The sequence below is a fragment of the Nicotiana tomentosiformis genome, chromosome 11, assembly GCF_000390325.3.
Source record: "Nicotiana tomentosiformis chromosome 11, ASM39032v3, whole genome shotgun sequence".
NCBI lineage: Eukaryota > Viridiplantae > Streptophyta > Magnoliopsida > Solanales > Solanaceae > Nicotiana > Nicotiana tomentosiformis.
The window spans coordinates 53,809,550-53,911,046 of NC_090822.1; the positions used below are offsets into that span (position 1 = coordinate 53,809,550).

A 101,497-nucleotide genomic window follows, 5' to 3' on the forward strand; every position below is an offset into this window, starting at 1 on the left:
CACTGGATGCCCGTCGCGTCCCTCCGATTTGGGTCGTGACAATCGTCACCAATCAAAACCTCCTTAGCACCACCCCGTTGAACCGTGTCCTTCAATACCAACAAGTGAGGATTATCAAACTGGTGAGCCTTGATATGCTCCAACAATGATAACTGAGCCACAATGCAAGCAAGAACTCGACTGGGCTCCGAAACATCCAATCTCACAAACTGATTGGCCAAAGCCTGAACATACATGGCTAGTGGCCTCTATGCTACCGGTAAATATGCCAAATTGCCCATACTCTCAGCCTTCATACTCAATGCATTGGCCACCACATTGGCCTTCCCCGGATGATATAATATAGTGATATCATAGTCTTTCAGCCACTCTAACCATCTCAGCTGCCGCAAATCAAGGTTCTTCTACTTGAACATGTGCTGGAGACTCCAATTGTCCGTATAAACCTCACATTGAATGCCGTACAGATAGTTCCTTCAGATCTTCAATGCATGAACAATGGCATCCAACACTAAGTCATGTACGGGGTAATTCTTCTCATGAACCTTCAACTGCCGAGACACATAATCTATCACCCTAACGTCCTGCATTAACACCACGCTAAGCCCAATACGTGACGCATCGCAATATACGGTATAAGATCCCGAACCAGTGGAGAACACTAACACTGGGGTTGTAGTCAAAGTAGTCTTGAGGTTCTAAAAACTCGCCTCACACTTCTTAGACCATCTGAAAGGACCACCCTTCTTGGTCATTCTAGTCAAAGGTGCAAAAATGAATGAAAAACTCTCCACAAAACGACGATAATAATCTGTCAAGCCCAAGAAGTTTGAATCTCTATAGCTGCAGACGGTTTAGGCCAACTCTGAACTACCTCAATATTCTTTGGATCTACATTGATCCCCTCACTATACACCACGTGGCCCAAGAACGCCACTGAATCAAGCCAAAACTCACACTTGGAGAATTTAGCATATAACTTCTTCTCCCTCAAAGTCTGGAGTATGATCCTCAGATGCTGCTCATGATCCTCCTGGCTGCGTGAGTACACCAATATATTATCAATGAATACTATGACGAAAGAATCAAGATATCGTTGGAACACACTGTTCATCAAGTGGATAAAGGCTAATGGGGCATTGGTTAGCCCAAAAGATATTACTAGGAGCTCGTAGTGACCATAGCAGGTCCTGAGAGCCGTCTTCTAAATATCCAAATACCGAATCTTCAACTGATGATTCCCAGACCTCTAATCAATCTTCGAGAACACTCTGGCACCTGAACTTGATCAAACAAGTCATCAATGCATGGTAGTAGGTACCTATTCTTGATAGTGACCTTATTCAACTGCATGTAATCAATACACATCCTCATAGTACCATCCTTCTTGTTGACAAATAGAATTGGTGCACCCCAAGGTAACACACTAGGCCGGATGAAACCCTTATCAAGTAATTCCTGCAATTGTTCCTTCAAATCAATATGTGCCATGCGATACGATGAAATAGAGATGGGCTGAGTGCCCGATAACAAGTCTAACCAAAATCAATGTCCCTATCGGGTGGCATGCCCAACAGGTCTGCTGGAAATACATCCTCGAAGTCTCTCACAACCGGAACTGGCTCAACAGTAGGACTATCAACATTAACATCCCTTATGAGTCCCACCCCGAGCTGGCTAAGCGGGTGGTGTAGTAACCGGTGCAAAAGTCGTAGCCTAACCTCTATGCTGCACGGGACCTCTAATAATATGGGGGAAAAACCTCCTCACGTGTCCCAACTCCCCACACTCATAGAAACCTTAATCTAGGGATGACCGTGGGGCCTAAACTTGACCCCGAGAACTAGAATAGCCACTAGAAGAACACAGTATGAACTCTTAGCTGGGAGTACACTAAAAGATGACTGAATAGGATGAGTACTATATGTACCATGTGTCACGCCCAACCTCGGGAAGCGCGACCGATGCTCAACCGAGTGAACCCGACCGAGCAATCCTGTTAGATACTTTCTACCCAATTCACCCATGATCAAGAATTGACGTGATTTCGTAATTATACCGTAGGAAGCTCATTCATACAATCCTAAATCATTTCATTAGTCATTGCGCCTTTAAGTCTCAAAATACACATTTCTTATAGTTCGAGTGGAAAAAGTGATCAAACACAACATAACTTGTTTAACATTCCCAACACCCATATACAACCCCATAGTGTCTACGGAGCCTCTGAAGATACAAAGGAGAGTAAAGATGGTGCCGACAACAAGGCCCTGACTATACCTTAAAAATGACCACAATATAAACAAAAGGTACAATACATGACCCCAGAATGAAATGGGGCTCACCGAGTCCACTGAGAAGAGGATGCTACACTATCTGTGATCATCATTGTCTGCTTTGTAACCACCTGCATCCATTTAAAGATGCAGCGCCCCCGGCAAAAAGGGACGTTAGTACCGTTGAATAGCACTACTATGTATAGCTAAACACTAACTCAATAGAATGAATAATAATACAAGAGGAACATCAAAAATTCAATAAGAGCTTCAAATAATATTAAAACATCAATTTAAAGATCACATAAGTTTTCAAGTTAATTTCCACGTTATTAGGTTGGGTGATCTTTAGTGCCGATATTCCACAATTCACAATGCCTCCGTATTCTTACACGGAGTTCGATCTCGACCCGATTGGCTAGGTCGTCTCATTTGAGACATCAACCATAACCACAATTTACAGTAATACCATGTGTGCGGCATGGCGTCCGATCACGGCCTGATCGGCTAGGACGTCTCACCCAAGACGTTACCATTTTCAGTCAACCATCTCACATCATACTTCTTTCATATCTTTCAATTCATTGGCACTAGTGATCACGATTACAAAGTCATTCTTGGCACTTGGCCGTATTTCATAATTCCAGACCCCTTTTTCACATTCAATATCATTATCATTGTCAACAACAATAAGGCTTACCATTCAAGACATTAAATTCACATATGAGCAATTTGGGAATCTTAGGCACATAGAGGCTTTTTATACAATTTGGCATAACAACCTTTATTTTGATCTTGACATGAAGTCTTAACATTTCTAACACATATTTCATATTTTTGAACACATCCTCAAATAACAAGATAACATGATGAAGCATTTAGAATAAATATTGAACTTACATCCTTCAACACAAACAGATTAGAAATCACCAATTCTATAATTATCAAGGGCTTACTCCAATTACGAATACCGTGAGATTCGATTCTAAGAAGAAAGGAGTTTAGCCAATATACCTCAATTGAGCTTATCAAACTCTAAAATGATCCGGAATTCTTAGCAACTTCAATCTATTTTAGAAATATAACAAGTTGGACCAAAATTAGGAAGATGGTCATGATTCTAGCTCATTTGAGTATATTATCAAACACTAGGTGTGAATCAATATTTTAAGGCCCTTTTTGTGGAAGATTACATCATTCCCCAACCCATTCTCTATCATTTTTAGCTCACAATCTTCCCACATACTTCAAGGTTACATGCATGCAAGGTAAGCACTCCCATCCCCATGAATCACCTTACTAATGGCCCATTCTAGTTACATTTTGAAAGTAAGAGTTTGGGTGATAGAATCTTACCTCTTAAGAAGAAGACCTAGGTGCCTCTCTTGATAATCTTCAAGGTTTTAAGTGAGAATTGAAGAGCAATTTGATGAAGATCACTTCTCCTTCTAGGACCCTCTCTCTCACTCTAAAAATATCAGAAATAAAGCTCAAAATGCTCTATGGGATGTGTTTTAACGGAATAGGGTCGGGTTTAAAAACCCCAAAATTAAAGCTCCGGAACAGGTTCTACGGTAGCATAGTGGTTATGCGGTCCGTGGAATGACCGCAAAAATGGGTGCCAAAACTGGAAAGAAACTGACCTGGTCTGCGGTCACTATGCGGCCCGCAGACCTGTTATGCGGTCACATAATGCACCGCAGAACGGTTCTATGGTCGCATAGTGCACCGTAGAACCTCCATCCGAAAAAGTCTAAGGATGATTATGCGACCAAAGTGCGGCCCGCGAAACGGTTATACGGTCGCATAATGGCCGCAGAATTGACATAAAAAATGCCCCAGAAAACTATCCCACTCTGCGGTCCGCAGAGTGGTTCTGCGACCGCATAATGGGCCGTAGAAATGGCTACTTCTGCCCAAAATTTTCCTTCAACTCTCCAGCGCATTGTTCAATCCAAAAAGTCCGAACCGCGACTCGCAAGCTCGCCGCGAAGAATTTCTTCTATTATTAACCTCTACGCCTACTTTGGCATCACAGAATCCGGGTTTTTAGGAAACGTTTACGGGGACTTACACCATGACTAGCTGATGATGAACTGGACGGGCCATATGAGCAGGCCTAAAAGGAAGACCCCTATTGTGATGTGATTGACCTCCATATGAGGTACCACTGAAACCACCTGAACTACGGGGCCTCTTTCCCTCCCGCTCCTCATGCTCAAGCCTACGAACCCGCTCCAAGTGCCTAGAAGTCTCGACCACCTAGTCAAAACTAACATCTATCTCTGTCTCTCGAGCCAAACTAAAGTGTAGGCCATAGTTGAGGCAATCAATGCACCTTCTGATCCTCTCTCTCTCTCTCTCTCTCTCTCTCTCTCTCTCCATATGAACCAGCCACATTGCATGAAGAGCTAGATCTGCGAACCTCATCTCATACTGAGTTACTATCATACCCTCATATTGTAGCTACTAAAACTGCCTACGCAACTCCTCCATGCGAGTCTGTGGGAAAAACTTCTCTAAGAAGAGAACTTAGAACTCATGCCACGTAAGTGGTGCTGTGTCGGCTGGCCTGTTTAACTCATAAGCCTGCCACCATTTGTAGGCTGCCCCTGTCAGCTGAAATGTAGTAAATGCAATTTCGCTGGTGTCCAAAAGACCTGTTGTGCGCAGGATCCGATGACACCTCTCTAGAAAATCCTGTGCATCCTCTAACTCTGCTCCACTGAACTTTGGAGGCTTAAGCCTCCCAAACCGCTCCAATCTTTTCTGCTCCTCATCACTCATAGGTGGGAAAACCTTGGCATGATCAGCAGTAACTAGCTGAACTGGTAACACCCTCGGTGTCTGATGAACCGAAGCTAGCTGCTCTGGAGCACAGGCGACAGTAGTCTAGGCACCTCCCCTAGCCTATGAAGTGGCTGGTGCAGTTAGAACTAAAACCGCCTGAGCCAGGCTCGTGCATACATTCAAATTATGGGTTTAGGCCTCTTGAAGGCCAGGAATAACGATGAGCACTGTCGGTGCCTAGGCTGGTCCCACCGGCTCTATAATATTTGGTGCCTGCTCCTTAATTGGAGTAATTGGTGGCTCCACAAGTACTGCTCTGGCTGTAGTACGAGCCGCACCTCAGCATCTACTGCGGTCCCGACCTCTAGTAGACCTAACTGGTAGTACCGGTAGCCGTCCGTCTGATCCGGTCGCACGTGTCCTCACCATCTGTGAGATAATAAAAGAGTCAAGTTTCAAGCTTTGGAAATAACAAATCCGCATTACAAGAATGCAAGAAAGTGAAGTTTTCAAACGATTTGGTAGCCTCTCGAAGATAAGTACAGACGTCTCTGTACTGATCTATAGGACTCTACTAAACTTGCTCATGATTCGTGGACCTAAGCAACCTAGTGCTCTGATACTAGCTTCTCACGACCCAACTCCCATCAGAGCCGCGATTTGGCGCCTCACACTACTTGCTAGGGAAACTAATAGCCACATAACACTATGCATCTAGGTAAACACGGTTTAATAAACTTTAACATTGAAAATATCATAATTAATTAATGAAAAAAGTAACAATACTGATACAATCATCCTCAAAATATGGTGTCAACGAGTATATGAGCACTACTGAGTATGAAAATATAAACCAAATACTTAGTACAATTGTCTGGACAATAGAGCAGTAATAAAGGAAAATAATGGAAAGATAGTCAAGGTCTGCGGACGTCAAAGCAGCTACCTCGAAGTTTCCAAATACTAGTACCGACACAGATCAAGCAATAACCATGTCCAGATGTACCTGGATCGGCACACGAAGTACAAAGTGTAGTATGAGTACAACCGACTCATATACTCAATAAGAAATAGAACTAACCTTAGGCTGATAGTAGTAACGAGCTCAGAAGTAGACAGTCAGAAACCAATATAAACGACAACACTAATATAATGATGACAATAGCAATAGCTCGCAGGAATTATCCTAATCAGCTCGTTCATATTACATAAATTTACGAATGCTTTCAAGTATAACAATTAAAGCCCAATACTGATAAGAACATGTCAGTTATAGATAGCATGAGGAATGATACTTCTCAATGCCTACATGTCAAGTATGCATGTCAAATGAATAATTTTACACTGATATCCCCAGATGCTCTCACTCTTAACATACTCAAATTATCTGTCTCAAATGCCCATATCATCAACACACATCCAAGCACTCAGCACTATACGAGTACCTACATCAATGACCTTCACCAAAGCGTGTGTGTGTATATATAGGGAAAAAGGCTAGATGTGTCCTTCTATTTTCGTATATAGTTTATATTTATCCTCCGTTTCACTTTTCGTTCAAATCCGTCCCTACTGTTAGCAAAGTAAACAAAAATACCCTCAACCCTAACGGTTGTCCACCGTGGCAACCCAATGCCTCAAAATTATAAACGTGTCATTTCCTTATTGGACATGTTTTAAAGCTTCTTTTCTTAAAAATTTCTCTTATTTTGAAATACATTTTTATTAGTGGGTCTCATTTCCCATTTATTTTTCTTTCTCTTTCTTTTTTGTCTCAGCTCCTCAGACAAACCCAAAACGCGCCACCACCGGGCAGTGTTGGTGGTGGGTCTATTTTACCTTCCCACCTCCCACAAATATTTTACTTTCTTAGATCAAAATTATCATTCATGAAGGTTGCTAGCTTAGTGTAATCCTTCTTAAGCAGAGCCTTTTGTCCTTCCACAGATACGTTTGCAACTTCTTCCATAGCAATATATATTGTTCACTCCACCGTCCACAAACTGATGAGCAGTGAAAATATCAAAAAGATTTAATGCATTATAAAAGGGTGAATTCAAAGAAATATTCAAGTTGAAAATTGGCAGCTTATAAAAAGTGAATTAAATACAAAAAAATTTGTAACTGCTGAGGAGAATGGGCAGGCACTGGTGGTAGCAAGAATTGGAAACTTAAAGCATGTTTGTTGTATTGGCTCTTTAAGCCTCTAAAAATCTCATTAATTCTACTTACTTCATGAAAAGAAAAAGAAAAGTAAGGGATTCATACATAAAAGAAGAGATAATCTTCCAAAGTTAAAATCATATGTAGTTTCCAGAAAAATAATTTCCATTCACCTTGCCGATGCATTGATTAAAGGACTCTGTGTGAAGAGAGACGAAAAAGAAAGAGAACGGAGAAAAAAATAAATAGGAAGAGGGACCCACCAATAAAAATGCATTTCAAAATAAGAGAAATTATTAAGAAAAGAAGCTTTAAAACGTGTCCAATAAGGAAATGACACTTGTATAACTTTGAGTGACTGGGTTGCCACAGTGGACAACCGTTAGGGTTGAGGGTATTTTTGTTTACTTTGCTAACGGTAGGGACGGATTTAAACGAAAAGTGAAACGGAGGATAAATGTAAACTATATATCACTGTGCCTGCTCTTACTACTGGTATGTCAGACTCCGGAGGGGCAGATCCTACCTAAGCGCTAATCAAAAACCAATAAGGTTTATTGCAGCGTGAAACCCCATCAACATAATAATAATAATAATAATAATAATAATAATAATAATAATAGTAAAACCAATATTGCATGCTGTGGCGTGCAACTCGATCCACAATAACACTCTCAACATGGCTCTAAGGCCTACCCCAGTCATCAACTTCTCAAGTCACAAGGGCTCACAATCTCATATTACTCAGCCCAACAGAACCACATATAGAACAACAATGATAACATAACAATGAATGATGAACAACGACTGATATATGACATGCAAATAAAGAATCATGACTGAGTGTAAAATTAAAGGTAAATCAGATAACCCAAAATAATAGAAATAGCCTCATCAGGTCTCAGTCAAATAACCACATAGCCTAATATGATTTCTAACATTATCATGGCTCATATAATCTAACAAGTAGGAAAAGCACGGATAAAACAGGACATTATAGCAACATAGTACAAAAATCAACCCGGATCAAGATTACTTAGGTGCACTCCCACACGCCAATCATCTAGCATGTGCGTCACCCCAACACGTCACAAATAACATGGTTCTCAGGGATAATTACTCTCAATTCCAAGTTTAGAATTGTTACTTACCTAAAAATATATAACTCAATACTCCAACAAGCCCTTACCCCAACAAAATTCACAAATTCCGAATACCCATTCTATTACGAATCCAACCATACTAATTGCATCCAATTCCATCCACAAATCGATCACCAAATCTCACTCTCCAACCACATGGTCTAAAATCCTCAAATTTCAATTCACATAAACTAGGTGTAATAATCAATGGGTAATCATTATTTAACATCAAAAGTGATTAAGCTTCACTTACCTCTTCAATTGTAGCAAAAACCCTCTCAAAAATTGCCTTTAACCGAGCTCCACAAGTTCAAAATGAGAATAATGGCTCAAACCCTCGTTTTAACCTTCTTCCCAGTGATTCTCGCACCTGCGACTCACTTAACTGCATTTGCGGTTCCGCTGGTGCGGTCCAAGAGGCGCATCTGTAATCCCTTATCAACCTCTAGCTTTTCACTTTTGGAACACACCCTTGCATCTATGAGTCCGCTTCTGCGGAAGTCCTACCACACTTGCGAGCTCCCACGCTCCCATCCAACTCCGCACCTGCGCATCCACATCTGCGGCTCATCCTGCGTATCTGCGCTCACACAGCCTTGCCCAACCTTCTCCGCTTCTGCGTTCCCTTCTTCGTATCTTCGGGCTCGCAGATGCGGAACATCCCCGCACCTGCGCTCCTCCCCAACCCCAGCCAATCTCGTTTCTGTGACCACCAGGTTGCTTCTGCGGCGTTGCACCTGCGGCAAATCCCTCGCAGGTGCGATTACACCAGAACTGAAACCTTTAGCCATTCCTCAAGTCCAAATATGAATCCGATTTAAATCCGAATCACACTCGAAGCACCTAGGACCCCATCCAAACATACCAACAAGTCCTAAAATACTTTACACACTTACTCGATGCCTCAAATCACATCAAACAACATCAAAATAACGAATCGCACCCCAATTCAAGCCTAATGAAACTAATGAAAAGAAAATTGCCCTTTGTCCACCTATTGAGCCAAAAATGTCCCTTCCGTTATTTTAGTGGCTCAATAATGCGCTTATTACTAACAAACTTATCTGAAAAAGAATTAATTAATATCCACGTGTCACCTTCCCATTGGCTAAATATAAATCTCTACTAAACTATAAAAAAAAACCACCATAACCTAGGTTTTGATTGGCCGCATTGATTTTAATCACGTAATCCAAATCTTTTGTTCGTAAAAGACAATGTAACTTATTCTTCTTCATCTTTTAATTAAGTTCTGCGAATGGGAGAATTTTTGTCACCATAAAAAGAAGAAAAGTAACAATTTAAACAAGAAAATGTTGATTTTGGGAATAAAATGAAACGAGTATGGGAATAAAATTTCGAATTTTAACTTTGGAAGTAATTCAGTAAATGAAAGTAGATTCATTAAGGAAATCAAATGGGTATGACATGGGTCTGAGAAAATAATTCATTATCTCCTCCTCTAATTCGATTTCATGGAGATCGGAGAAGAAAGAGGGAGTTTGCAGCGAGGCGGGTCCGTTTTTGGGGCAGGTCCGATGAAAACGTAGGTTATGGGTTTCTTTTTAAATTTTGGTAAGGATTTATATTTAGACCAATGGACGGTAAAACGTGGATATTAATTATTTTTTTCCAAATAAGTCCGTTAGTAATAAGGGCATAATTGAGCAACTAAGATAACGGTAAGGGCATTTTTAGCTCAATAGGTGGACGAAGTTATTTTTGCACCAAATCAAATAGTCTAGGGGCAGTTTTGGCCCTTCTCCGATACTTTTTCTACAACATGAAAAGGAAGAACTCATTTTGTGAAAAAAAGACAATACTTTTTATACATCATGAAAAAAAAGTACTTATTTTATTGAAATAAAAGAAAATACTTTTTCTATATCATACAAAGAAAACATTCATTTTGTAGAAATTATTAGGCACGACACTTTATCTATAATATTAAAAGAAAATACTTTTTCTACAACAAGAAAAGAAAGTACTCATTTTATAAAAAAAAAATACTTTTTTTACTACTTTTTTATTATTCTTATCTTTGTTAGTATTATAAGATGAAGAACTATCAAATAGAATTCTAAATTCAAATTGAGGAAAGAAATCATTTGACATGAATTGACATTTGTTCCAAAACATAAGATAATTTTTATGTATGCTTGTTTAAAATTAAAGTTGAGAATATTGTAAAAAGTTGGATCAATTTGGGCGGGTTGGGTTGCAACCTACTGTTTAGCCTATCTTGATCTAACCCATTTTAATCTAAGTGAACTTTGGACAGGGTTCGACAATGTCAGCCCCGCCGGGGCCCAAATACAGCCCAAATAACCCATTTGTCCACCCGAACTAATACACTAGCATAAAAGGGATCAATAAACTTATGCAGGCCATAACACGTGGGTACAACCAAGAATATGTAAAAACAATGCAAGGCATATTGTAAGAATAACAGAAGATTTAGCACCAACAAAAGTTACGACATCCGGCCCTCTCTCCACAAATTCTTGGTGAATGACACTTGCATTTCTTTTCAAGCTCTCTGACAGCTGCCACATAAAGAACTCCACGAGGGATTTAGCAGTTTCAAATATCACCCTGCCAGTCACATAGAGCACAAATCTCCTATTGTGTGGCACTGCTAAAGTCGACGACACACATGAGAGCCATCCATTGCTCTGTAAATCAACGGGTTGACTCATATCTTCTAATCTTTTTGAAGTCACTTTCTCAAATGCCTTGTGATTTCTCTGAATTGATTACTCACTTCATCAACAATTGAACAAGCAGAAATTGATTTGGAAGCTGCCATAGCTTGATGAGATGTCTTCACAAATGTTTCCACTGCCCCATTACAAAGGGAAACTAGAATGTCTCTCATTTTAGCTTGATGTTTAGGATTGGTTAACCCAGAAAATATCTCATCGTAGAAGTTTATGTCCACTGTTTTATCAAGATAAACAGCAACTGCAGTGCTCACAAATGTCTGGATACAAACACCTATCATTACTTATACACATATCATCACAAACCACATCCATCCATCTTGGCGCATTCGATGAATTTGATTTCCAATAATGGTCATCCACATTCAATTCCTTCCGTGAATGGCTCTTTGAGTAGAATCCTATAAGCAGATTCCTCGCAAAGCTATCAACACCAACTGAAACGAACCCATTCCCAGCTTTACTCGTCATTCTTGTTAGGATATACTATAAACCATGCTGTTGTTATAATATTCTTTATGGAATAATAGTTTATTTATTTATTCAATTCAATAAAGTTTTATTTTAAATAGATCATGTGTTTGTCTGTGTGTCATTTGATTATATAATAGATGATTTAGTGTATGAAATTTAGCTTATACACGGAAGATTAAATCATCGGTTATTATAAGTCATAAAGTTTATATTCACAATATGAAATTTGACAAACCATCGAAATGGTTGTAGCACAAGATTTAATATAATTTATCTTGATTATGAGAATGATTTAGTTCCGACTTCTTGTGCTAGTACATTTTATATGTATTGAACGGATCAAGTAGAGATAAATATTTTATACTGACTTAATAAAATAATTTCTCTAGTCCATTCAATGTACTTATACTCTTAATCTCGATATAATTATTATTAGTTGTGTGTGTCATTTATTGTTTTGATTTACTAAAATACGAGATTCTTTCGTGGGCCAATAATCCTAGTAAATTGGACAATAATAATATACATTGGCGAAGTAATAATTAGTTGTAGAATCCATGTCTCGGCTTTTGAGATTGATGATACTCCTTTATGAAAGCTTATAAGTTTTTAATGTGTAAACCCAACTGGTGAATTTTGTATCCGACACATGAAATAAGTTAAGCGAAAGTCTAAAGGAAGTAATTAATAAATTAAATTGTCAATAATTTAATTTGATTGATTAGTATCTGAATCTTAACATGAGGAGTTAAATAAGATTTTATGGAAGAATTTCAAAATTGAACTAAGGAGTGCAATTACGAATTTTTAGTGGAATAATTTTTAATTTATTATGATAGAAATTAATTTTGAATTTCGAAATTAATTCCATAATAGGGAGCCTTGTTAATTAAATTTTGTGGCCCCTACTATGCCTAAATAATAGAAAATAAAGGAAACCCTTTCTTTTGTGGAAGAAGAAAACCTGACAGGTTTTGAAAAAGGGGTTTTAACCTAAAATATATATTTAATATAGGGCTGGCCGTTTTTGTACTCGTTTTTGCCTTGGAATTTCGCCCATCCGAAATTCTCTCTTTCCGAATATTATTTGGGTAACACAGTAGAAGACTGTGGAATGTTTTGCTGAGGTCGTGGTCTTGCTACTATGGAACTGGAGACAGATTAATCTGCTTTGTTCACGCTTCAAGAGGTAACTCGAATAATCTCCGTATGTGCTAATTGTTTAATTTACACATGAATATGATACTGTAATTACTTCCGTTGTGATATATAATCCAACTTGGTATTAGAGCCTACTCACGTCTAATTAGATAATTAGGATGAACATGAAAAGGAACATCATGTTAATATACAAGTTTTGAATTACATGCAAAGATTTTTTTTCTGTAAAACTACACTGTTTTGAGCATGAATATTTGTTCCGAGAATTTGATTATTTTAAAAATCATGTAATATCTGCTTATTGTTGATGATATTTGATTAGAATAATCTGAAAATTTCGTTAATCCGAGGAAAACGCAAAAGCCACTATTTATTCGAATTGGTTAGAAAATCGGAGGTCAATATGTTGACGGACTCCGATTGACCTGAAATTTGGCAGGTCCATGAGAAATGGCCCAGTGATCAATACTCATCAACTTCGCTCCTAATGTAAGCCGTTTTCGGGCTTTCGGGGTCGTTTAGATGGTGTTTTGGGCGTTTTTCTAATTTTCTGGAATTGTTTCAATTTGTTTTAAAGTTGTTTTTAATCCAGTGGTGGTAGGGATCATTTCCTATGGACTCCAGGGTTAAATTCTGGTGATATAATGACACACGTTGACGTAGGTCTTCTTCCATATTGAATAAACTCATTATAGATAATCACTAGGTAATACTAGTTGTTGATTACTTGTATTTACTCTCCATCTGAGTATGCATGTTGGTTCAATGGGACTAGTATATTGAATGTTGATTCACTTGACTTAAATTAACAATTTACTCTCCATCTGAGTAAGGTCTGTTTAAATTCATGGAGTGAATAATCTGTCATTACATATGTATATTGCGAGAATAGCTCTTTTTTCATCGAAACTTGTTGTTCAAGGTGCATGGATTATATATATGTAGTGTGTTTTGAATTTTAATATTCAATAAAACATGACTGATTTTGATCTATTTATTTAATTGTTTCTCAGATTAACCATGACTGCTTTCAATCCCCTTGCTACTATTCTTACTCAAAACAAACTTGAGGGTCCGAATTATGTTGGTTGGAAATGAAACTTAGATATTGTCCTAATTGCTGAAGAGTACAAATTTATGCTCGATGAGGTGTGTCCAGAAAAACTCGGAGATGATGCTACGGATGATGAACAGAAAGTTTACCAAAAATGGGTTAAGGCTGATGAGATGGCGCGGTGTTACATTCTGACATCTATGTTTCATTGTTCTGCAACATTAGCATCAGTCTATGGAGTCAGCTTATGACATTCTGGAAAATCTCACAGAGAAGTTTGGAGATCAGAATTGTGCGGCTAAGCAGACTGCCATGAAAGCTCTTCTGAATACCAAAATGGTTGAAGGTTCATCAGTTAAGGATCATGTTTTTAAGATGCTGAGTCTTCTGAATGAACTGGAGGTCCTTAGAACTAACATTGATAAGGACACGCAGATTGAGATGATCCTGCAGACTCTACCTGACAGTTTTCAGCAGTTTTGCCTGAATTATAATATGAACAAAATGGATTTGTCACTTGCAAAATTGCTGAATGAGCTACAGTTGGCAGAGACTATTATCAAGCAATAAGCTACTCTTGTGGCATTGAATTTTAAGGTAGGTTCTTCTTCAAAGCCGAGAGGTAGGCAGAAGAAGATAAAGGCTCAAAAACCCTCTGTTGCAAGCGCAACTGCTGGCGTGAAAAAGCATAAGGGCAAGTGTTATCACTGCAAGAAGCCTAGACATCTTAAGAAGAAATGTCCGGCTTATCTGGTCAAGCTGAATAATAAACCAGGTGATTTACATCTACTTGTCATTGAAACTCTTTTAGCGGTTGTTTCTACCATGTCATGGTGTGTAGATTCAGGAGCCACTAATCATGTCTGCACTTATTTGCAGGGGTTTCAAGTAATGTGGCGGCTAAGTAGAGGAGAAATCAATGTTTATCAAGTAGATGGTTCGGCAGCCCCAACTTTAGCATTAGGAAATATTAGTATTTTGTTTGGTACTAATAGAGTATTTATTAGCTTTAAAGGACACATTATATGTACCTTCCGTTAGAAGGAATTTAATTTTGGTTTCTAGCGCTATGAGAGATGGTTATGACATTAATTTTTATTATATTGATAAATATGTTATTAGTCACAATAAACGTTATCTCTCTTCGCCTACATTGATTAATGGTCTTTTTATTATTGGTTCTATTCCTAAACTGTTACAACCTAAAGAACTGAATTATAATGATTTACCAAATAAGAGAAAACGCTCTTCTGAATTAATTGAAACATATTTATGGTACTTGCGTTTGGGTCATATAAATCTAAACCGTATTTCAAGGTTGGTTAAGGATGGACCTTTAAGTTCATTAAAAGTGGAGGCACTACTAACTTGTGAATCTTGTTTAGAAGAAAAAATGACAAAACGAAATTTCCCCTCAAAAGGAAATCAAGCAAGTGATAAATTAGAGTTAATTCATTCTGATTTGTGTGGTCCAATGAATGTCCAAGCAAGGGGCGAATTTTAATATTTTATGACTTTCACAGATAATTACTCAAAGTATGGATATATTTATTTATTACGTCAAAAGTCTGGATATTTTGAAAAAGTTTAAAGAATTTAAGACAGAAACTGAAAAGCGACATAATAAATATATCAAGACACTACGATCTAATCATGGTGGGGAGTATCTCTCTGCGAAATTTATTAGTTACTTATTAGAATGTGGAATTACCTCTCAATTATCTGCACCTGGTACACCACAATAAAATGGTGTAGCTAAAATAAGAAATATGACTCTTATGGAAATGGTTAGATCAATGATGAGTTATTCTAGTTTTCCTTCGTCCTTTTAGGGACATGCCTTAGAAATAACAAATTACGTTCTGAATTTAGTTCGTTTTAAGTCAGTACCTTTGACCCCTACAGAATTGTGGACTGGGCACAAGCCTAGTTTGCGGTATATTCGAGTTTGGGATTGTCCGGCACATGAGCTGAAAGGGAAAACAGATAAATTGGAGGCGAGAACGGATATATGTGTGTTTGTGGGTTATCCAAAAGGGGCGAAAGGTGGTTTATTCTATTATCCTAAAGAAAGAAAGGTAATTATTAGCACTAATGCCAAGTTTCTTGAAGAAGACTATTTTATGAACCATGTTCCTAGAAGTAAACTTGTTTTACAGGAACTTAGCAAAGGAATGGAAACTCAGTCATCTGAAAAACAAAACGACCAGATGCAAACCCCGGAAGTCGATTTTGACCTGCTATTGCATTTTAGTAGTGGGAGAAATGTCAATAGACTTGATATTCCGCATGAACAAGTGCCCAAAGCCATACTACCACAAATTAGTGGGAGTTATGTTGAGCAAGCTGCACAACAGGATGAAGTCATTGATATCCCTGTGGATAGCATGGAGACTCGGGTTCCTAATAATGATGTGGTTCAACCACAAGATCATAATAGTGTAGTTGCAACTGGTGTAGTGCGTAATCATAGTGGGAGAGAAATAAGATAGCCATTTCGTTATACACTCTTGGGAGAATCATAAGATAGAATCCCTGAAGAGCCAACTTTCGAACCTGTCAATTATGACCAAGCACTACATGATAAAGATGCTGATACGTGGGTTGTTGCTATGAAATCAGAGACGGGGTCTATGTACTCTAATCAAGTCTGGGATCTTGTAGGACCACCCGATAGGGTTAAACCCATTGGATGCAAGTGGATCTATAAGAAAAAAAGAGGTGTAGACGGAAAAGTGCAAACTTTTAGAGCAAGGCTTGTAGCGAAAGGGTTTACTCAGAAAGAAGGGATCGATTATGAGGAAACCTTCTCGCAGGTAGCCATGCTTAAGTCTATTAGGATTTTCTTATCCATTGTTACTCATTATGATTATGAGATTTGGCAAATGGATGTCAAGACAACTTTCCTTAATGGAAGTCTTGATGAGTGCATCTATATGATGCAACCAGACAGTTTCGTGGAAAGTGGCAAGGAACAGATGTTGTGTAAGCTTAAAAGGTCCATTTATGGACTGAAATAAACATTTAGGGCATGGAACACTTATTTTGACAAGGCGATTAAAACTTTTGGTTTTGATCAATGTCTTAACGAGTCTTATGTATACAAGAAGTGGGATAAGGACAAAGTGGAATTTTTAATCTTATATGTAGATGACATATTGCTCATAGAAAATAATGTGGGCATGTTGGGTTCAGTTAAGCAATGGTTGTCCACACACTTTGATATGAAAGATTTGGGAGAAGCAGCTCATATCCTTGGGATCAAGCTCTTGCTAGATCGCAAAACAAAGATATTAGGCTTATCCTAGGCTCTTTATATTGATACAATACTCTCCAAGTTTAGCATGCATGATTCCAAGAAAGGATTTCTCCCTTTCAGGCATGGAATTTCTCTATCTAAAGATCAGTCTCCTAAAACTGACGAAGATATAGAAAAGATGAAGGCGGTCCCCTATGCATCTGCTGTGGGGAGTCTGATGTATGCCATGTTATGTACTAGACCTTACATCTGCTTTGCCATAGGCGTTGTTAATAGATTTTTGTCTATTCTTGGGAGAGAGCATTGGACAGCGGTTAAGCATATAATCAAGTACCTGAAAAGGACTAGGGATTATATGCTAGTCTACCATTCAGATGACCTTGTGCCTATTGGGTATACTAATTCAGATTTCCAATCAGATAGAGATTCTAGAAAGTCTACCTCAGGAAATGTGTTTACTCTGGGAGGTGGAGCCATAAGTTGGAGAAGCATCAAGCAAACTTGTGTTGCTAATTCCACTATGGAAGCTGAATATGTGGCTGCCTCTGAGGCAGTCAAGGAGGCGGTTTGGCTCGGGAACTTCTTAAGAGAGTTGGGTGTGGTTCCCTCGATTCAAGCACCAATAACACTTTATTATGATAATACTGGTGCGGTTGCAAATTCGAAGGAGCCACGAAGCCATAAAAGAGCAAAGCACATTGAGCGTAAATATCATTTAATTCATGAGATAGTGCAAAGAGGGGATGTAGTAGTCACTAAGATTGCGTCAGAGAACAACTTGGCAGACCCGTTTACTAAGAGCTTGTTGTCACAACCCAAACTGATGGGCCGCGACGGGCACCCAGTACCTTACTCATCCGAGTACCAACGTAACATATCTTTCTTATTACATCATCATATACATATGACATACGGGCCTAATCGGCCAACATGATCATTTATATACTCAAAACATAGGCCGACAAGGCCGTACAATCTTTCACGTACACGGCGTATGTCTACAAGCCTCTAAGAGTACAAAAATATCATAAAGGTCAGGACAGGGCCCCGCCATAGTAATCAGTACATGTCCTACTCATACTGACCACATAAGCAACTCCGGAGCAAATGGAGCGCACCAACACCTTCCGCTGAGCTGATAGCCTAATTGGAGAACTCTCAACCTGTCTATCAGGACCTACGGGCATAAAACGCAGAGTCCCCAGGCAAAAGGGGCGTTAGTACAAATAATGTACCGAGTATATAAGGAATAAAAATCAGTAAATGATAGACATGAGGAACATGGAGTAAAAGACTCAACATGTAAATCTGAATAACTCTGTGAATAAATAATATTTACAATGCCATGCATATGCGTATAAATGTCATACCATGCATAGGTATATGCGTTCATAACATCATCAAGCCTTTAAGGGCATCCCATCATATCATCTCGGCCACTGTGGGCAAATCATCAACGTATACCAGCTGATCAGGTGATGGTGCGTATATAACGCCGTAACCTTTTTTCATATCCCATATACATAGATATACATATATACACGTATATAACGCCATCTGGTCATGGGTCAATGTACATGTATAAATGAGTGCAATGCATGAGAAGTACATCAATAAAATCTTTCGGAATATCATAAGACCATTATGTCTTTGATTAATATCATAAAATAAACTTTATCAACTATGTATTTTTCTAAGACCCATGAGCATATGATAAAATAATTGGACACATGGGGAATCAAGAGCTTAAGCATCTCTAGCATTTCTATGAATAGAGTCATTTATGAAAGTTGCGTATTTTTCTCGTTTCATTTGTATCATTTGGATCATGCCAAAAGAAAGAAGGGATAGCCTTAACATACCTGGAATAGGAAAAATTCGTGTGATATTCTTGAGAAGGATTACACCGTACTCCTTTAGAACCGCAAAAACTTTCGTTGCTAAGGTACTAATAATTCTCGTTAGAAAGTTTGTTGAAAACTTGCTGGATTGAGCGTAGCGTCTGGTTTGAAATGTTTGAATTAGGAAAAGGTTATAAGATTTAGATGAAGCCAAATGAAGCCATTTTAAGTCTTGCTGATTGAGTGTAGCATCTTGGTTATTTTAAGTCCAATTAAGCCAAATGTTGCCAAATCTCTTCCACGTAAGTATCATATGTACATCACTTTAGATGCCACCTTTCAATCAAGATTGTTAGTCACTTAATTTGAGTGGGGGGTGGGGGAGGGGGCTGCCACATCATGCCACTTAGTCTTTATCATATATATATCCCTAATTAATTAGGTAATATCCCATTACCCAATAATCAACCAATTACCCACATAATTAAGAATCATCTCAAATTACTTAAAATACTACTCACTTTTAACACACCTTATACACCTTACTATCATGGCCATGTGGTACCTTGTATGGTACTAGTCCATAAATACCTGGTATTTTAGCTCGGGCCGTATTTTATCCCAAATTACCAAACTTCGACGAAACTCATTTCCTTCGATTTTCTTACCCTCTCCCCTTTACGAATTTACTCATCACGTGTTTGAAATTTCATAATGCTTATAATCTTAATATAAACTCATTTCCGTTCTTACGTAGATTAACTTACGACAAAACTTTAACGTACGAAAAAATAAAATACGGGATGTCATATCTCATTTCCGAGCTTTCATCAATTTACTTATGGCGTACTTTTAAGTACAAAAATATGGGGTGTAACATATCCCCCCCTTTGGAACATTCGTCCTCGAATGTTGACTGATGCACTTATCGTTCTCATAACCCGTAGCTCTTGCGAATACTTTTATACTCTTTTTTCCATTTAGGCAACTGTTCTTTGAATAAATCCAAAGTACAGGGTATTCCCACTTGTAGGTCTCTTTCTCACACCACGGCCTGTGGTCAGAATTCTTCTAATCTTGTAACTGTTGCTACCTTCTTTCATGCAGCCTATACGATTCTGACCTTGTAAGTGCGCCTATGCGACTCTTCTCTCCTTTTTTCTCCAGCTTTTAGCCAATCTCTAGGCCTCACTTTGTGAACATATATAGAGCTTGACAAGATGTCCCTCTGGGTATCTATAGGTATATTGAAGTTCTTCGCTCGGTACTTTGTTGAACTTACAAATATTACTATACCTTATTTCATAGATCTGTTTATCCATCCACATGACTTTACTGCATCAAGGTAGGTCTTACTATACCTTAACTCTTACTTCGATTTATCGTTGCTGAGGTCTGCTATCAAATTCTAGCTTACTCTCGTTGCTTATCTTATATGCATAAGTCTAAGTCCTTTAACGCTTCCTCATTACTGTTCATCTTAAGAATAACGACCTAATCTCATTTCATACTTTGTAACTTTTATCCATCCATTGTTGATTCACCTCAATATTGATCTACAATCTACCACTGATAACTGAAACTCCTTACGTAATACCTTGCCACTAGGGCTTATGTTGCATAGAGGAATATTTGAAGTGATTTTCTTGATCCACCTGGGGGCGATACGATACTATACTTCCATAATCGTATTTCATAGCACCCCAATGTGATTTACCTTATGTGGTATTTAATCCTGTACAATTCATGAAATCATTACTCAATCGAAGGCCCAAACGTCATCCTTTATCTGTCACAATTACACCCTCATTCTACTACCAGAGCAACATTCCATTTCTTCTAAATGCTACTAATCTTAGACTCCTTTGGGTTCATTCAGGCTATACTGAGCTTTCTATAACTTAGAGAAACTACCAGTTCTCTTGTTTTCATGGGCTTAATCCCGAGGACTTATCCATTCTCGACACCTCCTCCCTCGCCCTTTCTTATCCTTACTCCTATCTTCCTAAAACCTTGTCGCCTTACCATATTTTAGCTTGCAACCTTCCTTCAACTTGCTTGCACCATAGATTTTCCTTGTTTTATTTTAGAACATCAAGTGAGACATCACATTGTCCCTAACTCCTCTTTACTTTCTTAATTAGACTGCTCGATATAGGCTGGAAGACATGCTATTGACGATGCTGCTGTCATTCCTGGATACTGAATCCCCGTGCTCCAAGCCTTCTATCCAAAGTATGAACTGTTCACAACCTTCTGCGTTTGAGTATTTCATACATTGTTTACCTTTGCCTTAAAATCTCGCATCATATCTTCTATCTCCTTCATGACCTCCCTTCCACATAGGTATAATTCACATCCATAACTTGAAGCTCTATTATAATACCTGCACCTCTGGTGCACACACAATACGGCGGGAGCTTCATACTGACTTCTTATGAGGCTGGTACCCTTCTAACTGGCTTTATCGTAGAGCTGTTGTAGAATATGGTTGTTGTAATATCTCTCTTGTACCTATGATATTAAGAATAATTCTACAGTGTTCTCAATCATGATGTCTAAAATTTTCTGGGTCCCATAATTAGACTCGTGATTCATTTGGTTGATGTAACTCTTTAGTTTCCTCTTCCTTCTGATCAGCCTTCATGTAGGCTTGAGCTATCTTCTGATCTGCGGCTCCTAGTATTATTTATTACTTTAGCCTTCCATGGGTGCTATAGAATATCCATGATACAATCTTCTAACAATTCAATCCTTTGTTTATACCCTGAGCTCAATTCTTTCTTTTAACTTATACCGGAGTCTTCTACGGCTTGTATAATTGTCAACATATATGATGCATGGATAATACTCCAAAATCTTAAGTGCATTCATAACGTAACTCACTCTGGATCACTGATCGAATAATGCCTTTCGTTCCTTCTTAACTTTCTTTAAATGTAAGCAATTACTTTTCCTGGTCGTTTTGCCACTTGTTGCATGCATACTTAGCTTATCTTAGTTCCCACACAAGCCGAAATTTTCGTGCAACTCATATGATCTCGAATATTACTTTTGATTTTTTCTTCCTATTCCTTAGCCACGGTACGTGCCAATTTCTCATGGAGTGCATACAATGTTGTAGTGAGACTGTTTTTTTTACATGACCATTTCCTTTTTAGGTCACTGTGCTTAGGTTGAAGCCTTCTTCCTTATTTCCTCAGCTAGTCTTTCGTTGTAGTACTTAGGGAAGACCTTCTGACTCTTGTAAAGCTGCGAGCTTATTACATCGCATATTTGATGGAATGTTTTTGATTGTCTTCCTCGCCTATAATTATCCGTAGTTACTTATTTCCATGCCCTTGTGCTTGTAGGGTTGCTCCTGAACTGAAGTTTTGACTGTCTTCCCAGTGAGACTATCTTTTATTTCCATAACATTCATACGGTACCTTTAACTACCCCAACTCTTATCTGAATATTTCTCAAGGGTCACGATGTCGTATCTGTGAGACTGAATTCCCCATGCTGGGGTTCACTATGTACGTCTTACATAATCTCTTGATTTGTCTATGACCTCTTGTCTATCCATAACTAGACTCTTCCTGAATCAACTACTAACTGCTCGTTGGTCAATTTTCATATCTGTATTCTGCATAATCCCTCTTGGGTTATTCCCTTTGTCTTAACTTACGTCTTGCACTGGCTCCTTATTTATCAATAATATCTCGGGTGGGAACCCTTACTTCCTTTCCTTGACATCGTGTTTGCATAATGTTTTGGAATCGTAGCATATCTGTAGAATTTGAATCAGTGCAATCTCAATCCTTTTCTTATTTTTTCGCATTCTTTTACCATTCCATAGTTACTAGAACCACTTAATTCTGACTTAATGCCACCTCACTCCATTTTCCCCCTTTAGGAGAGCATTAAGATTTAGTGTTGCGATGATCTACGTATAGATGTTTTACCTTATCATCTTTGGCATCTTTTCACATCATCGATGATCCTTACTCGCCTCGTGGAAATCCTTCTGTACCAAGGATAACGAAATTCCTCACTCGCGAGGGTGACACTTAGTGCAACTGGCACATACAATCCCTTAAACTTAAGGGAGGCATCTTCTTGAATGACCATTCTCTGAATTTCTCATGAATCTTCTTCTGTTGTCCATTCTATTATCGCTAGAACGCAAATCTGAAATTCTCATAATGTCGACCATTACCAAATCATTCAGTCCCTAATTCATGTTTAGTTTATCTTGTTCACCAGCCCATACTGATTTCTATTATTCCAGGGTCTAACTTTTCCTTCTGATAGTCGCGTTGGAGTCACAAACTTATTTCTCGAAATGAGGATATGACTTTATGGCCTATACTCTTTTGTTGTCTCAAGGCCTGTCACCTCTCGTCCTTTCCTTCACTTGACTATAGACTCTGTAATACTATCATCATTTTTTTTAATCTACCGTTGTCATCCATGTATCACATCCTACTCATAATGCTTCATTAACTCTCTTCTTATTTCCCCCAAACATTTATGTCTATCACTTTATTCTCAAAACTCGAATAAGATATTTTTTTGCTTTTAGCCCCCCTTGCTCCATCTACTGGCTCTTTGGGTTGCCTAACATTCTTTCTCCACTAGGGACGGGAGCTACACTAAGGTAATACTTATCCTTTCAAGGCTTCCAGTGCCTATCTTTGTAGTATTCATATCTAGCTGTACTATTTTAGAGTGCATCCTCTGGGTGTGTCATAAGGAGAACTATTAGCACATTTGCAATATCCTTCGGAAATGTCAGCTAACACTAATAATCTATCCACCATTTTGGGTTACCCTAACCCCAGCTAGATCCTGACATCCTGCCTTCTCTTATACTAATTCTGTTAGCCTCCATAGGGCATAAATGAGATGGGTGTGGCCAATTGTACATACCACTGTTATTGTTGAAGGTAACTCAAAAGGCTTATATTCCTCTGCCTGAATTGTAAATACAGAAAAGTTTCATTAACTGGGTGCCTCATACCCTTCTTCATCTTGCTTTTTTTACTTGTTGAAACTTGTATCTATCTTCTGAATCTCTCATTGCCTTTCACTATAGGGGTGGATAGATATTCCTACCTTAAGGCTCCTTATTTAAAAGGCTTACACGTCTTAGTACACACATGATCTGCTGAAGACCTTTCATTTATCCATCATAAGCATCATGCAAAATCGATTTCCTCTGGATCAACTCTTTCACAGCCATATGCAATCTCTTACCAACCATTTTTCTAGACGTAGGCATTGTCATATTAGGAATAAGATAGAGTTTAGGAAATTGAGTTCCTTCAAATGAGCTCTACCACACGATCTAGAGTAAGAAGAAAGAGTGACATTCCTAAATGCCATGTAGCCTCCTGCTTATAAGTGTGGTTCACAATACACCCATCAATAAGACTCTACTAGATATGACTTGTAGACTCCCTAGGACAGAACTGCTATGATACCACTGTCACGACCCAAACCGATGGGCCGCGATAGGCACCCGGTACCTTACTCAACTGAGTACCAACGTAACGTATCTTTCTTATTACATCTTCATATACACATGACATACGGGCCAAATAGGCCAACATGATCATTTATAAACTCAAAATATAGGCCGACAAGGCCGTACAATCTTTTACATACACGACATATATCTACAAGCCTCTAACAATACAAAAATGTCATAAAGGTCGGGACAGGGCCCCATCATAGTAATCAGTACATGTCCTATTCATACTGACCACATAAGAAACTCCGGAGCAAATGGAGCGCACCAACACCTTCCGCTGAGCTGATAGCCTACTTGGAGGACTCTCAACCTGTCTATCAGGACCTGCGGGTATGAAACATAGCGTCCCCAAGCAAAAGGGACGTCAGTGCAAATAATGTACCGAGTATGTAAGGAATAAAAATCAGTAAATGATAGACATGAGGAACATGGAGTAAAAGACTCAACATGTAAATCTGAATAACTCTGTGAATAAATAATATTTACAATGCCATGTATATGCATATAAATGTCATGCCATGCATAGGTATATGCGTTCATAACATCATCAAGCCTCTAAGGGCATCCCATCATATCATCTCGGCCACTGTGGGCAAATCATCAACGTATACCAGCTGATCAGGTGGTGGTGCGTATATAACGCCGTAACCTTTTTCCATATCACATATACATATATACGCGTATATAATGCCATCTGGTCATGGGTCAATGTACATATATAAATGAATGCAATGCATGAGAAGTACGTCATAAAATCTTTCGGAATGTCATAAGACCATTATGTCTTTGATTAATATCATGAAATAAACTTTATCAACTACGTATTTTTCTGATACCCATGAGCAGATGATAAAATAATTGGACACATGGGGAATCAAGAACATAAGCATCTCTAGCATTTCTATGAATAGAGCCATTTATGGAAGTTGCGTATTTTGCTCGTTTTATTTGTATTATTTGGATCATGCCAAAAGAAAGAAGGGATAGCCTTAACATACATGGAGTAGGAAAAATTCGTGTGATATTCTTGAGAAGGATTATACCGTACTCCTTTAGAACCGCAAAAACTTTCGTTGCTAAGGTACTAATAATTCTCGTAAGAAATTTTATTGAAAACTTGTTGGATTGAGCGTAGCGTCTGGTTTGAAATGTTTGAATTAGGTAATTTTCCAAATGTTGCCAAATCTCTTACACGTAAGTATCATATGTACATCACTTTAGATGCCACCTTTCAATCAAGATTGTTAGTCACTTAATTTGAGTGGGGTGGGGGGGCTGCCACATCACGCCACTTAGTCTTTATCATATATATATATATATATATATATACACCTTTCAATCAAGATTGTTAGTCACTTAATTTGAGTGGGGTGGGGGGGCTGCCACATCACGCCACTTAGTCTTTATCATATATATATATATATATATATATATATATATATATATATATATATATATATCCCTAATTAATTAGGTAATTTTCCATTACCCAATAATTAGTTGATAGAATCCATGTCTCGGCTTTTGAGATTGATGATACTCCTTTATGAAAGCTTATAAGTTTTTATGTATAAACCCGGCCGATAGATTTTGTATCTGACACATGAAATAATTTAAGCGAAAGTCTAAATGAAGTAATCACTAAATTAAATTGTCAGTAATTTAATTTGACTGATTAGTATCTAAATCTTAACATGGGGAGTTAAATAAGGTTTTATGGAAGAATTTCGAAATTGAACTAAGGAGTACAATTTCGAATTTTTAGTAGAATAAATTATAATTTATTACAGTAGAAATTAATTTCCATAATAGGGAGCCTTGTTAATTAAATTATGTGGTCCCTACTGTGCCTAAATAATAGAAAATAAAGGAAACCCTTCCTTTGTGGAAGAAGAAAACTTGACAGGTTTTGGAAAATGGGATTTAACCTAAAATATATACTCCATATAGGGCTGGCCGTTTTTGTACTCGTTTTTGCCTTGGAATTTCGCCAACCCAAAATTCTCTCTTTTCGAATATTATTTGGGTAACACAATAGAAGACTGTGGAACATTTTTCTGAGGTCGTGGTCTTGCTACTCTGGAACTGGAGACCGAGAATAATCTGCTTTGTTCACGCTTTAAGAGGTAACTCGAATAATCTCCATATGTGCTAATTATTTAATTTACACGTGAATATGATAATGTAATTTCTTCCGCTGTGATATATAATCCAACAATTCTATCCATGGCCGTATCAGCAAAAATTGTGCTACCCAACTCTCCAGTCCCCACTTTATTTTCTAATCCATAGCCCCTCAAAATCCCAACTGTTACAGCCTCTAAAACGCGAGTAACAAAATTCATGAACTCCTCAAATGTAGCAGTTTTATATAACTGTTTTAAACTACTCCTATTAGGAACTTTCTCTGAAGCAGACTGCAAATATTCTGTAACATCCTTAGATATAACACAGACAGCTTCGGCGGAATTAGATATCATTTCAGCCATTGACACTAAAGCTCCCAACTGCCTCAAAACCCCCGTTCTTTTCCTTTCCACAGAGGGCATGTGACACAACCTATATGCACCATAACTTGACAAACCAAACAACTGTTGCTCCCAAACGCACAAGCAAGTATACGTGATTGTATAAGTAATATAATAATAAGAAGAGTATCGAACCCACAAATACTTGTGTTAACTACCTATTAATTTCACCAAAATCTTTATTCAGTCGAGTTAATCAGAGTTGAATAGTGTGATTATAACTAAGCAATGAATGTAACAGTAACTAATTAAACATGAAGAAAATGGTTGTTGAGAATTCAGTAGAGATAACATTCCAGAGTTGTGATCGATTTACCAATCCTATTGCGTTCTAATTAACTCTACCTTTCATACAATTCGCTCATGGTTACTAATTAATTGAGTAATTGCTCTTGTACCATTCTCCCGAATTACTACTCGCCTACTCGAAATAGAATAGCGCCTATATTCCTATGGAATCAATCTATTAAGAATGCATTAAGATTACGATATTTAATTAAGCATGGTGACTAGGTATATTCCTATCCTAACCGCAAATCCGCACCCCACTCAAAGTTAAGATCATGCTTTCTTTAATTCTTCTCTAATCTAAACGTAGCTTTCCTAAGCATAGCATAGATAGTAAATAGAACCTAATTGTTGGCTAGACAATTAAGCAATTAATCACAGAATTGAAGAAACAACCATATATTAGCGAACTATAATCAAGGTAAAATCAACATCGAACAACAATATTATGGCTAAATCACAACCCTAGAACTTATGGGTTTTAGCCACTCATGATAAAGTTAAAATTTTTTACAAGTGTTTGAATAGTTGAAAATACTGAGAAAGATGAAGAAAAACTGAGAATCCTTGCTCCTGAGTGTTCTGTGTGTGTGCTTTCCTCTCAAAGTGGCGTCTCCCCCTCCAAAATAGGTTTAGACTTCTTTTTATACGAGTCGGGGGTTTGTAGGGCCGTCAAAACCTTGTCCCGAACGAAATAGGAGAGTGTCCCGTTACCCAGCGTCCAGGGTAGCACGTCGCACTAGCCCTGGTGCTGAGCTGTTGGCCAAAACTTTCAGGTCTATAATTTGTGCCGCTTTTTTCTTCTGTTCTCTTTTTGATTCAAATCTTGCACTTTCGTCCCACATTTTCTCCGGGTGACTTCTACACATAAAAATACCATGAATTAGAATAAATTATTACGTTACACATACGAAATCCACAAAACATGAATAAAATGCTAGGCAATATGCATATAAATATACATACTTTAAGCCGAATATCAACACACCACACTTAAACTCTTGCTCGCCCTCGAGCAATGGAACTATTAACTACACCCCAACCACTTACATATCAACTATAGAGGAGAAATTCAATTTCTTTTCAAATCATGCACTCTACCTTTGACTATGGTCGTTACCGGCAATCAAGCATGAACATATGAAATTCACATTCGTCCAATTATAAATATGTCCAAGTATAAGCAATTTAATTCAACCAATTCCAACAACCTACCCATAACCACCCTACCTCAAGAGCCGACTTGTTACCACTAAGCACTCTCAACTCGCGCACTCACCCAACAAGAGAAGTTAACCATATCATCAATCCGTCATGAGACCATGTGCCCTCACCAACAAATAAGGAATAGTCCACATATTCAAATATAACTTTGAACATAATTTAAGGACATCAAACAATTTAAAAAAAGTCACTCACTCTCACAAAGAAATTCATGTGCATCCCGTGGTCATACCATAAGCTTGCCCGTAGTGTATATCGCTACTAATCTAAGCTAGTCAAGTCTAGGATCAATTAGGTCTTTCCGGGTTGTAATGTAGGCTAGAGCACGGGTATAATACATTTAGAATAGTGACTAACCCTCCTAAGCACTTTAATATACTATACTTAATAATCAAGCACATATTCTTCTCAACCAATTCACTTGCCACAAACCATACACAACATAGCCCTTTTTTCAATTAAGCACTTCTACATCCCCGCTAGCACGAATTAGTAAGATTAGGAGGTGTGTGTTTTTTCTTTTCGAATATCCACATTATTTGTATTTTTGTTTTTGACTTTTTTTTCTACACAAACTCCTTACATTAAGGTTCGTCGTCTAGTGGCCTTTTTATAACTTAGTGCACCTTGTGGGCCCTTCCCTGGTTCCGCACAAAAGCTATCAACCAATCTCTCACCTTGATTCTTTTAGAGACTAAGTGCCTTCGGAGGTAAAGGCTCAACAAGCTTAAGTTAAGAACAAAATTAGGGATATGGCTTGTAATGTGGGTGTCAAGGAAAAGATCTAAAGGCTCAAAGGTGCAAACAATGGGAAAATTTTATTTGTAAGTGACAAGAACATTTATGATCGAGCAAAGAACTGCCTATGTCATCTCCTAGACTAGCACAACTTAAAGATTTTGCTTTGACTAACACACATGGAAAGTTCTAGACTACACAGAATAACACAGAATATCATGAATCCTTACACACACATTGCACATGACTCAATCAAGACGGTTTTGTTCAACTTTCAAGTCAAGCAAGTACATACAATTGAGAAATTTTAAGCATTAATTCACTAGGTGACATACAAGTCAAACAACTGAGAAAAGGTGTCACAGAGTAGGCTATTTATTTCACTTAGGCAGCACATTTCAAATCAAATATACCTGCAATCAAGCATGAAGATACGAAATTCACTTCCTTCCCGTTTTAAACATGCCCAAGTATTAGCAATTTAATTGAACCAATTCCAACAACCTACCCATAACCATCTTACCTCAAGAGACGACTCATTACCACTAAGCACCCTCAACTCGCGTACTCACCCAACTAGAGAAGTTAACAATATCACGAGTCCATCATGAGACCATGTTCCCTTACAAACAACCAAGAGAGTGAATATAGAAATAGTCCATACATTCAAATATAACTTTGAACATAATTTAAGGATATTACACAATTGAATAAAAGTCAATCACTCTCACAAAAAAATGTATGTGCATCCCGTGGTCGTACCATATGCTTCTACTAATATAAACTAGCCAAGTCTAGGATCAATTAGGTCTTTCGGGGTTGTAATGTAGGATAAGGGACGGTTAGGATACATTTAAGAATCGTGACTAACCCTCCTAAGCAAAATACACTACACTCCCGCTAGCACGAAATAGTAAGATTAGGAGGTGTGTATTTGTTTCTTTTTGAATATCCACATTAATTGTATTATGTTTTTTTTTTTTGACTTTTTTTTTCTACACTCCTTATATTAAGGCTCATCGGATAGTGGCCTTTTTATAACTTAGTGCACCTTGTAGGGCCTTCCCTGGTTCCACTCTAAAGCGATCTCCTAATCTCTCACCTTACTTCTTTTAACGACTAAGTGACTTCGAAGGTAAAGGTTCAACAAGCTTAAGTTAAGAACAAAATTAGGGACATGGCTTGTAATGTAGGTGCCAAGGAAAAGGTCTGCATGCTCAAAGGGGCTAAAAACGAGAAAAATATATTCGTAAGTGACAAACACATTTATGATCGAGTAAAGAATTGCCTACATCATCTCCTAGACTAGCACAACTTATAGATTTTGCTTTAACTAACACATAGGGCAAGTTCTAGACTACACAAGATAGCACAAAATATCATGAATCCTTACACACACATTGCACATGACTCAATCAAGACGGCTCTATTCAACTCTCAAGTCAAACAAGCACATACATTTGAGAAATCTTTAAGCAATAATGCACTAGGTGACAAACAAATCAAACAACTGAGAAAAGGCGTCAAAAACTAGGCTATTTATTTCACTTAGGCATCACATTTCAAATCAAATATAATACGAAGACAGAGCGCATGCCATAGCCTAATGTGTCAGCACCAAACATGTCATAGGTATCTAAAGCAACTCAGTTTTCTTCCTATCCTACTCCTAAAAAGATAAAAGCAAAATACCCGGTTCAAGCTACACCCTTGGAAAAGAACCGGTGCCCAAAGAAAAACCAAGGGAATTACTACCTAACTATCCTAATAAAAGCAAAAGAAAATCTTTTTGGTGTTTTTAATCGGACCTTAATCTGTCAAAAAAGCCATGCAAGAGATCCGTTGTCGGGAAAAGTTCGAGCTTTTTCCAAATTATTTTTTGATTTTTCTATATTTTCGTTTTTTTCCCAATAATTTTCTACTATAAACTAAACTATTTCTAACTACGGGTTCTAAAAAAATGAGAACATTTTATACAATTAAACTCAGAAAGTAGTTCCCCCACCCCCCACTTATGTTATGCATAGTCCTCGATGCATGGATCATAGAGAAAAATATTAAAACAAGGATGAGAAATACTCCCCGAGACCCTCTTGGGCCTAGCTAGAAACATGATCCTCAATATTAAAGGTGGGGATGACCCCACACTTAAGCTCAAACATGCTCTTCAACTTCAATTTCGGGTAAGATTTTTCCTAATCTGCAAAACAAAACGTGACACTACAAAAATAAAATAGCAATAAAATACACGCTGGGTTGCCTCCCAAAAGTGCTTGATTAAACGTCGTGGCACGACTCTGCTACTCTACTCATGCTAGGCTCTTTCACTTCTTCCTTATCCCATGAAGTCTAGCCTTTTTGCACGCTCTAGGAAGGTCTCCTCTTTCATATATGGCTATTTTCTCACTCATCTTGTGACACCACCTCCTCTAACTCAGTTTTCTCATATGGATCACTACAACTCATATAAGGACTCTGCTCTACCCCCTTCGATTCCACCATAGTAATCATGCACATATCCTCATAATGCTTAGGGAGATTAAGTTCCGTATACACATTAAAAGTGATTTTCTCATCCTAAACTCTCATCTTCAACTTTCCCTGCCTCACATCAATAATCTCTCCACCAGTAGCTAAGAACGGTCATCCCAAAATAATGGGCACTTCCTCATCTGCCTCGTAATTAAGAACAATAAAATCAGCAGGAAGAATAAAGTTTCCCACTCGAACTAGCACATCCTCAATAATTCCTTCTAGCATCACTAGTGACCTAGTTGTCAACTTTAAAGTGATTGTAGTAGGTCTAAGGACCCCCAATCCTAGTTGCTTGAACAAAGATGATGGCATCAAATTTATACTAGCCCCTAAATCACACAAGGCTCTACCAACTTCTTGTTTCCCAAGAGACAAAGGAATTGTAAAACTCCCAGGATCCTTCAACTTAGGAGGAAGTTTACTCTGAACTCTAGCACTACACTCTTCAGCAAGTGCAACTGTTTCAAACTTTGTATGTCTTCTCTTGTTTGCCACAATATCTCTGAAATACTTTGCATACTTAGGCACTTCCTACAAAACATCCACCAAAGGCAAATTCACACGCACTCGGCTCAAAATATCTAAGAAATTCTTGTACATAGCATCATATTTTTGCTTCTTTAGTCTTTGTGGAAATGGAGGTGGTGGCCTTGTAACAATTACTAACTCTGATCTTTCGCTCTCTTTCTCAGTCTCCTCAAGTGGCTTAGGAACCAATTCTCCTTCAGGCTAGCCATGTAATTCTTTTTCCTTGAAAATTCTTATAATACTCTTCCATTTTTCAAGGTAACCGCATTGACTTGAGCCTTAGGATTAGGCTCAGTATCACTAGGAAGAGCCCCAGCTGGTTGAGTATTTTGGGCACTGGCAAGTTGCCCCATTTGTCACTCTAAATTTCAAATAGTTGCTGACTGGGCCTGCTGGTCAGTCATCAATTACTTTTGCATCTTCTCAATATGACTCGTTGAGTTCGTGGGTTGTTCAACTTGTGGTGGTCTATATTGTTGTTGAGGAGTTTGTGGCCTACACTTATTCTGAGCACCTTGATTTCCACCCCAAGAAAAGTTTGGGTGGTTCCTCCAGTTAGGATTGTAAGTGTTCCCATACTGATTTGTCTAGCTCCTATTTGCATTACCCAAAAACATAGACTCTGGAGTTACTGGGCATAAATCGCTCGTGTGACACTCTCTACATACTACACTAGCTGAACTTGCTGCTTATTAATAACCAAGGTCATTTTATTGACTTGGTTGGCTAATGTGGCAACTTGCACTGATAATGCAAAAATTGAATCTAACTCGAGGACCCCTACATATTTTTAAACTGCGTGTCTACCCATCTCTTCTTGCCAGTCATGATTAATTTTGGAGAATTTTTTTAATAATGCATAAATCTCATCAGAGCTTTTCTCCAACACTTAACCTCCCATTGCAGCATCGACCACATTTTTTGTCTCTGGATGTAGCCCTTCAATGAAGGTATGAGCCAACACTTCATTCATCTGGTTGTGATAAGGACAATCTCTAAGCAGCCCCTTGAACCTCTCCCAAGCTGAATATAAAGACTCACCCGTCTTCTATTTAAAGGCGCCTATCTTACTTCTGATCTTTGCAGTTTTTCCTGAGGGGAAGAATCGTGCCAAAATATTTCTAGCCAGATCACTCCATGATGTAATATAGTTAGCCAGTTCCGCTTTCAACCACCTCTTTGCTTCGCCCAATAGAGAGAATGGAAACAGTGTGACCCTCACATAGTCCGGAGTGACTCCATTAGTGATATAATTATCACTAATCTCCAAGAAGTTTAGAAAGTATTGTTGTGGATCCTTATGTGGAAGACCCATAAATTGCCTGTTTGTATGTAGCAGCTGGATCATGCTTTGTTTCAGCTCAAAGTGCGCAGTGATTCTGGGCTTTACAATGCTGGAGGTGAGATTAGCAAATCTAGGCATCGCCACCTCCTGAACAACCATATGTTGCTCGTCTGTCATGTCCACAAGTAGTTGAACAAGTGCTTGAACAAAATATTATCCCTTTCTTCTCTCAACCTCATGTTAAATATTCTCTCAGGTTCTGGGTCAAAGCCTTGAAGTCTATCCTAGCTCCTGACCCTTTGCATTCAAAAAACGTTCCTGAGAGCAGAGCAACCAATAAGAAATGTTAGACTTGACGAAATAGACAACAAAAGTAAAAGCTAGTAAAGTAGTCAATATTCAAGTCCCCGGCAACGGCGCCAAAAATATGTTGCTCCCAAACGCACACGAGTATACGTGATCGTGCAAGTAATACAATGATAAGAAGAGTGTCGAACCCACAGAGACTTGTGTTAACTACCTACCAATTTCACTAAAATTGTTATTCAATCAAGTCAATCAGAGTTGAATAGTGTGATTATAACTAAGCAATGAATGTAACAGTAACTAATTAAACACGAAGAAAATGGTTGTTGAGAATTCAGTAGAGATAACATTCCAGGGTTGTGATCGATTTACCAATCCTATTGCGTTCTAATTAACTCTACCTCTCATACAATTCGCTCATGGTTACTAATTAATTGAGTAATTGCTCTTGTACCATTCTCCCGAATTACTACTCACCTACTCGAAATAGAATAACGCCTATATTCCTATGGAATCAATCTATTAAGAATGCATTAAGATTACGATATTTAATTAATCATAGTGACTAGGTATATTCCTATCCTAACCACAAATCCGCACCCCACTCAAAGTTAAGATCATGCTTTCTTTAATTCTTCTCTAATCTAAATGTAGCTTTCCTAAACATATCATAGATAGTAAATAGAACCTAACTGTTGGCCATACAATTAACCAATTAATCACAGAACTGAAGAAATAACCATATATTAGCGAACTATATTCAAGTTAAAATCAACTTCGAACAACAATATTCATGTCTAAATCTCAACCCCAGAATTTATGGGTTTTAGCCACTCATGATAAAGTTAAACAATTTCACAAGTGTTTGAATAGTTGAAAATACTAAGAAAGATGAAGAAAAACTGAGAATCCTTGCTCCCAAGTGTTCCGTGTGTGTGTTTTCCTCTCAAAGTGGCGTCTCCCTCTCCAAATAGGTTTAGACTTCTTTTTATACGAGTTGGGGGTATGTAGGGCCATCAAAATGTTGTCCCGAGAGAAATAGGAGAGTGACCCATCACTCAATGTCCAGGGTAGCGCGTCGCACTAGACCGGCGTTGAGCTATTGGCCAAAAATTGCAGGACTATTGATAGTAGGCTATATTTATGCAATTTAGACACTAGTTACACTCTAATTTAGCCGCACTTTATTGATATTTGAATGCTAAAAGATAACAAAATGCTCTAATTAAGAATTTGATGCTTTGCAGGAGCTACTTCAAGCTAGGAGGGAGCTAACGAGTGTTTTGGAGTCAACATGGAGTGTGAAAGGCCAATCGAAGGTTAGCCCGGTCAAAAAGGAGCGAGAAAAGTAAGCGAGCTGACCCCTCCAGGTGCGCGGCCGCGAATTGGTCCGCGAACTCAAGGCAGTGAGACAGTGGAAATCCGCGGCCGGATCCACGGTCGAATCCGCGGCCGCGGACGGGCGGACAAAAGCCAAACATGCAGGGTTAATTATGTAATTTTTTAGGCGACTAACCTAAACCTATATGAAGCCTAAACTCGCCCAGAAGTGAGAGATAGCAGGTTTTAGAAGATTTTAGAGGTAAGAACATGGGAGAGAAGACGAATAATTTCCTAAGAGTTTTCATCTTCTTCTTCATACTTCTATTTATTGATTATGAATTATTTTAGTGATTTGTTTTCCATTAGTATGAGTAGCTAAATCTATTATCTAGGGTTGATGGAACCAATTATTGGATGAAGTCTTGACTCTATTTTGTTATAATTGAGCTGTGTTTGTTCTATGATTGTTCAACTACGTATTGTATTGTGGTTAATTGGAAGGGCCCTTGATTAATCGTGTCTAGTTACCTTGTGTTGCTTGAGAAAGAACACTTGGTTAGATTATTGTTGAACAACACCACTTTTGGGTAAGTTAAGAGATTAATTACTTGAATTTAAAAGTGGAGTTAGAAATAACGAAGCTTTGGTGGGATAATTCTGAGTTGCATAAATTGTTAACTAGAGTAGTTCGAGAGAATGCTTCTAGTAAATTATCGTAATTGATCGAGAGATAATTATGGTAGCCCGGAACTCATAATCCTCATAGAGTATTACGGCAAGATTATAGCTAAAGAGTTAAGAATTAATCCGGCAATTGGGGAAATCAATAGCCCTAGATCCTTTTACCCTTGAATTCAATTTTAGTCTTGATTATTGCTAATTTTATTGTCATTTTTCCTTAGCTAAATAAATTTCACTGATTATTCATAAAACTCTTGCATCCGGAAGTTGTCTGAGCTTATCATTAGCATTATTTAAAGTTGTAGTAAATAGGTTAGTTCCCTGTGGGATTCGACTCTGGACTTGAACCGGGTTATATTTGCAGCGACCGCTTAGTCCTTTTTACAAGGCATAGTTGGGCGTGATCAAATTTTGGCATCGTTGCCGAGGAACTAACGGTGTTATTTATTACAACTTAGAAGAATTGCTAGGATTCTTAGTTTAGATCAATTTCTTATGGTGTTCAAATTTTTCCATTGAAATTCTCACGTTTGAATTCTCCTGTGACTCAGGTGTATGCCTAGCAGCTCTTCGAGGACTGGTGAACTTTTTGAAGGACTCTCAGACCCCGAGAAAGCATTCAGGGCATTAAATCAAGCTAACAAGAAGAACAAACAGTTACAACAAAAACACACACTCGAAATTGAAATGGACAACGTGGACGTGTCATCGAAAATAATCGGAATAGTCGGGTTGATCCAAACAATGGAGTGGTGGAACCTCTTGTGCCAAAAGCTGCTCTTTATGATTGGGCACAACCAACTGCTGATAACTTAGCCAACGCCATTGCTGTACCTCAGATACAAGCGGAGACATTCCAGATCACCAACAACATGCTGCATCTGTTGCAAAATAAGGGACTGTTCTCCGGGTCATACATTGAAGACCCAAAACAACATCTGAAGAATTTCCTATCAATATGTGTGACCCAAAGACAGCCGAATGTGACTCCTAAAGCCATTAAGCTATTACTGTTTCCATTCTCTGTGACTGAAGAGGCTCAAACTTGGCTGAATTCGCTCCCAATAAACTCCATTGCCACTTGGGAAGAATTAGTCAAACAGTTCTTAAACAAGTTTTATCCTCCCAACAAGACTGCAAGGCAGATTGATAAGATATTGCAGTTCAGTCAGAAACCAACTGAGACCTTGCAAGAAACCCGGGAGAGGTTGAAGGGTATGCTAGTGAAGTGTCCACACCATGGCATTCCAGATCAGATGCTGGGACAAAGATTCTACATGCGTTTAGCAGATAGTTTGAAGGCTAATGTAGATGCTTCAGCTGGGGGTGCATTTTTTAGCAAGACATTCATAGAGTGCAAGATTCTTCTTGACAAGATAACTCAAAATTCAGGCTGGATGGCTAGAGGTACGACACTTACACCAATAGTGTATTCTGTTTCTCTTGACCCAAACAATTCCCATGCAGAGAACATAGCCACTCTCACGACTCAGATGAGCATACTGACAAAGAAAATTGATAAGATGGGTACAAAGCAAGTGCACATTGTTGATACAACAAATAGAGGATTGTGCACTCCTTGCATAAACCAGTCGTATGTGTGCTCGTGGAGTGGAGAGAATGACAACCAGGGCTTCAGAGAAGATATGAATTATGTTAATAATTTTGAAGGTCAGAGGAAAGGTGGGCAACAATGAGGACCAGCACCAAACCAGCAGTACAGACCCAACCTGCAACAACACAACCCCAATTCTGGAGGCGCACGACCACAAGGTCAAGTTGTGCCTTATCAAAGGCAACAAGGTTATAATCATCAGCACCAGCAACAGTTGGCCTACCAACAACCTCATCAACAACAGGACAACAACATGGTAGAAATCAGGGGTATGCTACAATAACTCATTGGAACAAATGGTAAGATGCAAGCAAAGTTAGCAGCACATGATTCAGCAATCAAAAGCATTGAAACTCAACTGGGACAGTTTTCTATGGCCTTGAACGATCGCCCCCAAGGAACATTGCATGCAGATACAAATATTAACCCAAAGGAACAGAACCCAAATCAGCTAATGACAGTGAGTCTCAGGAATGGAAGAGATTAGACAGAGAGCAAGAAGTTGCTCAATTTACGAGAGAGACTACGCCGACTACGCCAACTACACCAGTTACATTAGAGGCAGATGAGTCAGCAGAGCTCACCGAGGTTGTAATTGAACAAGCACAGGTTGACAAGGGTAAGGAGAAGGACGGTGAACAAGTCTCAGAACAGGTGACACCTCTTATGCCAGAAGCTTCCAACAAAGAAAAGACATCAAGCAGTGGACAAAGGTTGACTTCTGCACCATTCCCTCAAAGATTGGCAAAACAAAAGAAAAATGATCAATACAGGAAATTCATGGAAATGCTTCGACAAATTCAATTGAATATTCCACTGATGGATGCTTTGAGGGAAATGCCAGGGTATCCAAAAATGATGAAGGACCTGATGTCGTGGAAATTTGACTTCCAGGACCTGTCCACTGTAACTCTGACACAGACCTGCAGTGTGGTAGTGACAAGACCTATGGCCCAAAAGGTGTTTGATCCAGGTAGCTTCACTATCCCATGCACTATTGGGAGTTATGCTTTTGCTAAAGCATTATGTGACTTGGGAGCCAGCATAAACGTGATGCCCTTGGCAATCTATACAAAATTGGGCATTGGCAGAGCTAGACCAACCTCAATGTTATTGCAACTGGTTGATCGCACAGTCAAAAGACCAACAGGAATTCTTGATGATGTGCTTGTGCAAGTGGGAAAATTTGTATTTCTTGCAGACTTTGTTATTATTGACTGTCAGGTGGATGAAGAGATACCCATCATTCTGGGAAGGCCATTCTTAGCCACTGGGAGAGCATTAATTGATTGTGAGACTGGAGAGTTGAAAATAAGGTTGAACAATGAAAAATAATATTCAACGTTCAACAATCCATGAGGAGACCTAGTGAATTTGCAAAATGCTCACTAGTGGAGGCCGTGGATGTGATACTGCAAGAAGAGGATGAGACCCTTAATGTCAAAGATCCACTAGAAGCCTGCTTGATGAATTTGGAAGAGATGGACGGTGAAGGGTTGGCAGAGTGGGTCATGGCTCTCGAAGGTCAAGGATTTTGGAAAAGGGAACCTCAGTTCGAGCCCCTACGCTTAGAAGAGAGAGCAACACCACCCGCAAAACCATTAATAGAGGAGCCACCACAACTGGACTTGAAACCGTTTCCAGCCCACCTCAGGTATGCCTTCTTGGGGCCTAATTCTACTTTGCATGTTATTATATCATCTGGTTTACTAGCTGTGCAGGTAGAGCAACTATTGTAGGTATTGCAAGAATGTAAGACTGCAATTGGTTGGACCATGGCAGACATAAAGGGTATCAGCCCAGCCTTTTGCATGCACAAAATTTTTCTGGAAGAGGGGCACAAACCTTCCAGGGAACATCAACGACGGCTGGACCCGAATATGAAGGAAGTAGTAAAGAAGGAAGTGATCAAGTGGTTGGATGCGGGTATCATCTTCCCCATCTCTGACAGCAACTGGGTCAGTCCTTTCTAATGTGTGCCAAAAAAGGGAGGAATGACGGTCGTACAAAATGAGAATAACGAGTTGATCTCTACTCGTACAGTCACGGTGTGGTGGATCTGCATGGACTATCGAAAATTGAACACAGTCACTCGAAAGAACCATTTCCCATTGCCTTTCATTGACCAAATGTTGGACAAGTTAGCTGGGCGGTCCCACTTCTGTTTCTTGGATGGATACTCGGGGTATAACCAGATCTCAATAGCCCCGGAAGACAAAGATAAAACATCCTTCACTTGTCCATATGGAATCTTTGCCTTTCGGAGAATGCTCTTTGGACTTTGCAATGCACCGGCTACATTCCAACGATGCATGTTAGCTATTTTCACTAACATGGTGGAGGATATTATGGAGGTGTTTATGGATGATTTCTCCGTGGTAGGGGATTCATTTGAAGATTGTCTTCACAACTTAAGAAGAGTGCTCAAAAGATGTGTGGAGACAAATCTGGTGCTAAATTGGGAAAAGTGCCATTTTATGGTACAAGAAAGAATAGTGTTGGGGCATCGAGTGTCCAACAAGGGCATTGAAGTCGACCATGCCAAGGTTGATGCGATTGAGAAGCTGCCACCGCCCATTTTGGTAAATGTAGTGAGAAGTTTCCTTGGGCACGCCGGGTTCTATAAGCGATTCATTAGAGATTTTTCCAAAATTGCTAACCTCTTATGTAAGCTGCTTGAAAAGGATCAGCCCTTTGTGTTTTCTAATGATTGCAGGTTGGTTATTGAGGAGCTGAAGAAGAGATTGGTGACTGCACCCATCATAGTGACACCCAACTAGGAGCAACCGTTCGAGCTCATGTGCGATGCCAGTGATTATGCTATATGAGCAGTCTTGGGGCAACGCAAAGACAAGATGATGCATCCAATTTACTATGCAAGTAGGACGCTCAGTAGTGCATAACTCAATTACACTGTAACGGAAAAGGAAATGCTGGCTGTAGTGTTTGCCTTCGATAAATTCAGGTCGTACTTAATTGGTTCAAAAGTTATTGTTTATACTGACCATGCAGCAATTAGGTACTTGATTGCAAAGAAGGAGTCAAAGCCACGCTTAATTCACTGGGTTCTTTTACTACAAGAATTCGATCTGGAAATCCATGACAGAAAGGGGACGGACAATCAAGTGGCAGACCACCTCTCAAGATTGGAAGGAGTTGAAAAGAGAATGGAGGTGGAAGACATAACAGAGATATTCCTGGATGAACAGTTACTTGTTGTGACAATAGAGGAGACGCCATGGTATGCTGATATTGCTAACTATTTAGCAAGCAGTATTGTACCTTATGAACTCCCCTCAATTCAAAAGAAAACGTTCTTCCACGATTGTCGAGCCTATTATTGGGACGAACCTCTATTGTTTAAAATATGTGTATATAACATGATCCGATGGTGTATCCCCGAGAAAGATCAACCTTCTGTTTTGCAGGCTTGCCATGCTTCACCATATGGTGGACACTTTGGAGGAATCCGAATAGCAACAAAAGTGTTGGAATCGGGATTGTATTGGCCTACCCTATTCAAGGATGCCCATGCTTGGGTCAAAAGTTGCGATAAATGCCAAAAGAATAGGCAACATATCTCGCCGTCACGAGATGCGATGACCACAATTCAAGAGGTGGAGGTTTTTGACATGTGGGGGATCGACTTTATGGGTTCGTTTGTCAGCTCGTATGGTAACAAATATATATTGGTAGCGGTTGACTAAGTCTCTAAGTGGGTGAAACGGTGGCTCTCCCAACCAATGATGCAAAAGGGGTAACAATTTTCCTAAAGAAAAACATCTTCACACGTTTTGGCACCCCGAGAGCTATAATCAGTGATGGTGGAACCCATTTTTGCAAAAGAGCATTCGCACATCTGTTGGAAAAGTATGGAGTTCGCCACAAAGTAGCCACACCGTACCACCCACAGACGAGCGGGCAAGTTAAAGTGTCCAATAGAGAAATTAAAAGTGTCCTGACAAAGACTGTGAATGCAACAAGGACTGATTAGGTGAAAAAGCTGGATGATGCATTATGGGCGTACCACACAATATTCAAAACTCTAATTGGTATGTCACCATACAAGTTGGTGTTTGGAAAGGCATGCCACCTTCCGGTAGAGCTCGAAAAGCACTTTGGGCACTACGGCAGTTGAATCTGGATATAGAGACCGCAGGCACCAGCAGAGTCACTGAGTTACATGAGCCCGAGGAATTCAGGTTCCATGCATTTGAGAATGCTAGATTATACAAAGAAATGATGAAAATGATCCATGATAAGCACATCTTAGATCGGAACTTCAAGCTCGGAGATCTAGTGTTGTTATACAACTCGAGATTGAGATTGTTTTCGGGTAAGTTGAAGTCCCGATGGTCAAGACCCTTCAGAGTGGTGCAAGTGTTCTCAAGTGGAGCTGTAGAGATTGAATCCGAAGATGGGACAAACAAGTTCACGGTAAATGGGCAAAAGTTGAAACATTACCTTGGAATGGTCGAAAAGAAAGGGGATAAAGTGGTGATAACTTTGGAAGAGCCCCAGTACGCGAACGAGGAGTGATAATGAAAGCATGCGTCGTGATGCAACGTTAAATCAGGCGTTTCCTGGGAGGCAACCCATGGTTTGTTGTAAATCATTGTGCCGCAATGTTAACTTAGGCGCTTTTTGGGAGGCAACCCATTATTTTCTTACTTTGGTTGTTGTAATTGATTTTGAATGACTTTGACCGATCTACTTGTGTGCATGGCAAATATTATGCGCATCGGAAGGATTCGGGGGTCGAAATTAACCCGTGAATAGGTAAAAATGCAGCAAAGACAAATATTGGCTGGAGACGGAGATCCGCGGCCGCGGATATGGCCGCGGATTTTGGCCTGTGTTCTGCCCCCGTCCGCGACCGTGGATTGGGGCATGGATTTTTGGTCCCCCTCTGCCCAGAATCCGCAGCCGCGAATTGGACCGCGGATCTGGGCACGGATATGGGGCGTGTCTAGGTAAGTTTTGTTTTTTTAATTTTTAGTCAAATGTTTTTTTTATGTTCCCTAACTTAACCTCACTTCCCCCACTTCTCTTATTTCCTTCCTAATTTCAAGCCCCCAAACCCTTCTCCTTCCCCCCACAACTAAAACACCCCCTCCCTTCCCCTATATTTTCCTTTAAACACAAGACTCTTCTCCTTCCTTCTCTTCTCCACTCAACTAATCTCCAACCTCCGTTCTTCTCAAGATCTCCAAGTAAGTACATGATTTTATTCCTCTTTCTTAGTATTTTTCTTTTTTTCTTTTCAGTGATTTTTTTTCCAATCTTTTCCCTTGCTATTGTATGTATAGGGTAGTAAAATCATAGGTGCTTTTGTCTGGGATTTGGATTGTGGTTTATATGTGGCATATGGAGGCTATTTGAATTGGTTGATTTGGGGGAAGCCATTGTTGGGTTTGTGAGGAATGGTAGTCTAATTGGGTCTTTGGGTGAATTGGGGGACATATGCACACTACCTGTTTGTTGATTTGCCTTAATGAGTGTTGAATATAAATTGTGCGAGTGAAGTCTGAGTAACCGCCATTAGGTCACATATTCCGCTCTCCACTGATAGTAGTATTTATTGTGTAGGTAAGATGCAACCTTCAAGGAAGAGACGCGCTACTGGGGCCTCATCAAGTGGTCATGAAGGCTCATCTCGGGGACGGGCACTGGCCAGTGCAGCCCAGTTTGATCGTACCATGTTTGTCTCCAGAGCTGCCCAAGACCGTTTCAGTTTGAAGGCCACTAAAAAACCTGTACCGGAAAGGGTTATTGACAACGCGTCCCTCCAGGATGAGTGCCCTAATATGTATCGGGAGTTGATGAGGTGCAGATTGGACATCTTTTTCGAAAAGCCGAAGGAGAGTAACTTGATGCTTGTCCGGGAGTTCTATGCCAACTACCCAGAACATGAGGATAGAATATGCACTGTGCGACACACGAGGGTGGATGCCTCGATAGAAGCCATCAGGAGAGTGTATCTATTGCCTGAATTCAATGGGGAGGAGGATTTCTATGATGCTTACAGGAGAGAACCCATCACATGGAACATGTTTTTCAGAACTATCTGTGCACCAGACAAAGAGGTAGTGTGGGTTGTGCCGGGATCGAAGCTACACTCTACCTCACTCACTTTTGAAGAAAAGTGCTGGTTGTACATCATCAACAGTCGCTTGCTGCCATCCCACAACACCTCAGAGGTAAATGGTCCGAGAGCTGCCTTGATCTGGTGCTTCATGAATGGCCACGACTTTGATGTGGCCAAGGTTATTCAGTCTGAGATGTTCGTCCGTTCACCACAGAAGAGGTATGGTTTTTTCCCCTCTCTGATCACTAGATTGTGCCGGGCAGCGAGGGTGCTTGAGAACCCAAATACGGATGGCATGGTAAAGAAAGAAGCAAAGTTTCGGGCAGACAAAGTGACCATCGGGAAAGACCCGGTGGCACCAGGGGCAACTTATAGTGATGATTCTAATTAGTCGGAAGAGGGCGATGAAGGGCAGGAGGAGGTTGAACCTGCCTCACCCCCACAGGAACAAGCTGCAGTGCCTGAAGGACCATCCCAGGTCAGACGGAGTACACGGATGACAACCTTAGAACAAGACATAGTAGGACTGCGCACTTCCGTCATGGAGTTGGGGGCTAGAGTTGATACTTTGGCCACCCAAAATGCGAAGTCAGAAAAGAAAATCATGGGCTGACTATGTGTGCTGGGGAGAGCATGTCATCTCGACCCTGGCACTGTCTCCGATCAAGACTGATCCATCAGGGAAGTTCCTTTACCTCGCATTACTTTACTTTGTATAACATGGGGACATGCCATCTTTTTAAGTGTGGGGTGGGGGATACTTTGTTATATGTTGTATGTAGATAGTTTCGTAGTTTATTTGTATAAATCAATTTCGACTTGGCCCGACGATGGATATCATTCGACGGGTTTCTTGAGGGACTAAAGTCGAAAGAAAAAAAAAGAAAAAAAAAGAGAGATTTTCTTTTGTAGTAGTGTATCAATTCCCCATTGGTTTTTCTTTAAACCACGGTTCTTTTCCAAGGGTTTTATTTGAACCGGGTGTAGTTAGATTTTTATTTTTAGTTAGGAACTTATGGTCTATGGGAAGAATTAGAATATGATCCCTTAATTTCATAATGCCTTGAATATATTGGTTACTTTAGTGTGACGCATAGGCTCATTTGTTGACTCTTGTAAGAAAGCCTTCAAATGTATGTTCTTAATTTGGCTTAAGTACCCTGATCTGAGTGTTTGATGATCTAATCTGGAATGAGTCATGTGCTCTGTGTGTGTGAGGCTTGTTATATTCTATGCACGACATTTAACGCCTAGAACTTGTCCCGTGTGTCTGCAAAGCGAAATGGTAGTCTTGTTTAGTCTGAAAAGTGATATAGGCATTTCTTTGTTGAAATATATATATATATATATATATATATATATATATATATATATATATATATATATATATATATATATATATATATATACACACACACACACATACTCCACCCACCTATTTCCTATGTACCATAGTTAACCCCGTTGAGCCTGTAATCTTGTTTCCTTGGCAACCACATTACAAGCCCTATCCCTTATTTGAATTGACCATCATTTTGAACCCTTTACCTCTCGTAAGCACTTGAAATACTATGAATTTACAAAGAATATAGTGTGGGGTAGTTGGTGGAGCTTTTGAGTGGAACTAGGGAAATAAGGAGAAAGGTATATCTTGTTGGAAAAGCCACTTGTTCTTAAAAAAAAAAGAAGAGAAGAACATTGTTAATAGTGTATTATGTTGATTGGTAATAATTCTTTGGTGGCTTTTAGGGTGATTGTGCTCAAAGAAGAAGTGTGGGATGGTATATGTGGTGTTAAAGATGAAATTATTGGTTTAACTTAGGTGTGGACTTGATTGTAAAATAAATATATTTAAGTATTTAGGGAGGTGTAGTCACTATTATATCCAAATATATCCTACCCAACCTGCATCCTACATTACATCCAAATAAAGTCCTACTTGATCCTAGACTGAGTGAGCTCAATTAGTAGAGTCGTACACTACGGGCAAGCCTATGGTACATTTTCTGTGGCACAAGAATGTCATTTCTGAGGGTGAGTGAATTCTGTTCCTTTTAAAGTTCCTCAGTGTGTGTGAATTTTACTGATTATGAAATGAGTCTCTTTTGTTGTGAGAAAGCACTTGATTCATGAAGGAGAGGTAAGTCTGGACCTATGAATTAGAGTAAGTAAGCCGGTTAGGAACATTGCGTGGCTAGAGGGAGTCAACTCTTGAGGTGTAGATGTTACACTAATGTTCTCAATTAATGTGAAATATTCTTGGTGTGACGAGTAGGGAAGTCGCTCAGTGAAGTTAGGCCTCTTAGAATGTGGTTTGATTGCTCGGGGACGAGCAATGGTTTAAGTGTGGGGTGTTGATAGTAGGCTATATTTATGCAATTTAGACACTAGTTACACTCTAATTTAGCCGCACTTTATTGATATTTGAATGCTAAAAGATAACAAAATTCTCTAATTAAGAATTTGATGCTTTGCAGGAGCTACTCCGAGCTAAGAGGGAGCTAACGAGTGTTTTGGAGTCAACATGGAGTGTGAAAGGCCAATCGAAGGTTAGCCCGGTCGAAAAGGAGCGAGAAAAGCAAGCGAGACAACCCATCCAGGTGTGCGGCCATGAAGTGGGCCACAAATTGGTCCGCAAACTCCAGGCAGTGGAAATCTGCGGCCGGATCCGTGGTCGAATCCGCAGCCGCGGACGGGCGGACGAAAGCCAAACACGCAGGGTTAATTATATAATTTCCTAGGCGACTAACCTAAACCTATATGAAGCCTAAACTCGCCCAGAAGTCAGAGATTGCTGGTTTTAGAAAATTTTAGAGGCAAGAACAAGGGAGAGAAGACGGATAATTTCCTAAGAGTTTTCATCTTCTTCTTCATACTTCTATTTGTTGATTATGAATTATTTTAGTGATTTGTTTTCCATTAGTATGAGTAGCTAAATCTATTATCTAGGGTTGATGGAACCAATTGTTGGATGAAGTCTTGACTTTATTTTATTATAATTGAGCCGTGTTTGTTCTATGATTGTTCAACTACGTATTATATTGTAGTTAATTGGAAGGGCCCTTGAATAATCGTGTCTAGTTACCTTGTGTTGCTTGAGAAAGAACACTTGGTTAGATTGTTGTTGAACAACACCACTTTTGGGTAAGTTAAGAGATTAATTACTTGAATTTAAAAGTGGGGTTAGAAATAACGAAGCTTTGGTGGGATAATTCTAAGTTGCATAAATTGTTAACTAGAGTAGTTCGAGAGAATGCTTCTAGTAAATTATAATAATTGATCGAGAGATAATTACGGTAGCCCGGAACTCATAATCCTCATAGAGTATTACGGCAATATTATAGCTAAAGAGTTAAGAATTAATCCGGCAATTGGGGAAATCAATAGCCCTAGATCCTTTTACCCTTGAATTCAATTTTAGTCTTGATTATTGCTAATTTTATTGTCATTTTTCCTTAGCTAAATAAATTCCACTGATTATTCATAAAACTCTTGCATCCGGAAGTTGTCTGAGCTTATCATTAGCATTATTTAAAGTTGTAGTAAATAGGTTAGTTCCCTGTGGGATTTGACTCCGGACTTGAACCGGGTTATATTTGCAGCGACCACTTAGTCCTTTTTACAAGGCATAGTTGGGCGTGATCAACTGTAATTTGCGCCACGGATAGGGCGATGCACTACCTTGGGTGCTACACTGGTCCATTTTTTGCTTTTGTTCTCTTTTTGCTTCAGATCCTATACTTTCGTCCCGCATTGCCTCCGGGTGAGTCCTACACATAAAAATACCACGAATTAGAATATATTATTACATTATACATATGAAATCCACAAAACATGAGTAAAATGCGAGGCAATATGCATATAAATATACATACTTTAAGCCGAATATCAGCAACCCAAGAAAAATTATCCATTTTTTCTCTTTGGGTATAGTTCACACCTTTCTTCAATATCTTAACACCCATATAACAAAAAGACAATATATAATCCCTAGGCAAGCTTCAATAGTCAAAGTCTAAGGTCTTATAGCAAATTCAAGAAATCTTGAAAGAGGGAAAAACACAAGAATGAACAGTAGATCTAAAATCGATGAAATGGTAAAACCCAACTGAAAGAGATTGAAATTTTAAGGGTACCCACAATTTGAAAATGTGGATATAGATACTCATATGGATAGGAATTGTAAAAATAGAGGAACCTAGGGTTTCATTTCTTATTTTCTATTCCTGAAATAATTGAATAGCAAAAATGGGCCAATAAATGATAGTAAATGCTTAAATTTGTACTACTATGCTTATAATTTAAGAAAATTATAATGGAGAAATGAATATAGAAGGAACATTGAGAAAAAAGAACCTCTGACAGTTTCAGAGAAAAGAAATGAGGAGACTGGCTGGCTACATGCAAAGCTTTGTGAGTAATTTATGTTTGTTTGTTTGCTTGCTTGCTTGTTTTTTCTTAGTTTGATATGTAAGGATTTATTTCCTTCAATGAAAATGGTAAAAGGAACCTGGTCACCTTTCAAAGTTCGGTGAACAAGACCCAGATTGATTACCTTCTCTATAGGAAATGCGATAAAGGTCTATGCACTTATTGCAAGGTCATCCCGATGAGAACCTCATGACCCCGCATTGGCTTCTGGTTATGGACCTTGAGATCAAGAGGAGTAGGAGGACAAGGGCGGTGTGTAGGCAACCTAGGATCAATTAGGGTAACTTGACTAAGGACAAAGCCCAGGAGTTGGGGGAGAGGTTGTTGGCTATGAGGGCATGTAGGAGTAGGGGGGATGCGACTAGGATATGGACCACGACAACGGATTGCATTAGGGAAGCTACTTGAGATATTTTAGGGGTCATGAAGGGTTATTCTGGGGGTCATAGAGGGGACTGGTGGTAGAATGGAGAGGTCCAAGGTAAGTTGGATGCCAAGAAAGCAGCTTACTTGAAGCTTGTGGAGAGCACAGACGAGGAGGATAAAAGGTCATATCGGGAGCATTATAAGAAGGCAAAGAAAGAGACGAAGTTAGTAGTAACGACAACCATGACCGCGACGTTTGGACGTCTGTACGAGGAACTCGGGGGCAGGGGCAAGGACAAGAAGCTATTCCGGTTGGCCAAAGTAAGGGATAAGAAGGCCCGGGACTTGGACCAAGTGAAGTGCATCAAAGACGAGGACGACAAAGTATTAATGGACAAGGCACATATTAGACAAAGATGACAGACTTACTTCTATAAATTGTTTAACAAGGAGGGGAACAGAAGCATCGTGCTGGGTGAGTTGGAGCACTCCGAGAGCCAGCGTGATTATGGGTATTGTAGGTGTATTAAGGCAGAAGAGGTGGAGAGGGCGATGCATAAGATGAGCAGGGGCAGAGCTACGGGACCAGACGAAATCCCGATGGAACTTTGGAAGAATACGGGCCGAGCTGGCTTGGAATTTTTTACTGAGTTATTTAATGTTATTTTTAAGACAAAGAGGATGCCTGAAGAATGGAGGTGGATAACGATGGTTCCATTGTACAAGAACAAGGACGATATCCAAAATTTCAATAACTAGGGGGTATAAAGTTGTTGAGCCACACTATGAAGGTTTGGGAGAGGGTGGTGGAAGCCAAGGTGAGGAGGAGCGTGTCTATTTTTGAAAACCAGTTCGGATTCATGTCGGGGCGTTCGACGACATAAGCTATCCACTTGGTGAGGAGACTAGTGGAGCAGTATAGGGAGAGTAAGGACTTGCATATAGTAATCATTGACCTTAAAAAAACATACGATAAAGTCCCGAGGGAGGTTCTGTGGAGGTGCATGGAGGTTAGCAGCATCCCGGTAGTGTACACTAGGATAATTAAGTATATGTACGATGGTGCTAAGTCTCGAGTGAGGTCTGTGGGAGGAGACTCGGAACACTTTCTAGTTATGATGGGGCTGCATCAGGGATCGGCTCTTAGCCCATTCCTATTTTCCATAGCGATGGACATGCTGACGCGGCACATCCAAGGGGAGATGTCATGGTGCATGTTGTTTGCAGATGATATATTGTTGATAGACGAGACATGAGGCGGGGTTATTGCGAGGTTGGAGGTTTGGAGATAGACCTTGAAGTCTAAAGGTTTCAAGTTGAGCAGGACCAAGACAAAGTACTTGGAGTGCAAATTCAATGACGGGACCCTTGAAGCAGATATGGATGTGAAACTAAATACTCAAGTCATCCCCAAGAGAAGTAGTTTCAAGTATCTCGGATCTTTTATATAGGGTAACAGGGAGATCGACGAGGATGTCATGCACCGTATTGGAGTGGGATGGATGAAGTGGAGGCTTGCATCTGGTGTTCTATGTGATAAGAATGTGCCGCCAAAACTTAAGGGCAAATTTTACAGAGTGGTGGTTCGATCGATCCTGCTATATGGGGCTGAGTGTTGGCCAGTCAAGAGCTCCCATGTGTAGAAGATGAAAGTAGTAAAAATGAGCATGTTGAGATGGATGTGTGGATGTACCAGGAGGGATAAGATTAGGAATGAAATTATTTGGGAAAAAGTGGGATTGGCTTTTGTGGAGGACAAGATGCGGGATTTGAGGCTGAGATGAATCGGTCATGTTAAGAGGAGAAGCATTGACGCTCATGTTAGCAGGTGTGAGAGGTTGACCATGGCGGCTTTGAGAAGAGGTCAAGGCAGACTAATAAGTACTGGGGAAAGGTGATTAGGCAGGACATGGCGCGACTTCAACTCACTGAGGACATGACATTTGATTAGCACTTGATTAGGGTAGACAGTTAGTAGGTGATAAGTGGGGATTTTGACAACTTATTAGCACCTTTTTGCTTTAGTTTTAGTCCAAAAGCATTTAATTGTGTTTCCGAAAACGGATGAAATATGCTTAATTGCAAGAATAGTAGAAAATAAGCCCCTAAGATGAAATTCAACTCAAGAAGGAGTGATCTGAACTCAAGGACACAAAAAGGCATAGAAGCTCAGAAGTGCAGACCGCAGATTTTCATCTGCGGCCGCAGAACATGGGCAAGAGAAAAAGTTCAGAGAACTTGCATCTCAAGTTCAACATAAGTGCGGCCACAGAAGAACAGCTACTCGGTCGCAGTCACATTTGTGCGGTCCGCAGAAGAGCAATGTGTGGCCGCACTCAGAAATGCGCGGACCGTAGAAAGAGAGAAGTGCGGCCACAGTTCAGAATTATGTGGCCGCAGGTTTCCATTCCTGTCAGGCTGAAGTAAAGTGTGGACCGCACATGGAATTGTGCGGCCGCAGAACCTCCGAAAGGGCATTTTTGTCCGAAAATTTCAGGACTGTATAAATAGAAGAGTTTCACTTTTTTAGGTCAAGTTTTGACATCAGCAGCTACAGTTGACGTTTTCTTTTACTCTTTTTAGTAGTTTTTGCTATTTTGAGCTTTTTGAATATTGATTTCATCATTTTAATTATCAATATGGGTTTAACTATCACTTCTTCTTCTTCTTCTTCTTCTTCTTTTTCTTCCAATTTAAGCATGAGTAGCTAGATTTTCACTAGGGTTGTGACCCAACCCTAATAGGTGTTTGATTTATTGCTTTTTTGTGGTTGGGTGTTGATTATCTAGCCTAGTTCTTGTTTTTATGCAAAGAATTAATGGTTACAAATATTATTTCATGCCTATTTGACTTGGTCTCTACTTGAGAAAGAGAGACTTAGTCTAGAAAAACTTGGCTAGCAAGAAATTGGGTTTATCGAGAGATTGATAAGCCCAATTAAAGGGTTGAACCTAGAGATAGTAAAACTCGACTTGAGCTTATCATCAACTGTTTTGTTCAATACCCATTTGGACATGAGAAAGCCAAATTGGGCAAAATCACTCTCTGACCGAAAGGTATTGAGTGGGTACTTGGGTGTTGATAGCTATAATAAACCCCGACCAATAAAACAAGTTTTAAAGTTTACAACCCATTAGGCGAACACCTAGGTGAAGGTCATAGCCCTAGGCCTTTCATATCATTTGAAAAACAACCAAAAACACTTTTCTATTTTAAATTTTTAGTTTGTAGTCTTCGTTTAAATTAGACCTAGAAACAACCCAAATTTGTGGAAGTGCAATTTGAGATAATTCAAGCTCATACACTATAATATATATTCCTAAGACCCATTCATAGCTCCCTGTGGAAAATCGATCCCGACTCCTTGTTGGGTATTACTATTGCATCGACCGTTTTCATATCCTCTAATAGAGGAGTGAAATTGGACGAGATCAGTAGGTAGCTGGGAGTTTCCTCCTTTCTTACCAGTAGTACTAGTAGCTCGCATGTACTTTCCTATTTCTCAGATCTATATTACATCATGTTGTTTAGTTTGTTTCAGTTATCGTATTCTACTTTGTTACTATTTTGGTACTACTTATTTTATTTCTCCCCCCCCCCCCCCCCCCCTTTCTTTTTCTTCTTTTTTTCTCCCTTTGCTTCTTCTTCTTATTCTTTTTCTCCTCCTCCCTACCTTTCTGAGACGAGGGTCTATTGAAAACAGGCTCTCTACCTTCACTGGGTAGGAGTAAGATATACTTTCATACTATTCTTCCCAGACCCCGCATGTGAGAATATACTGGATATGGTGTTATTTTGGTGTTGTTCTAATGAAAATGTTAAAAGGAAGAGAAGGAAATTCTATTGGGAAAATGAAAGGACGAAAAGGAATAGCGATTTTTCAAAAACATTTCTCTGGAAAATACTGGGAAAGCTTGTCTGGATTTCTGGGATCCTTTTGATATTCTAATTAATTGCTCTTGCGCGACATTGTTCTGCTGCCGAAAACTACTTTGCATGGGCCGATCACGTGACTTAATAATAACCCAGGTGTAATACCCTCCCCAGACCCCACTAGTGAAATTATACTGGATTATTGTTGTCGTCGTTGTTGTGTAATACCCTCTTTTACTATTCTCCATAACTAGTACTAGTTGATTTCAAAATATTGAAATCCAGTTCGAGGAGACCTTTTAAGAAATCAGTTTACATTAGCTAGAAATTTTAGTATACTAATTCTTTAGTTTTAAAGTACAATCAATTAATTGATCAACTATTTCACTAGGGGACAAATCTAAAATTCTGCATTTTATCTAGCCAAGCAAAAAACAGACTAGAAGATCAGTATAATGAAACACACGTCATCTGATTGATATGTCTTACCAGTTTTTAAGGAATAAAAGAAACTGAATTGATAAGGCTTCATTTTGCTTCAAGCGAATCACATCCTATATAACACAGTTAAACACTCTAGTGTATACCAATAGAGGCATTTACAGCGACTTGGGGGACAAAGGAGAGGCACGCCCGGTGGGTCTTTTCCCAGTGTTTCAGCAAAGGCTTTCTCATTGACAGCATTCTCATGTAACTCTTTACAAAACCCAAATTCAAGGAGTAGATTTTCATGCTTCATAATGCAACACCCACTATGCCATCCACTCTTTACTTGGAAATTTCCATCGGCATTCAAGCCTATGTACAAATATAATCACAATTTTGGGGGACAAGCAATTACGCCTTCCCCAGGTCAACTACGTATGACCTCAAAAATGAAAAGAATGAACAAGCTATACCGAAAGAAGAAACTCATTTTACAATTACACACCAATTACTGACTTACATTATAATGCAATGCTCTTCTGAGTTTCATGACGGCAAGGATAGGGGATGATCACCCTCAAAAAGTGGGAACCCCAAATTGCAGCAAGCATGAGAAGCAAGATTGTAGATCATTCATGAAGTGCTAACTTCCAAGCTGCCGGAACAAGTTAAGATTCAGCAGGACGAGACTGAACCATGGAAACATCCAAGGGCACTTTTCCCTTTCAGGCTCCAGAATCCTGAGAGGTCAGCATTCGGATGTGTCCGCCGAGAATAAATCAGAAGCTCCATGAAGAAGCAAAAATTCAGGAGATATGGGGGATGGAATACAACTTTCTAAAATAATTTTGATTTCACTGGCATCGTACAATCAATATCATCCTCAAGATCACTAAATGAAATTTCCTCCTCATTTCCCGTTAAAATTCCAGTGCCAGAGTATCCTTCTGACTCTTCAATGTCTTGTAGCCAATCATCCTCATGCTCATCATAGTCCAAGAATGGTGGTTTAGAAGAAGGACCAGCCACCAATTCCTTATCTAAGATCTTACTAGGAGGATTTTCTTCGGTAACAACCTTGTCAATAAATTGGATCTCTGTACTTCCATGTTCGAGCTTCTCAGTTTCAATGTCAGGAGTGGTCTCAAATGGAAAACTCCTTTGGGGCATCAAAAATCTACAGTGAGCATCTTCGGATGAGGTGGAATCGAAGTCTTCACATGGCGAATACGTGCTCTCCTTCAAGAGAAGCATATTCATACCAAAAAAATCTGAGTCGGGTTTTGTCTTCTTTTGGAGCTCTCGCATCCACATAGCCCTTGCTTCCACAAGCTGAGAAATGAGCTCACAAAAATTAATAGAGCACAGAGACTAGCTAATTATCACATGACGCCTTGTAGATACAGAATGTAGGACAAGTAAAATTACAACACATTCATCATTGGAACTACTCTGGTGATGCACAATACCCCATTATCGGGCAATACTCTTGGTTAAAGCTACTCATAACCAAGAAATAAAATTGCTTCTAGCAATGATATCAGGGGCTTGAACCAAATCAAGGCTGTTTCAGTTTTACCTGCTCCCGAATATCTTCTCCTTTAAAATAACTAACACAGATGAAATCATTAACTTTCTGGACGGCAACTCAACCAGCTGTTTCTTTAAACTCATAAATTGACCCCAACAAATCGTGTTTCATGCAATTTTTTAGCAAATTGAGTTGGGTTATCTGTTATCCACATGCTTTTGAGCATAACTAATTAATCAATTGTGATTATCATCAAACACTCTGGTTGGATTTTCAAGAAAATCCATTTGGGTTGGTGAAGAATGATGATCTTATAAGGCAGAGCAGAGTATTAACAAACCTGGGGTGTAGACAACAGCTCAGCATCATGTTTATTGAGTCTTGTGTGAAGAAGAACAAAATAAACCATCCAAAAGTAACCCTCATTCATATGGACAGGGCAAAGTTCATTTCTGAGAGCAGCTAATCTCGGTGCCAGACGTTCAACAGCAAATCCATGCTTCTGCTGGGCTTCAGAGATCTCAAAATCTAAACGGATGAGAAAGAAATATTAATGATAGTTTTTTGGAAACATAACCACATTTTACTACTTAAAAAAAATAGACCAAGATATTATTAAGTATCAACACTACCTCAAAGATACATAGACATACAATGCATACATCCATAATATACATCAAAGGAGACTTTCACGGTTGACCCTAGCATGATCAACAAAGGAAGAAAGAAGATAATATACCAACCAGCAAAGGCAGTGATTTTTGAAAGCAAATTAAAAAACTCAAGCCATGCTGCAGACCAGGAAATAGATGCAACATCAGCGCCCTGTCTTTAACGTATGTTTTTGACTTGCTTTCTATTTTATCCATCTCATCAAGAATTAATTCATTCCTCAAAAAGCAAAGCTTAGTAGTGTTTCTTATTGTCAAACTAGCATATCAGAATATCACTTCTATTATTTGACATCCGATGTGATCTTTCCACATCCTATTCACATCTTTTAACTACTATTATAACAGATCTGTACCAAACTCAAATACAATCACTCGGTTAACTTTTCTTCTGTAATCTCCATGAAAATTCAACTAGGTCAAGCAACTACGAATGAAAGAATAAAAGGAACAAAGCCCATCATTTAAATTTACATCATCAAATGTCTTGCTATTCCACGAGCCTAAACAAAAAAAGGAACCATATCAGGAGTAAACCAAACTGTGCTTCCAGCTGACATTCTTTGATCCTCTCAACCTAATACGAATGTGCTTTTCGGCCACTGTTGTCAAAGTGTCGATTAAGGGCGCTTAAGCATTGAAGCCAGGTGCAAAACAGGCTGAGCACTTTGCCTCGCTTACCTTGCAGTTCACTGCAGTCACCAAAGCGTTAAGGCATATGCCTACCAATGGGCTCTCTCCTGAAGAGACCACAACTAAACAATAGATATTTTACTTAATTGTAAACAAATTTAATTCCTTTGTCCATGTAAATTTTATTTCTGCTTATAGCTATATTCTTAATATACATATGTATCATTTTATTTCATCCTTTATTTGCACTTTTCTTCCCTAAACCCCATGCTTTAATTGCATTATGCACTTAAAGCCCAACAGAGCTTAGCTATTTTATGCACTTTTCGCTTTGGATAATACTGTTTTTGGCTTAATAGGATGAGATCAGCTTGATTCCAACTCAAGCAGTTCTCAAACATTTCAGTATTCCAGTTCAATGTAGTAACTGCAACTGAATCATCAACATATTTTGAAGCACCATTATGGATGGTAATTTGATACCAAGGCTTGTATTGTTAAACTATAGAAACAACCTCTGCCGACTGCAACAAGTACTAATAGAAAACACACTTATCAAGCATCTCCAGCCAGGGGCGATGCCACCTATTACACTGTGTATATAAGTAAAATATTGATTTTAGATGTATAAAATATATATTGAACACCCTTTGTCAGGAATTTTATTTTTACTTATTTCAAGTCTGAACACCCTTGGAAACATTTCTGGCTTCGCCACTGTCTCCAGCATTTCACTTTATTATATGACTTAGACTTTTATTAAAAACAGCTTTCATACACAGTACTATCTTTTTGTTCCTTATCAGTACTGTTTTAGCACCGGTTTCCATGCTCTGTACTTTCTCTATTTAGTCAATTAATTTTCGAATAAGATGGGTCAGGGGTAAAAATTTTCCTACCTAATCGGAGGTCTTTCGAATGCAGTTGTGAATTTCTCCAAAGATAAATTCAGAAGGAATCACCCAGAGTGCTATACACTATAACCTTGACGTCTGCTAGACAAACAAAGAAACAAAAATTTGACAAATGTTTGCACCAATTATCAGTGATTATAACACCTTAATCACATTCTATAGACTAAACCATCCATTTTAAGAACATAGTCACCACAAACTAAACAATCAATCAATCAACGACTCAATCAGAAACTAGTTGAGGTCGATTATATGGAACCTCCATATCCATTCAGCTTTATTCGAACCTGATCCATTCCAAGACTAAGTAATTTATCCAGGCTTTGGTGACTAGTGGCAAGAGCACAATGCCTGATCTGGGTTAGGTGCACTTAACCAGTTCAACCCTACGCCAAATCCAGGGTAAGGGGTGAGGCCATTATTTACAAAATTTCAAACTCTGCCCCACTGGTACTAAATAATTTATCTTACAAGGTTGAAAAAAGTAATGAAACAATCAAAAACTTTGTACCAACAAAAAATGTAAAATATATACCGTCAAAGTCGTCTTCCTCTAAGGGAAAATCCAACCAAGTCTCGGGATGATGAGCTATATTCCTAGCGAAGCCCAATGCTTCATCAGTTACTCCAACTGCATCATCAAACAAACTATCCTCCTCCACTTCATAATTCGAATATTCTAGAAAAACCCCCATGTCTCCAACATATTCCCTCTCTTCCTCCTCCGATTCACCACTTGAACCTGATCGATCTACCGAATCTGTCCGGTCCAGATCGGCATCCAAATGCTCCGATTTTACCCTCCAAACTGCCGCCGTCGGAGGTGGAGGAGGAGGTGGTGGTGGCGAAGGAGCGAGAAATGAAGCGACACCCCATAGCTGACGAGTTAAGGTTTCTTTCAGTTCGGACAAGTCTTCCTTAACACCCCCGCCGCCTTCGTTAACATCGGAGGAATCAACGTCATTACAATCAAATCCATTTTCTTCTAAATCGATTTCCTGGTAAATTAAAATTTCATTTTCGTCTCCTTGAGATTTGGAGGAATGAGTGACGACGTCGTTTTTGTCTTCTTCCTCCTCTTCTCTTTCATCATCGAGATGGAGAGTGGTGGCTAAAGAACGAGGGAGCCATGATGACATGGCTACAGTAGGCTATACTTGTAATGAAGATTGGAATTTGATTGGATCGAGGAAGAAGAGGACATTTCAGAAAAAGTGCCTTGCATATGATTTTGATTTCTGTTATTTTTAGCTCTTTTCTTGTATTGGAGATTACGTGGATTTGGGTCCCCCATATAAAAGAAAACTCAAATTTTAAAGATTTGAGCCCCCAAGTTTCAATAAATAGTTGGTTGTACTATTTACTTTCCCTAACGGCTTGTTTGGATGGTTATTACGCAAATTGTAGGTTGAAATCTTGATGAAATCATGTATCTCCTTTCCTTAGTTGTTCTTCAATCACTTCATAGCTCAAAAGTCCTATGAAAATCATGTTTTTGGTATATTTTTACCCTGTAGGAATGAGCCTAGATGAAACTATCCTTTCTGAGCTGAAGTGGAAAAATTGGTAAGCAAAAAAGCACAGGCGCGGCGCACCATGATCTATCCATGTGGAGAACTTCAGAGAATCAATTTTGTCAGACATGCCATCAACTTGCACTATCGCGCTGCGCCATGCGGCACAGTAGTGTATTTTTCTTTGCTTTGAAAATTTTCTCACTTTTTAACATCCAAACTTGGTCCTCGATCCCGAACTCAATCCTGATTTAGTTCTTTGGGCTTCTATCTGGCTTCAAAGCTCCACCATATCCGTTTTAGCTCTAAAATTGCTTCCTAACGCGGGAATGTCACGCCCTAAACCTGGGGAGGCGAGACCGGCACCCGGTGCCTCACTTATCCGAGCGTACCAACTTGAGACTGAGGGGCACTGAACGTACAATGTCATACTTTGGCCATAGGGCCACATTGCAAGACAGTTTGTGAAACAAAATATAAAACTGAATAAAAACTAGATCTGACTGAACATCAATATAAAGCTAGGCCGACAGGGCCGTCATAACTACTACAGCTAACAAACCAAAAAAGTATACATACAAGGCGTACAAGCCCAACTGTAAGGTCCTGTAAAAAAGAATTCTAATGATTTAAGATTTAAAATGTGCCAGTAGTATTTGGGAATAATATATTCGAGTATTAAACGAGACCTATGGGATATAACCACATCATTTAGAAATAAAAATATATGTTTAAGGTGTGTTGGAACATATTAAGGAGTTTTGTGAATATAAAGAATTTGTGTGTAACAAGTTGGATACATTAAATGGAAATGATGTTATTATGTAAACATGGTTTCATACTTATATGAAGGTTTGGAAGTCAATTTGGGTCTATATCATAGCAAGGTATTAATTGAGGGTGAGTGGAGAAGCAAGAAATCGAAAAGAAAATAACTCGGAGCGTGCTAGGGACAGTGCAACACGCGGATTGTGGCACGCGATCCCTCTCAGCAACGTTGAAAACCAGTGAAGTATAGGCATTTGGCGCTAGCACTGGCACGCTACCCCCACCTGAAGATTTTCCCTTAAGTACTCACCTTGGGGGTTCATTTTCCCCATTTCACTTGGACGGATTTGGGAGCTCTTCTCCACTCTCTCAAGACCACCAACTCCTCTCATCTTCAAGGTAAGCAATCCCTATTATCTTGGTATTAAATTCTATCATTTCTACACTAGTATTGATGAGATCTACACATAAAATACCTAGATCTTCAAGAAATTTCTTCAAGAACTCAAAGGAGGGTTTTGCAAGATTTCTTCTAAAAGGTAATCCTACACCCTTAGACTTACATGTATGGATATATTATGGGAATATGAGTATGAATTAAGTATTGAAACTTATGGAATGGTGATTGGAAGCCATAAGTTTCCAATTTATATACATAACCATTGTAGAGATTGAAAGGTGATTATTTGATGGAATTTTATTGGTTGGGTGTGGATGGATGGTCATGTATGTGATGTTGGAAGTTATGAATTGTTTAAGAATGATGGTGTGATAAATTTTTGGTAAATGATAGTAGTTGGATGAACTAATTCTATGGTTAAGAGATGTAGAGATTCATGCCTACTAGGTGTTTGATAAAATGCCTAAATGGCCTAAATTATGGAATTTGTTACTAATATTGGTCTCATTGGATGTTGTTATTGTAGATTGAAGTTGCTTAGTGTAGTGGATCATTGTAGTATCATTAAGGGGCGAATTCCAGGTATGTTGGATAAACTTTCTCTCTTGAAATTGAATTCCATAATGTTCCCGTAAATTCCAAATGTGGTTGTCTCAAGTTCCTTATTCTATGTTTCGAGTTGTTCCCAATAAATTCGATTGTCCCGAATAAGCAAAGTGATGAGAATTATGTAATCAAAACTTGTCCCGAATGTTCCTATCACATTATGTTATCCTTTGGGAATGTGTTCAAGAATGATATGTGTATTAAAATGCTATGTCTTTGAGTCGTGTTTCAAATGAAGGTTATGATTCCAAATTGTGTGAGAAAATCTCAATGATCTTAAGACTCTTAATTGCTCATATGTGTACCGAAAGTCTTGATTGAAAATGTCTTATTGTTGATAATCTATAAAGATGGTTGGAAGCGAAATAAGTGAATTAGGGATATACAGTGTGGCCAACGTGTCAAGAATTTAAGTTATGATTGTGGCTAGTAGTGCAAATAATTTGAGAGGATGCGATAAAGAATATGAAATGAGCCTCGACTCAATTATTTAAAAATGAATTCGAAAATAGAATTGCCTAAGAGCTTTTGTACTCAATTCATGCCCATTAGTGGCTACTTTAACTAATGCTTTGCTTTATAAATATATCTAGTGTGATTCGAGTTCTTACATACTCGTGTGTTAAAATTGTACATTGTCATTTCTGAGGAAAAGTATGGTAAGAATAAATAGTGTATTGATTGTTTTTGATTTTGATGTGTGTTTCTATTGCTGGTTGGTATGCCCCATTCTTTGGAAGAAACCATTTGTGTTTAAAGTTCCCATTACAAATGGATTTGAAGTATATGATTTCTAAAATATTCTATATGTTGATATTTGATGGTGATCTTTGAAATTGAAAGATGTGAAAGTGTGGAATATGAAATGCGGCCACCGTGTCAGGAATAAAGAATCTTGTGAGTGGCCAAACGAGCTAAGGAAATATTATTGTTATGAGTGACTGGAAATACTAATGAGAATTTATACAAAGTGAAAGATGTTGAGGTGAGTACAATTGTATTTATGTTACCTTTGTGTGCAAATCAAATCAAAAATATTTTTGGGAGCATCATTATCAAAACAGAGGAAGGGTGGGTCATAAGGCCCGCACCTGAAACTACACGTGCCAGTGTAGGGGTGGATTGTGATTATTCCCCTTATTTGGGATGAAATTGAAATATTGGTGAAATTGTGATTATTCACCATTATTTGGGATGAAATTGAAATATTGGTGAAATTGTGATTATTCCACTTAATTGGGATAAAACTGGTAATAGTTGTGAATTGGAAAAGTCAACCCACGTGGCATATGTGGGAAGGCGGCCTAGCTGATCGGGTGGAGATCGGACGCCATGTTGCGCACATGGTGGTACTACTCTTGGTAACAACTTTATTTCGCATTACATGTAAAACCACATTATTCGTGGGGAGATGGCCTAGTCGATTGGGCATGATTGGACTCCGTGCTAACAAAGATGGTGGTATATTGGTGCTAATGATCTCCCAACCAAAAATATATATTATTATCGTATTTTGAAAATTGTTATGTTGCAATTGGGCATTTGGATATAGTTGGTTATGACTTGTTGTTTCTATGGCTTTCCTATTCTTATATGGTCATTCTATTTTGAAAGAGGACTTTTAGCTTTACATACTAGTACTATTCTATATGTACTAACGTCCCTTTTGCCGGGGGCGCAGCATCTTCAATGGATGCAGGTGGTTCATCAGCGGTCAGCTTTGGTCCTCGTTAGCAGTCACTCTCTTTTGGTGAGCCATACTCTATTCCGGGCCTGATGTCATTTGATGTTGTACATTGTGTTTTGAGGTATAGCCGGGGACTTGTTGCCGGCACTTTCATTCTTCACTTCTGTTGTACTTAGAGGCTCCGTAGACAGGTTGTGGGTGGTATTTGATGTGGGGAATTGAATTAGAACTGTTGGTATTTGGCAACATGTTTTTCATTAAATCTATAAACTCATACTATTTTGAAAATATTGAATGGTGTTGTTAATGGGAATGAAATGGAAGTTGTTAATAAAATCTTTTCATGTGTTTGATTAATGGAGTACATATCCTCTTTATTCATGGATGAGTTTGGGTAGAAGAAAATCTAATCGGCTTGCTCGGCCGGGTTCTCTCGGTTGAGCGCCGGTCGCGCTCCCCGAGTTTGGGGTGTGACAAACTTCGTATCAGAGCCTAAGGTTTTAAAGTATCCTAGGATATCTCGGAGCCGTGTCTAGTAGAGTCATTTTTATCGGTGTGTTGTCGACCACATCTATAATGAGGAGGCTACATGGACATTTAGGAATTTCACACTTCTTTGATACTCTAAATCGTGCGATAGAGCTCAAGATAGGAAGCTAAATTCCTCGTCATGTCTCATTTTCCATATGAGTAACCCATGGGTTTAAGGCAACAAAGAGGGAATGAAAGAACCAGTTGCTAAGGGAAGTGCTTAATGTCACCACGCCACCAGATCATGTGGTGAGAGAACCTAAGAAAAGAAAGAGGGTTGTTTGTACCAATAAGCCAGAATGTTTGATTTGCAAGAAGCGCCACTTGGGGACGTGTTTGATGACTCTTGAAATGTGTTATGGTTGTGGAAAGAGGGGGCACAAGATGAACAAAATGCCCTAGGTTTGGTACACCTAGCCTCGTCTGCCCGATATGCGGGCAGGAACATTTTGCGTCGTGTTGTGAGTATGCTCAAGAGTGTGTTAGGGGTGGTAGGCTTGGGAAATTCCAATGGCCCACATAACAAACCGGTATAGAGATTGTTACTCCCGTCATGAAGGCTTGGAGAAAGAATTGGGCGAATGTTTTTGATATATGCAAAAAGGGTAAATATCAGATCAGTGGGGCGAGTCAGTTTAGTGGACCTCATCCCCGTTGTGTGAAGTGTATGAGATATCATTCGGGGGTATGTCACTATGGTACCAATGTATGTTATGGATGTGGAGTCGAGGGGCATCAATTAAGGTATTTCCATGTCAATCTAAAATCATCATGTAACTCACTCATTAGTACATCATTATGAACACCAGATTATTTTCCTTGTTGCATAAGTACATCCATATAGAAGGGGCTTACATAAATATGGTCTTAACCAAAACGTTGCATGTACCTACTCTTTGAACGAGGCACAATATTCGTGAAGCCTCTTGATCACAATTCTCTTATTTACAACCACTTGAGGAATTGAGTTTTATAATGATTCTTTGGAATGAGTTATAACTCTAGGTTAATACTTCCCACTACTTCCCTAAATTCTTAACAAGGGACTATACCTGATGAATTTCTTACAGAACCTTCTGATTCGAATGGATAACATCTGCTCACTTGTTCCTATGCACGCACCGTCATAATATTTACCTATGTGGTATCATATCTAATGTAAAACAGCCTAGTGTTGATATCCTTCTTGAGCTACTCTTTTTCTCTCCGGTGTATGTAGTTCCTATGATTGGAACAATCACTTTAATCCTTTGTGAATATTATCATGAATCCTTTTCATTGTCTAGTAACATGAGAGCATATCTTAGCACCTATCATATACACCTGTCAATTGAAAGGGGTCATTTGTTCGCATAAAGTTTCTGGGAAATTTGAAATTTCACAAATTCGTCACAGGAAGATCTTGTGGTTCGCCCATCTCAGTATGACTTTCATGTCCACCTAGATCATGCCTTAGTGAGTAACTCACATTGTTCCTAGCATTATAGTTGCCCATGAAGTGGCCTAGTATTGCAGCTTGAGAGTTGTTATGGCAAAAACATGTCTAGCTCACAGCAAAATGTTCATTCTCTCTAACCAATACATGATTTCACTTGTGTGAGGTTGAAAGTTAAGCAACCTTATGATGAGCATATTGAATTGAAAGACAAATTCGTCATAACTCTAGTCCTCTCATATAAGATCAACTATTGGAAAAGGTTAAGTTGTGAGAATGATAATAATCTCACAAGTGTTCAACTTCTTTTTCATCTCCATGGGCTTGTGACATAGATTCCTTGTGTCAGTTAATGTTAAGACCCTAATGCAATTTCATGCATTTTGAAACCCATATCACATTCGGGGTGCCAAAATATTCTCATTTCAAGTTGAACTGATTTTTTTTTCTTACATTCCAAGAGGCGACTAGTGTCACATACTTGGCTATCTCTTCTTGAGCACTACTATTGTCGAACAAGGCACATATGAAATGAAACAATTATTGTTGTCCTTTTCATGACTCATTTCTTTTAAATCTCAAAATCATGAACATGATCCCTACATTATCAATGCCTACTAGGCAACTCTATGCCTCATTTGTCGAATCAATGATGTCATCACAATAATTAACCATGCCAGTGCTATTGGTAGTAACCTTCATGCCTCTTAGGATATAGGGGGACAACGGGTAGGAGAAATGGAGGTTTGGGCTCTAGAAGGATTTAGGGTTGCTCAGCACATTGATGGATTCCTAAATAATTCTAGCCAATCTCGAACTTCGTTGTTCATATTTATAATAACTTATGGGGGTTGAAGGTTCAAATATGTCAAAGAAGAAGCATCATCTCATGATCAAACATATTTGATAAGAGTTTTATGGTCATATTCAAGATAGCCCATCTTAGACTAATTGTTGGAGGTTGCCAAAGATTTAGTTTGGGTGTTCGGCGTAGGGATGTAGAGTTGAAGAAATTGAACGGGTTATTCTCAAGATTTTCTCTATGAATATATTGGGTGAATTGTTAAGGAAGGTAAAGTATGTGTAGTCACATTAGGACTTATGAAATCTTGAAGCAAATATGCCGAACTATGAGTATGATAATTCCCCATCATTGTCATCCATGTACCCGGTGTTTCATGTGTCTATGTCTAAGAAGGTAGTTGGAAATCCTTGTCTATCGTTCCGGTGAAAGCTAGTGAAGGTGAAGTTATTGGATAATTGGCCTATGAGAGGCACTTAATTTTTATCCTTGTTAGATAAGTTCGGAAGTTGAGATTGCCTCCGTCGTGTATTATGGTGAAGTCTGTGAGTTGAGGAGGCCACCTCGAAGGCCGAAAGTGTTAAGGAAAGAAAATGTTCTCGCTTGATTGTATTGTCAAATGATTGTGAATCGAAAGGTACTTTCTATGTGTTGTGATTTAAATATGTGCAGCTCATGTTCAGATATAACTTTTGGTAATGTAATGCCCGAAATGTTAAGATTGGTTTTATTGATGTATATTATGATGACTTGTTGAGTTGAGGACATATGGTTAGGACTGGTTTTTGGATTCTCTGGCAGGTGGATAGGTCCAATTACAGGGGAGACTCTGGCGAAATTTGTGAAAATTTAAGGAGTTAGTCAAAATTTGGAACTGATGGTGTGTGAAGTAACAGTTGGGTCACATTGGATGCTAATGGCGGATCTTGATCCTCATTCGAGGACGAATGATCCTAAGCGAGGGAGAATGTAAAGCCCCGTAAAAAAATTTTCCTAATGATTTAGGATTTAAAAATGCGCCAGTGGTATTAGGGAATAATGTATTCGAGTATTAAAGGAGACCTATGGGATATAACCACATCAATTAGAAATGAAAATATATGTTTAAGGTGTGTTGGAACATATTAAGGAGTTTTGTGAATAGGAAGAATTTGTGTGTAACAAGTTGGATATATTAAATGGAAAGGATGTTATTATGTAAACATGGTTTCAAACTTATATGAAGGTTTGAAAGTCAATTCGGGTCTATATCATAGCAAGGTATTAATTGAGGGTGAGTGGAGAAGAAAGAAATCGAAAAGAAAATAACTAGGAGCGTGCTAGGGATAGTGCAACGCGTGGATTGTGGCACGCCAGCCCTCTCAGCAACTTTGAAAACCAGTGAAGTATAGGCATTCAGCACTGGCACTGGCACGCTACCCCCACCTGAAGATTTTCCCTTAAGTACCCACCTTGGAGGTTCATTTCCCACATTTCACTTGGATGGATTTGGGAGCTCTTTTCTACTCTCTCAAGACCACCAACTCCTCTCATCTTCAAGGTAATCAATCCCCATTATCTAGGTGTTAAATTCCATCATTTCTACACTATTCTTGATGAGATCTACACATAAAATACCTAGATCTTCAAGAAAGTTCTGCAAGAACTCAAAGGAGGATTTGGCAAGATTTCTCCCAAAAGGTAATCCTACACCCTTAGACTTACATGTATGGATATATTATGGGAATATGAGTATGAATTAAGTATTGAAACTTATGGTATGGTGATTGGAAGCCATAAGTTCCCAATTTATATACATAACTATTGTAGAGATTGAAAGGTGATTATTTGATGGAATTTTGGTTGTTGGGTGTGGATGGATAGTCATGTATGTTATGTTAGAAGTTATGAATTGTTTAAGAATGATGGTGGGATAAATTGTTGGTAAATGGTTGTAGTTGGATGAACTAATTCTATGGTTAAGAGGTGTAGAGATTCATGCCTACTAGATGTTTGATAAAATGCCTAAATGGCCTAAATTATGGAATTTGTTACTAATATTGGTCCCATTGGATATTGTTATTGTAGATTGAAGTTGCTTAGTGTAGTGGATCGTTGTAGTATCATTAAGGGGAGAATTCCAGGTATGTTGGCTAAACTTTCTCTCTTGGAATGTAATTCCATGATGTTTCCGTAAGTTCCAAGTATTGTTGTCTCAAGTTCCTTATTCTATGTTTCGAGTTATTCCCAATAAATTTGATTGTCCCGAATAAGCAAAGTGATACGAATTGTGTAATCAAAACTTGTCATGAATGTTCCTATCACATTATGTTATCCTTTGGGATTGTGTCTAAGAATGATATGTGTATTAAAATGCTATGTCTTTGAGTCGTGTTCCAAATGAAGGTTATGGTGCCAAATTGTGTGAGAAAATCTCAATGATCTTAAGACTCTTAATTGCTCATATGTGTACCTAAAGTCTTGATTGGAAATGTCTTATTATTGATAATCTATAAAGATGGTTGAAAGTGAAATAAGTGAATTGGGATATAGAGTGTGGCAAACGTGCCAAGAATTTAAGTTATGATTGTGGCTAGTAGTGCAAATGATTTGAGAGGATGCGATAAAGAATATGAAATGAGCCTCAACTCAATTGTTTAAAAATGACTTCGAAAATAGAATTTTCTAAGAGCTTTTGTACTCAATTCATGCTCATAAGTGGCTACTTTAACTAATGCTTTGCTTTATAAATATATTCAGTGTGATTTGAGTTCTTACATACTCGTGTGTTGAAATTGTACATTGTCATTTTTGAGGAAGAGTATTACAAGAATAAATGGTGTATTGATTATTTTTGATTTTGATGTGTGTTTCTATTGCTGGTTGGTATGCACCATTCTTTGGGAAGAAATCATTTGTGTTTACAGTTCCCATTAAAAATGGATTTGAAGTATATGATTTCTGAAATATTCTATATATTGATATTTGATGGTGATTTTTGAAACTGAAAGAGGTGAAAATGTGGAATATGAAATACGGCCACCGTGCCAGGAATAAAGTGTCACGACCCAAACCGATGGGCCGTGACAGGCACCCGGTACCTTACTCAACCGAGTACCAACGTAACGTATCTTTCTTATTACATCATCATATACACGTGACATACGGGCCTAATAGGCCAACATCATCATTTATAAACTCAAAACATAGGCCGACAAAGCCGTACAATCTTTCACGTACACGACATATGCTTATAAGCCTCTAAGAGTACATAAATATCATAAAGGTCGGGATAGGGCCCCGCCATACTAATCAGTATATGTCCTAATCATACTGACCACATAAGCAACTCCGGAACAAATAGAGTGCACCAACATCTTCCGCTGAGCTGATCGCCTACTTGGAGGACTCTCGACCTATGTATCGAGACCTGCGAGCATGAAACGCAGCGTGCCTAGGCAAAAGGGACGCAAGTACAAATAATTTACCGAGTATGTAAGGAATGAAATTCAGTAAATAATAGACATGAGAGAAACATGGAGTAAAAGACTCGACATGTACGTCTGCATAGCTCTGTAAATTATTTCATTTTTATAATATCATGCATATGCGTATAAATGTCATACCATACATTGGTATATGCGTTCATAACATCATCAAGCCTCTGAGGGCATCCCATCATATCATTTCGGCCACTGTGGGTAAATCATCAATGTATACCAGTTGATCAGGTGGTAGTGCGTATATAATGCCATAACCTTTTCCTATATCCCATATACATATAATATACATATATACGCATATATAACGTCATCTGGTCATGGGTCAATGTATATGTATAAATGCATGAAATGCATAAGAAATACGTTAATAATATTTTCTCGGAATGTCATAAAAATAATATGCCTTAAGAAATACGTTAATAAGATTTTCTCGGAATGTCATAAAAATAATATGCCTGTCGGATAAATTTTATCAAATACGTATTTTTCTGAGACCCATGAACAGAAGATATAATAATAATTCACATAGGGAATCAAGAATATAGACACCCCTAATATTTCTATGAATAGAGTCGTTTATGAAAGCTGTGTGTTTGCTCGTTTCTTTCAGTATCATTTGGATCATGCCAAAAATAAAGAAGGGATAACCTTTACATACCTGGAGTAGGAAAAAATCCGTATGATATTCTTGGAAAAGGTTGCACCGTACTCCCTTAGAATCGCAAAATCTGTGCTATTAAGTGTAGAACATGTGGCAATGAATTGGTTCATCAAGAAACAGTCTTTGGTTGCAGCGCCATTTTTTTTTAGTATCAAAGTGTAGAGGGATTCCTGCTGCTTTGAACTTGTACAAATTTTTAGTTGGTTTACTATAAGAAGGATTTTGTTCTTTGCTAACATTGATATTCAGGTTGTGAACATCAAAAGCTTGAAGAGAGGCAAATTAGGCAAAAGCAGCTGCTCACTCTCATGAATATAAGTTTCAATTTTTTTGTCTTGAAAATATTAGAAGGGAAATGTCTTGTATATAACATGTTAGGTTGCCACCTAATTAAAAAGGACTATGAGTCATGAATTATGACTAAGAGTCATACGGTTTGTGTAGTGGCTTGCTGCCACGTTTTTGTAGTTCAAGCTTTATCCAAAATCACCATTAATTAACTACTAATCTCACGATTAATTGATAATCTCCCACTATCCGATAATTAACCAATTACCCACATAATTAGGAATTGTCTCAAATTACTTAAAGTTCTACTTATTTTTAATACACTTTTATACATCATACTATCATGGTCATATGGTACCTTGTATGGTACTAGTCCATAAATACCAAGTATTTTAGCTCGAGCTGTATTTTATCCCAAAATATCGAACTTCGACGAAATTCATTTTCTTTGATTTGCTTACCCTTTCTCATTCACGAACTTACTCATCATGTGCTTAAAATAGCATAATGCTTATAATCTCAAAATAATCCCATTCCCGTACTTATGTTGATTAACTTACGACAAAACTTTAACGTACGAAAATGTGGGATGTAATATCTCATTTCCGAGCTTTCATCAATTTACTTATGGCGTATTTTTACGTACGAAAACATGAGGTGTAACATCATTACCCCCCTTTGGAACATTCGTCCTCGAATGTTGACTGATGCACTTATCATTCTCATAACCCATAGCTCTTGCGAATAATTTAATATTCTTCTAGCCATGTAGGCAACTGTTCTTTGAATAAATCGAAAACCTAGGGTATTCCCCCCTTTAGTCCTCTTTCTCATACCATGACTTATGGTTGAAATCTTTCCAATCTCGAAACTGTTGCTACCTCCTATCGCAGCCTGTATGACTCTGACTTTGTAAGTGCGCCTATGCGACTCTTCTCTTCTTTTCCCTCCACCATTTAGCCAATCTCTAGGCCTCACTTTGTAAACATATACAGAGATTAACAAGATGTCCCTCTGGGCATCTATAGGTATACTTGAAATTCTTTGCTCGGTACCTTTATTTTTTTGAACTTATGAATATTGCTATATTTTATTTCATAGGTCCGATTATCCATTCGTATGATTCTACTGCATCTAGGTAGGTCATACTACACCATAACTCTTACTTTGATTTATCGTTACTGAGGTATCTTACCGATCCCCAGGTTACTTTCATTACTTATCCCATATGTATAAATCTAAGTCTTTTAATGCTTCCTCATTACTTGTTCATCTTAAGAATGATGGCTTAATCTCACCTCATACTTTGTGACTTGTGTCCATCCATTGTTGATTCACCTCAATATTGATCTATCATCTGCCACTGCTAACTTGATCTCTTATGTAACATTGCCGCTAGGGCTCACGTCTCATTGGGGACATCTGGAGTAATTAGATTGATCCACCTAGGGGCGATACTATACTTCCATAACCGTATTTCATAGTATCCCAATGCGATTCACTTTACATGGGTATTTTAATCCCCTTCAAGTCATTACTCAATCGAAGGCCTAAATGTTATTCTTTATCTATCACAATTACACCCTCATTCTACCACCAGGGAAATATTCCATTTCTTCTAAATGCCATTAGTCTTAGACTCCTTTGAGTTCATTCAGGCTATACTGAGCTTTGTATAACTTAGAGAAACCATCATCTCTTCTTGTTTTCATGGGCTTAATCGTGAGGACTTATCCATTCTCGTCACCTTCTCACTCGCCCTTTCTTATCCTTATTCCTGGCTTCCTAAAACCTTGTCGCTTTACCATACTTTAGTTTGCCACTTACACATATCCATTTATACTACTCGCAACCTCCTTTCAACTTGCTTGCACCATAGATTTCCTTATGTTTATTATGGAACATCAAGCGAGACATCGCATCGTCTCTAACTCTTCTTTACTCTCTTGGATAGATCTCTCAGTACCTAGAAACCATAGGCTGGAAGATATGCTACTGTCTATGCCGCTATTATTCCTGGATACTGAATCCCCGCGTTTTTAGCCTTCTATCCGAAGTCTGAACTATTCATAATCTCTATATTTTAGTATCTCATACATTTTTCGCCTTTACCTTACTTACCTTAAAAATCTTACATTACATCTTCTACCTCTTTCATGACCTCCCTTCCATATAGTTATGATTCACATCCACAACTTGAAGCTCTATTATAATACTCGCACCTCCTTACACAATCCGGTGAGAGCTCCATACTGACTTCTTATGAGGTTGGTACCCTTCTAACTGAATATGGTGGTTGTACTATCTTGTACCTCTAATATTAAGAGCGATTCTGCAATGTTCTTAATACGATTTCTATAATTGTCTGGGGCCAATAATCAAACTCATGATTCACTTGGTTGATGTAACTCTTCAGTTTCCTCTTCCTTTTGATCAGCCTTTTATGTAGGCTTAAGCTATCTTCCGATATGCGGCTCATGGAATTTAGTTATTACTTTAGCCTTTCATGGATGCTATGGAAAACCATGATACAATCTTGTAATGATTCAATCTTTTGTCTATGACCTGGACCTAATTCCTTTTTTATAACTCATACCGGAGTCTTTTAAGGCTGATCATTAATCGAATAATTCCTTTCGTTCTATTTGAACTTTCTTCAAATGTAAGCAATTGCTTTTCCTGGTCTTTTTGCCCCTTGTTGCGTGCATACTTAGCTTATCTGAGCTTAGGTTGAAGCCTTCTTCCTTACTTTCTCAACTAGTCTTTCATTGTAGTATTTAGGGAGTATCCTCTGACTCTTGTAAAGTTGTGAGCTTATTACATTGTATACTCGACGGACCTTTTGATGTCCTTCCTTGACTATAATTATCCGTAGTTACTTACTTCCACCCCCTTGTGCTTTGGTTGCTTCTGAACTTGATATTTTGACTGACTTCCCAGTGGCACTCTCTTTTATCTCCGTAACACTCATATGATACCTTTAACTACCCCAACTCCTAAATAAATATTTCTCAATTATCACGATGTCATAACTGCGAGGCTGAATTCACTATATTGGGTTTTACTATGTTTATCTTACACGATCTGCTGACTCGTCTGTAACCTCCTGTTTAGCCATAACTAGGCTCTTCCTGATCAATTACTAACCACTCGTTGGCCCATTCTCATCTCAATATTCCGCGTAATCTTTCTCGGGTTATTTCCTTTGTCTTAACTTACATCTCGCACTGGGTCCTTATTTATTAATAACAGCTTGGGCAGGAACCCTTACTTCCTCTCCTTGACATCGTGCTTGCACAATATTCTGGAATCGTAGCATATCTGCAGGATTTGGGTAAGTGCCATCTCATTCCTTTTTCATTTTTATCGCATTCTTCCTTTACCATTCCATAGTCACTAAAATCACTTAATTCTGACTTAATTCCATATCACTCTACATTATTCCCCCCTTTAGGGGAGTACTGAGAGCTGAAGCCATGAGGATCTACCTGTAGATATTTTACCTCTTTATCTTTGGCATCTTCTCACATCATCGATGGCCCTTACTCACCTTGCGGTAATTCTTATGTATCAAAGATAATAAAATTCCTTACTCACGAGGGCGACACTTAGCATAACTGGCACATATAGTCCCTTAAGCTTAACTTTGCTTACATTGCTTGCTTTAGCGAAACGTCTTCCTGAATGACCATTCTATGAATTTCTCATGAATATTCTTCTGTTATCCATTCTATTATTGTCAGAACGCAATCTGAAATTCTTATGATGTCCACCATTATCAAACCACTCAGTCCCTAATTCATGTTTAGTTTATCTTGTTCACCAATCCATACTGATTTCTATTACTCTGGGGTCTAACTTCTCCTTCTGGTAATCACGTTAGAGTCACGAATTTATTTCTCAAAATGAGGATAAAACTTTATGGACTATACTCTTTTGTTGCCTCCAGGCCTGGCACCTCTCATATTTTCCTTCCCTTGATTATACACTATGTAATATTGTCATTTTATTTTTTTTATCCACCGTTGTCATCCATGTATTACATCTTACTCATAATGCTTCATTAGCCCTCTTCTTATTTCCCGCTAACATTTATGCCTATCACCTTATTCTGAAAACTTCAACAAGACATTCTTTTGCTTTAGCTCCCCTTTCCCATCTACTGGCTCCTCGGGTTGCCTAACATTTTTCCTTTACTAGGGACCGGAGCCATACTAAGGTAATATTTATCCGTTTTAGGATTCTAGTGCCTATGTTTCTAGTACTCATATCCAGATGTACTATTTTAGAGTGCACCATCTAGGTGTCTCACAAGGAGAATTATTAGTACATTTGTAATATTCTTCGGAAATGTCAACTAACGCAAATAATCCATCCACCATTTTTAGGTTATTATAACCTCGGCCGGGTCCTAATATCTCGTCCTTCTCTTAAACCATATTTGTTAGCTCCCATAGGGCATAACTAAGATCTATGTGGCCAATTGTATATACCTCTATTACTGTTGAAGGTACCTCAGAATGCTTATATTTCTCTTCCTGAATTGTAAGTAATGATAATCTTTACTAGCTGAGTACCTCGTGCCTCTCTTCATCTTTCTTCTTTTACTTTGTTGAAACTTGTATCTACCTTCTGATTCTCTCGTTGCTTTTTACCATATGGGTGGATATATATTCATGCCTTAGGGCTCCCTTTCCAGAAGCTCACATGTCTTGGTACACATATGATCTGCTGGAGACCTCACATTTACTCATCATAAGCATGATACAAAATCGAGTTCCTATGACTCAGCTCTTCTACATCTGCATTCAATCCCTTACCAATCGTATTTCTATATGTAGGCATTGTCGTATTATGAATAAGATAGAGTTTAGGAAATTGAGTTCTTACAACTGAGCTCTACCGCACGATCTAGAGTAAGAAGAAAGAGTGACAGTCCTAAATGCCATGTAGCCTCCTACTTATAAGTGTGGTGCACGACACACCCATAAACAAGACTCTACTAGACATGACTTATAGACTCCCTAGGACAAAACTGCTCTGATACCACTTTTGTCACGACCCAAACCGATGGGCCGCGACAGGCACCCGGTACCTTACTCAACCGAGTACCAACGTAATGTATATTACTTATTACATCATCATATACACGTAACATACGGGCCTAATAGGCCAACATCACCATTTATAAACTCAAAACATAGGCCGACAAGGCCGTACAATCTTTCACGTACATGACATATGTCTATAAGCCTCTAAGAGTACATAAATGTCATAAAGGTCGGGACAAGGCCCCTCCATCTTAATCAGTACATGTCCTAATCGTACTGACCACATAAGCAACTCCGGAACAAATGGAGTACACCAATATCTTCCGCTGAGCTGATCGCCTACTTGGAGGACTCTCGACCTGTCTATCGAGACCTGCGGGCATGAAACGCAACATCCCCAGGCAAAAGGGATGTCAGTACAAATAATGTACTGAGTATGTAAGGAATGAAATTCAGTAAATAATAGACATGAGAGAAACATGGAGTAAAAGACTCGACATGTACGTCTGCATAGCTCTGTGAATTATTTTATTTTTATAATATTAGGCATATGCGTATAAATGTCATACCATGCATTGGTATATGCGTTCATAACATCATCAAGCCTCTGAGGGAATCCCATTATATCATTTCGGCCACTGTGGGTAAATCATCAACGTATACCAGTTGATCAGGTGGTGGTGCGTATATAACGTCATAACCTTTTCCCATATCCCATATACATATAATATACATATATACGCGTATATAACGCCATCTGATCATGGGTCAATGTATATATATAAATGTGTGAAATGCATAAGAAATACGTTAATAATATTTTCTCGGAATGTCATAAAAATAATATGCCTTAAGAAATACGTTAATAAGATTTTCTCGGAATGTCATAAAAATAATATGCCTGTCGGATAATTTTATCAAATATGTATTTTTCTGAGACCCATGAACAGAAGATATAATAATAATTCACATGGGGAATCAAGAATATAGACACCCCTAATATTTCTATGAATAGAGTCATTTATGGAAACTGTGCGTTTGCTCGTTTCTTTCAGCATCATTTGGATCATGCCAAAAAGAAAGAAGGGATAGCCTTAACATACCTGGAGTAGGGAAAAGTCCGTATGATATTCTTGAAAAAGGTTGCACCGTACTCCCTTAGAATCGCAAAATCTATGCTATTAAGTGTAGAACATGTGGCAATGAATTGGTTCATCAAGAAACAATCTTTGGTTGCAACGCCATTTTTGTAGTATCAAAGTGTAGAGGGATTCCAACTGCTTTGAACTTGTACAAATTTTCAGTTGGTTTACTATAAGAAGGATTTTGTTCTTTGCTGACATTGATATTCAGGTTGTGAACATCAAAAGCTTGAAGAGAGGCAAATCAGGCAAAAGCAGCTGCTCACTCTCATGAATATAAGTTTCAATTTTTTTGTCTTAAAAATATTAGAAGGGAAATGTCTTGTATATAACATGTTAGGTTGCCACCTAATTAAAAAGGGCTGTGAATCATGAATTATGACTAAGAGTCATACGGTTTGTGTAGTGGCATGCTGCCACATTTTTGTAGTTCAAGCTTTATCCAAAATCACCATTAATTAACCACTAATATCACGATTAATTGATAATCTCCCACTATCTGATAATTAACCAATTACCCACATAATTAAGAATTCTCTTAAATTACTTAAAGTTCTACTTATTTTTAATACACTTTTATACATCATACTATCATGGTTATATGGTACCTTGTATGGTACTAGTCCATAAATACCGGGTATTTTAGCTCGAGCCGTATTTTATCCCAAAATGTCGAACTTCGATGAAATCCATTTTCTTTGATTTGCTTACCCTTTCTCCTTCACGAACTTACTCATCATGTGTTTAAAATAGCATAATGCTTATAATCTCGAAATAATCCCATTCCCGTAGTTATGTTGATTAACTTCCGACAAAACTTTAACGTATGAAAATGCGGGATGTAATATCTCATTTTCGAGCTTTCATCAATTTACTTATGGCGTATTTTTACGTACGAAAACATGGGGTGTAACATTATGAATCTTGTGAGTGGCCAAATGAGCCAAGGGAATATTGTTATTGTGAGTGACTGGAAATACTAACGAGAATTTATACAAAGTGAAAGATGTTGAGGTGAGTACAATTGTATTTATGTTACCTTTGTATGCAAATCAAATCAAAAATATTTTTGGGAGCATCATTAGTAAAATCGAGGAAAGGTGGGTCATAAGGCCTGCACCTGAAACTACACGTGCTGGTGTATGGGTGGATTGTGATTATTCCCCTTATTTGGGATGAAATTGAAATATTGGTGAAATTGTGATTATTTCCCATTATTTGGGATGAAATTGAAATATTGGTGAAATTGTGATTATTCTCCATTATTTGGGATAAAATTGAAATATTGGTGAAATTGTGATTATTCCCCTTAATTGGGATGAAACTTGTAATAGTTGTGAATTGGAGAAGTCAACCCACACGACATATGTGGGAAGACGGCCTAGCTGGGTGGAGATCGGAGGCCATGTTGCACACATGGTGGTACTACTCTTGGTAACAACTTTATTTCGCATCACATATCAAACCACATTGTTCGTGGGGAGATGGCCTAGCCGATCGGGCATGGTCGGACTCTGTGCTAACAAAGACGGTGGTATATCGGTGCTAATGATCTCCCAACCAAACATATATATTATTTTCATATTTTGAAAATTGTTATGTTGCAATTGGGCATTTGGATATAGTTGATTGTGACTTGTTGTTTCAATGGTTTTCCTATTCTTATATGGTCATTCTATTTTGAAAGAGGACTTTTAGCTTTACATACTAGTACTATTCCATATGTACTAACGTCCCTTTTGCCGGGGGCCTTGTATCATCAATGGATGCAGGTGGTTCATCAGCGGGAAGCTTTGGTCCTTGTTAGCAGTCACTCTCTTTTGGTGAGCCCTAGTCTATTCGGGCCTGATGTTATTTGATGTTGTACATTGTGTTTTTAGGTATAGCGGGGACCTTATTGCCGGCACTTTCATTCTTTACTTCTGTTCTACTTAGAGGCTCCGTAGATAGGTTGTGGGTGGTATTTGATGTGGGGAATTGAATTAGAACTGTTGGTATTTGGCAACATGTTTTTCATTAAATCTATAAACTCGTACTATTTTGAAAATATTGAATGGAGTTGTTAATGGGAATGAAATGGAAGTTGTTAATAAAATCTTTTCAGTGTTTGATTAATGGAGTACATCTCCTCTTTATTCATGGATGAGTTTTGGTAGAAGAAAATCTAATAGGCTTGCTCGGCCGGGTTCTCTCAGTTGAGCGCCGGTCGCGCTCCCCTAGTTTGGGGCGTGTCACCAACATACTGCACTGACTGACATGATATGTCTACAAGCCTCTACTGATGGATGTACTGTGGTCGGAACAGGGCCCCGATCTAGCCATAATATATATACATATATACACAATATGTACTCAAAATTCTAGACTCGGCAACTCTAAAGTATGTGGAGCTTACCGATCAAGCTGATCAAGGATAGCACCTACGGAGGAGGTCTACCAGGCTGTCTATCCGAACCTGCATGCATGAAATGCAGAGTTCCCAAGAATGGAACATCAGTACGAAATAATGTACAGAGTTTGTAAGGCAATAGAATAACTGAAAGCTGAAACTAAACTGATAATATAATAACTGAAAGTAACCGGGAGTCAGATGATTTGGAGATATACTTACTTGCTGATACTGACTCAACTCTCTCAATATAGTAAGTAAAATAGATGTCCGACCCTATAAGACTCGGAACGTGTAACTGCTTTGCCGTAGTAGGCTCGCTCATAGGCGCTCGGCCATACTATGCTCTATATATCGGCCATTCTGGACTCGCTCATAGGCACTCGACCACAATAGGCTCAGTATATAACTTACCATCTGATCAGAGGTTGCCTAATAGGGGCCTGCCCATTGATTATAGCTCGATGGTGGTGAAAATACTATGATACTGTATATATATATATACACATATAGATCCTCTACTCTCTTGACTGAAAGAAGACAATACTTAATTGGATATGAAGTCCCGATAAGGGAGAATACTGTAACTTATGAGACTAGGATAATGTACATAAACTTCTCTTTATGTCTCGTCATCAAATGCATGTAGTTACGGGATCATGCCAAAATGAAGGAAAGGTTTAGCCTTAACATACCTTATCACAATCTTTTCAATAACCACTTTGAACTCGTCTCTTTGCACCTTAATCTACAACAACGATAATAATACTATCATTAAGTTACGAAAGGTACAACTATCGCATAACGAACGATAGGCTTATTTTATATTAAAACTAGCAGCATCTCCCCTTTACTCTTTACTTCCTCCAAATTCAAGATAACACCAAAAATACAAGAACACAACAATAACAACATATATACATTATTTTCCAACCTTATATACTCCATAAAATACTACAAAACAGCCCAACACACCCCAATCTCTACATGTACAAAACAACCACCGTAGTAGTGTCAAACAACCCGAAAATGTTATGACGAATGACCAGCCTACCACCCTGAATTTATGTGGCGTTTCTCCCCACCCTTTCTCCTCCAAAACTCCCTAAAATAGTAGCAAAACACGCAATCCAACAACAACACAAAATAACCCACAAAACAGTCCACTACAAGTTAAATAACGCGAACTCACGGCTTTCGATCACCGTCCCGTGAGTTCTTACAATTATAGAATGACTTCCCATATATTTCCATCAGAAAAAATGTATGAAAGAGAGAAGTAAACTTACCTTATTTATTGAATAACTCAGCTCCTATCTTGGTTCTTCAAACTCTAGGTTTTTTCTCCAACTAGAACTTGAAAAGGGGAGAAAATCAATTAGGGCTTGTGTGCAATATTTGGGAGGATTTTTGCAGGGGCTTATGTCCGGTTTTTATGCCCTATTGTCAGAGTAATATATGAAGGAAGTAGGTCTTTAAAAGGTCTCTTTGGACGAGTAGGTGACACACCTACTTGTCACCTAGCAGTCTGTGCAGTCTCGCAAAAATGCATATATCTCTCTACTCCGATGTCGTATTGACAAAAGGTTTAATGTGTTAGAAAATAGACTCATAGATATTCAATTTAATCGGTGGATCACCCCGTAAATCTAAGTATTCAGTCACTCTCAAAAACATGTTAGTGGTAAAGATATATCATACTATATTTCAAACCTTTCAAACCTCACACTTGTATTGAACCAAACTTCATCACCCTTCACAAAATAATAACATGAAGCTCCCACCTTCTTTAAGCACAAATATAGCAAGAGTTACCACTAACAAGAAATAATTTTTGAGAGTATTCAGTCACTCTCAAAAGTACTACACTAAAAAAATAGAAAGTATTCAGTCACTCTCAAAAACAAAAATTCACGTGCCATAAAAAATATATCATAGGCTTTTCTGTAGTGTAGTACTCTACTAATTCAAGCTCACTCAGTCAAAAATCAAGAAGGACTTTATTTTGGTTATAATGTAGGTTGTGGGATGAGTAGGATACAGTTGGATATAGTGACTACACCTTCCTAAGCACCTTAATACATATACATTAACATTTCAAACCTCACACTTGTATTGAACCAAACACCCCACCCTTCACAAAATAATAACATGAAGCTCCCACCTTCTTTAAGCACAAATATAGCAAGAGTTACCACTAAAAAGAAATAATTTTTTTTTCTTTTTTGTTTTCCTTTTTATTAAGTTCTGATGTATCTTGTCAAGCATATTTTCATGGTTTTTTTGTTTCTCTTTTTTCAATTCCCAACAAGTGGCTCTCACAATATTTTTTCAAACAATTCACATTTTTTCAAATTTTGAAATTTCACTCAAAAATACAACCATAGCTTTAACTAGGAAGGAAGAGACTATTGGGAAGCCTATCTTCGTGCCTACCCCCAGTTCTCTATGCTCGGTTCCACAATCAATCCCAGATCCATATATTTGAGGGAGGTCCAATCCGCGCTCTTCTAATTGCTTAGAAGGGTTCAAGAACCCCTTTACATCTAGGGCTCATTGAAGCCCTATTCTGTGTATATTCAAGAACATGGCTATCAAATGGTCGACCGCGAAACCCATCAGGGTTCAAAAATAGTATACTATTACGATGCCCTCGATGGGCGATCGTTCAACGGACTACTTTTGCGATGTCTGTCACATGAAGAAGCTCAGCAAGCCTTGCAAGAAGTACATGCTTTACTAATAGGGGAATAGTAATAGTTATTTGCTGGGTTGGTTTTGCTCTCTACCTTCTCACGGTGGGATGGAAACAAGAGAGGTCAACTGGAGTGGAAGCCAAAGGATGGGGCCGAGAATCTGTGATTGATCCGAAGAACCACTCCCAGATACGATTCTGCTCCCCCTTCGTACTACCATGAGATTCTTGCTCGACTTTCTTTCAGCTTAAGAAGGCTGCTGTGAGAATGAGAATTACTTTGGAACTCTAGGTGAATGGGCATTTTAGGACGGGATCTAAAAGCTCTCCAACGTGTTGCGGAGCCTTCGGCCGTGAGAGAGTGGATGTAATTCAGCTCGAACAAAGCGAGAGGGTGGATGTAATTTAGCTCGAATGAAGTGAGAGGGTGGTTATAATTTAGCTCGAACGAAGTGATAGGGTGGATGTAATTTAGCTCGAACGAAGTGAGAGGGGTAATAGACTATTACTGTTCAGTACATGTGACGAACCGAACATTGTTAGGTCCCAAATTATGCGAAGCACCAGATCTAGATCAAGATCTCCATTACGCCGTATGATATATCGATCCAGAGAACTTACTTTCAGTTTAAGTCATCCATTCTGCTCCTATCTAAAGTGATGCTAGGCTGCTTCACAGAGGTGCGCTTCGCTCGACCACATGATGAACATATTTTAAGCTAACTGCATGTCGAGCGCTTAAGCGGAGCTTGTGGTCACTTGTTCCTCGCTTGTTCAAAAGAGCTTCAGATTGGATTCAACACTACATACAATATTCCATTCCGACTCCCTTTATGCCTTTTTCTGCTCCACAATGCTCTCTCCAAAACAAAACTCAAGTGAGTGAAAGAAGCCAGCATTCCCTCTCTTCTTTCCCCTATCGCTAGGGGCCTTGCCTTTTTAAATTAAAGGCTACATTCGATTCTGACAATGGGTAAAGCTATTTCCCAACCCTACCTTTATGCAGGAATTGACCAAATAAGGAAGATTGTGACCCCCAACGAAAAAGGAATGACATTTTCGGGGAATAGCCCGCTTAAATAAACTAGATTGAGGAAAGGGAGGATATCTGAAAGGATCAGAGAATGGGGATAAACTACTCAGGATATCCTGATAACTAACCCACCTCGAGCTGATTATGAGAAACCCATTTACGCCTTTGAATGAAAGTTTTGGGATATAGGGCCAAACCCTCTTCTCTCTTTCACCCATCTACCTCGGCTTCCTTGTCTTCTTTAGTTGGAACATAATCCAGCCTATAAGTTGCCTTGTGATTCACAAAGTTTGGTAACCCTTTGCTCTTTCTTCCCCAAGCCAAGTCCAGGGAAATGTCCCATCTTTATATGAGCCACATAATGATTTGCATAGGGTAAAAAGAAAGGGGCACCCTTTCTATAGCATTAACAAACTGGAACACGGTTAGATTAAATCCTGCATTGTCATCCTTTACCTCGAAGAAAGCTGTCTCCCTATCAGCATCTCCATGGATAGTAAGAATTCCCCCATCTCTTAGCATCTTGATCTTTTGTTGTAACGAAGAAGGAAGAACACCCAAAGGCATGGTTACATGGCCTACCCAGTAACAAATTCAAAGAAGCAGGGATATCTAGCACATGGAATTCAATATTCGCATCGCAACCACTGGCCCTCACTCAACCCTCGACCACTTTGTAGCCTCTTTCTAGGCTGAGTTTGACTTCTTCAAAGACGAAAGACAACCGGAGTCTTTGCTCCCTGGATAAGTCTCATTCGATGTCGTAACTGTTGCTTAAAAGATCTTCTTTTATCTTCTCAATCTTCGATCGATCATTCTCTGCTTCATAGAGGAGGGGGTTCCTAGTTAACAAGGAAGCGAGATTCAAAATAGAGGTAAATTCTAAACTGGACCGAGATGGCCTATACACCAATTGACCGGCATCATTCTTGAAAAAACAAAGATCGTTGGAAGAAGACCCCCCCACCAAGACGTGTAAATGACAAAAAATTTACAGCAGTAGAACAAACTTTGGGTTTGACATGACAGCACCTCGCGGCTCCCTTTCAAGATGAACAATGCGGCTAAGCGTGCATCTGGGGAGGATATGCCGATGGATGGAGGCGGCTGCATGCTGCATCTAAGAGTTTAGTTCCATGAGACTGAATAACATGGCCTAAAACGAAGTAAACTCACTTTGCTTAACACAGGGCAGTAGAGCAGGACTTCTTTCTCACCCTCACCTGTCAACCAACATGGTTCGCACCAGTGTTATTTGACTCGCTTAGTCCATCGCTGCTTGTCTCAACTTCAACCACTACAACCTGACGGTTCCCTCGCAGCTAAAAGAATGAGATAGAACACCTTTTGTGACATCAGAAGATGAAATCAGTCAAGCAGGCAACAAATTCTTACTACCTTCAATATTATCAAGAATATTTAGACCTTATAGTTCTCAATCAAACCTTTGATCTCACGCCAAATTTTACTATTGGGATTTCCTATATAGGCCTGGGCCTTCTTAATATGCTGTAACCGCTGTTGATTAGACTCTAAGTGGTTCAGATCGGCGAAGTAGGCATCAATACCTCTGCCAATATCGGCATCTTCTTCTATCTGAAGAGGAAGGTTCCCTTGCTTATATAAAGAGAGATTTTCTTCTATAATGGTCTTTATCTTGCTTTCGCAGAGGTCAAAGTGTTTTTCTATAGACCTCCACTCCTTAGAGGAAATAATATCTTTCCGCTCCTTTTTTTCAAAGCTGTCTAAATCTCATTCTGTGAGACTTCGCCTTCGACCACCGAAGTTCCTTCCACGGGAGGATTCCCGGGAACCTGCGGTAGCCCCTCTTGCCCCGCGTTCGACATGATTTGAACGACCTCTAAAAAGGGTTCTACGGCCTGTACAAGTTCATTAAACATGATGGTTTGGTTCATTCTTTGACTTCTCTGCTCCCCCTAACAAAAAAGAGACTTTTTTTTAGATATATTACATTGCTTGGTTGTTGACCAAGGAAAACCATGGGAATAATGGGACGTAACATTCTTTAACCACTTATTTACGATAAAACTAGTTGGATGAAAACATCGCTCCTAAATGAAGCCTTTCTATTATATATATATGATATATGATACCACCTTCCACACAGAATATAATTTATATCTTCAAATCGCAAAAAGTCTAGTTTGAAGTGAAGGAACCCACGGGGCGGTAACTAGAAGGGAGGAATTCAAACCTGGCATTCAGCCATTTGGATAAGAGTTGAGTTGCACTAAGAGACTTACGATTAAGTTCACTCAACTTCGCGGCGACAGTCCGGACTCACGGTTGAAGGGGAAGAAAAGTGTTGTTTTGTCGCAATAGCTATTGGGATTGGTCGAGTTCCAGCGGGGATCGAATCTTTGCAGCCGCACGTGTGAGCGAGATGATTCCTACCTCCATACTTAAGTTTCATGGATTCCACAAGATTTGTTTTGAAAGCCTATGATGCTCTGGAACACATATAGAAAATTACCTACCACTGACGCCTATCAGCAAACTAGTAGACTTAACATACCGGAAATGGCAAAGCGTAACTCCCCTTATCACCTCCAGAGTCACAATGGATTTTGACAGTCAACTTCGGGACATGTAATTTCATGAAAGAGGTTAGAGAGAAAGCTCCTCAAAGTAGCTGTTATATTATTATACGATGCCACTTGCCATGGATAAGAATCCGATTCTCTATCTACGAATTGAGGAAAAAGGGGGGAGCTCGAAAACGGTGAATCTTGGGCTTTCTTCTCTTATTCAATTGATAGTCTGATCGAGGGAAAGTGGAGACAAGTCACTAACTATAGTGCCAAGGAAAGCAATTGCATGCATCAAGCATAGTGGCATGCTCTGTAGCCGGGGAATGAGGAATTAACTTAACTCTGCTTCATTCGGCTTCACTTTCAACCTTCCCTAAAGCGAAGGAAAGAATCTTAGTGGAAGAGCCCCTAGCTGTAGTAGTGAAAGTAGTAGTAGCGATCAATCTTTTCTTTATGCTGTTACAGAAGCAATAGGCTTGGATGGGCGTGATAGCTCGAAGAAGGAGTACCGGGCTCAAGGCCCTTCTTATTTGACTTTGACTCTGCTGGAACTGGCTGGCTTCTGTTTTTGATGGCGCTTCTCTATGGAATCTTGTTCTTACTGCCTTCCTAAAGAGCTATGCAGCGTCATAGATCAAGCTTTCCGAGTTGTTTATTTCCAAAACGAAACACCCTACCTTTTCTTGGACTCTGTATCTAGATCTTTATTTAGAGGGTGGTAGCCCTATATCCTTTAGCTTCCACTTTACCATCAGATGCTTTTCTAGCTTCTCGGAAGGGGTCTGGATCCTATTGTTGAAGCTTATAATTCCGGGTTTCATGTATCAATACTTCTAGATTAGTGTTAAGGGTGTGGTCGAAGATCATGTTTGACTGACCGATTTCATTGACGACGCATTTCGTTCTAGGTGGTGTTACAGTAATTATGAGTGGCCTCTAAAGTCTTGTCACTTTTGCTTACCTATTTTTTCCCATAGGATTCTAAACCTTCCCCTGATCTACGATCACCCTAGTTTGCACTTTTTTGTAAAAGTTTGTTGGTTCGGCAAATTATTAAGTGGTAGCTCTTTCTCTGGATTTGTCCGCTGATGAGGATTCTGATGTTTCGGATGGAGATAGTTATGCTGATGCTGATGCTGATGCCAAGGCTTATTCCACTACGGATACAAAAAGACAGAAAAGGGATTATTCCTCCTTTTCGGGATTTCTAAATTCATTTTCTTCCCCGAGCCCATCTTTAGCCCTTTCTTCAACTACTATTGTGGTAGGAACACATTCTTTGAGCAGGAGAACATTCTAATTTGAAAGAAAGTAAAAGCTAGGCTAGTTGCGGTGCCATCTTAATCTTCTAGTTTGCCGCATCCTCTTGCTGCTTCCTGAGGAGATACTGAAGAAGCACGCAATGGAGACATCGAGAACTTACGACAAGGTGCAACCTTGAAAGGAATAAGGTGGAAGCAAAGTATGAAGAGTTGTCACAAAAGAGAATGAATGGGTGAGGAATTGACACATGTAAATCCTTTAGCAAGTAGGAAAGCCATCAAATTTCAGAAGCAGTGATAGCTAACGCTTTGTATTCAGCTTCTGCACTAGCGCGGACAACTGTTGGTTTCTTTTTAGAGCCCCAAGAAATTAGATTGTCACCAAAGTAAATGCAGAATCCAGTGGTTGAGCGACGAATTATTGGACAACCAGCCCCGCATAAGAGTAACAAAAAAATGTGTTGAGATAGGGCGATGAGGAAATCTAAGACCATAATATAATGGAGAGTGCCTTTCAAATACCTTAAAATGCGTTTAAGACACTGATCATGAACAATGATGGGATTGGTCATAAACTGACAGAGATGCATAACAGCATAGCGGAGGTCCGGTCGAGTGAGAGTGATATATTGGAGAGCACCAACAATACTTTGATAGGCCTGAGTATCAGAGGGAGGTGTACCATCCAAAGCTGAAAGTTTAGAACCGGAAGCAATTTGTGTAGCATAAGGTTTGCAACCAAGCATGTTGGTCCGGCGGAATCAATCTAAAGCATATTTGGTTTGTGACATAAGAAGGCCAGAGGAGTCATGCTGAGCTTCAATGCCAAGGAAGTCATTGAGATAACCCAAGTCCTTCATGGCAAAATATTTACTGAGACGGTGAAAAAATTGAGTGAGAAGAGATCCGTTGTCACCAGTTAAGATGATGTCGTTAACATAAAGCAAAAGGACGATACATCCAGTAGAGGAATGGTGAAGAAAGATAGATGGAGGTATCCGCAACACTCTGACGAAAGCCACTTTAGAGAAGATAGGTACTGGACCATTGAAAGCATGCCAATTGTGCTTGACGAAGACCAACAATGGACTTATGAAAGCGACAAAGATGAGTAGGCTTAGAAGGATCAACAAATCTAGGAGGTTGTTTCATGTATACTTCTTAAAGTCAAAGACCATGGAAGCATTTTTCACGTCAAGTTGGCGAATGGGCCAATTTCGTGAGATGGCAACTACTAGAACTGAATTTAGTAGTCCGGAATGGTAAAGAAAACCATAATGGACTAAATTGATGAGAGGCATCCTTTCTTTAAGCGGTCCATATCTTGGCCACCACATCATTTTGAACTATTCAATGACTGGTCCAATATTGAAGCATGTATCGAATCTGTATGATTGTAGTCTTAATTTGAATACCGCTCCGTGGGGATCTCGAAGAATGCATTTTTGTAGTCCAAGTAAAAGATAGGCATACATCAAGATCTGTGGGTTCGGCCACACAAGAAATGCGTCCGGGTTCATTTTTGAAAGATGGTCCCCCATCTTTCCATGGTATAACCATTCTGATAACGAGCATAGTTGACAACACCGATCCCTTCTCGTTCAGGTATTTTTGTAAGTGGACTGATCTTATTCGTATAAAATTGTCTCTGCTTGGTCCCATCTAAGTCTAGATTCTTCATTATAGAAGTCATCTTTCCCATGTATTTCTGAAGGATGAGCATATGAAAGAAAAGGGGGAGCCATAGTGGTAGGGCATTTCCGGGTTATGTCTGTGTTGTGACCTTATGAACCGTGTTAGAATAAGTATCAAATAAACCAAAAGTTATCATCTTCTTTCTTAAGTGCTTCAGTTCGACGTGATCTATCACATACGCTTTTGAATCAGACTCTTCCCCTACTTTCCACGCATCATGAGCGGATTATTTCTCCCTCTGATACTCCAGCCAAATTGTTCAGGGATGACGGTAAACCCGTTTGCAAATCACAAAGCAGATAACTCGTCGATCTTCGTCTAGCTCCCTGACTACTTACCAATAAAGGGAAAGAATAAAAATGGGTAGAGCAAGATTCTCTACTGACCATCAAGACGTGATAATTCATGATTCCAAACCAATTAGTCATCTGAATCTTAGAATGTGCTAATTGTTGGGGGCCCGCCCAAGCTTTCTCGATCAATAGAAAAATTGACTCTCCCCCCTTTGACTTGAGCATTGCATTGACCTTTTGTACTAAGGACGACCTACGAGATGGTTTGAACCGGTTCTCAAACCTACTACTATACGAACAGTCTTCTTCATCTAAGGCTGGCAAATCCAACTCTTTTTGTTAAAAAGAGATCTCGGATCAAGGGCTATCGACACGAAAGTGATCCGTTGGTCCATTTAGTGGATCCTCCCCCCAAAAACAAGATCATATTGGGAAACAACTTCGAGGAAGATAGCATTAGGACATGCTATTACCTATGTATGGTGATGGGTGTCATGCCAGAGTCTGTCCGGGTGGGCTCAAGCTAAAGCTGGAGAAGAGAGTTAGCTTTCTGCTGAGTGAGCCCGAACAGGAGAAGACACACACTAGATCAGAGCAAGTTTAGCTGACCCAATGGCGCAGACACCTACTAGGATGAGGCATAGCGGATATTGAACCCACATCTCGTTGAGCTGCTCCAGCAAGCACCCCTTTCAGAAGCTCAATTTGTAGGATCGGGGAGAACACTCGCAGAAGTGCAGACATTTTGAGAGAGTGCAAAACTCTAACTTGAGTAAGTGCCAGCCAGGCAAAAGGGTTAGCCTGAAGTGGTAGTTTAGCCAAAGGGGGAACGTGCAACTGTTGGATTCAGCACACTCTTAGAATAGCTGTGGAAATCCGAACGCTTATCCTAACACAGAGAGCTTATCCACTACATCTACATAAGGAATAGTCTAGTCCAATATTTCTTGTCCTTAAAATATCATTTATGCACCGCTGCTGATCCTTTCTAAATCCAGCTTCAACCGAGCATACGTCTGCCATGGGAACAGGAAGAACAGGGATTTACTTTTATCTTGAAGTCTTTCCCGTTGGAAGGCTGGGGGGTGCCTTGCACGTCTTGGAAAAATCATGCATTGTATCTAAAGTTATTGGCCCATGGTCCTCAGTGAGGAAAGGACCTAGAACAGAGAAGAGGGCCGATAGGAAGTTAAAAGCAAATCTTGTTTCTTCTTTCTCGAAAACTTGATGTGAGGGGGCCCACTGGGATGCCATAATTGGAGCATTTTTCTTCATCGACTGTCGGTTTTTTACTAGGTGGCTGATGTTTTTGATGCTTTGGTTTTTGCAGGAAAGGGTAAGGGTTCCAAACTTAGCGTGTGAGCTTTGATGAAGACTTGCATCACTATTCATTTCCTCGTGGCTCGATTACTCATTTGCTTCTTCCTTTGGGCATGAAGTGGTTGGTGAGGCCTTTCTTCGCCTGTTTAAAAGCTAGCCCTTACTCAAAGATCTTTTTTATTTAGCACTAGAGGGAGCCCTCCAATCTTAAAAAACTGATGGAATGCGATCTCATAGGCAATTTCCTATGAGGGCTGGACCCCAACATCAACCGCAAGTATGAGGGGACATTCCCCATCATAGAGAAAGTAGGACAAGTTGCCTATAAGCTTCAGCTTCTTTCCAAGCTAAAGATCTACCCTTGTTGAAGGAAGTGGAATATGTGATGGCGGAATGCAAAGTTAATCGGCGTGGTGTCCCAGCTTAAACTTTTGACTTGGTAAAGTAGAAGGTTATACCGAAGCAGGGAAGCTCTAGGGTTTTGCTAACCAGTGTGAAGTTGAGTTCTATCTTTCCCTAGTTCATGCAAGGCTAACCTTCTGGTTTTTTCTTTCTAGAAAAACCTTTTACCAGATGGTTGTTTGCTACAGCCTTTAAGTCTCGCCTAGCCTCTCCCGCCATTCTCCAGGAAACTAGCGGCTCATAGCTGTTCAGCTGCTTCTCTAGGAGATAGGAGACGTGCCGCTGACTAGGTTTAGGACACAACCATCGTGCGAACCGTCTGCTACCAAGTCCATGGGTTGGAACCCATAACAAATGGAAACAACACTTCTGCCGGTCGACGAATGCGTGCGGAGGTTGTAGCAGTGTTGAATGAACGACTGATTTGGAACTGGACCGGGTAACTTTAAAGGTGGTCCCGATGTTAGATTCTTAAGAACCGACGATTCTATTGGTAACCCATTCAAAAGAAGCTGGCTGCTTTGACTTTGATTAGCCAATCGAGTGCGGAGGGTGTTGTGCTCCTCTTCATTTTTTCCCGTTAACGACCACAAAGCCCAACACTGCTCCTGCTTGCTACTTGCCCACTTTCCCTTTTTTACTACTTTGACTAGCGCCCGACAAAGTACATTAGTTTACTAAGCAGATCTGTACATTAGTACATTAGTTTACAGTACTTTTGATGCTACTGTAAAAATGTTGAATTACTAAACCACATATTTGATTACGATTAAAAGGAACAATCTCAAATACACCAAGATCCAATTTCGGGTCATTTCTTGGTGAACATGATCTTCCATAATCTCTTCGATCCCTTCATTTATGTGCCAGAATAGAGAGAGATTTGGTAGGAAAGTGGAAGAGACCTTTTTGTATATGATAATCAAAGGGAGTGGGAAAGCTGCAGTAATTCTTTGGAAAAGCCCGGTTCTCTTTGTCTTCGAGCTTTCATTCCTCAATCCACTGATTCCTTCCTTCATATACCTCCCCACCAATAGATAAAGACAAATAGGAATAACCGAACCACATCTACAAAATGCCAGTACCATGCAGCTGCTTCAAAGAAAACGTGATGCTCCTTGGTCAGATGACCAAGATATTGGCGAATACCACATATGATCAAGAAAATAGCACCTATAATCACATGCAAACCATGAAAGCCAGTTGCTAAGAAAAAGGTAGAACCATAAATACTATCCGAAATAGTGAAGGGTGCTTGATAATATTCCATTCCTTGAAAGCCTGTGAATACTAGAGCCAGTGAAAAGGTAGCTACTAAAGCGTAAACTACTCATTTTTCCTTCCCCGCGAGTATAGCATGATGAGCCCAAGTTACGGCAACTCCGGATGAAAGGAGAATAAGAGTATTAAGAAAAGGGATTTCCCAAGGATCTAAAATCGCAATCCCTTTTGGGGGCCAAATACCTCCGATCTCTACTGCAGGTGCCAAAGAAGAATGAGATGAAGCCCGAAAAAGAGCAAAAAAGAACATAACCTCCGATACGATAAACAGAATAAAACCATATCGAGGTCCTAATTGTACAACTTTGGTATGATTTCCTTCGAACGTGGATTCACGTAGAACATTGCGCCACCATACGAACATGGTATATCGGATAAATATGAGGCCCAAACTGAGAAGTATTGCACACCCCTTGAAATGAGTGCATGTACATCACACCTCCTACGGTTGTTGCCAAAGCTCCGAGTGAACCCGAAATAGGCCATGGACTTGGATTTACCAAATGATAAGAATGCCTCTGAGATTCAATCATAAACCACTTTGCCTCGGTTCTATGTAAACCCCCCTTCACCTCCACCCCCCTAAAGTAGTAAAGTAAAGAAGAGATCTTTGGGGTCTAATTTTCTTTTTATCTGACAGGACAAACAAAGAAATAGGAAGGGATGGTTATTTCATTCCATTGATAGAAATCTAACTAGAAAAAGACTCTCTCTATTACTTTGAGAAGAGAATTGTTGGTTTGACCGGTGAACTACGTGGGAAAATAGACCTTCTTTCTTTGATTTGAAGCAAGATTTTTTGAAAGTAACAATTCTATTCAGTTCTCTTTCGGAAAACTTGCTGGTCACGGATTAGTTCGTTCTGCGCCGCCAGCGGCCTCAACTCAAAGACGCAGGTTGATCTCTCTAGTTGAGGCTGCATTCATTTATTCATATTCAACTTGACACGTAGGAAGGACTTACTCTACTAGTGGCTCGGCTTGGTCTCGCTCCCTTCCAGCACTATTTCTCCCCCACTAAAAAGAGTGATTGAGAATCTCGAGAACCTTTCCGAACGTCTGTCTTCGCGGGGCGATTGGAAAAGAAAGGAGTATTTAATTCTTTTACTGCCTTCCATTCCACTCTTCTGTTCGAATTAATATCTCTTCCGAACGACCAAGTCATAATGAGATTAAAAACCGATGCTTCCTTGGCAACATGGATTAATTATGTCATTCCTACAAGTGATGACCCACCCAGGATTGCTATGTACGGACTTAAAGATCAAATATAATATGTTTCTTTCCATTCCTCGCGAGCCACTTATTTCTCCGAAATAAGAGATTAAAGTCATCTTCCTCCTTTTTCCCAAGAAGTCGACGGTGTTACACCATTGGGATACTTTGAATAAACTTGAGTACATATAGGATACACCGGTGCTAAAACCTTTTCTCAAGATATCTTCCAAACTGTTGGGGTCGTTGCTTCGGATCTTGTTCTCCCGGTGTGAAACCAGTTGGTTCCGTAATTTTAGAATTCTGCTGATCCCAAGTACTCCATCTCCATCATTGCATATAGGAATATAGAAAGTAAAGAGGAAAAGGCATGACCAGAAGAATTGTGTGAAATAAGTGAATTTATCCAGTTGAGGCATTCTTGATTGATTGAGACAAAATGATTTCCTCAATACAGCTTAACTCCGTCAAGCCTGTACGAGTAGTGAATAAGTATAGAGCACTTTGGTTGGTTGTTGACCAACAGAAAGCATGGGAGAAAGATGCACAAACGAAAAAGGGCTAAAAAAAGGACGAAGTAATTTCGTATATAAAGATATGGGTTTCCGGGTTTAGATCAAAATTACATCCCCGAAAACCTATACTCATTCGTGTTTCACTTGTGCATTTACAACATCCACTGCTTCTGACTATGTCGATGAAATGGGACCACGAAGATAACCCACTACTAGAGCTTGCTTTGCTCTCGCTCCGCTCGCTCCCACCTGTCTTCTTCCCACTATAGTTAAAGATCTTTCACTTCACCATAGCAGGAACCTCGCTAACCTTCTCGGCCAGTTAGTCTAACCACAGGGATCCCCTCCTACTTACCCACCCACCGTAAACGATTACTAATAGACTTGGAATACGAATGAGATCAAAAAGGCCATCATTGGGGCAAACGATGCAATAGCTTCGGTTAGAGCAAAGCCCAAAATGGCATAATCAAATAATTGTTTTGCCAATGATAGATTTTGTGCCACGGAATGAATTGAGGAACTAAGGACATTTCCAATACTGATAGCAGCTCCCTCTGAAGCAATTGTAGCTGTTCCTGCACCCATTGATTTTGCACCTTCTAACATCTTGAGTTTAGAATTCTCCTCATGCTTTTTCCATCACGATTTTCTCTTCGAGAACACTCACTTCGTCGATTCTTCCCCTCGTTCTTTTTATCTTGGACATTGAGATGTTCATGCAAAGCATAGGCATCACAAGCGGTACACTGAACACCAACCCAATCGTGAGAAAGAAATTCTTGCCACTACAAAAACTACAACAACCTCTGTGAACAGACGCTTTGTCAGTTCATTTTTTATATAACTTCAATTCAATTATTAAGTAAAAAGGTTAAAAAGGCTGAAGAAGCATCATTGGTGATTAAATCTAAGTATATGCCTTGGAGGCATTCAATGGAAAAATAATATTCATCCATCAGGGAAAAAAGGGACAATGAAATAACTTCGTCCAAAAAATACAAATCCCACCCTTGAAATTCGGGAAATGGTTGGACTATAGCTATTATTTGTTCACATATATTATCAAAAAGGTCGTCGAATGGATCCGTAGTCTGCTCAAAACTCGGTAGCACGGAGAAATCTGCTTGGATGGAAAAGGCGGGTAAATCTAGTTCAATCGGTAAATCCATCTCAGGAGTAAGCTGCTCCATTGTAGCCACTTCTGTACCTGTACCAGCTTGAGCAGCCGAAATATTGACACTGGGAGATTAAGGATCGACTGAAACACTCGAAGATGCACATTTGGGAATTCGACGATAAAGATCGAACAACGATCTCACTTTCCTCCTCATATTCGGTTTGACTTATGTTCATTCGCTCTGCGAGCGGAGCAGTATACCAAAAAAAGAAGCGACTACCTTACTTAAGCAATTCTTCTTATTCTTATTCTTTCTTAGTTGAAGTTCCCCTTCTCCGGATTTACCCGGTGAGCACAACTCTTGCTTGGGTAGGTGGTGCTGGTTTCCGACAACTTGCTAAATTCCACCATGCAGCGGCCATCGCCTACCCTAATGCTCATGCTTCGGACCTTACTGCTGGCTTTGAGCTTTTTTGCTTGCTATGCACCAGCTAGCGGAATGCTTTACTGAATGCACCAACCAATCTCTGGTGTCGGGCCTACGTGTGCCAACTCCAACTAGGAAACTACTACCCTTGGGTCTAAGCTCCTGAACCGGCAAGAAGAAGAAGAGCACCCGAACCCCCTCCCTTCTTACTATCCTTTCAGAAGGTGAAGCAGAAGGATTGAGATTCTCATAAGTAATGTTCAAAAGAACTGTTCCTTGAACAAATAATTAAGAGATCTCCTTATTAAACCCTTATTCAATATTTTATTTTGCATACAAACCAGAGGTGCGAAGCGAAGGTGCGGTCCAGCTGTAGGAAAGACCAATCGCAGAGACAAATTCAAAGAGATTCCCACCTCCGAGCGGGGGTTCCCCGCGGGGCTATTACACGTATTCTCCCCGGGGGTAGCTACAATCATATACCAGTTTATAAAATTATGTAGAGTTATAGCAGAAACTATTCGCAAGCTTGCGCACACGTGGGAAAGTTGAAGCTTTCTGAGAATGGAGAACCCCGGACGGCCGTGGAGGCCTGAAAACAAGACAGTCCGAAAAAGGGCCTTCTGTCTACACGCTTTCGAGCATAGAATAGACGAGAGGGCTGTGATTGACAAAGTAGGGGGAGGTGAGTCTTTTCTCCTTTCACTTTGTCGTACTCAGAGGAGTGGTGACTAGAGAGTACATGCCAGACGAAATGACGGTGGCTGCATACGGGGGATTGTCAAGTTCTTATGGGTGCATTAACTAGAAATTGGTTGGAATTGGAAGTAACTGTAAGTGAGGGAGGGAAAGAAAAATCAAAAAGTTTTATGCTTTCGTGCTCCACATCCGTGAAGCACTTCACTCGCTCAAAAAGACACATAAAATTACTAGATTTTCGGTGTTGAAGGAAAGAGGCTTTAAACCTTCATCGACGCCAAAACACTGGCAGGGGGAGCAACATGGGAAGCGAGGCTCCACACCCTTCTTCGTGGGCTTTAGGAATCGAAACCGGACCAAGCTCACACACAAGCCTGCTACCAAGCAAGAGCAAAAAAAGGAATATGTTGAACTGGGACAGGAAACCATCATAAGCCAGCCAACAAGTAAAACGAGTTCTCATTCACGGATAACTAAGCTTTGAAAAGGGAGAGGGAGACCGTTCTCATACCCGCCCTTGCAGGAGCCTAACGGAGAAAAGGCTATGCCCAATAGGGGAAGACTGCGGTAAAAGGATGTCCGTCTGTTGATGGCTAGATCATACACGCAAATATTGGACCTAGGTTTGTTGATGGATCTGGTCTTGTCGAACAGGTCTGGATTCGAGGTTCGAACACAAAATCCCACTAGCCGAGCTGAACTAGTTAGTGATGGAAGCAATTCCCACGAACTGAGAACAAAAGGATGTACTTGCCCCCTTCCCCAGCCATTACCGCTCATCCACCGCTTTTTATGTTGAAATCCTATCTTTGTCTTTCCAGGATGTCTTTTGCGTGCTATTCCTTACGCCCTAAGAAAGAACCTCCACTTGGATTCATTTCAAGTCTCGAGTTCTTGTTTAGAATTCTCGTATATGAAGTTCGAACGAGAGTTTTGATGTAATTCAAATTGACAAGCAGTAGTGACATCATAATAAATGTTCGGAGGACAGAATAAAATCTTGAATTCCCGAGTTTCCTTTGCCAATAGACCAATCAATGGTGCTCTATCAGAAACAAGATTCAGTCACTACAAAACAAGCCCACGGCGGAGCACTCCTAAGGCTTGGTGAGCTAGGTTTAGTGACTGGGGTGGACTTCTATTCTATACCTGTCTCCTTTTGTTACTTTTATATAACCTCCTCGAAGCAAGGAAGGGAAGGAGGAGGAGAAGCACAGATAATTAGGGAAGTGGAGTAATTGTGAAGACTAGCGTAGAAGTTACTAACTTTTTTTATGGAAGCCGAGACCCCTCCGTGACGTGGTCTTAGACTGGTTAATCACGATGGACTAGTATTTCGAACTAAAAGAGATTTTGGACCCGGAGCGGGTATGTTTCATTACCACAAAGTTGAAGAAAACAAAAACGCAGGTTTATGGTGAGCACATGTACGATAGAAGAGGGAGCTGGAGGAGAAGCGCTACGAAGAACAAGAAGTTCTGAAGTTTAAGGATTAATTTCAACCAGGTGATGTCGAAGCGGAATTCATAAATAAGTTTAAGAATCTGAAACAAGTTTTTTAAAAAATTTCTATGAGAAAGTACATGAAGGAGTTTAACCTATTGTCTCTACGATGTAGAGTGAAGGAGGAAGACAAAAGGCAATATTCGAACTAACTTTTTGAATTGTATTTGTCTTTTCTGGACAGCATAGAAGGAGCATACCATATTTCTTTGAGGGTCGAAGGACCTACTGCTTGAGCCAAAAACAAGAAAGCGAATGAAAGAAGTGAAGGTAAGAGTCAAAATACGCCGTGAAGAAGAGCTTACTTATGAGCAAAAGGGGAGGACGAAATCGTAGGAGATTCGGTAGAGGAGATAGAGATGGTAAAGATGACCAGCAGAAGCCTCAACAGAGGAAGAATTCCGTACGAGATAACAAGGGACGTTAAGGAGGACGTGGTAGAGGTGATAACCGTCACTTGTGCCAAGGAGATGGCGATTGATATTGAATTCCCTCTTCTAGTTTTAATATGAATTAACTCTGCTTTTGTCACTAGCTCTGTAGGTCCCTAAGAAATGTCTCTCATCACTAGTCACTATGGCCGAAGGTTAGCAAGCCTTCTCCCAGGTCAGTAGCGAGGTCAGCTCCATCTCCTCTTTCCTTTGTCTTTGTCTACTGTTCATCCTTGACCTTCTTTCCGAACTCGTTAACACTGGAACACCCGCCATGAAGGTCACTCAAAGTAACCCACTCGAGCTTCGCCCTTTGTATTGTACTGCCTGGAAAGAGGTTCGCTAGCCTTTTTTTTTTCCTGCACCTAAAAGTTGCCTTAGTTCCCTTTTAAAAAAAGAGACCTAAGCTTGAAGTCAAGGATTCTATGCTGCTCAATCTTTCTTGACGAAGAGAATGCCATACTTAGGTCTCAGGATGAGATTCTGAAAGAGTAACCGCAATATCAGAAGAAATTCTTCCTTGATTCCTTTGACCTGAGACTGCTACTTGTATTTCCTTTACTACTCTTTCTCTCTCCTCAGTTGCTTCTTGAGCCAACAAAGTTTTTGCTTGTCTTTCCTTGCTACTTTCAATCAATCAGAAAAGGAGGATTGAGCAGTGGCTTGGGAAATAAGACAACACTTGATGGGAATTGAGGAGTAGTAAGGAATGATAAAGAGTGAAATTCAGTCACCCTCTCCGCTTTCTTTTCTTGAGAAGAATGCTCTGGTCTGGCATAAATGCCACTAGGTCATCTATGATTTGCATCTGCAAGAATGAAGGACAGAAGATTGGAAAACTAAAAAGAAAGCCAGGGCGTCCGGTGGATGAAGTCTACCTTTGTAATGTCAGGCTGAAAAAGGGGGGATAGCACTAGAGAGTCGGGAACTTTCACTGCAACTGAAGAGGCTCACACCTTACATCAAACTAACCTATCAACAGAAAGAACCGAGGTTGATTTCTTTGCAATAGGGAATGCAGTTGAAATAGAGATTCGCTTGAAAAGAGAGCAGTACTACAAGAAAGCTGTAAGACAGAAATAAGTCGATTGCTGCCATTCCGGAAATCAGGGTTTAGAAGTCTTTCGTCCGGGAGATATAGCTCCTCAGCGCATACATACAGAGATCCTGTGATTTGATCTGTACTAGAGACGGGAAGAACCAGAGGAAGACTCCATAGCTGATAGAACCAAGGACAAGGTCTGGACTGACGAGAAAGTGAAAAGTGATCTGCACTATAGCTTCTCCCATTCCATTCCTTATTGTTGCTTTTAGTGCTTAGATAAGTTTGTTTTTAAAATATAGCCGTTGGGCTGTCAAAAATAGCCGTTGGCTATTTATAAAATAGCCATTTAATCCCCTCCCAACTTTGTTTTAATCCCAAAATTTTTATAATTATACTTTTTCCCTATTTTCAACTATAAATACCCCATCATTCTTTTATTTTTTCTTACAAAATCATCAATCTATCACAATCTCTCTCTAATTGTCTTCTATAATTGCTACTGTTGTTTACTTTATTGTTACTAAGTGTATAATATATAAGCTATATATATATATATATATATATATATATATATATATATATATATATATATATAGCTTATATATTATACATTTAGTATATATACTAAAAAGTATATATATACTAAGTGTATAGTATATAAGCTATATAAGATGTACATATAGTATAGTATAGTATTCGATATAAGATGTATATATAGTATAGTGTATATATATATTAAATAAAATTTAGGTCACAATTCTATAATAAAATTTACAAAGCATTGCTTTAGATATTTTTTTAACATGCTTTTGTCTCTAATATCTATTTAATTTTTTTTTTTTAAAAATCCGTTGGGCCCACTTAGAATGCAGTTGAAATAGAGATTCGCTTGAAAAGAGAGCAGTACTACAAGAAAGCTGTAAGACAGAAATAAGTCGATTGCTGCCATTCCGGAAATCAGGGTTTAGAAGTCTTTCGTCCGGGAGATATAGCTCCTCAGCGCATACATACAGAGATCCTGTGATTTGATCTGTACTAGAGACGGGAAGAACCAGAGGAAGACTCCATAGCTGATAGAACCAAGGACAAGGTCTGGACTGACGAGAAAGTGAAAAGTGATCTGCACTATAGCTTCTCCCATTCCATTCCTTATTGTTGCTTTTAGTGCTTAGATAAGTTTGTTTGTTTTGTAGCACGGGGGGATAGAAAGTGCTTTTTCCCGCAGTAGGGTAGGGAGAGATTCTTTCTCTTTACTAGAGCCAAGACTGTACGAGGAGAGAAAGACTTAAGTCGACTCAAGTGGAAATAATCAGACTGCTTCCATACCTTATCTCAGGTTACCCCTTAGTGCGGGTATGGGGCACTTCGTTAGCAGTGGTTCATTTAGCAAGCAGTCTTATTGCTTGAAAGCATACACATCACACAGTAGGAGAGTTCGAGTGTGAAAATAGTGTACTCATGCCCTTGAGATAAGGTATGATTTTAGTGCCTTATCTAACTCTAAGAGCAGGAGCAGCAAGCACTTACTTTCTTTAAGATGCTAACTTCCATAACAGCTAAGAATTATCTCAGGTTTTCTGTTAGTGCACTCCGAAAAGAAGGAGAAAAGGCGAAAAAGCTCAAGTGATTTTCCCTTGACTACTGTCAGGCCAGGGAAGATAACTGCATAATCTAGGGAATACAACTCCATAAGAGCGAGAAAGTACGGGGATAGAAAGAATCACACGATTCCCTATCGTGATAGAAGCAACAATAGGATAGGAGTGCAAAGGTTCGCAACTGGACTCTTCTCTGAATAGAAGAGCTGCGCCTAAGACTCTGAAGAGAAGGGAGGTGGTCCCGAGAGTTGCCTATATGGCTATATAGTGTCAGCGTTGTTTGCAAGTCACGTCGGTGCAGGCGCAACGTAGCATCATGGTAGCATTATCTATGCTCGACTAATAGGATAAGTCATGTGATTTACCTGACATTTTATTGAGATGAACTTCGAGTTGCTGAACCAACAACGTGTTTTTCTGTTTGTTTTGGAAGCTTAAAATGACAGACAAGTGGTGACTATGAGATGGCCTTGCTACTGAGCTTCTTGTCTTCCATCTTTCTTTATTTTGGGGTCCGCGCAACAAGAACAAGATCACTTCCTCTTTCTTTTTCTTTGCCACCATGAGACCGGAAATCAATACTTTCGCGCGAAGTCCTTGTCACTGTGAAAAGCTGGTAATTTCCTATAGTTGATCAAGGCTGATTGAACTTTCAAACTTGGTCAGGTCTTGGAATCGGGCTAGGAGCAGCTATTGATCTGGTGATGGCGGTGTGATAATGCCAGTCGAAAGGGAAAGAAAGGGTTAGACTTTGATCAGGCAATTGTTGCAGTTTCTCATTCCGTATATCATCCAATCCTTCTTCTTGAGCCTTTTAGAGGGCTTTCAGATAGTTTGGTACCGGCTATCGGTAAAGGAAGCATATGCCTCTAGCTCAGTTCATTCCCTATATGGTAATGGTAGGTACACCGGTACCCCTTTTTTGGTTCAACCAAGGTAGGCCCGTGCCCGGTTTCACTCGTGAAAGGAAGGTTCTAGCGGTAAAGTAAAGAAAATCCTCCCTTCTTGCTTCCTTAGGGTACGCCGCCTATCGCCTTTCATTCGGAAAAGGAATTATCTGCATTGGCTTTAGTTAGCCGTGAAGTACGCTGATACCCCGATTGTCTATAAATCATCACAATAAAGTGTGATAACCTTAAATTCTCTATGTACTTTGTTTCAAATAAGCTCCTTGAAGCTAGTTAATCCAACCAGCAAGCCATAAAAGAAAGGGGAAAATTAGTAAAGGTGCCCTGCGCGAAACTAACTCTTCTAAAACCTGAAATGGGGAAGGAGAAAGAAAGGAAGGACTAGCTATTCGATTGATTTACTTTTTATTACCCCGTCTGCTCTCTTGTTCATATATTGGTTTTTAGATTTGATTCCCCGTATGCTCTAGTATAGAGAAAGGTAGACTTCTTTTCTTTATACTAGTAAGAGAGATTGAACCTGCAAGTGCTAACCTAACAGAAAAAAACCTCCTCTAGGGAAATGGCCCCGATGCGTGTAATAGAGAATAGGCATGCTTGGCTTACTTGAATCTACGTTGGGGATGAGATTGCCTACCTATCTAGTTAGCTTGAATCAAAGTGTAAGGCAAGCCCAAGGGCCAGTAGTAAGGCATTGGGGATTGTATACCACTGAGAGAGGCCAATCTTCATACTCAGCATAGGACTTAGCTGGGAAGAGACTTTCTTCTTCTCCCCCTATCAATTTGGGAGCAGCCTTGTTTTTTCCTTTGTACTATTTTTAGTTGATAAAGAATAAGCTTTGGAAGTGGATAGGCCGATGGTAGGGAAGGCTAGCACACATCATTTCTCTAAGAATAAGTGAGTTTCATGGCGAGTCCAGCTCGTAGTGACCCTAAGACTGTGTTATGGAGAACTGGGAATGCCTTCCAAGTCTATAGTCTTATAAAAGTAGTAATGCCGCATTCCCTCTTCAGTTATCATGAAATTTCTCAGGGCTCTTCTCTATGAAGAATGCCTCCTTGTTCTTCGTCCATTCCCGTTCAATGGAGAAAGAACTTCTTTTGGGTGTTCGGTCAGGCTTGCTTAGGCCGAGTAAGCAACTGAAGAAATTTTGTATACAGGTTTTCAATATTAGAAAGGTCTAGGTGATTGCAGTATATTTTGGCCTGTAGTTAGCTCCGCTTAAGGTAGTGAAGTGAGCCATTAGCTCAGATTCCACATCTAAATCATTAGCTCAGCTAAGGAATCAAGAACCCAATCTGATAAGAGCATCAAATACGAATCACATCCGAGACGGAAGAAATAACATAGTAGTAAAGAAAGCGCATAAACCCATTCTTTCGTAAATGGCGCCATAGCCAACGCTCTATCTAAAAACCATTCTTTCTTTCAGGCCGGTAGAGGGAACCTTCCGCATGAAAGTAAAAGGAAGCGACCGATCAAGAAATGAAAAGAGAAGGGGAATGGTTAGTGATGACGGCATAGGACACAGAAAGTTCCTTCTCTCTCTTTTGAATCCCAGGGATTGCCTCAGGAAAGAGGCTAGTCCCTGAAAAAGCCATCTCGATTGGTATCATTCAAATGCGAATATAGGCCTGATTGAAGCATAAAAGTGAAATAATAATAATGAGAGGCTTTTGTCCGTTGACGGTCATCTTACCTGTCTCATACGCTACGCTCTCAACTGGATCAATCGCCTTGTCCTGATTTATTGAACAGGTGCCCTGTGGAACATGTTTTATGGAATTTCACTCTTTATGTAATATTTCTTTTCTTACTGATTGAATTCAGGTAGAGAGAGGAATATTCGATCAAAACCCTTAGTCTGATAGGGGGATAGTATACACTCAATCCGGATAAGACACTGAGATGAAAGACGAATCAAGCAAGAAAGGCAGAAAGGGGGCCACTTTTTCGAGTGAGTTTTTTTTTGGGGTTAGTCTGACTGTCCTCATTCTAGTTGGTAGGCGTGCGAGTAAGAGGGTATTCGACGAAATTATATAAATTGAATGGGACTTCAGCTTCGACAATCGTATCCTCCCTCCAGCAAATAAGGTGGAGTGGGCAAGGCAGAGAAGACAGGAAAACACAAGCTCAAACTTCGCCCAGGGCGGTGGCCCCAGAGCAGAATTGACCGTTGGTGCTTGGTCAAAGCTCCAGTAGGTAGCCACTCCCTTCTCAAAGAACCGTACGTGAGACTTTCGCCTCATACGGCTCCGTCCCGAGCTTTCGTCGTCGGCCTTGTCATTAAATCACTATCTATGCATGTATTTTCAGCCTGGACTGACGAATATTTTGCTTCTCGGGTGGTGTCGAACAAT

At 39.4% G+C, this 101,497-nt stretch overlaps 5 protein-coding genes, 1 non-coding gene and 1 pseudogene across 6 annotated transcripts; 3 read left to right on the plus strand and 4 right to left on the minus strand.

Annotated features, from left to right (window-relative positions):
• Positions 1-10,749: 10,749 nt before the first annotated feature.
• Positions 10,750-11,565, minus strand: LOC104090490 (protein PHLOEM PROTEIN 2-LIKE A10-like). The gene is made up of 3 exons (XM_033654623.1): positions 11,401-11,565; positions 11,136-11,354; positions 10,750-11,046 (listed from the first exon to the last, which is right to left on the minus strand). Exons 1-3 carry the CDS (start codon positions 11,563-11,565, stop codon positions 10,750-10,752), a joined length of 681 nt encoding a protein of 226 aa, XP_033510514.1.
• A 20,257-nt stretch (positions 11,566-31,822) lies between these two features.
• Positions 31,823-32,595, minus strand: LOC104094344 (uncharacterized). Its single transcript, XM_009600267.1, has 2 exons — positions 32,485-32,595; positions 31,823-32,245 (listed from the first exon to the last, which is right to left on the minus strand). The coding sequence occupies exons 1-2, from the start codon at positions 32,593-32,595 to the stop codon at positions 31,823-31,825; spliced, it is 534 nt and encodes a 177-aa protein (XP_009598562.1).
• Positions 32,596-33,216: 621 nt separating this feature from the next.
• Positions 33,217-33,323, plus strand: LOC117276307 (small nucleolar RNA R71). Its single transcript, XR_004506551.1, has one exon. It is a non-coding gene; the product is annotated as a small nucleolar RNA R71 (small nucleolar RNA).
• Positions 33,324-36,392: 3,069 nt separating this feature from the next.
• On the plus strand, positions 36,393-38,787 carry LOC138901461 (uncharacterized). The gene is made up of 3 exons (XM_070189228.1): positions 36,393-36,493; positions 36,565-37,508; positions 37,892-38,787. The coding sequence occupies exons 1-3, from the start codon at positions 36,393-36,395 to the stop codon at positions 38,785-38,787; spliced, it is 1,941 nt and encodes a 646-aa protein (XP_070045329.1).
• A 2,751-nt stretch (positions 38,788-41,538) lies between these two features.
• LOC104094345 (uncharacterized) lies at positions 41,539-41,991 on the plus strand. Its single transcript, XM_009600268.1, has one exon. The coding sequence runs from the start codon at positions 41,539-41,541 to the stop codon at positions 41,989-41,991; it is 453 nt and encodes a 150-aa protein (XP_009598563.1).
• A 10,873-nt stretch (positions 41,992-52,864) lies between these two features.
• On the minus strand, positions 52,865-57,680 carry LOC104094342 (uncharacterized). The gene is made up of 3 exons (XM_009600265.4): positions 56,921-57,680; positions 54,508-54,695; positions 52,865-53,968 (listed from the first exon to the last, which is right to left on the minus strand). Exons 1-3 carry the CDS (start codon positions 57,522-57,524, stop codon positions 53,474-53,476), a joined length of 1,287 nt encoding a protein of 428 aa, XP_009598560.1. The 5' UTR covers positions 57,525-57,680; the 3' UTR covers positions 52,865-53,473.
• A 31,558-nt stretch (positions 57,681-89,238) lies between these two features.
• On the minus strand, positions 89,239-91,322 carry LOC117276302 (cytochrome c oxidase subunit 3-like; annotated as a pseudogene).
• Positions 91,323-101,497: the final 10,175 nt, after the last annotated feature.

Bases quoted from the DNA above. Each gene is read 5' to 3' on its own strand.
- LOC104094345 (XM_009600268.1), top strand. From the start codon at position 41,539: ATGCCACCTTCCGGTAGAGCTCGAAAAGCACTTTGGGCACTACGGCAG.
- LOC104090490 (XM_033654623.1), bottom strand. From the start codon at position 11,565: ATGACGAGTAAAGCTGGGAATGGGTTCGTTTCAGTTGGTGTTGATAGC. The intron at 11,355-11,400 runs GTTTGTGATGAT...GTTTGTATCCAG, and splicing joins CGCCAAGATGGATGGATGTG to ACATTTGTGAGCACTGCAGT. The intron at 11,047-11,135 runs GTGAGTAATCAA...GTTGATTTACAG, and splicing joins CTTGTTCAATTGTTGATGAA to AGCAATGGATGGCTCTCATG.
- LOC138901461 (XM_070189228.1), top strand. From the start codon at position 36,393: ATGCCTAGCAGCTCTTCGAGGACTGGTGAACTTTTTGAAGGACTCTCA. The intron at 36,494-36,564 runs GTTACAACAAAA...TAATCGGAATAG, and splicing joins GCTAACAAGAAGAACAAACA to TCGGGTTGATCCAAACAATG. The intron at 37,509-37,891 runs GTCAGAGGAAAG...CCAAAGGAACAG, and splicing joins TTATGTTAATAATTTTGAAG to AACCCAAATCAGCTAATGAC.
- LOC104094342 (XM_009600265.4), bottom strand. From the start codon at position 57,524: ATGTCATCATGGCTCCCTCGTTCTTTAGCCACCACTCTCCATCTCGAT. The intron at 54,696-56,920 runs GTATATATTTTA...TCATCCGTTTAG, and splicing joins AGAGGAAGACGACTTTGACG to ATTTTGAGATCTCTGAAGCC. The intron at 53,969-54,507 runs GTTTGTTAATAC...CTCATTTCTCAG, and splicing joins AGCTGTTGTCTACACCCCAG to CTTGTGGAAGCAAGGGCTAT.
- LOC104094344 (XM_009600267.1), bottom strand. From the start codon at position 32,595: ATGGGGCAACTTGCCAGTGCCCAAAATACTCAACCAGCTGGGGCTCTT. The intron at 32,246-32,484 runs GTATTATAAGAA...GATGTTTTGTAG, and splicing joins TTACCTTGAAAAATGGAAGA to GAAGTGCCTAAGTATGCAAA.